Source organism: Pelecanus crispus, chromosome 4, assembly GCF_030463565.1.
Source record: "Pelecanus crispus isolate bPelCri1 chromosome 4, bPelCri1.pri, whole genome shotgun sequence".
Lineage (NCBI taxonomy): Eukaryota > Metazoa > Chordata > Aves > Pelecaniformes > Pelecanidae > Pelecanus > Pelecanus crispus.
Window position 1 is genome coordinate 38,321,455 of NC_134646.1, and position 144,179 is coordinate 38,465,633.

At 39.4% G+C, this 144,179-nt stretch overlaps 4 protein-coding genes across 4 annotated transcripts; 3 read left to right on the forward strand and 1 right to left on the reverse strand.

Annotated features, from left to right (window-relative positions):
• Positions 1-5,326: 5,326 nt before the first annotated feature.
• On the reverse strand, positions 5,327-11,405 carry FGG (fibrinogen gamma chain). The gene is made up of 10 exons (XM_009480028.2): positions 11,331-11,405; positions 11,193-11,237; positions 10,546-10,729; positions 10,345-10,438; positions 9,250-9,380; positions 8,454-8,587; positions 8,141-8,325; positions 7,131-7,408; positions 6,589-6,784; positions 5,327-5,411 (listed from the first exon to the last, which is right to left on the reverse strand). Exons 1-10 carry the CDS (start codon positions 11,403-11,405, stop codon positions 5,327-5,329), a joined length of 1,407 nt encoding a protein of 468 aa, XP_009478303.2.
• A 9,011-nt stretch (positions 11,406-20,416) lies between these two features.
• Positions 20,417-83,017, forward strand: LOC104034360 (uncharacterized). The gene is made up of 19 exons (XM_075709486.1): positions 20,417-20,582; positions 20,941-21,041; positions 21,393-21,462; positions 22,335-22,465; positions 24,258-24,346; positions 27,054-27,153; positions 28,502-28,545; positions 29,739-29,816; positions 38,812-39,008; positions 41,876-41,940; positions 44,999-45,105; positions 48,375-48,486; positions 54,454-54,553; positions 66,310-66,349; positions 67,415-67,466; positions 70,715-70,826; positions 75,979-76,062; positions 77,594-77,717; positions 82,897-83,017. Exons 1-19 carry the CDS (start codon positions 20,417-20,419, stop codon positions 83,015-83,017), a joined length of 1,893 nt encoding a protein of 630 aa, XP_075565601.1.
• Positions 83,018-90,011: 6,994 nt separating this feature from the next.
• Positions 90,012-91,237, forward strand: LRAT (lecithin retinol acyltransferase). Its single transcript, XM_075709740.1, has 2 exons — positions 90,012-90,551; positions 91,085-91,237. Exons 1-2 carry the CDS (start codon positions 90,012-90,014, stop codon positions 91,235-91,237), a joined length of 693 nt encoding a protein of 230 aa, XP_075565855.1.
• An 18,605-nt stretch (positions 91,238-109,842) lies between these two features.
• RBM46 (RNA binding motif protein 46) lies at positions 109,843-123,813 on the forward strand. Its single transcript, XM_009489176.2, has 4 exons — positions 109,843-109,993; positions 115,257-115,724; positions 117,122-117,904; positions 123,767-123,813. Exons 1-4 carry the CDS (start codon positions 109,843-109,845, stop codon positions 123,811-123,813), a joined length of 1,449 nt encoding a protein of 482 aa, XP_009487451.2.
• The last annotated feature ends 20,366 nt before the right edge of the window (positions 123,814-144,179 follow it).

The window sequence follows — 144,179 nt, forward strand, 5'->3', positions numbered from 1 at the left end:
GGAAAAAATCTGTCAAAAGCTTAGTTTCTCGAAACTGGGTGTTCAACTAAGATGTGTGCAGGACCTAGAGGGATCTAGCAATACTTACCTGCCGGAAGACACATACTCTGTGCAATGGGTATTTAGATAGCACAATCAAAGAGTTGATATTTGGAAGTCATTTGGGTTTGCCCTTTCTGTGTGACTGTGTTCCACTGCTGTGAAATCCACTGGCCTTACCAACGCAAGTACTAGCCTAAGAAAGGTTGATACAGTCTATCTGTGACCATATGGTCATCAACTGAAATTAATTCCTGAGTGCAGAGCCCAGCTGACGTCAGTTTTTACATCTGGACCTGACTGGTGTTTGTATAATGCATGATGTGTTTAACATTATGCCGTCTCTTACACAAATGGTGTATTACAGTTTTTCATCAAGTAGGATTTGTTTGAAATGAAAACATATTTATGAAGAGCACAGTAGAGTGGTACTTGAAAATGTCCCAGAATAGATGTTAAGCATAATTAAATCTTCCTAAGGAGTCATGTCTCCTTAAATGTTTGTATAATGGGTATCATTTGTGTGTGGCAATTGATGATAATGTGCTGCTGCTGTGAGCTCTATAACAAGCCTTACTGTTACTGGGGAGTGTTGTACGTGGCTGTCATACACTTGAGAGATGCTGCCCATCTCAAAAGTTGCCACTGCAGTGAGCAGGAGCAAGCAAGAAAATCCTTGCTTGAGCAAATGTGGGCCTAATCAGTCGAAACAACAAAATTGTCTCTTGGCTTTTTAAAACACATGACATTCACAAAACTCTCCATCATCTATAGGTTGCAACTTCTTATCATATTCTGCTTTAGAGGGACATGTTTAAGCTTAACTTGGGCATTTTACAACATACTTATTTCAAAATAGCTGATTTTAGCTTTAGATGCGTTCCAGCAGCCTCTCAGGTTTTGTCTTATCCTCCTTTCCTCTGCTTTTCCTCTTGTTTTCTGCCTTCAGGAGGCTTGAACCCTCTCCACGTAAAGTTCACTGCAGTTGAACTGGACCCTTCGTTTCCTCCCACTTCTGGCCTTGCATTTCATGCTTCTCTTATCTAGCAGATCCCTCTTAAACCTAATTTAACTTATACCAATATCACTAATAGCGAGTCATATCCTCAGGTAGCAGAAGAGATCAATAAGATGGTGCTACATTGATTAACACTTACACCACCAGGATCTGGCTCTGCATGACAAAGGGTTTCTATTATATTTAAGGATTAATCTTATCTGTGCACATTCTGAAACAAGATGTTTTGTTTATTTCAGTTCCCTGCAACACACTTCGTAAAGTCTTCTGTTGAATCCCATGCAGTGCCAGTAATACTATGATGCAACAAACCTCTTCTGATTTCAGCAACAAGACAGCCCAACTAACTTTAGTGACAAATGTCCAAACAGACCACATATTACCTTGGCTCAGTTTGAAGATCAGCCAGCCATGGCTGTGTTGTTTGGTTGATAAATATCTGTAAGGCAGATCCGGAGCTCAAAGCAGATAATAAATATACTTTCACACCAAAATTCTCAGCTGCTGACTTCAGCAGTGGTAAGATTTGTGATGCTTCCCCACTCCAAGTCCTACACAGTTTTGTTCACTCTGCTGCAGCAGTTCTGTGAAAGAATTATAAAAAGCTCAGAGGAGAATAAAATGCTTAAAAGAGGGAAAGACCACAATGAGAGGAGGTATTGCAGGATTAGGATTATTTATTTTACAGAACAGAGTAAAATGGGCTTCATCCAAAATATACTGGGGTCCATGGAGAGTCTCCCGCTCAAACCAACAAGCTCTAATTTAGCCTCCACGATAGATACAAAACTCTGCTCAAAGATCACAACCTTAGGACCTCCGTGCTCAGGAACACAAGATTTGCAGGTACAACCTTCATGTGCTCTCCTCGTGCATACACTTGACTCCGCTTTACCGCAGGATCATGCGTGATGTTTCTTCCACCAAACCCCTTCCTCCTCACATTGAGCATAGATGGTGCTCCGCAGGCAAGCAGCTGCCCAGAGCTGTACACTCTTTTCATTCTATGATGATGTTCTGCAGACTGTTTAAAGCCTCAAGGGTTTTCCTATGGTGCTCATCACTCAGCTACCCCAGTGCTTTACATACATTCATTCCCTGGGCACAGCTTTCCCCTATTCACAGCTGCAGAAGCCAGGTGAGAAGGTTAAGTCAAAAAGTAGCTATTAATTTTGAGGATTCATTTTTGATAGTCTTCAGAGCACACCATATGTGCAGATCCCACTGACAGCAGCTGTAGCTCTGTGCCTGCACTGGGGCTCAGGATCAACATCCAGCAGCCAGCTCAGAGACACCTGAGTGTCTTGCCTTTAGTCCCACAGGAACCGGGTGATCACAGCAGGAATAGCACCTAATTCTGCAGGGTATCGGCTGTAAGTAAGAGACAACTGTGCCCCACCTGGTCTTACTACATGCATTACAACCTATGTAACAAGTAAAGCATCCTTCGTGTTTCAGATGTGATGTGACATGTCACCTTAGTTCTGCCTTTTCCCAATTTGGAAGAGCTTGATTTTGTGATCTTCAATGATCTCTGAACATCATTTTTGTAATTTAATAGGCCTTAAAAATCAAGAGTAGTCAGAGCACATCAAGCAGAAGGATTTCTGCCTTTCCGACCATGCGACAGTTTGCTAGGTGGTGTCCCAGGTACCAGCTGCCAGTGTAACACTGGACGTGGCAGCAGCATGTGCCAGGCCTTCTCTGACCCTGATGGAGAGCGCAGCTCTCTGGTGACCTTCAGATGCAGAGAACTTAAGTTCTGGTTCAAGTAAAACTCGGCCACCAAGCCTAGAGGGACTGGAAAAAGCCGATAACCGATCATAAACATTAGGTAAGATAAGAGGGGTTTCCTGCTCCATGCAGAGGGGATTGCTGGGTGAAGCTGGGGTGAAGGAGGAGCTCCCCAGGCTTTCCAGTTGAGGGCTGAATCTGGGCCTGACCTTCAGCCTGTACCTTTGCTTTCGTGTTGCAATCATCCAGTCAGTTCTCCCTGTGTTTGTTTGAAAGGCTAAAGGCCAAGAGCTAGATAAACTTTGGATTTAACTTGAATTCATGATCAAAGGACAGACGTGCAGTTTACTACTTTAGCTGCCCTGCTCTTGGCAGGTTGCCACAGCAATAGTCGTGGAGTCTGGGATTTAATCCTGCTTTGTGTGCCCTAGATGTGAGCCAGCTCTTGTTTTGCACCACTACCCGTCTCCTGTCTTACCACCAGTGCCCACCACTGGTTTCCAAGCATTGCCTTCTCCTCCTCTGACCTGCTCATTCCTCTCCCTTCTCTGGATACCTTGGCTTAGATGCCATTCTTCTTCAGTCCCAGCTCTCCGCTCCACTTTCTCTCCATATGCTCCTCAGACTACCTAACTCTTTTGCATTCATTACTAGCATCTGGTCCCACATTTTCCCCATGCAATGTCCCAGGGACTGAGGGACCCAGCAAGTCCTCCAGTCTGTCCACCTTATTGGCCTCATTCTACCTCTATCCCTTCGTCGTCCACTTTTTCTTCTTCCTTTTTTTTTTTTTTTTTTTTTTTTTGCTTTGGAGTAAGCATATAAAAGAGAAAGTATATCTGTTCCCGATTCTTCTGTTCTGTGCTACAATGGTCTTGGGAAGAGTGACTGCAACCACAAGGTATGAAAGAAAGGCAAACTCATTGTAGCCATCAAATCCTACAATGAACTTTTATTAACTTGAAGGGGGACAGGCTTACCTAAATACAGATCACTTTCACTATAGGCTATGGTCTGAGGGTCACGTGTGATGAAGACTGATTTAGAAAAGAGAAATATGACCCCTCAGTATACAAAAAAGGGCATTGAGTCAAATTGCAATGTATTTACTTGCAAAAAATAATACTGAGACGATTATTCTCTCTCTAAGAGAAGAAAGAGGACATCTTTTCAGGCCCCTTTCTGATATTTAAAGTGTTGGAAACAGTAGAATGGATCTCAAAAGGGCGTGACTCTTGCTAGTCTTCTTTCAGAGCCCAGAGAATATCACTGTGGGCTGGGATCCTGGAGACACCCTGATGAGCTCTGGTACAGGACTTCTGTGAAAGATCAGGCTTCTTGGGTTCGACAGCTCTGACCCTCCTGACCACTCAAGCAGACAGTCCTCCGCAAAGACGTTCAAAATGATTTGTGAGACTTTAGGATATGAATCAGCAAATCATCTGGAAGATTAAGCCAATCTTAGTTCTGGTGAGCAACCCATAAAAAGTAAAAAGCCAACTCACACCAGTGAAATGTGTGTAGTTACAGCAGATTGTTGTCAAATAAATCATTGCAGCCAAAAGCTAAACTGGGAGACGTAAATCACAGTTCAGACCTAGAGAAGTGTGGATACGGAAGTCAAAGTGACAGAGATGAAGGGAATATTTTTTAATTCCGTGTTGCAAATAAATAAATAATAACAACCTTAAAGTCATGTCATAGGTGGGATAAACTGAAAACAGAAAGCAGAAGGGACTTGGCCAATGCCACTCAAGTGGCTGTTTGCAGAACCAGGATCAGACTGGGCTTATCAACCCTCAGCTTGCATCTTTCCCACAGGCCTCTACGCATACTGCTGCAGCTACAAGAAACCACGGGAGAGGCTTCACTATATGAAAATGTTAAGGAAAATGGTGAGGAATTGGGTGTCAAGGCTGTCCATGAGCCATGCAGCATGGCTGGTTGCATGGGTGCAAGAGAGCTGTGCAAATATACTAGTGTGGAGTGGTTGTCCCTCATCCCAAACAGTTGTTAACCCCATAATGACTCTATGCTAACGATAGCTTCTTACCTACTCCTAAGACACCTGCCTTCCCCTTATACTTTGGCTTAAGGGTAAAAGTTGAACTAAGCCAAAACAACCTTGGTAAAAATGACAGAGGGACAGCAGCTTGCTATTCTGTGGAGACTCAGATCCAGGGAAGCCTTGCAGCAGCCTCGCTAGAGACCTGGGCATCAAAACTGGGAAATTGTTGAGGCAGCATAAACTGCCTTTAAGATCTGTCTTATTAGTGTAATGTCCCTCTGTATTTAAAATAAAGCATTTGAATGTGCTATTCAGAAATACCAGGTGAACTTCTGGCCTCTCAATAGTAGCTAAAAATAAAGACCAAGACACATTTAATATTTCACTTCTTAATATGTCAACTTGATATATATATAAAAAAGAATATATTTCTGTTCTAGCTCTGAGTGTATTTTTTGTTGACCAATTTATCCACAAACTTAATTTGATTTGCTAATGCACTCATCAAATATTCTGAGTGAGTACATTCAGACAGCATTGCAAACTCTTTGCTGTTCTTGATCTGTGCTGTGAGTTTGCTCATGTGGATCACGTGGAAAATTATTACCATATCTAGGAAAAGAAAACACAAGTAAAATACAATGAATTTATGCTGCAAATGTTAACATTTTTTTGTCCGCCAATGGTAATAAATACATTAGACTAATTTTTAAATATTTATGACTCAAAAGGGGGTATTCAGGAATAATAGTTGTACAGCGTAATACTGTGTGCTATGTAGCAAACAAAACTTTTATTCTGAGTAATATTTGAGGAACTTGTTAATGTGTATGCTCTGGAGTAAAATATCTGTTCTTGGTCATTGATAGTATACTTCCTAACACATCCTGATTGAAAATGTATTCATTATTTCATGATAAACTCAGTTAAGTAGCCTTCAGCAGTAAACTAGGCCTCTTTCAAGTTGCTATGTACTTTGATCTATGTCACAAATTAATTTCATCAGAAAACAGAATGAGAACTTTTGGAAACAAGCCACATATTATGGAGAAATAGCTCCAACACTCGCCTTTAAACAAACAGCAGAAACTACTAGTGTGCAATTCAGGAATGACTGAGTCAAACAGGTTTGATCACAGTAACCTCCCAACCATCATAAATTTTACTTTGTTTTGCTTGGACAACAGTACAGCACAGATAACAAGTTCAGATTTTTTGTAATAATCAAAAATTTATTGAGAATTTGTACAGAAAAAAACAACCATGTACAGAGGTAAGCACTGCTCAGGGAAGAGGCTTGGGCATTTTGCAGTCAATGGTGTTTTATAGTCAAAACTGAACTGTGTAATGTTAAGTAAGCTCAGTGTCTCAGAAAGGAAAGATTTGTCTTCCCTGTTCAGATCAGTCTTTGTGAAATTCTCCCTTTACGAGTCTCCAACCTACAACAGAAAAAAAAAAAAAAGAGTATTTTAATGTTCTTCCAAAGAAAGAAGTACATAAGGCTATGATAACATGTTGATAGTGTTCATACATAGTTATACTAGTTGGAAATTAAAAATGTAGCATTTCAAACACATGAAGGCAAGGAATTATTTCTCATCACGAGACTATCTATTTATCTATCTGTTAAAAGAAACAGTAATGTGGAAGGTATACTAAAATCAAAGTACAAAAATTTCTGTGACAAAATGGTAAACAAAGCCAACTTCTCTAAGATGCAGTGGGCTTAACACTTCAGCTGTCCATGCTCAGCATTTGAAACAATAACTGTGTTCTGTTGTCATTTTACATATCTCTTTGGCCCTGTGGTCGAACCTGTTTGGCGCTGCCTAAGTTGTGCTGCTGTCCATCCACTGACAGTCTGTTGAATGGGATGATTTTCATTGCAGTTTTCTTCATGGAGTACCACCGGTCACGCCAAGTTGCCCAGATAATGCCATTGTCATATCCAGATGGACCAACATCTTTTGATGTATACACACCATCTGAAAAATATCAGTTGGAGTGAAACAGTTAGTTGCTTTCTAAAGCAGTAAGTGTGCCCATATTTTTTTCTGGTACTAACATCTCCATGGCATCCCTGGGCATGCTAACAGGCCCCGCTCACTGCACTTCTCCCCCTCGTTTGCTTCTCTCAGGACTAATTCTCTCACTTTGGGCTGGAGAGCAGACACAAGTTCCTGCTGCTGGTGTTTTCAGTTATTGCAAAGAATGGGCTACATCAGCTTTGGAAATAACAGATGGCAAAACATACTCAATGAAGTGACCCATTTTTCTCTGTCACTGAAATGTGGTGTCCTGGGTTTAGAAAGTGTTTAGAAGATACTTTACCTATATAATATTTGCCATTGAGGTGGCCAGCATGACATCTATTCATCCACCAACCAGATCCATCTTGCTCAGCACAGTTGCCAGCGAAGTTATCATTGTCGTTATCATAGGTACTGAATCGCATGCCATTGTGATAGGTAGAGGATTTGTCACTTGCATCGTCTCCAAAATCAAAGCCATCAAAGGCATCCCCGGCTTCACCACCGATAAAGTAGGCATAAGTCAGTCGATACTTGTCTTCTTCACTTCCCACTTTGAATACAGCATAGTCAGCAGTGCTGTTAACAAAGGATAACAGTGAATATGAGCATGCTGCATTCTCAGTACATGCACAAATGAAAAATACATAGGTGTCAGCACTGCAGAAAAGTCATTCATGGCATCCTAGCATTTGAAAAGGACTTGGTTTTGCATGATTGTATGCCTCAGTTTAATGATGTACATCCAGCCAACTTTTGTGCTCCAGCATCAGACATGTTTTCTGACTACTAGTCTTCAGTGATGCATGAAAGATCTACATCATACAGACACATATATATATCTCCCAGGTTCATAATGCTTAGGCTTACTTAGGTCATGAGGAAATTCTTGGTGGGAAGAAGGACAGGAAGTCTCAAGAGTAGCAAGGATAGTAAGCCCTCCTGGAGAATGGAATACAGAATAGAATAGAATAGAATAGAATAGAATAGAATAGAATAGAATAGAATAGAATAGAATAGTTCTGTTGGAAGGGACCTACAACAATCGTCTAGTCCATAAGATGCATAAAATGTGAAGAAACTTGAAGAGAAGGAACATATTCCTTCTGCCAAATAAACTAGGGCTGCCAGCATGTGGCCTTCAAACATGCACATGTGCCTGGCAGCGTCACACACGGTGCCAACGCAGTGTCCTATGCATGTTAGCAGGTCTAAGGGCTCATCATTTTTTCAGCGAGCTATACAAACTGACACAGCAGTGGGAGCAGTAGGTTTTAAGCCATCATTTTCAGAAGCATCGTGAGCAAGTACCCTTTTTTGCCACTCCAGTCCTCCAGTTCTATTCGTAAGGTGTACGGCAGAGTGGACTGTGTAGTTATTAAATGAATCTTTTCATTGCCCAGCCAGAACTCAGTGGTGTCGTCTGGAGACAGATGTCCAAATCCTTCCTTGTACTGAACCCAATTTTTCTTGAAGTCCTCACTCCCGTCCAGTCTCTGGGGAAAAAAAAAAACCAAAACAAAACCAAAAACCTCAACCAAAAAGTTATGTATCTTATGGTGGTAAATAAAAACAGTGCTGATGCAATAAGCTTGCTCATGGTAATAATACGTAAGTGGCATACCCTCTGTAATACTGTCCAGCCGTTGCCATATGAGTCAATCTCACAGTAGACTAGGAATGACTGCTTGGCTTTTTGAGGCTTGATAAAGTAAATACCACTTTTTCTGGCACCTTTATTTGCAATGTCTTGACAATCTGAAGTAAAGATATTCAGAGGGGTGTTATTAATTTAGCTACAGTTCTATCACATTTATTTATATTGTAACTTTCCTTAGTGCAAGAAATGCAATTAATCTAAATGTCATTGTTGCAAAGTTAGCTATTTAATCCACATACTTTAATGGCATTGCCATAAAATCCTACTAAAGGTCACAGGACTTGTGTAAGATGAGGAGGAATTTAGTCTCACATACAGCTTAAGCAATTTAAATGTAAAATACAGTCATGGCATTAAATTCTACAGGAACAAAAATGGCATTTTTGGAGCTAATGGAATAATTACCTTTTTTTTCAGGTGACTCAGTATAAATGTGATAATGAATTACCTTCTGTTTGTCTTATGTCCATAGAAACTCTCCTCCTGTCCCTTGTGATTAGCCTACATTTTGGGATAACCATATTTTGGCCAAAAAGGCCAAAGGAGCAAGCAAGACCTCCATTAGATCTGAATGCCCTGTTTGCAAAGCATCTACCTAGCACTTCTATTGATCCAAGCACTGGTTTCATAACTTGCCATCTTCTCCACCGTTGCAGAAATCTACGGCCCGTAAGATTACAAATAACTCATCGCTGTGATGCCAACTGGCGACACTTGTAACTGAATTAACCCTCCACCACACGAGAAGCATTTTGCGCACCTCGTCCAGTTGTCTCCTGTATTTCAGCCGTGTCTCTGCATGGCTCCTGACAGTGTGACTCAAGCTGGGCAATCTTCTGTTTCAGCTGTGCGATCCTGTTGCTGTTCAATATATGTGTATCTGTCAACTGTCTGGACAGAGAGACATAAAAATGGCTTGTTGTTTCAGCTGTTTCTGAATATGTAATACACATTTCCCTGCACACACACCTCACTTATGTAGCATGCTGCTACATACACCCCTGTAAAAGGGGGTGCCTCTATTAGCACTGCTATTTAAAGTTGAGGAAACTAGCCAAAATGGGAAAGCATGCACTTAATCTTAGGCAAAACGTGACTCGACTCTAATCAGCAAAACTCAAACCAGTAATTAATGTATGAATGTAACTCTGTGGAAAGTTTTTCTTTGTTCTCCTGAAGTAAATGATAAATTATTCCTCTTTAATTATGGATGCATTTGCAAAACATAAATGCTGTAAATAAACTGCTTCAAGTGTCAGAATGCCTAAATCGTCTTTGATATAATGTTATAGAAGTGGCGATTTTTCTACATTCAGGCCAAAACCCATATCCTTAAGATTTAGAGAAGTTAATGACGTTTTCAATTTTATTTTCAATGTCAATTTACAAAAGACTACCACTGAGTTTATAGTTATTTATGATTTACATCAGTGTAACTGAGATGATTTTCATGGATATATGCAGCAAAATTAGCCAGAGTAATGATTGTACAAATATTCCACACACTCTGCATTACAGCACAAACTCATATAAATAACATCTCCAAAGGTCATGAAAAAAAATTTAGGAGTAGCTGGCACAGCAAAAGAAACATAAATAAAAATATTCTGTATTCTGACATTCTTATCTTTGCACTTCTTGTATAATTAATGGCCTTTGCGGATGAGCAGAGAATGCAATATCAGATCCTCATGATCCTTCTGTGTCTTGCTAGGCAGCTACTAATGACAGTGTGGGCACAATGGTCCACATGAGCACAAAAACCTTTGTGAGGGAGCCTTAGCTGCACTTGATAAAAGAATAGAAAGACAATGATTTGGATTGTCAAGTGATATAAAAGATCAAAGATACCTACTGTAAAGTACTTTCATGAGACAAAATAGTGTTTTCATATCTGATAATTTCTTCAATTATTTTCCTGGACTTCTTAGTAAAATCATCGATTGTATCTGTAAAACAGACAAAGGTATAACATTATTGCAATTAGGCAAATTAAAAACCAAGAAAACTACATAAATTACATTTTTCAGTTGTGTAGCTATTTTTATATTCTTACTTGGTAGTGTCTGCTTCTCTGGAGGATAGAGGCTTTGGATGTGTTGAATCAAATGTTCTGTTTTTCCTGTGGCGTTAGTAATTTGCCGCAGAATTCTCTCCATTTCCTGCAGTTCACTGTCCACAGTGAGATGGTATTTATTAAAGAAATCTGCAATGCCACAGGTCGTTGGGCAGTAGCTACCCTAAAGAGGAAAGAATAATACTTGGCAATGTTTCAGGAGCAAAAAAAGGAGAGCAGAATATTTGGGCAGGGGAACTTTCGGGCACTGCTTATACAAATGATTGTGGATAAAAAAGGGCAGGCATTTGCCACTTTGTCTGCAGTATTTGAATTTACAGAGGCAGTTTAGTTTCACACTGTGTGTACAAACACACACATAGCAAGAAAACAGTGCATGCTGTTACTTGTAGCGTCTCCTAGATATATGCTTTTGCCAACAGCGCAGCCTCCCCTACATTTTTACCAAGCGTATATGTCTATTAATAGATAACGGGTTTAAGCACGGTGCTTAATAAGTACAGTTAATAAGTATTGAAAATAACAATGAAGATCAAATAAAGCTACAAGCGATAATGGTAGTTAATAATCAGCGTAGGAAAGCTTTAATTAGACTTAAGATAAAAGAAAGTTGTTCAGGTACTTACAAATCGTTCATCCAATATGCAGCAGTTTTCTCTGGTAGCAATGTACTGAAGAGAAAAAAGAAGACCATTTTCAAGTTAATTTTTCTCCGACAGCCCTTTCTGTGCCGACGTGTTTTCTAACGCTGTCTCTTCACTTACCGCCATGCTGGTAGAAAAGAGCAGGGAGAGGAGAGGCCCCAGGGGAGCCCAGCTGCGTAACCTCAGCACCATCATGTCTGTCCTCCCGGGTGCTGCCGACTGCTCGGTACGAGTCGTGCACTCAGCAGCCGAAAATGTTCAACCCAGCACGGGGCGGCAGCGGTTTAAGAGAGCGGGCTGAAGCAGGGGGCGGGCACCGGGAGGTGGCGGGAAGAGGTGGGGTAGGGGCTTCAGGTGGATTCCCAGAATTTGTACAGATCTATTAACTCCTCCCATTTTCAGAACCTGCTTCCCACTTATCTGCTTCATCTCTGCTCCAGCCAGGAGGTCTCAGGGGAGGTGGGAAGGTGAGACAAGGCACGGAGACGCTACTTCTAGTAACACGAGCATTAAGGAAACTCACACATGGTTTTGGGATGGGGGCTAGGAGAAGTCTCACTCAAACAGCACAAAGAAAAGCCACAGTAGCTATGTGAATTATGTGTAACATCTACCAACAGCCTAACAATAAATACTATTCTATGGTTATGCAGCACTTTCCCGCCACAGATCTTGGTGCTTTGCAAAGAGAATCGACCTCATTCTCCCTCTTCCACACATGACAAAACTGAGGCAGAGAAAGGTATGAAGTCACACTGGGCAGTGGCATATCTGGAAAAGAAGCTTGTGGTATTTCTCACAGGCAATGAAAGCATGGATCTTCCCTATCCTTCAACTCAAGGAGTCCATTTGAACGACTTTGATCAAAGCTTCCTTGCTGGGGAACTAATGTCAGTATCTGCCTTATTCAATACACCTGCAAGACTGGTGACAGGCTCCCGCTTCTGCTACTGGCTTTCTCCCAGCCAAATTATTTTATGTATGTGCTTCTGCTTACTATCTGTATTAATAGCATTAATAGCTTTCTGCTCATGTCCTGGACCTGATCTTTAGGCTGTGGCTTCTCCAGAGAAAGCCTGCTTTTGGGTCTGTACAATATTCCGTGTGATGGGACAATGTTGAATGAGGCTTTTGACTTCAACACATGTTTGACCAAATGATGAAAAGAATGGCGGGACTGTACAGCATGTTTCAACTTTGCTTAATAGGTATTTAAAATCCATGGACGAAAGCACTCTAAAAAAGCTAGATGTTATATTATTACAAAATTAGATAGAATTATGCCCAGAAACGTGGTGAGTTCCTGACCTGTATATTGTCTTTTCATCTGGTCACGTCTGGTCAACCACAAGGTTCCCATCATGCTCGAGGGTCCAGCCACATATTGCCAGAAGGAAACCTGAGCATTTATGATGCTAAAAATCAAAATTATGGGACACTTATGTGAAGCTGAAACACTGTTAATGGGAGAGTCAGCTTTCCAGTAACTGTACTCATGACCAGTGAGTTCGCTCCCAGGCTGCCAAAAGTCCTTTCCAAAGGATAACCAATGCTAGACTTTTACCCTTCCAAATCTGGCATTAATTACCTTCAAGAGTAATGTGCTGAACATGTTTCTGTTGTCCTTACTGATAGAAATAGGACATGGCTCCACCTTTTACATGGTTAGTTCTGTTTCCTAAAGAGTGAAAATAAAGTAAATAAAACTGGGTAAAAGTCTACCTGCTTTTGTGTTCTCTATTGTTCCTTCATCAGTGCTGTTAATGTGGACTCAGGAAACTACCAGTGAATCTCCTTGCCACTGCTGCTCACACATTGCTTGAGCTTGCTTTGCTGCTTGCTGGCTGCAGGTCATGACACGGGGTCCAGAGGATCCTGGAAGTACAATTTCAGTGGCTACGCAATACCAGGATTCCCTTAGATACGACTATGTAATGTGAGTAGGTTGCTGGTATGAACTTCATAAAATAACTGGCCCAGCATCAACCGCAGAGGTACACTCGAAAGTGCAGACGGGCACGTAATGTTCATGACACAATAGATGAACACATAACACAATCCAGGTATCCCTCATTCTTTAACAGAGTAAAGAACATGCCCTTCCCTTTTATCACTAATAGTAGTACATATAGGTTTGAAACCCTTTCAGCGTTAACAGCGATAACACAAAATTATCACTGTATATATTTACATTCATGAAGGAATCGATACTAAACATTGCTTTGGTGATTACCAAATATCTGTACGCTACATTTATAAGTGTTGCCTAGTTGTATTTCTGGTTGAAACCTCTTGTACTTCTTAGCACAAGATGTAAATATTTAAAACTCACATTTTCTTTGTTTGCTTTACTGATTATATGGGCATGATTTAGCCTTGAATAATTAATCCTTTCATATCTTTGCTTCCTTCTCTTTTCTTCTATGTTTCCACCTTGCATGACTTAGAAATAACTTATTCCTGCTTTCATTAAGTTGAAAATAACACGTATTCTCAGTGGAATGGCTATGTAGTTGTTTTGCTCCCTTACATACCATTTTGTCTTGGTTGGTCCTGGCTGCAAAATAGCTGACCCACTTACCAAACAAATGTGCTAGAGACTGAGTTGTACCCTGAGCCGTGTCCAACATAATTGACTCTGTTGATTTTCTGGCCAGTTTTTTCTTTCCAGTAGGTCTGTTTGCTGATTTGGTAACAAATGAGGAACAATTCGTGTAGCACAGGCAGAAGGAAGAGTTCTTAAAGTCAGTTTACTTTTTTCTTGCAATTTATTTTTGAGTAGATAGTAAAGGTGAATCATTATTTGTTTAAAAGAGCCTGCTTCAACTCAATTGTGATTAGTATTTTTGTCAAACAGCCACTGGGAGACTATCCAACACCTTCCCATTTTTCATAGTAAATCTTCCCTTAGAAATACAAATCAGAAGAAGTACGCTTGTGTTTGTAAATTAGTTCCTGAATATCAGAGTATTCTTATGGCTGTCTTGGAAAAACAACTGGTTTTTGAACGTATGACTCATACTTACATGCCTTAAGAATCTCACTTGAAAAATCAGTCTATACCATTTCAGAAATGCTACAGTGATCCATTTTAACACTTCTAATGAGGTTTTGTTATTGTTTTAACTGAAAGTGTTCAGTGGACGTGACTTGAACTTGCAGGTTTTTTTCAGATACTCCAGAAGTTGATTTTCTTATGTAAAAATAAACACCAAAAATAAATGTTGAAAACCCAGAAAAGTAAATATTGAAAAAAATTGCTTACTTTGCTTTGCTATCTGTAATCAATACGCATTACCCTGCTTGTACTACTAGTAAGTTATATAGATTAGTGGGGAAAATCCCCTTCACTAGATCAATCAATGAGTGAGTGATAATTAGGATGGGAAAGAGAGACGACTGAAAAGCTGCCCAGTATTGAAGTTATGCTGCTAGTGTGCTATAGAACCAACTGCTTTACAAACAAAAGCAAAAAAGTGAAAATGAAAAAAAAAAGTTTTGTAACTCATCTTTCTCTTTCAATATTCAAAACTCGGGCAAAAGGTAAATAGCAACATTTTTGCCAATCCGATAGTCCACTCTGTGCAACAGACTTCTTCCTTGCCCATCCTGAAGTGAAATGCCTGGCAGATTCATGAGTCAGCAAAAATTGGCTCTCAGTTGCTCTGCATGGGGGAGGCTTTTGTTTCTTTTAACAGTTTTCTTTTAGGTTACTGGTTGGACTTGATGATGTCAAAGGTCTTTTCCAACCTAAACGATTCTGTGATTCTGTGATTCTATGATTCTCTTCACTTATGAAACCAGTACAGATATTTACTATGCTTCAGCTCAAATACAGGCTGCAAATAGTTCTATTTCTGAGGAAAAGTATGAAAATTACGTATTTCCTGTCAGCTACAGCTTTCCATTTGGGAAAGAATTCATGGGATATTTTGCTGTATGCACACTGTGAATACAGAAAATTCACTCACTTTAGAATGTATTCTTAAATAATGATGGGATATGATTTTTTTTAAATCTAGGCAGGGAAACTACACTGATGCATGATTGCTAGAAGTCATTTGGTTTGTGACTCGTGTTCTGGTGGTCATTTTTTCCAGTACTTTTTCTACAGCATATAGCAATGTAAAAGACCCTTTGATTTGCACAAAGAACAACTGACGCGGTTTTTGCAGCTAAGGCAGCATTGCTTTAACACATAGATCTTATTTTTATTTTAAATATTATTACCAACAAATCTTCAAAAGTATTTCACAATCAAAAAGGCCAAAAATCAAGACACCTCATCTTTACAGTACTTCTGAAAATGCCTTATGTCCATAAACCAGACATTTGATGGTTTGAATGAGCTATTATCTTACTTTTAAAAAGTCCTAGTCTTTCTTTTTAATGCTTACTTACTTTCATACAATTCAGATTTTATTTAAACTTCATTCAAATGTTAAGGAATTAAGAGAGAACATATCTCCTAAAAACAACAGAAATGTTACATAAGGAACCAAATCAATATAGTTCAGAAGATTACATATATTATTGCATTGTCACAACTGAGATTTTTCTAGAGTCCCAGAGCATATGATATTATACTTCAACATGCTAAAAAACTACTAAGATACTACAGCCCCCCAAACCATGAGTTGGGATCAGTTAAATATCATAACTGAGCTTTGAGTTGTCTGGGCCTTATATAAGGGTATTAGATGCAACATGGCAAATTCTCTCCCTTTACTGATTTACAGAGATCATTTTCAGCTGTTGATTCACTTAGAAAAGGTTGGTTTTCAGACTGTCTGCAAAAGAGAGATTGCAATGTATGCTTTACCTTGAGGACAAGAACAGTGAACTCCATTTGTTAAACAAAGAGATGCACTAATTTGTGGAAGTGAGATAAGTAATAAATTCAAATATTTGCTCAATATTTTGTAATTAGTTGAGAGGACAGAGCCTCCTCAATAAACTAAAATATTTGTCGGTATCTGCTGATGGTACTGGTTTGGACAGGAACTTATGAACAGTGACAGGAAAGGAAACACAGCAAAAATGTAATATATTTCACAATAAAACCCTGGTCTGTGAAATACTGTGCTTGTACTTTTTTAAGCAATCAGAGGAAGTCTGACTGTCAGAAAAATCCTAGAAAAATAATGGAAAGTGTATTTCCTTTGGAAAAATGTACTCCGCAGTGTCCTCCCTGACTTCCAGGATTAGCTCTGAAGGCTATTAATTCGGGATGATGGTAGTAGAGGAATGAATTTCACATTTCTTTTACACATCTTCTGTGCTCCATGCTGGTGCACAAATCTGTTTACAGGGAGGGAAGCACAGGCCTACATTTGAAACATTAATGGCACTAGTAGAATAAAAGTAAATCTAAGTATTTAGGGTCACTGAAGGAAACTGAATCTCAGACTGACCTACATTTGAACCATGAATAGGAAAAAAATTATATTCTTTATTTTTTTACTCTGTAACATTTTACTTTCTCCAGCATAAAAAATTAAAGCCAGAAGATTATTTTCCCCTTCCTTTTCACGATTTATGAGATTAATTCAAAATCTGGCTTACTCTTAAAATTTGTACATTAAGGACTGAAGCCAGTGGATGTGGATTCCTATCATGCGACAGAGTTACGGCATCTAGTACTGTTGACTGTATCCCCTATATAGGCCACAAATAGAGTCAATTTTTTCACTGGCACCTCCATGTATGAATTTCACATAGGCTTGTTACTGACTGTAGCTTCTTCCGGGCTTCACTGACAACCACACAGTGCCATCTGATGTCCTCAAAGAGCAATAAACTGTTTCTAAAATCTGTTAAATCACATAAAGGCCAAAATCTGAAAATTACAACTTCACCGTCACTGAACATTACTTCCCAAGCCTACCTGGAAAAGAGCCTCTAAATAACTTGCCTCTGTTTTCATCAAAACAATTCTAACCTTGTGTATGAAATGATGGGCTCTGAACTAATCATTACTGCAGCACTGTCTTAGTATCTTACACATGTTGGATCTTAATTCTCTCACACGCATGTAAACATCCATATGCAAGTTTGCTAAAATTGTATTCATGCTCCATAAGGGCTTTAAAATGGTTTCTGACAAAGCAAGATCCAGCCCATCGCAGAACCATGAGCAGTTGCTGTCAAAATCCACGCCACAAAAATACTTGAAAGAAGTTAACAGAATAAAGCACTTTCTAGATTCCAAGACTGTTCTACCAATGTACACATGTGCATGTGAATATTTATATCTTAATATGGATAAAATGCATTTGTTCGTGTGGAGGGAAATGCACACATTTGCCTCTCTGCATAGCGCAGGCAGCACAGGGGATGCTGGTGGGAGTAAATAACACTTTTTAGGGTCAGGGATCATTTTGTGTGGGAGGCAGATGCGGACGGTGGTGAAACACAGCCATCTACTGGCCTCTGGTTCACTTTGTTTGAGCAGCCTTGTCTTCTCACATCCAGAAATTCAGTTTTGCAGCATGAAATCTCGGCCCAACCCATTTTGGCGGAAGTTTTACTTACATTCATGGGTTATAAATTATTGTGTTTGTTAGCGACTGGCATTTATTTTGGATATGTTTAAGCACAGAAGTGAGGGAGGACTGCAGCACGTTGGTTATGAAATCCCAGCGAAGGTAAATTGCATTTAAATTTCACCACGGGATTTGAAACCGTTGCAAGACTTGCCGAGGATTAGCCATGTTTCCCGGCTACGTTACAGTATGTTGGAATCTTACTGCAATGTATTCCATATTGAAACGCACATGGAAGACACTTTAAAATTTAACTACAGACAGCGTTTGTCTTTATGGCTGTACTGATAGCTGTGTATTTTGTACCAGACAGTGCTCCTTCTTGTTCTTGCTTCAAAGTTTATTTTAAGGAGCTACAATAAATATACATCCCTGGGGGTGTTCAAAAACCGTGTAGACGTGGAACTCTGGGACATGGTTTAGTGGGAATGGTGGTCTTGGGTTGACGGCTGGACTGATGATCTTAGAGGCCCTTTCCTATATTAATGATTCCTATTTTACTTTCATTAAAAAATAATCCAGCCACCAAGCCAGGAAACATGAAATTAATTATTACTCTACGCTTAATTGGTTTAGGGGGGGACTTGGTAGTGTTAGGTTAATGGTTGGACTGGATGATTTTAAAGGTCTTTTCCAACCTAAATGATTCTATGATTCTATGATTTAGGACAAAGCTATCTTGTCATGAATCCTGATTTAGGTTCCTGCCGACTACGCCAATTTGTCATGAATGGGTGATACAGAATGCTTAAGGAATCACCAACAAAGGCATTAGTAAAAGTGGTTTTAATATCATGCTGTAGAATTGCAACTTAACAAAGTTTGATGTCAATGTTCACTCTATTAATTACTGCATGGAAGAATCATACAAAGGAAAATTGAGTTACACTTGCGTTAGAATGATTCACAGAGAGACCGGAGATGCAAAGAGTAAGGAGGACCCTCCCATTGAGTCACGAGATTCAGAGTAGATGCCCTTGCTTTCGAAACTGGATGGAGCTTAGGTGCAGCTAGGTCCGTTCGTAGTCTCAGACTTGGGCAACAGTTTGTGTCGAAAGGACTGTACATGCAAAGTTTATGTAATGTTTCATTAGCATCAATTCAGCATGCAATCAAAGTTACCAAGACAAATCGAAGTTACCATACTACAAAGTTACACGCAATATTGGTCACTTACCAAAGATCTGCCATTGGCAGAAGGTCTCTCTGCCTCGAGGAGCAACCTTGAGAGGCATCCCAGCTCAAGGGGAGATCACCGCCATGCAGCCACGCTGCCTAGCAGGGAGAGCTCAAAGGAGGCTCACTTAGGCTGCCATATTTATAAGATAAAGTGGTAGGCTTGTAGTCATCTTGCATGCAATAGGAAAGCTATGCATGAGGCTCCTTGTATCCACAATTTTGTTCTTTGATAAATGAGACTTGGAAAAGCCACCCGCTATTCATGTGTTAACTGCATGATCCTGTTCCAAGCTCATGCACATCGATGCTCACTGTGTCACTCTGCTCCTTTGTGGGTTTTCAGAGAACAGCTTGAAACTAGAGGTGTTCTTGGCCCAGCTACGGCTCAGGCCTTTACCTCTTCTGGAGCCTGCACCAGACTGCTCAAGGGGTCAAGGGCATCCATCACATGTCTGGAGTCAGCTACGCATATATAATGGGTTTTTTTTCACACTGTGATTATTTGGATGTTTACTAGTTTATAGGGACTCAAAACCTGCAAGCTTTCAACATAATAATTAAATACTTTAATAATTTAATAATCAAAAGTCAGGTCATCTCTATGTGTAGGGAAACAACTTTTCTTTCTCTGTGACATCCTTGGTTCTGCCTGTTTAACTTAGGACAGTAACTGTTCATCACTTCTTAGGCACCGAGAAGCTTAGAAGATAGTGCTTTATGGCCTTTTTGCAATAGGAAAACATTGCACCTCCCTAAATAAACAACCAAGATCAACAATTTTCAAAAGCACTTATTGAAATATTTTCGGCATGGCTACTTTTTACACCAGTAAAACCACCTCTCGTCATCATATACTTAGTACTGTCAATGTTGCACTGAACGTTGTATTTTTCAGCATTCCTGCAAAGACACCGAATTTTGTTGTCGTGTCATTTGCAAGAGAGACTTCAAAACCCCTTAGAATCAAAATATACGTGTTAAGGGAGGCCTCGCAGTTACTGCATCAGATTAGCGTGTTAAGACTGATTCAGTCACACTCCTCGTCGCATCAGGCGGTGTGGATTTTCTGCAGGCGGGGGGTCACTCTGAAGTACCTCTACGTGATTAGCTCTCGGTGGGGACGTTCAGAGACAGCCCTCTGATCCAGGCTTCAGGACTGGGATATCGCTCCTCCTTATATACCGGGGAATTTGCTGGCTTGGTGACGTTTAACTCCTAGCCACTGGCTAGGAATTCAGTCCGGGACCTGCGAAGCCGCCCCGCTGCCTGCCGCTACCCGCGGAACAAAGCGGACCCAGCGGCGACCCCCACCGCTCCCGTCACTGTCCCAAACCAACTCGGGGCCCCTACACCCTCACCCCGCCCCTTTCCCCAGCCACCCCCGCAGGCCCCCGGCGCGGCCCCAGCAATCTCTTCGGCCGCGGCGGCGGGTTGGGCCGCGGCGGGCCAGGGGCGGTGCCCGTGAGCCCGCCCGCCGCCACCATGAGCTGCGCCGCGCTGCTGGGGCTCCGGGGGCCGCGGCTCCTGGGGGCCGCCGCCCGCCCGCCCCGCTGGAGCCGGCGGCGCAGCGGCGGCTGCGAGCCCCCGGCGGGCGCGGCCGTGCGCATCGGCTGCGCCTCGGGCTTCTGGGGGGACACGGCGGCTGCAGGTAGGCGGCGGCGGCGGCGGCTGCCCGCGGCGGCGGGGAGACCCGGCCGTGCGGCGGGGGCGGTCGCTGGGGCACCGAGGCCTGGCGAGGCGGCCTGGCGAGGCGGGCGGGCGGGCGGCGGCTGGTGGCGCCGCAAACGGCCCCGTTGCGTAAGCGGCCGGGCCGGGGCTGCCGCCGCACGCCCGGGCGGGGCGGGCCGCCCGCAAGGCCCTCACCAAGGGCAGGGGCGGGGCGGCCCGGCCCGCCTCGCCTCGGGGCCTGCCCCGCCGGCGCTGCCCCCAGCCTCGGGCAGCCCCCGGGCTGCGGCCGGGCCGGGGGTACCGCGGTGCTAACGGCGGGTTCTGCCCTGCCCCGCCAGTGCCGCAGCTGCTGTACGGAGGGAAGCTGGATTTCCTCGTCTTCGATTATCTCTCCGAGATCACCATGTCGCTGCTGGCCGCCGCCAAAGCCCGGTCTCCCGTAAGTAGCCGCCGGGAGCCGCTGCCCAGCCCCGGCGTGGCCCAGGCGGGAGGGCCGGGCTGGGCGGGCTGTAGCTGCCGAGAGCTCTCCTCCGGCCCAGAGCACCCCCGCAGCCTCTTTAAAACGTGTCACGTTATGGGGACGCGTTTGCTTTTGTATACTTCTTACTTGCATGTATTTATTCTTACATGTGCATTTCCATCTAGTAAAAGAGTTCACGTCCTTTTCTGTAGCATTCTCCAAACGTTTTCAGAGCTAGCTGTTCTTCCCTGTGTTCTCTTTTCTGTTACCCGCAAAAGGGATTAGGTTGACTTAACCATAACCAATGGTTACAGTTTTTAATTATTTCAGGTTTTGGGTTACACTCCGGATTTTGTCTCCGCTGCCATGGCTCCCTATATAAAAGATATTCACAGGAAAGGTACGCTACTCTTCATGTCAATCTGTATGTTAATCAAGTTCAGTTGCTTAGGTGGGTTTTGTATAGTTAGTCTTCCTATAAACAGCTGTTTTTCATCCCAGTGTTTTGCTGTCCTCTGGGAATAATGATGTAAAATATAAACATCAGCAAAAATCCTGTCATAATAGATGTGAAGTGCAGGTCTGATGGTGGCATTTAAATTGGGTTAATTTGAAACGCTTGCTGTAATTGTAACTATATACGTATATCTCTGTATTTGTTATTGTAGCTTTAATTTGTGAATGGAAGATTGCTTTACAGGTCTTTGTTAAAACGTGAGATCTAGATGTTTTCAGTGCAGTCTAAAAGTTTTTCAACATTCCCATATACTTCTGGAATATCACTTATTTTCTGATCACTTTTTTTCTGTTTACATTAGCATAGCTTCACAGCTTTCTGAGCTTGAAAAGATAAAGAGAATTATTTCTAAGTACCCAATACCTTCCTAACAGAGTCTGGAATTTGTAGAGATAGGCACCTATTTCTGCTAAAATGCAGTTGTTTGGGGAGCATGGATGCTGTTGTTCTGATGGAGTTGTTCTGATACAGTCTGTCTGCCTCATCATGTATGTCTTTTTGGTCACTTTCTCCTTCCATGCGTAAAGATGAGAAGTAGCTATAACAACTAGTTTTCTGTAAAGAATTCTGCATTGGCTTATTCCCATCCTTTCACAGATTAAACAGTGTTCATATTTTAATGTGGTTTTAGTACTTTACTTGATCAGATGTCTGACACCTTGCAGAGATGATATCTTGCTTGTATTTCAGCATACTTTAAGTTTTTAAAATTCAGGTGATTGTTGACGCTGCTGAACTTAATTTCTCTTGTTTAGGTGTTCGTGTCATCAGTAATGCTGGTGGAATTAATCCACTTGCTTGTGCAGCTGCCCTTCAGGAGGTGGCAAAGAAAGCAGATGTTGATTTGAAAATAGCTGTTGTTGCTGGAGATGACCTAATGAGTGAGGTATTCTACTTTGTCTTAAGGCTTAGTAGCATTGGGGAAATTATTTTAGTCTATATAGCATGAAGGTGGCATTTACTGTCCTGTAGGAACTTGTTTTGTGTATCTTTATGCAGTAGCCTTCTACTGTGAAAAGCATCTAAAAATTGTTGCTTCATTTTATTTTTTTTTTTTTTTTTAATGTATGAAAACAATTCTTGGCACATCTTATGTTTGGTGTGTGATGGGGGTGAATTTTATAAGACTGGATCTGCTGTTTATCTTTTTGAAGCCAACTGTGAATCTGATCTAAGGTCTGCTTGATCTTCAGCAGAAGCTAGGATGTGCTGTTACTTATTGGTTCTGTCTAAACTAAATAATCCTGTGTTAAATCTCTTAAATTTAAATGTGGGGTAGTTACTGCGTGTTCAAATGTTCATCCGTTCTAGTTGTTCTTAGTAGTTTACAGGCATTTCCTGTTGTTATTTTGTTTACAGGTAGCTGTTTTCCTAAGTAATTAGTTTATGGCTGGTGAGGTAATGTTAAGTGGGAGGATTGAAGTTTAACATTAAAAAAAAAAAAAAACAAAAAACCCAAACCCAACCCCCAAAAAAACCCCCACAAACCCCCCAAAAAACCCACCCAAAAAACCGCCTTGAAATCTAGGGATGAAATATATGGCTTTTTTTGAGTTTGAGGATGATGCTTTGTATATGAAGTCTGGTTGCGCAAAAAGTGTTGGCCATAACCTGAAAAGATACTGTGAAAACAGTGTATACATTGATTGTGGTTAAGAGGGGATAGGTTTGTACTACAGTTAAATGTCTGCCTGTAACTTTGAAAATTAAATTATCTGTGTAGGCTCTGTTACTCCTTGCATGCTATTGAATGTGGAAGATGGTCAAGTAAGATTCTTTATTTGCAAATTATGTGCAGTGCTCAGACTTCCTTTCAAGAAACTTCCATCCTACTGAAATTACTTTAGCATCAGTGGTTCAGAATTTCATTACTGGTACAACAGTGAAATGGTCATTATTTGAGCTTGGCGTGGACATTTCTCATCTGAAATGGATTATTTTCTATGCTATTGTCAGTACATGACTTAGAGGAACAAAAAAGAGACAGCTTCTACTGTCTACAGACAACTTTTACTGTTGATACCAAACAGCATAAATGACACTAGGAAATGTTATTTGTGGTATGGAGGATTTCGATCTTTACCACAGAATATGAAATTAATTCAAAGTGGAAGGTTTTTTCCCACGCTATAGATCCCCCCCTGTAACTAGCATTAGGCATTGAGCCTATGCAGTCACTGGCCCTTGGATCCACTGGTTTCCCAAGATGCCTAATGCACGGTCAAAAACACTGCCTGACCCCCGCCCCCCCCCTACCTCTCTGGAAACAGTGTATTCTAAGTATCACCTAAAGCTGCAGAATTAGCCTTGTTTTCTGGCCACACCATCAGTCATTGCTGTTGTGGCACATTTGTTTGCAGGGTTTGATTTATTCAGTCCTAACAGCAATTAAAGACAGTTTAAAAGCCTAGGGAATATACCAGTTTATGGTAGTTGATCATCTGTGCGTGGACTAGCATTCTTTAAAGACTGGCTTATTTTTCTGTGTGCTGGAAAACTATGGTTAAAAGTGTGTCTAGGGCTTTTAGCCATTCAACTGATTTGTACTGTTGCTAACTAATGACTATACTTTGCTTAGAATTGGTAGGAAGTGGATCTGTTGTCTGATACTAATAAAAGGCATACAGTAGATACTACAAAATACTCACAGATTTGGTGTTTTGTTTGTTTTCTAACAGAAAGAGAACCTAAAAGGAGCTGGTATCACTGATTTAGAGAGTGGCAAACAATTTCCAGAGAGCATTCATAGCATGAATGTGTATCTTGGGTGAGTTATTTTAAGAAGTTTTTATCATGGAAAAATAATTTTAACACATTGACTACACAAAATTACTTTGTTTTTTAAGTAGAACAACCTAGTATGTGAGGTTCACCTCTGCTTTATTCAGGCAACCAGAAAAAAAAAATTTTGTTTGTAACTTGTAAATAAATTTCTAATTCAGATCCTTGCCAGTTGTGACTCCTTAGTGTTACATCTCCTGTGAATCCTCAGGTTTTAGTTCAAGCCAGAATAGTTTAATTATAACAATCGCAAAAATCCTTTTTTGTATGCGCAGTATCCTGTTGCTGCATGGAGTAGTTGTTCAGGATGTTATCACTAGAAAAGTGCAACCGAGGAGTTAAAGTACTGGCACACACTCTGAGTGCTGTGGGAGGTTCCATTGTGCTGTGCTGGATTGAGTGTCAGGCTTTGTACCTTTGAAACTTTGAAAGCTGGCTTTCCAGGAGGATCACTGTTTTGAAAGATCTCCCTTACCTCCTTTATGATACTTAAGGCCTCCCATAAATCTCTAAGTGCAGGTGTTTTAGCTACCTGTTTGTGAACAGTCGTATTTTTCATTGTCACCATCACCTTCTTCAGATGAATCAATGTTAATCAAGGCTATGAAAGGGGAAGGACTGAGAAGTGGGGTGATGGTCAGGTGTTCCCAAAAAGCCAGTATCTCTTCCAGTTGATGATCATGGTTTTGCTTTTCCATCCTCCATGTCATATATATCACCCCTCATGTATTTCTGTTTGGTGTATTTCTAAAGTCTGTGCATGGAGTCCCCCCTCTTTTACATTAATCTTTATGGAAAAACTGCTGTGCTCTCTCTATCTTATCGTTATCATTGCACTTTCCAAAAAATGCATCACTGGCAGATAGCAGGGTATGGCTGTACCTAATACAGCATGTATTTTTCTCTGTAAAATAAGAACCTTTTAATAGATGAGTCTTTTTAAATTCATCTTCAGTGTTTTCTGTTGCTGGATTTTCTGTTTGTGAAATTTTGACTTGCAATGTTTGCAGATGATGAGTACCTGTAAATGAAATCTAAGAAATTATGTTTAAGATTTGTAATTGTGAGAAAGTGTTCATTCCAGTTCTGGTGATTCATGATTTATTCACAAATTAAAAAATCTATGCAAATCAAAGCAGAGAGGACAAAAGCAGGCTGAGGATGAGGCATCCTGTCTCTGCTTCATTAACAGATGCTAGAACAGCGGACTCTTGATTTTCTAATAAAAGTGGTATTTCTTTATGGGCCTCTTAATCTCAGTTGTAATGAAATGTAAAGCTATTACCAGCCTTTTAAATTAGTTGTTTCGTAAGTTACGTTTTTCTTGCAGTGGATGCTTGTTCATAAAGCAAATGACAAATTTACATATGCCTGTAAAACAAGTCAACATCAGAGTGTATTGGGTAAGATCTGTAAATTCTGTGGATAGTTCACTTTTAATTCCCTAAATCTGATGATGTTTACAGTTTGATTCTTGATTCAAGTGTGTAAACTCCATCTGAAAAATTTGCATTGGGGTATCACTCCTGAAGTGTTTCTTCTGTCCCTCCTGATTTGGGCTATTAGGAGTTCTGTGGACTGAGTTCATGTGCATTTTTAATAAGAGCCAAATGGCTTTATTTACTGCTTTTTAAAGGTAGTTAACACAGTTTTTCTGTCAGTATCCTGTATGTATGCAGTAACCCCATTTGTGCTTTTTACCTGTAACTGTTACTTAACACTATGCCCAGAGGTGTAAATTATTTCTGTGTGCTGTATATTTGCCTGTTGTTCTAGCTAGTATCCATTGGTTCGTGTAGCATTTTGGGGGGGGGGGGGGAAGTACATACATTTTATGTTTACATCACTAAGAAAATTTCTGTCTCTTCTAACTTACCTCTTGACAAGAACAGGGCTAAGTCTATAGAAGCTGTAGAGAAACAACTGATCTTGGTTTTGTTCTTCAAGGCACACAGTTTATGTGGTTTGTGTTTTCAAGCTGCCTGTTTCATGAAGAATAGAAGAATCCAGCAGCATGGGTTTAGAAGCCAGGAGCCACATGCCCTGGTCAAAGATTGCTCACTAAAGTGTATAAACTCGAGCGGTTCACCTGAGGGAATATTTTCAAGCCTGACTAATTTTGACTGGGCCAACTCTTACCTGAGCAATCTGGAAAATGCGTTGCCTGAGTTTCTTCAAAAATAATGACTGCACAGTGCTGCTCTTGAAGTTGGTTGATACTGCAACTTCAAAAAACACTTACGGAAATTGACCTGAAAGGTTTAAAATTGGAGGGCAAAGTCACCAAGCTTTCTCTGTGAAGAACATTGGTCTTTATACACTCACCTACAAATGAAATAAAAGTAATGAATCTCTGAAAGACAATTACTGTTTTCTGTTACTGATAATAAAAGTGACCCTCTATGCACTATGTTCAAGACAGTTTCTATAAGCATCAAGACAAGTGTTTGAATTATGTCATTCAGGTACCTGAATTTGATGAGGGTGTTCTGATGATTGCTTTTTCAAATAGTCTTGTTGTATATGCAAAATGACAAATTGGTTGTTAAAGTTGATTTAATCGATTTCCTGTGGGATTTTAAAGTGATTTTTATCCTGTGTCTGGCAGGGAACTGATTTTTTTTTTTTTTTTTTTTTTTAAAATGATACTTTAAAAAATAGAAGTACTTACTCTTGTGTTTTGTCACCTTTAGTGCAAGACCAATAAGCAGGGCTCTTGACCTTGGAGCTGATATTGTTGTGACAGGTAGATGCGTTGACAGTGGGATTGTATTAGGACCACTCATTCATTCTGTAAGTACAATTTAATTTCCATATGATAATGAACATATGTGAATGAATATTCAGCAATCATTGTCAGACAATTTTTGTTCCTTATGAAAATGTAGATACTAAATTAAAAATAATGAGCACCTTACTTTTTTTTTTTCTTTATGTGCATGAGAAGTTGCTAGCTTTCACTTTTCCTGAACTTACAGCAGGGATATTTATGAACCTGTGCATCATGAAGCTGGAAAGCGTTTTGGTGAAGTTAAGGAAGTCTTACCATGTTTCGCCAGTATTTCACTCTTGCTTCCCTCCCCCCGCTAAAATTTGGTGTGCAAGGTTAAGAAACTATATTTTTCTTTACCGCAAGGTGGCGATAGTAGAGCTCACTTTGGGTTGGGGGCGGGGGCACAAGAGGTGGTCTAAAGCACTGGTCTTTTTCGACGGGTAAGCAGTTCTTGGTTTAGGTAGGTGAGTTTCAGTGCAACATTTCTCAAATTCCTTGAATTTCAACAAATTATGCAAGCAGGATATGTGGTTTTCTGAAGTATTTTGAATAGGTTATACATTTTTGTGAATGACCACACACTGTGAAATAGGGAAGCTTTCCTTTGGTGCATATTTAAAAAAAAAATATGAGGGTATGTGTTAGTGTCTAATTATAAACATCCTTTCTAAAACATCATACTCTTCTGACTTCATGCATGTCAAACATTGTCTAATCTAGAATTAAACTTTACCATTTATAATTGCCATTATGACTTGTTATTTTATTCCTAGCTGTTTACAATCTCAAAATAGCTGTCAGTGTGTATTAGCTACTCCAGAGAGGCCTTATCTAATTTATTGAAAGGTTTTGGGGAGATTTCTGCTAAGTTCTAAATAAGAAACAATGAATATATTGCTTGCACAGTGTTGAACTTGGGAAAAATAATTTCTAAACAGAAAACATACTTCCAGTTTTTAAGGATGACCGGTAGTACTCCAGGAACTGATAATTTTCAAAAGCTGAAAAAACAATAGTGGTTTGTTTAAAAGACACAAAATAGGTACTAGACTTTTAAACCTCTGGGTTATACAAATTTTGGATAATATGAATATTGCATTTTTTGAAGAGGGTGTGACTGAGGATTTATATTTGTTTGGGTGTATTAATAAGAGGGACACTGAAATGCATCAGAGCTCTTTTACTAATTTACTGTATAGCAACTCAAATCCACGTACCGCGCCTGCCAATTATTGTTCTTTAAGATTTCTGCAGTTAAGTAAAAATATATCCAATGCATTGTTACTCAAAGCAGTGAACATACTATATGCAGTTTTCTGTACTATGTAAAACCTTTCTATGTGTAACATACTTATATTTTTCTTCTAGTTTGGCTGGAATAGGGATGAATTTGACTTGCTAGCTGCGGGAAGGTAAATGATATAAGAAGAAATGGGTAAATTTGTATTTCGTATTGTATAATGTCAGGATAACAACTTTTTAAGCACTTAGTGATTTTGCATATTATTGAATTCATTTATTTGAATGTTTTTGTTAGGGTTTGGGTTCTTTTTTGAGGCTCACTTAATACTCTCTTGTTTGGAATTGAAATTACAGAAACTTCATTCTGGAACCAATTTAAAATAACAAAATGAGGAAAGGAGTGAGTGATTTTATTTAACAGCTTAACTTTCTCTTCCTGTCCGTTTTGCGTCAAGAGATGAAATCTTACAGTACAGACCAGTGATTCCCAGCTTTTTCTGTTTGGCTGTCACTGTTGATAGTTGAGATGGTAGGAGGTCTTACTCTCAAAAATGCACAGAAAGAGATTCAGTCAGAGGTCAGCATCCTTGTATGGTTTTGCAGAAGCTCAGTGTCAGTATTCCTCTTTGCAAACCCTAGTTGTAAATCCTAAGGTTAGGAATCTGATACAGCAAGCATAGGGTAAAATTCTGTCGCCTGATTTAACTTTCTGCATCATCTGACTGCGTTGAAATCCTTAAAAATGAGTGACTGCTTACGTACCTGAATACAGTGAGTAGTAGTATGCTTGGACCTCCTCTTGCTTGAGAATAAATATGGAAAAAACCCTCCATCTCTGCTGAATTGGGGATGATAGAGAGATGAGGATTTTTCCCATAATTCTATTGAGTGTTTATGGACTATCACAATTAAAGATTTGAAAATCATAATACATATTCATAATGCCTTCCGTCATTCACATTACAAGTGAGATCACATAACTCTGCATTTAAAAATGACCTTTGCATATTTAGTTACACATAGTGCAGACTGCTAAGATACTGAATTTAGGTCAAGACTTCTCAAAATGACCAATGAAACTTGTTTTTTGGTGTCAGATAATCTTTTAGGTGTTAATTTTTTTCAGGAAATTAATTTGATTCTTCATGTAAAAGCTACTCCTTCCAACTCTTCTTATAGTCATCTTTCAGAATCTTGTTACGTTTAATGCGTAATTTATAAATGTATTGGATAACTATGGAGGAAAAAAAAATAGCATGTTCTGTTACTTAGCTTTATTTCCAGTGTACTATTATATTTTAAAGCTAGATTTATGCAACTCAATTTTACAGATTATATAGTTATTTGAATGCCATTTTCCCAGTCTTGCAGGTCACCTAATTGAATGTGGTGCTCAGTGTACGGGTGGAATATTCACCGATTGGCACACAGTACCAGACTGGTAGGTAACCATGACGTCAGCATGTATGTTTGTAGCGGACCAAAGATGAGGTTTCGTACTGTGTCTGTGTTGTGAAAACTGCTTCTACTTCATTCTTTTGTCGGGGGCAATATAGGCCTCTTGATATTTTTCTGCCTTAATGTTACTCTTCTACAAGGTCTGTTCTCCCTATTGCAGTTTTCCTTTCTGGTGAACTGGGGGGGTTTTTTGTTAACTTAAGAAGCAGATGATTTGACAAAAATTTTAGCCCTTTGATTTTTTTTTTTTTTCTTTTAGATTATTTTTCCTGTTACCTTTTTTATCATTTGCTTTTTGGAAAGATTTGTTACTGGCTTTCGTGTATGATTGTAATGGAAAGGACAGTATGCACATTTTGGATGCTGTTCATCAGTCTTCAGTTAGATCAGAGTTGCCTGCTGTTCAGTCACAAATTTTACGTAATCTGCTTTGGTAGGGATGAATGTATGCCACAGTCCTCTCCTGCTGTATGACCTCATCTCCACAAACATGTTGAGCTGTCAGTTCTTTCAAAAAGTTATGTGCGTATCTTGTGTTCGGACTTACTGAATTAGACTTTTGCGTAGGTCCTTCTGCCTGCTGAGAAGTACCACAAGGAAGGACTAATGTAGCCTGCTTTTGACAGACTCGTTTTTAAGAGTAGTTTAAAAGTATTTTGCATAGGATGGGTGATTCTGACTGCAGTTTATTCCCGTTTTCCTTGGGATGAGAGGGAGGAATCTTGTCCTGTGCAGTGTTAGGAGAAAGGCAGTGCTTCCTTTGCTTGATGGAGGAAGGGGCTGAAGAGCAGTGGGAGAGATACAGGAGAGAAGGGTGGCTTTCATCAGGCGTGTTCCTGCTCCCAAATTGGCCCTGGGAAGGAGGCCACTGGGTGCAGCCTGTGGTCCAGGTGGGTGAACCAGCAGGACACTGTGCCCGGCAACCTGAAGAGCCGCTCTCCCGCGTTAGTTCCCTAGGGCTGCCAAGCTTTTTTTCTCCTACTTGTAGTGACTGTTTCTGATTCAGAGCACGATCCTGAAAGATGTATTCTGCTTTTCTGAGTTCCTGGACACTGATGATTTACAGGTGAAGGCGCATATGGCATTGAAAGAAACAGGGTCAGACATTTCTTTTCCCCTATTAGAAGGCTACTGAACAAACTGCACTGACTCTTCACTGTTGTGTCCAATGGGAAATCAAATTAGAGCGTTGTAGTAATGAGACATTGTTCAGTTTGGAAATTTGTAACTGCTAATCTTATTCCTAATCTGATGTATCTCCTGATGATTTTATTGTGCTGTATCATGATAATTCCTTAAAATCTTCTGTAACTGTAATGCCAAAAGACCTCACTCTATAAAAGAATGAAAGAAAAAAGCAGAAAACTACTTTTCTTATTAAAATGTTTGGTAGTTCTTTATTTTTAAGGATTTTTCTGTGAGAAATGGCAGTCTGGTTTAAAAAAAAAAAAAGGAAGTTTGAGTATATTAAGCTATGAGATACTGGAGCGGGAGTAGCTAATTTTACAAACAAGTATACGTACAGTGTATATGCAGAGCTAAAACTGGTGTGTGTGTGTATAAAAGCCATATAATTGTGTCTAAAATCATAGTCTTGTGGCTTAGAGCTGACTGGTGCTGACTTGAGAAGTGTCAAGATACTAGAGAATGTAGAAGGTTAAGCACCCAATACTGCTCTGTTACCTTGTCCCCATTGATTGGCACATACTTCTGAACCGTGCATGATTGTATCCGTGCTAATATAACAGTAATTTATTTACTTTCACGTTAAGTCTACTAAAGAATTAATCATGGTGCCTTAAAACTAGTTGTTTTGTTTGCAAATTGAAAAAGTCTTAGGCATTTAATGGATTAAACTGTTGAAATAAAAGCATGTTACACATCAGCCTGTATGATAAACTCCTAAAACTAGTCAAAATAAAATCAAAGTAATGTGCGAGCTTTAATTTTCTATTTGGAGAGGCAGAGTAGGAGACTGACTGAAGTGGACTTCTTGTCCAGCATATCCATTTAGGATACCCAGGGGAAGGAGGGAGGAGAGATTTGGTAGAGAACTTCACTGTTTCCCCCCCGCCCTGATAAATAATTGTTTACTATATTTAGGCCCAAATGCATGAAGGGGAAATATTATGAAAGCTTTTGGGCTGTGGAAAAATGCATTTTCAATTTGATAGCTTAGTAGTAACCTGTTGACTCCTTAAGTTAAAGAAACTTGATGGGGTTAGGGGGGTTGTTATTTAGACACTCTGAATCTGTTTTCAATGCATGCAGATAATGCATTGCATAATAACGCACAATAATAATATGATAATGAATAGTTTCAATAATGCCCAAAACACACAATACCTGCTGCCACCAACATTGCTTATATTGCCAATAGGTCAACAGAGCTCTGACAGAGTTTGCAGAAGTTATTTGACTATAGTCTATTAATTTCTCCCTCATGTAGGAAAAGCTACATTTTTAGCAGTCTCCTGAAAGTAACTGTGCATGTAATTTAGATCTCAATAAATCATAGTGTGATGCATAAGGTTAAATCCAAACCAGCCCAACAAAGTCAGTAAATGTGGGGGGAAGAAGCCAAGTCAAATCTCTGTGTTTGTCATTAAAGTGCCATACGAATTTCTTACTACCGTGAGCGTGTTCATGTAGCCAAGACCACTTAATCGTCCGGCTCTGCAAACATTTCCTGGACCTTTATGCCAGCGCTTAAGAAAACCTGTCACAGCGTTTATGCTGTTTGCTGGTCACTAAACACTAGAGGGCAGTCTCTCTCTTTTCCTCACATCTTATTGCATGGGCTAGGTTTCGTTATGATTAGACTCAGGTCTTTTTTTGACTGGGTTTTTTTTCTCCCCAAGAACTGTAGTCCACGTTGCTCCTCTGTCTTTGGCTACTGAAAAGGTGTAACTGTACTGATAAGAAGGGCTGATGCTATGAGGTTTTTTAACTTGTAAACAAAAAAAAAAATTATCAAATTTTAGGCTTATAAACCTTATCTATTGTTTATGCATAAACAAAAATAATTAACTATGTAAACAAGAGCACTTTAAATTAAACTAAGTAAAGCCAGGCAAGTCAGAGCTCACATTCCATGCATATATTATTATGTCTCTGAGTATTGAGGCACTGGATTGGACCCACTTCATTCATCCAACATAGTTTTGTTGGTTTGTTTGGTTTTTTTTTAAATTTCATGAAATGTTTGATGCATACCACTTCTGGGAACTCAATTCCACTGCAGAAGGGTGCTTTGAGTCTTGGGAATGTTCATGTGGGTATATTGTGGCCATTGAATGGTTAGCTATTAAAACCTAAGCTATTCTTTCTTTTTCTTTGTTGTCTTGGTAATGTGAGTTTTTAATGTAAAATGAGTAATGTGCATGTAGTTGATAGAAGTCAGACTTAGTTGATTTCTGTCTGCTGACCTAAGGCACTGAGATTTTTTTAATTGTGCTGGGTGTATCTCCTTAATGTATTTGACTTAAAGGCAGGAATCTTGAAGCTGTAAAGTTCCGTCCAGTTTTCATGAAAACGGGCAGACAGGTAGAGGGGATAGATGCTGTTTACTTTTCCAGTGAGAGGAAGGCTGCTTGACTCACCTCTTGGGTGGATTCTGATGTTTAGCAGAGAAAATGTAAGAAACCATTAGTTCAGTTTATAGAAGACTGATGTGCATTCTTAAATGACTGATTTTAAGTGAATGTTATAAAAAAAGGCACTTATTCCTCTTCTGTTATTTGCGTAGTAATCTACGTCAGCAGACGGTCAGAAGAAATTATAATATATTACTGCTTCCTATTTAATGTCTAGTGCATAGTGCTCAACAGGGAATTCATGCAATGTATCAAAATGAACCATGATGCCAGAACTATATTGATAATGTACAGCTCTGTATTTAATTTCATTTAACCCCAGACATCGCTGTCTCTTACTATTATTTAGTGTCAGTGGGTGATTAGTACATTGTTTTGTTTTGTTTTGAAATGCAGGAGGGAATAAACTAATGCTGATCAGTAGAGTAATCATTTTGAGGAGATGATAAACAGTGACAGTTTGCCCTAAGCCAAGAGTGTACAATGGTTGAGACTGCATAATCCTCTGGCCTGGGATGACCAAAAGGGTAAGTCAATAGTTGTAGTCTCTTAAAGGCTGGATCCAGATTGCTTAATTTGGGACTTGAACAGAATCCAGCATGCAAGTCCCACTCAGCAATGTGGAACGCCTTTTTCTCTGTAGCACCATCTCTTCCAGGCAGCTGAAAACACCAGGCAGCCTGTCTGATTGGTCTGAAATTGTCTAGACATTAAGAGTTTACATACAGTGCATATTCTGAAATGCCCTAGTCAGAGGAGATAAGTGATGCAATCAGTAAATTTTGCTTAAATCAGAATTGCAGAAGTTAGGAAAGATGTTGGTACCTACATGTAAAGAGATGCTTATACCTTACCCATAAGTTTGTGCTGGTCTTGCCTGACACGTTAGCAGTTTTGAAATGGTTGTAAAAACACTGCCAGAAGTGGTAGCAGTTTCTATGTTTTGCCTAATAGCATTGCAGTTAAAATACATGCCCAGGGAGTTGAGGAGCTTGTCTTGGAGCTCTCCTCAGCATGACGGTCATTGAGTTACATGCCAGGAAACTGCATGAGCTGTAAAGCTGAAAGTTCATACCGCAGCCTTCTTGGACCCTGGTTCACTTCCATGTCACACGCATTGCTGTGGCTTTTTTGGTTTTTGTTTTCTTTCTTGCAACATCTTCCCCTGCAAGTAAATGTACTACACTAACTGTCCCATCTTTTGTTGCCAGTAATCTGCTCAGTCTGCCAGTAGTGGCCAGAATGAGATACTTGAGGGGTTTGGCACCTTATGAGGGAAGAAATACCCATTTTACCTCACACAATGTCTTTCTCCCTGAGCCAAACAGGACCCAGTACTGATCACAGATTTTACTTTTTTTGTAATGCAAATGGTGTAAGATATGCGGCAAAACAAGAAGGCAGCCTATCTTCATGGCTGCACAGAGGTTGGTTGGATAGTGCATTGTCCCAGAGTAGACAGAGAGGACATCTCTGCTTAGACAGTTCATGTTATCAGCTGTGACATGCCTTTGTTATTGAAGGGTGCTACTTTGGATGCCATGACTGTAGTTGCTGCTGAAGTTCAAGTTCATAGTTCTGTGTTTTAACTCCTTTCCTAACACTGTACAAAATTACAACTTGGCTGTGGGTTATGGCCAGTGTAAAGTTGGCATGTTCCAGAGCGGATGTTATATAGTCTGTAGTTACTCAGCAAAAACTACTAGTGAATTGGGCAAAGAGTTACTTCTTTCAGTGGAAGTGCTGATCAAGGTGATGGTGTGATCATAGTACCTGTGGTATGTGCTAGGATACCCCATCGAGGTAGCTGTTGCTGCTAGTGAGCTCTAGTGCCAGCTTTAAGTAGCTGTCACTTGACTGAATCATGCCATGGGGGTGACTTAGCCCAGTTTGTTTCCAAGCTGAAAGTTAGTTTTAAGTCATGCCTTTTAGCAGTATACAAAATAAATTTTTCCCTTAACCTGTATCAACATATGCATGCTTATTACAGGCATCTGCTGTGAGGTAGTATAGGATGTATGTATTTTCCCAGTCGTCCAGTTAGAATACAGATGGAATCCAGGGGCTTCTTGCTCAATTCATTGCATCTCTGTGTTTGAATTGTTAAAAAGTGAGGGAAGCTTTCAGAGCTGGTGTGACCTGGGTGAACAGACATCTTCTGCAACTAACTGAGCATTCAGGAATGTTCATTGGGTGGTGCCGGACCTTGAGGAGGAAACATCCTTAGCACTTATCTCAGATGAAGGTAAAAAGTCTTCCTTGATACTTTCACTGACTGTTGAAACAGAGTAACAATGAGATGACCAAAGAGTAAGTCACTGGTTGTAGTGTTCTTTTCATTGACTTTCTGGGTTGTAGATTTCAGAATGGTTTAAATATAGCTAAAAATTCTTGTCATGCTAGGACATGCTAGCATCCTGTGTCAGCATGCCTTTCCTAGGAGGACTTTGGTTTTCCCCTTTGGTTGTTTTTTTTCGGGGTGGGGGGATGTGGTATTTGGTTATTTGGTTTTGGTTTTGGGTTTGGTTTTGTGTCTTAGAATGTCTTCTCTTCAAAACTTTTTTTTTTAACAAGCTTTGGGTCAAAGCTTTGCTGCAAGTGGTAAGAGCTGAGTGTCTTTTTTATAAGCAAATACGTCTCAACCTTAGAGACTATTTAGAAGCTGTTACAGAAAGTACATTGGTACCTACATGGTCTCCTTCCAGCTACCCTGGCAGCATAAAAAATTCCACCATAAAGATCCTCTGACTTTGGCCCTAAGATAACAGGAAAATCAGAGTCTGTCCTTCCTTTTGCATACTAAGGGACCTGAGTAATAATATTGTTTATACTGATACCGTTTATCTCCTGTCTTCCATGATTGGTCTGCTTTTAATGACTTAAGCATTTGCCAGATTTTAACCATTTTAGGAGGTGAAAGTTCTCTCTTTGCCTCACTATATTGTAGGGGTTTTTTTTTTAATGGTTTGGGTCTTTTCAGAGTGGAGCTTGGGCAAACTGAAGTTTAATCAATGTTAGTAGACTCGGTGGTTCAGAGTAGAAAGTTGACTGCAGTTTAGCTCTTTTTCCTTCAAAACAAAGATCACTGGGGAGTAGGTGCAGGAATGTGTCGTAAGAGTTGCATGTGCTGATGGCTTAGATCAAAGTGGGCTGCAGCAAGGATACCAGTTGTCGCTGCAGTGGGATAGACTGCACTGAGTAATCTGTCTTGATGGAAGTCGTTTCACTTTTGGGTAAGTGATTCAAATAAGCTGTGTTGAGCCTACTAGCAAGGCTCCTGGTGCTGTTGCCTTAAGACAAGACAGATAGATGGTAGGGTCAAAGCACACGAGCATGGCACCAAGAGCATAAAAGCTCCTTAATTCTAGCCTTGTTCAGTCACTGGTCCTGCTGTGTGACACTGGGCAAATCATGATGGTTCCTGTATGTGTCTCCTTATCTGTAAAATTGAGATAATTACATGTATTAGTCTGTTACCCTACATTAGTGTTTGAGACCAAGAATTGAGATGGCTTTTGTGTGTTGGTTTTTTCTATGCCACAGTTTAAAATGTTGAATGTTACCTACTTCTTGACACCATCTTTTCTCCTTCCTCTTCCCCTCAAGGAAAAAAAAAATCTAGAATAACTTGTGTTTAAAAAAAAAAACAAAAAACCCAAAACCCCAAACAAAACCAAACAAAAACCCAATCCATCTGATCTTAAAGGTCTTTTCCAACCTAAACGATTCTGTGATTCTGTGATCTTTGATTCCATTCAATTATTTGTATTCACCACAGTGGGGTGTTTTTGGTTCCCTCTATCTGTCTAGTGGTTTAAATAGTTTCAAAGACTAGTCTAATGAAGTATAATCTTCCCTGCTTCAACATGGGCTTTTCTAGGTGTCCTCCAGCTACCATACTTTCCAAGTTTTGTACACTATCAGTATTAAAGTTGCTGATCTCTGGTAACAGAGCTTGTCTCTTAATCCTTTTTTTAAATAATGGGGTTATGTTTGAAGCATCCTGATGATAAGGAATCTGTTCAAACTCCCATGAACTTTCACAAATGTCACTTAAGAGTTCACTGGTTTCTTTGCTTATTTCCTTCAAAACTTTGGGGATTTATGTTACACAAACTATGTTCATCTAACCTTTTGCTGATAACCAATTTGGTTGTATGTTCAGCACGTTGTTCCTACTAGCAACCGAAAATAATTAATTTCAGGGATGGACTGATTTTAAGTATGTACAAAGGACCTGAAGGTCACCGACTTTAATGAGAATGGTGATGTTCACCACCTTTCATTATTAGGACCTTGTTAGAGCAGTTTTGCTTTTGCAAGGGGCTGTAGCTCCTTAATTCCTCTATTTTTGTGTGTCTCGGACACTTGCACAAATTTCTGACTTCCTGTGAGAGAGGGGTGAGCCAGGTAGCCTTTTTAGAAGAATATTAAGTCATTATTTTAATTTTCAGGTACTTTTAATTTAAGTCATTACTTTTGCTCCAGTTGTCTGTAAATAAAAGCCTTTTAGCTGGGAAAACAGATATCTAGATCTCATCCATATAACCCTGAAAACTGTGCCCTGCTACTATAGTGACCAGCGTGTGCCTCTTAGTATAAGTTGTGTGATCCCTTTCTGTATATTACTCTTGTGAGAATGTGAGGAGGAGGAATATTTTCATTTACAAACAGGTCTATAATTTTCTGCTTTACTGCTTTTCTTTTTGCTATGCCGCATAATTTTCTGTTCATTCTGTCTTTCATTATTGTTCTGGGCTGAAGATCTTTCATAGATCTCTGTTTTCTGATAATAAATTTTCTGTGTATAATTTATTATTAACATGTGAAATTGTACTTAATAGGTGTGATTATTCCTGTTTCCTACTTCCCTTCATCTCTGAGGCTTCCAGCATGGTCTGTTCTTCCTGCTTTGACTGCCTTTTTACAAATCCAGAGTGCACAGTGTATTTACATGTCTTCATCTTCATGCTGTGTGTGCTGCTGTAGCCAAAGTAGGCTAGAATTAGCAATCATCGGTTTTCTTCTGAATTTACCTCTTTAATCAGAGTCCTCTGATTCTTTTGGCTTCTTTTTACTTTAACCATTTCTGTTGGTGTCCTTCTCCATTCCCTTCCCCGCTTCTATCTGTTTACTGTTGTTGTTTGTTGTTATATCTGCACTCCTTTGCCAGGCAATAAAATGCATCCTCTTATTATTTTGGTTGAGCAACATGTTCAGTGCTTTTTCTTGTATATGTTTCTGCAGAAACAACCAGATATGTTCTAACTCTTGATCAGTTTTAATTAGTCATTACCATAAAATTCTGGTGTGTTGTTACTCATTTTTCTTTTTGCTTTCCATTTGTATTTATAGGTTTTTTCAATGTTTTTCATATTCTAGGCACAACATCGGCTTTCCCATTGTAGAATGTTCCTCTGAAGGAGACTTTATTCTTTCCAAACCACCAGACACAGGGGGACTAATCTCTTTTGGCACTGTAGCTGAACAGTTGGTATATGAATTGGGCAATCCTCAGCGCTATCTTTTACCAGATGTCACATGTGACTTTTCTGAAGTTTCCATCACTGAAATTCCAGGTTAGTCCTCTTACATGTTAACTGATCCGTGTCAATGAACTGGGTTGTCAAACTAAAGCAGCTACTTTAATTTCCATGTTTTCTCCGCGTATTTCGTGTTAAATCAGTTCCTAAGAGTGTGATACTGTATTAAAACTGATTTTTTTCAAGGACTTTTGCTAGAAATTCATTAAGAAATTTTAACCATAATCTTTTATTTATCTTGCTCGCTGACTAATTTGAATCTTTGATCTTTGCTTTTTAATGCATGCCTTGCACCTACCAAGTCTTTAAACTGTGTATTTTGTGTAAGCAACATTGAGACAGCTCCACTATGATATCTGTTTTGGGTTTGTTTTATTTTGTTTTTTTTTTTAAAACTGCAGCTCAGTTTCTTTGCTCAAGAAAATGTATGTTTTGTACATGTTTTCTCATATGGCATTTGAAATGTTAGTAACAATGGAAAGCTGTGTCTTTCAAAGCACTACTTGGTAATGGTGTTTTTCTTAGACATTTGATTGGATCATCTTAAGTGGTAGAAGTGTGCTTAGGTACAGGAATTCCACTAGAGAACCTGTCGTGGTTTAGCCCCAGCCAGCAACTAAGCACCACGCAGCCGCTCGCTCACTCCCCCTACCCCGATGGGGTGGGGGAGAGAATCGGAGGAGTAAGAGTGAGAAAAACTCCTGGGTTGAGATAAGAACAGTTTAATAATTGAAATAAAGTAAAATAGTAATGCTAATAATAACAATATAATAATGAAAATAATAATATACAAAGCAAGTGATGCACAATGCAATTGCTCACCACCCGCCGACCGATACCCAGACAGTTCCCGAGCAGCGATCGCTGCCCCCCAGCCAACTCCCCCCAGTTTATATACTGAGCATGACGTCATATGGTATGGAATAGCCCTTTGGTCAGTTTGGATCAACTATTCTGGCTGTGCCCCCTCCCAGTTTCTTGTGCACCTGGCAGAGCATGGGAAGCTGAAAAGTCCTTGACTAGCATAAGCAGTACTGAGCAACAACTAAACCATCAGTGTGTTATCAACATTCTTCTCCTACTAAATCCAAAACACAGCACTATGCCAGCTACTAGGGAGAAAATTAACTCTATCCCAGCCGAAACCAGGACAGAACCTCTGTTTGAAAAAGCCTGCTTGCTATCCTTGAAATTCTCAACAGCCAGTAGACTAAAGATGGATATAATGTATGTTCTGGACTTCGCTTTAAAAGCAAAAAAACCAAAAATCCCCAGGCTTAACAGATTAGAAGATCTGTAGATTGGATAAGACAGCTTGAAAAAAATGTTTAGCTACAGTCATTTGAAGAGGTGTTTTTTTTTTTTAATTGCATCCGTATTATATATCCATTTTCATTCTAATGGAACTTATCTGTGATGGTATGCCAAGTGTCTTTATAAAACTTAGAACAATTGAAATCTCAAATTAAAAACTTACTGTGATAAAACACTGTAGCATCAACAATAATTTGCTTCAATAATAAAAGTACCCTATAATTGTGCATTGAACCTTCTGCTCATGCAACATAAGCAAATGGCAGTCTGATAAGGCCAGCTTGCTGCTCTTAGCCACTAGTCTTTTCAAAAAAAAAAAAAAAAAAAAAAAAACCACCACCCTAACCTTCCTATGAACTTTTAGCTTGCAAATGACCCGATATGACATGTTTGAACTTAAAATGAACTTTCACATGAACTTTCAGTTAGCCCTCTTAGAAATATAACAGATGGAAAATGGGCAGACTTCGTAAATAGTTTTAGTTTGAAGTGCTTTGACACGTACACCAGTAAAAACAGGCGAGCTATCTATTTTTGCTGTTTACATTGCCAGTTTTATTGTCCTGCAGGATTACTTGCAGTGTTTGAACTGAGAGGTGTTTCTGTTTTCTTTTTGTCAATGGATGCTATGCATTTTGTTTTGCGGGGTTTTTCTTTGTATTACTCCTTCATTTGGAACATGAAACTCTACCAGATGGTCACCCTGACTGGAGGGATATTATTCTGTATTGAGAGAGTTAAATTAACCTTATGTCAATCTTGTAGAGAGAGTGATGACGTTATGTGACTGATGTGTAAAATTTCTGCTAGTCACATTCACTTTTTCAGATATGTTCCGATTTGATCTCTTCAGAGTATTTGTGTAAAGCTTTGAACTGCTTCCTAAGTATTTGCAAGCACAGGGTAGGTACAGGTGAGCTACAGTATAATTCTGCCTGTCTGACATGAGGTGCTGATCCTGCACTGCTAATTTTCAAGGAGTTGCACCTATTGATTTGCTCCAGTTCAAGCTTGAACTTGATGCTATGACAGCAATTTTTCTCCAGTTTCTTTCTGGCATTAATATTCCTAATACTGAACATACATTCAGACTGTTCTGTTCTGTTATTGACAAGAAGGCTAAAGTTAAGTTATCCCTTCAATTACTAAGCTATCAGCAAATAAGCTCTCACAGGTTTCTCGTGTTTCTTGTTTTGTTTCTTTACCAAGTGAAGGACTGCAGTCCACTCCAGCCAACTACAGTAAATTGTATGCTCTGTGCGTGTGCAATAACTGTCTGTTAAGTGGAAAATAACTGTTGGGTCTGAAGTCCTAAGGCTGTTTTCTGTGTTAAGTATTTTTTAAGTACATGAATAAATGTTTCAAGCATTCTATTGAAGGCTTCACTGAAGTCATAAATTTAGTCACCAATTTGCTGTTTGTGTTTCTAAGGCAGGGAGGACTGTTTTGTGAAAGGTTCTCTCTTCTGTGACAGTATGGCTATCAGTGATTTGCTTTTTAATTAAGCGGATTTGATTAACAAGTGTCACAAAATAATGTTTTTGAAGTTATATTGAAGAAGCTTAAATATTGATTTTTAACCCCTATAGGTTTTGATGGTGGGGCAGTGAAAGTTCATGGAGCAAAAGGATCGCCTCCTTCAACGTTTTATAAGGTATTACTTCTTTCTGTGGAGTGTAAGGTATTTTTGATTTACAAAATGTTATATTTTGGAGAAAATATGAATTATTTTCTGCCAAAAGCTGTTACCACTTTAAAATCCTCATCCTCCCTGCCCCGAGAGTAAAAGAGAGAGGGGGGGAAAGAAAAATAGACAAACCCTATTTGATACATAAAACCATGTTAATTTGTATAACAGGCTTATTTACAAACCTCCAGAGAAAGCTGGGATCATTCTTTTATAGTAATAATAACAACTTATAAAACATCTTAGCCCACTAACACCCTCATACTTGTTGATTTTTGTACTGGTGTGTTAATTTTGTTCTATTTCATTGTGAAATTTATCTGCCAAGTAGTTTTCAAAAGGCAAGTAATGAGCAACTACATCTGTGAAGAGAGCAACTAAGAATGAGACTAGGTTTCCTGAAATATTCTGTTGAAAGAAACCCACGTTTCTAGTAAAATTGTGAAGTTTGTGTTTGTTACTGTAGTCTTCTAGTGATCTCCATTCCCGGAATGGATGCTAAGGTAATACAGTTCTGGTGAAGTACCGGTAGGGCTGGACCCTTTTCTTGTTTAAACTAGTGGCAAAACTGACTTTTATAGAAGCAAGGTTGAGATCAGAAATTAACTGCTTAGCACAGCCATAACCTAAGCAGGGAATTGTGCTGATATTTCTGTTTAAATAACATAATGTATGTCTGAGCATAATTTTTCTTTGAAACTTTTTACTGCATTTTTAAAATATTTCTGACACTTTTAAAACCAGTTTTATATAAGATAGAGGTTCAGTTTTTAGATGACGCAGTGTTTCAAAGATAAATTATAATATCACCAAAGCAGATCTTGGTTTTGGTGAGTTGTAAAGTCAGAACAGAAGAGAGAGCTCTCTAAAGGCTCCATAATTGAAGCATACTGACAAAGCATTTTAGAGTTGAGTAGTATACCACGGGTCACTTTTCTCATGCCCTTAGTTAGTTTTTCACCTCTGTCAGTTTTCTAGTAATCACGTTGGTATTGGATTTATGAAAAAGGGGTTTGATATTTTGAAAGTACAGTGGGAGTGTAATCTGAACGTGAATTTTCCTAAACTTTCACCTAATATAATGAAGCATTGATATTTTTTCATGATAGACAGCCTGCAATTTCAGTACAATATTGTCTTGTCAGCTTTCTGCATTTCCTCAGAATTTTAATTATTAATTCAAGAGTTCTAGTTGAATTTGTTGTTCCAGCATTATGTACTTTCTCAGTGATCTGTGTCTGCATTCTCTGCATCTGGGAATAACTGTGTCTTTTTAATCTGAAAATACATTTTTGTTGTGTTTCAAACACCACCACAAAAGTCTTAAAGCATAAATTATAAGCACCTTTCTGAAATATGTTCAGTTTTAAAAATCAGGCTTACAGTGTCATTGCATAACTGACAGAGAAGTCAATTTAGAAATAATTCCTAAAAATGAATGAAGCATATACTTTTGTACAAAGCATCAAATTCCATCAATCAAACGATAGCTACGCTAATGCTCTTATTATTCCTGTAGTAAACAGTGGAATTTGATATGGGCAAATATAGAAGGCAGTGAAGGCACAAAGCAGGAAATACTTTTTCTTCCTCAGTCCAAGTGTGTGGTTTGAAGCAGAGTGTGTTTTGCTGCTTCTCAACAACTTTCAGCGACTGCTCTGTTCAGCAGCCTTGTCCTTCTGCAGTTTTTGTTCTTGGCTTTGTATTTCCATATTTCTGTAAAGGAAGCAACTGAGACTTGAGATTTTCAGTTGATGAACCATGAAATGGAATACAGAAAACAGAATGACAGTTGTTTTTTACATAGCAGTAAAATAAAAATGTTTTAATTTATTTCTTATTTATTTATTATTACGTTTTAAGTAGGACATTTGAAATGTGTGTGTTTAGGAATATTTTGTTAATGTATCTTATGTTTTGTTTATTAAACAGTGTAATGATATTCTAAAATATGTAAGCTAGACTTCCTGTGAAATATTTCTGGTTTTTGAAACTGTCTTAATTGTCTGTCAGTGATAAATGGACATATGCTTTGCACACCTGTTTTAGGAAAGGAACTTAGTATATTCAGCTTGGCTAGGAGGTGACTGAATGGGCATAATAACAAGCTAGGAATATTTTAAGGGTGTGTTACTTTCAGTAACTTTACAGTAAGTATAGAGGAAAAATATTTAGTTGCTGCATTAGAGGTGAAGTGTAGTTAGTAAAACAATGATAAGAGAAAGTGAGAAAAGGTAAATTTCAGGGAAAATAATGAGGAATACGTTACCTGTGAAATAGCTTCTCAAAAGAAATAACTGAAACACCCTTTTTTTGGCGGGGGAGGGGGGGACGGGGGACGGGACACATTTAAAAGTAGACTGGGTAAAGTGTTTGAAAATTTACTGTAGGAAGAACATTTCTGGTTGTAGAGAGTTATGCTGAATGTCTTACCAGGTTCTTCAGTTTCTGTTTTTTTCTGTTAGGTAACAAATGTTGAAAATGTGCATCATGCTTAGTTTAGATACACCTATTAAAGCTTTTCTAACATTTATGGCTGTGCATTATGGTCATTACTTTCACTTTATTAGGGCTCTGTTAAGCAGCTGTAGCACTGGAAGTCTAGGAAAATGCTTGTTAGTTAAATGTTTGCAATGTATAACATGTTCGTTTGTGTGTGCGTGTATGTGATATTTTTCCACATTTACTTTAATACTTCTGGGAAACTTATGTCTGATCTATTTCACTGTGATAGATTATTCAGCTTTTCAACATCAGAATGTGTCCTATGTACCAAAACAGATAAGTACAGGAGAATTTAAGGACGACAATGAGAAGTGATTCAGAATTTCACAGTTTTGCAGGTTTGAATCTCCCTCCAATAGAATTTTGAATTTTAAATAATGGTAAAGAGTAAATTTTTGTGGTGGTGATGATGATGGTTTCTTGCTATTCTGCTTCTGCTTAACATATGGATAATGATTGTCAGCTTTTATATCATATCAGTACTGAATCCCATGTAATTTCATAATCCCCTTATTGTTAGGTAAATGCCACTTACCTTGACGGCTTCAGAGCTACTGCTGTCTGTCCAGTGGGAGGTCCAAAGGCAGTACAAAAAGGAAAACGCACAGCGGAAAGTATTCTGCAAAGGTTAGTGTTTGAGTCTTGGAAGGGGTTTTGGCTTTTTCTTTTCAGAGATTGTGAAAATAGAACTGTGACGTACTATGGCAACCATATTAACCTTGTAAGAACCCTAGAAGATTATAATCTTCCAATTGGGAGGACGTTTTGAGACTTAAATAGCCTGTTTAGGAAACCTGTTTTCAACATGTAACTACACTTCAGCTACATTTGACAGAGCGAGAAGGGTCTCAAATATTGTTGAAAATAGATGGCTGGATAGTGAGGAGAAACCCAAATTAATGAGGGAAAGGTTGTGATTCAAATTAAAATTTATTAGGTGCCAGAGAGAAACCCACATGAAACTAGTTTTCACTGATTTTCACAGAACTTCTCTTTATAAAAAATCTTAGTGCTATGAAATGTAGGCAGTCTACCAAGTTTGTGTTTTAAACAAAATTATCTTAGTATCTTGTAAAATGTGACTAATGGTTTTGTTTGCTAGAACAATTTTACAATTATAAGAGAGACTGATAAACCTTTAGTCATATTGTCATGCCAGCATGTTTGGGCAAGGAGGGATTCCTCTTAAATACAATTCCATATCCTCACAGAGTCTCTGACCATTTACTCTGATAGCCCCACTCTTTCTAGTTAGGATATCTATCTCTTCATGCCATGTTTTATATATAACTTCCCCCCCCCCCATCCTATCACAGACCCATGCAGCAAGTACACTAGGATGGACACCTGTCAGAAATGCAGGGTTTACTGTGGACTTAAGAATGACTTACTGCTCGTGTGCCCCTGTACAGCACTGTGATGCAGAAGGAGCTGTGTGACTGCCCTCAAGAGACATAGCAGATGAGAGCAGGCTGATATGGGATGTGTAATTAAGCTATGGAATCCCTTTCTTCAGAGTGATGTGAATGCTAAAAGTGTACATGTCCAGGAGCTACTGAGAAAAATCAATGAAAGAAAAAACCCTTCCAGAGCTGTTAAATACAAAGACTCAGGGACTCGGAAGTCCCCCAAAAGCAATCTTTTTGGAAGCTAGGTGATTATTTTGGAAGTAGAATGCTGTATTTTCCCTTTCATGTTTGCTCTTGGACATTATTTTAGACCAGACTACATGAATCTTTTGTCTGATTGAAACAGCTTGTGCTGCTGCCTCTGTGACCACTAGAAAATTAATTCAGCCTGCTTACTGTGCTGTCCTGAGTAATCCTCAGAAGAGGGGTGATGGGAGATAGCCAAAGGCTGGTTAACTGGTTTGATAAATGGCCCCTGGCCTGTGAGGCATGCCTGGACCAGCTGTGGCTTGTTCTGTGCTTTAAAAATCACAATATACGGTATCACCCATTGATATATTCTCCATCTCAAACACAGTCTTAAACAGCTTAATGTGTGGAATCGTTTATTCAGCATGTTCAAAAGATTTGTGTATGTCAACCCAGATGTTGAATAAGAGTTAAGCTATTCTGATCACTGTCAGAGAATGCTCTGCTAGTAACTACATCTTGTTAGGAAGCTCTGACTTCAGCTTTCCACCAATTCCTGTTGCAAGAGAATGTCATAAGGGCATGATCTTCCAGCTAGCCAGCTTCCAGTCCATTCCAGATTACATTCTGCCCAGTAGCCTAATGGTAGCAAGTACAGAATAAGGTGCACAAATTTAAGGTACTTCAATTGTACAGGTCAAGTTAGCTGGCAGCCTAACACATTGAGCAGCTTTGGCAGCTTGTAATATGACTTCTTTCACTTTTCTTGCACGCTTCTCCTTTATTTGTTTATTCATTTTTGAAAGCAGGAGAGATTTGGCAGTATGTGTGTGAAGAAGTCTCTGCAGTAGTCTTTGGCTTCATTTTATTTTTGATGGTTCTCTGTTCTGTTACCAAGACACATGAAAGGGCTAAAAATTACTCACAGACTGTATTTTGAACTCTCTTATCTCTAATGTTTGTTGATAAATAACTTCAAATAATTTATTACAGAGACAGTTTGCAAATTTAGGTACCTTAAATCAAGTATCTTGTCTTTCTGTGGTCATGAAAATAAAGATGGCCTCATTTGTGGTACATGGACCACCTTCATCTCTTTACAACAAAATTACAAAATTACATTTCGTGTTTTAAGTCCTGTACACTGCTTCCTTTTTCAGGTACCATGCTAGTATTTACAACAATGATCATACATTAACAGTGTCTTCAAGATGTTCCACTGATGCAAAATATTTTTCTCATCCTAACATAATTCCAGTGTTTTAACTGATAAAATCTTTTACACAGCTAGCAGGGTGCCAGATCAAGATTATTGGGAAACCACTTTAGGTGCTTCAGAATTTAACTTATTTTTCCAATCTGCAACATGTTAAATAAATTGGACTATTTTTAATGGTTGAATGATTTTTTTTTTTTTTTTTTTTTAAATTATAGCTGTCATTTTCAGTTTTAGTGCTTGAGTTGGGCTGGTTTTTTGTTTTTTTTTTTTTTCAAAGAGTTGTTGCAAATAGTCTATTTAATCCAAATTTAATATCTGTCAAAAAAACCAGTATTAATTCCTGGCTCTCTTAAAGCAGTGTGTGTTTTCATGGTGTGTAAAAAGAAGGTAATGTTCACCCCCATTATTAATTGTGATTAGACAAACTTGGCACTCTTGACACAACGTGCTTTTGGTGGAAATATCATAGAAAGAGTTTCAGGGATTTCAATGCCAGACTGGAAAGGCACAAGTAATGAAGAAACATTCTCTTTAAAAACTTTATCTATTTTTTGGCATTTGAGTCTTACGTTAAGTAATCCCAAATAAAGTTTTAAGGTTTAAGTTTCAAGGTTTGAATAAAAGTTCTTTCTTCAGTTTGATTTTTCTTCATTGGTGCCTGTGATGTAATGAGGTAGTTTCATTATTTATTGGTAGTTCATAATGCCTTACAGCAGAAACAGAGTTAAGAACTGAATTACCAGTATGAAAAGCAGGAAGACTGCATATACTGTAACTACATTCAAGCTGTCTTTGTTTTAAAGATAAAAGTAAGAGCTGAAATCCCTTTATTTGTCTTTGCCTGTCATCTTTCAAATAATTTGAATAAACAGAAGTCTCAGTTTGAAACCCAGGGATAAATTGAGGCATAACTTCCTTGTCAGTAATCACTTGATTTGTAGTATTCAGATATACTTGTTTAGTGTAAAGTATTCATAGTCCAGTTTACATGACAGAGCTAACTCCTGTGGACCACACAGGGCTAATTCAGATAATAATTTTGAGGCAGTTTACTAATAAAAAAAAATCATTTGTTGCAGGACTCGTCTTATTTTCAGTCAGCTTGGGTATGAAGATTACAGTGCAGTTAACATACAGGTTTTAGGGTCTGAAGATACATATGGACCTCATGCTAGAAGGAGTATAGATGGTGTAAGTATTCAGTGGAGTGTTCTTAAACTTTTACTGACCTGTTTTAATCTCTCCATATTGTTATCTTTTCCACAACTTTAAAGGAGGTCACTATCATCTTGGGAATTTCACCCCATCATCTTGCAAAGAATTCAGTGTTACTGTTTAGTGTTTGAAATTAACACTGACAAGGTCTCTGCAGTATTGGGTCTTCCAGAAGCACTGATACGAAATCTTACAAAAATGTTGTTATAGTCTGTTCTGATGTTGTTCATCTGAAGAAATACCATCTTATACGAGTTCTTATGGTACAGACATAATGCATTAGATATAACTCTAAAAGACCACATTATAAAGGTTGCAGAGTCAGGAAATGGCAGAATTATTGTTGCCTGTGCAACTTTAAAACTGTCTGTGAGTACTGTTTGTGAAACAATCTTCAACTATATAATCCTGCATTGTATTTTGGGACTTGTTAAATTCATGTGTAAGAATATGAATGGTGGCTGTAGCCACTACAGCTGTGATATCCATGGTCTGTTTTCCTAATCTAGAATATGAAAGTCTTTTTTAAAGGAAAAAGACTGTAAATCTTGTCCTCACTTACATGCACTTTAAATATTTAGACAGTTCAGTTTGTTCCAAAACAGTAGTATCTAATTCTACTTTGTCAATGGCAGTCTTGGAAAACTCTTAAGGTACATGTGGCAAAACTCAGCTCTGTGAGTTTGATCTTAGGAGTGCCACCACTCAAAATAGCTGACAATTTGTATGTATAGGAAACAAGAACGTGATGTGGAGCAAGACAGTGAACTTCTTACTGTAGAAATTAAATGTTCTTAGAAATTGGGCAAGTTACATCTGCAGCTGGTCCTTTTAGTGCCTGAACTTCAATTTCATTCTGCACAGCAGCAAGAGTTGCTTCGTGATGAACCAGCTTTATAATGTGGTCTTTCTTCTTTTAGGACCATAAACCCTGCAACATTAAGTGTGTTACTGAGACTGTAGAATCAAACTTCTGAAACACAGAACAGATGTTCCAGATGTTGAACTTGTCTGTGTTCTGTTTGTACCAGCTCCTTATGATTTTGCGTTGTAATACATTCTTTAATTAAATTGTTATGTAGAAAATTTTCTGTCTCATTGTACAGAGTGAATAAGCAGTTTCTCCTTCCTTATTGTTCCGTTTGCCTTGCTTACGGTACATTGAATAAATTTTCCAAATGAAATTGAGTATTTTTAGTATTTTCTGTGTTTCCAGCCTCAACTCCCAGATCTTACATTAAAAATAAATAGAGCATTATCTCCATTGTATGTGCTTCCCATGCATGCCTGAAATAGGGTGTGAGAGTTGAGGCCGAAATACAGGAAATCGCTCTATTGCCTTCCCCCTTCACCTGGTTCCTCCCAGCACTTCAGAAGAAACTAACCAGAGGAGTTTTCATCTAGAAAGCAGTAGCTTGAGAAAAAGGAGTGGGAAGTGGGGTTTGCTTTTCCATTTAAAATACAAAGTCATAGAATCCTAAGGAAAACATCTGCCCTTTGGGGATGCAGGTAGGAATAACGTAGTCTCTTAAACACTCTTTCCTACCATGTCTTTCCATACAAAATTAGACATGGCTGTTTGGATTGCAAATAACAGTGCTCAAAACCAGAGCCACGTTATGTTAGGCAGTATATTAACACATAAGGAAAACAGTTCCTGCTTTGAAGATTCTACCATCTAAATTTAAAGAGAAGCAAGTATGTGTATGAATACCAAGACAGGGTAAGCTGAACAATATTTGGAGTTCAGTGTAGATGTCTGGTGTGGCTGGACTAATTCTCACATAGGTCTGTCAAACTGGGTGCGAAAGTTTGCCTTTGCAGCTGTGAAATTCACTGTATATCCCAGGCTTATGTGGGCCTATATACTGTAGTCTGAGCTGCTGTGTGGAGTATGGACTGTTCCTGACAACACAAAGTATCCTTGAGAAATCAAGAAATGCTCACCTCCTTTCTCACTCTTCCCCACCTGTTTACGTGGTTGTTGCTTGCCACTCCGATAGCTTGCTTTGTCAGCAGCAGCCCAGCATGAGCAAGAAAGGGACCTGAATCAGCACTGAGTAACCCTAGTGTTTTAATTTTTAGTATCTCCTGCTCTGTGGCGTTCTGTTGGGAAGGAAGAAGGGGTTATGACAGTGTCAGTGAGTTCATGGTGTATGTGCTGTGTCTGTTAGTGTTCTGCTAACCCTGTGTTAACCAATGTACAACACATTGTTAAGACTTGATGAAGTATAACTTTGTTTTGCTATTTTTTGTTTTAATTGTGATAAATGATTAAGATAAATTACTTTAAAATAGTCTATATATCCATTTTTAATACTGGATTCACCCACTCAGAACAGGATTCAGCTTATTGTTTTCATAGACCATTGTATCTGGCATCTGTGGGCAGGAAAGTAAACCTGGAGCTCAAATGGAATATTGAAGACATGGTGCAGTTTAGAACCAGGAAGCAGATATGAGTGCATAAGTATGTTTTCTGCAAGAGTGTTTGCTATTATTATTTGTAGTAATTTAATTAATCTCTTGTAGCTTTGGGAACACTGAATGTTACTCAAAAAATGCCCCCCCCCCCCTTTTTTTTTTTTTTTGCGGCATGGCTGCATATTTTCTGTGTAGCAACAATTTTTTACAACAATCTAGTGAAACTTTTAAATTGGCAAACTGATTGGTTTCTTATTTATATTATCTTGATCAGGACATCTGCTTCTGTATTCACAGAAGGAAATTTCTGTCCTTTCAGTGATACATGGTCTTTTGGAATAGTATAACCTCTCTTACCTTGGCTCTGCTAAACTTCTGTTTTAGGGTTTGCCTACATGAGTATTGAGAGAAACTAATAAAAATGTGAATCATGTTTGCAGGGTTTCTTACGCAATAGTATTGTGGCAGGTATTTTCCAGGCTGGGAGCTTGGAGGCTGCGAAATGAACTGTGTGTGTCTGTGTGAGTATGACTACATAGGGGTACTTGAAGATGAAAGCAATTATATTTACCATTACAGTACCTCAGAGTACCTCTGTGTGGATATGCCGCTAGAATAGGAAGTAGAGAAAAATCATCTTTCAAATTCATGGATATTTAGGACTTAGGTTTAAAGATACTAAAACAGGAAGTCCTTTCATTATTGGGTTTTAGATGATGACCAGCTATAAAGTCAAAAAGTTTTCCTCCCTTGGTATAAGCTGGCATAAGTGAGCTTATTTGTGTTGGGGTTTTGTCATGTATTTGAGTTGGAATAGAGGATTTAGTAGTCTGTTAACATAACGGTCTCTTTGGGATACTCTTAGAATGGCCAGAATGCTTGGTGCAGTGTATTACAACTTTTATGATAAACAGCATTTCAGTAGCTGCCACTAGGAAATACATTAATCTTCTACATTGCTGAAGTTACTTAAATTCCTGAAGTTGACTTGAGATTTTTGAATGTTGACATGGTCAACAGTATTGCTTTGGGGAAAAATGTACTGTATACACACAGGAAAATGATACTAATATACAAGACATCAGTATTTCAAAAGCTAATATTCAATTTGCTGTTTATGTAATGTTTTTAAAGAATGCAGCTTTACAGAAATGTGGGCAATTAAGTAGCAGTAGAGTTAGGAGATGTGTTAAAAGATGGGCAGTTTAGGAGTTCAGATCTAGCATGTAGTTTCTCAGGTTATTTTGAAGAGGAAAAAGTTCTTTTGAAGTTTAAAGTGTTTGGTCAAGTCTAAAAAATTTGAGGCGGGGGGAAGACTGTTTTGTTATGATACTGTTAAATTTACTAGATTTCTGATGAGTCAACTTATATTTTGTTAGGCATAACAGTAGCATTTTCCACTGCCAGCTGTATAAATTGATAATTATTTCAAGTACTTTTAGAATTGTTTTTGATGTGACTTCTAGTTCTTCACATCAAGGATACCCATTCAAGTTTGGGTAGTGAATAAACATCAAAACATACAGCAAGAAGGATGAGACGTGGTTTTGTTTCATCATTACTTTAATTCAGTTCATCTAACAACTGCCTGCATATAATAAGAACTTCAAGGTGTTTATCTTTTCTCTCCTGTTCCTACGTGTTAGAGGAAAGATGCCATTAGCATGAAGAAAGGTTCCTCTGTCTTTTCAGCATTAAGTCGTAAAAAATTTGGTGCTGTGCAGGATGATGCTGTTCCTTAGCCCAGAGGAGGGAGGACTCCTTTAAGGAGTCATGGCTTCATTCTTTTCATCTGACCAAAAAAAAGGTGTCCCCTCTGCTCCGCACCTCAACCCCCACGTTTTGAAATTGGGGCTGTTGAATTCTAACAGCATCTGTATCCTTCCTGTCTGCTGAATATTTAATCTCTGATGATTTCAGAAATGTCACTGGTTTCTGTATTTGTGAAGAAATAGGCTTTTTGCTGAAGTCTGTTAAAAGGGTTAGACTAGGAGGAAAAGTTATTTTAAAATATTCTTCATGTTTTCATGCACAATTGGGAAGCTATTAAATGCTTCAGAAACTATTGTATGTAAGGAAAAAAGTTGGAATAAACTAAAAATGGGTTATTTAGTCATGTATATTCATTTCCTGGTATAGCAAATGTCTGGCTTGGATCTTCCAAAATCCTATTGTTCCTTTCTTCCAGGAAGATGTCCTCTTCAGTATCCTATGTAGCTGTATGTTCAATTTTCCTTCACTTTTCTACATTTTTAGTAGAACAGCTCTGAGCTCTGTAGAATAACAAAAGAAAAACCCCAACTGCAAACTTCAGCATGTTTTTCATGCTTTCATGAAATACATCCTTTAATGTTGCCATAAAAAAGGGCATAAACACCGGAAGAAATACCGTAGTATCTTGTAGTCAGACTTCTCCTTTTTTGAATTTTACATTGATTTAAGTAAGCCAAGAATTTCATGTAAGGTTACCAAAGAACCTTTAGAAACTTTCTTTGTGCTCATTAACAAAAAAAGCTGACTTCCAGAGAGAGGAAATACCGTGCTGCACAACTCCATACTTGGAGTAGTGCTGTGTGAGAAACTCCTGACCAGTTGATTTTGGTATCTTGTGCAGTCCCATTTCATATGTATGATGGTAATGGTTGTGCTTGTGCTTTGGGGCAATTAAGAGACACTTAGGGACAGAGTTGTATTTTGATCAGGTTTCACATTTTTAGTGATTCACAGGTAGACCAAAGGTGGTTCTTACTGGTGGATGCAAATTCTTGAATAAATACAGTCTTTGCCCTGAGTGAGATCTAATGTTCACTCTAAGGCTTTTGCTAGTGTATTGATTCCAGTGGTAGATCTTTCAGCAGCAGAAAAGAGGTTTTTAGGGAAGTAAAATCTTGAAGTGAGGGAGAATGCTTATCTGCAAGGGCGGGTGTGTTAGTCGACTGTAGAGTAGGGAGCGGAGTACTGCCTGGGTTTACCTTTAGAGGAGTGTCTACTCTCTTCGCTGGAAACGTGGTGGCTTTTACAAATTCTGTTCTCCCATTTAACTCAGAAGCATTGTGTTTGAATTCTTTTCTGTGAGCAGATCTGCTTACTCCTTGATGCTAAGAGAAGTAAACCTGGCTCTTGAACTTGAACCCAAAGTATTCTCAGTGCACTTAAAATAAGAGGAAAGTTTGTTTGCCAGTTCCACTGAGAGTGAAGCCAAATAGTTTCTTATGAAGTACTGTTAGTTGTAGTACTTGATTCTTTGAGAACACTGGAGAAGCACAGTGTCCTAGCAGTCTGAAATATCCAATAGTTGATTTTATGATAGCAAAGTAAAAAAGATAATGAAACATTAACAGAAAATTATAGTGATGCTGGATGAAAAGTCATTGAATGGAAAGTGTAGTTTGTAGCAGTGAGCACTAAACATTTCCATTAGACTTAACTTGAATGCTGAGCTATAGTTGTTTCTCAGTTTGGTACATTTAACTGATGGTCTTCATCTAAGCTAATCTAATTTCTACTTTTTTGAAGCAGGGTCCTCGGGAAGCCGTTATTTGGCTTGCTGTGCACCATAAGCAAAAAGAGGCTGTAGAAATCTTCTCCAGAGAGATTGCACCAGCTGGAACTGGCATGGGTAAATATTCACATAATCTTCTAAGAATTTTGAAGTTAATCCCCCCCCCACCCCCGAGTATGACTGGTACCCAAAGACTTAGTCATGTTCAGTTTCATTGCACTGTATATAGTGAAATTGTAATTTTTTTAAAGTTGTTTATGTTTGGTGTAGAAATGGGACCTGAAGACATAAGGAAAATAATAAAATGAAGGTTCTGGAAGTCCACCTTTTTTTTCCTTTGAAACTATCCTGCTGTTGCTGCTACTGGCCCTTCCTGCCTTTTTTCCTTTTCCTCATTTGTCTTTTGTTTTCCTACCCATGGTTATACCGATGTGCAACACTGTCTTACTCTATCTTAACATGTTATTAAAACTCAGTAATGCTATTGGACCTCACCGGCAATAAACTTTAAGAATGTTATTCAGCTGTCAAAAATTTATCACAGTGTCTGCCTGTAACATTGCAGTTTATGAAGAGCTGTACAGTTTGAGGGTTTTGAAGGTTCTCTTCAGCACTTAGTTATCTGATGTTACTGCAAAAGATTTTTATAGATACTGATGTACTTCTAACCCGTTTAACGTGTAGCTGCTTGTGTAGGTAATTACAACTTTCAGATATAATTCAAAACTTTCTCACTACAGTATTGTATTAAAATGCTAATGACCTGCATCTAATTCTTTATTCACAATGTATATTAACTACTCAATTTAAATTCTGATCCTGCGCTATTAAGTGTAACTTCAAATTAATCTGTCTTTAATATTTGATTTTGAATGCATATGTGGTGTACCAAGTATTGCAAGATTTATTTTTTAATTGACTTGTGAGTCAAAATACTGGGATTTAATTATGTCCATCTTAGTTTTGAGTGTATATTTTAAGTATTTGCATAAGGGTCACCTAGTGTGAAATGATCTATGCTTCTATCTTTTACCAAACGTTTGTTCCAAAAAATGTTTACATTTCTTCTTTGTAAATGTCATTAGATTCTCTTCACTTTCACTGTTTGATTTTTTTTTTTTGAGCAAACTCTTCTTCTTTTTCTCTCCCCCCCCACCTTTTCCTTCCAAGTGTCTTAAGTGTCACCGCTGTATTAATCTCAGTTGTAAGTAGCACATTCATATGTTGTGATTTGCTGCTTACATTATGGATACTCATCCCACTTTTATTATCCGTTTAAAATTTGGATGGCTTATTTTAAGGACTAGAGCTCAGATATTTTGCAATGGCTTTTACGTATCTTATGGAAGAATATATTGAGGACTTACATAGCTCTTCAAAATTAAATTACAGGAGCTTAACCTGAATCTCACAACTTCAATAGCAAATCTAGAATCCTCATTAATGGAGGGGTGGTTAGGTGTTGCCTTGCAGTTAAGGAACTAATAAACATTGTATTTTTAGTGGATTCAAAATTGTATGGAAGTGTGCACATTCTGTGTTGTAGTTGTTACAGTGGTAGCAGAGATATAGTTAATGCAGGGTGGTTTGGTTTTTGTTAGGTTTTTTTAAGTTGTGTTTATAGAGGGAAGGTCAGTGGATGGTCTTTTTTTTTTTTCCCTACAAGACAGAATATGATCATGTAGAACTAATAGGGAATATTTGTTGAGATAACTTTTAAAGATTTGGCAATTCTGAAGGCCGGTTAGTAGGTCACCATTTAGCACACAGTAATTGCTTCTAAGGACTGTTTTTTCTAATGAATGAAAGATGGTATTTTCACAGTTGGACCAAACTACCATTTCTGTAATTAGTTAAGGATTCATAATTTGTTTCTCCTTTTTCGTTATTCAAGTAGCCTATATAACATACCTGAAAGTAACAATCTATACTTACTCTTTATTTTATATATGCATAGACAATGCCCTAGCAAATATCTTTATGAACAAAGGAAAGCTGGGTGGATTTTAAAACAGTTACATATTTGTAAGAGCCAAAGCTAATGGATGTGTACTTCCCTTTCCAAATTCTTAATCTGTGCCTCTTCTTTCGTAAAGCAACTGCTGTGTATATAAGCCTTGTTTGAAGTCTGAAAGTGCTAGGCTTATTAAGGTTTCGGTTCCTTTCTTCCACCACTGTTCTTCACAGAATGAAAAAAGTCAAAAATCTGTGCTGCCTGGGTTGGGTGGAATATGTCCAATATTGAAATTGAGTTACCAGAATATGTGAACATCTGTGTCTTAAGGTGGCTGGCAAGCTTTCTGTTCATGTTGTCAGGGCTCTTCATGATGGTACAGATGCGTTCTTGTGTAGAATTAGGTTAGGCAGTCCGTGTGGATGATGGTGGGGCTGCTGGGTTTTTTTGCTAAAGGAACAGCTTAAACTTTTTAGAACATCCTGTAGCATTTATTCTCAAAAAAAAAAAAAAATCTGTTTCAATTCATAGAACCACTGCTAATGAGCAGTAATGGGAAAGAGCATATTTCTGGAATCATCTGGGGCATCCGGTGATAAATAGCACTTTTGCTTGCCAGGTACAGGACTGTAACAAGGTTTTTGGCCTCCGTGATGTAAATTACTAGTGTCAGAGGGTATCAGAGCTGTTTACTGACATGTTTCCGAGTGCCTGAACAACCCCATAAATAGTAATTTTTTTTTTATTTATTTGTTGAAGATATATTGAGACCGCTTCAGACAGTCACTTCTTTCAGTTGCTGTTGTCTGGTAGATTTCCATGTTACCTGCACAGATAAACTCTGTGTATGCAGAGAAGGGTCAGATTTGGGATCTAAATGCTTAGTAGGCTGCTTGTTGATGTGGAATACTTTTAAAGCAGTGCTTATGAAGAGTCTTTTTCTTATTCTTTGGTGGGAATTAGAAAAAAAAAAAAAAATTGTGCAATACGGCCAAACAATAATTAACGGTGTACTAGTAACTAAATCAGCTTAATGATGCTTAACTTCTGACAGTGGTGTAGGCTGCCAGAACTTGCTGTGAAAAGCAGAACAAGGAATGCCCACTGCTTAATTGTCTTAAAACAGACAGCTCCATAGACAAATTAAAACTCTTGCTGGATAGATGTGTAAGTGATCTTGGAAACAGAAGCCAGAGCCAAGATGGTGGTTCTTGTCCTAGGTGCATTCTCTAATAACAGGACCTGATGTTCATATCCCACTCTGTTCTCCCTTGTCTTTTTCCTCCCCCTCTGTTTCACTGGGCCACTTTACAAAGATAACTGTTCTCCAAAGCGTAACAGCTTCAGCAAGAAGCAGAGCATGCCCCATGGTTGTTTGGTCACTATTATGGGAGAACTGGCATGTCCACAGGCAGAGAAGAACCCAGAACTCAAACCTCCCATACCTTGAGTAAATGCTCTGGGTAATGAGCCCCTGAGATCCCTTTTTGTACAGTGCTGCACCACTTTTTCTTGCTGGGCATTGAGCAAAAATAGCTGTTTTGCACATCTCACGTGGGTCTATGTATGATGTAACCTTGTGCGGCTTTGTTCCGCCAAAGTGGTGACAGTTGTGGGGATGCACACCAAGTGAGGTTTTGAGCATGTGTGGCTTTTCCTGATGAAAACACAGGGACCCTTTAAGCAACAAAGTCCTGCATTTCAAGGATTGCCAGCTTAGTCATGTCCCCTGCCCCCAGCTCTCCTGTGTTAGTTCTCTTCCAGGAGGAGAGGTAGCGACTATGGGGATGATTGCAAATAACCCTTCTTTCTTACTTTGTTTACTCTTCTAATGAAAAACTGGGGAAAAGCAGGAGCAAATTCTAAATCCTTCATAACCAGCAGCAAGGAGAAAGGAGGAGTTGTTGACTTGCAGGCACCTGAACTGCAACCCTTCATTCTGTTATTTTTTGGACATTTTGAGTGTGACCTTTAAGAAACAAAGAACACTTGTTAGGTCTGTACCTGACAAAAAGGAAAAAAGAAAAAAAGGACAAGTTTTGCTCTTCTGCTTGGACTGTATCTAGCGATTATGAAGTACTGTTTTTAACTATATTCTTCTTTCACCTCAATAGCAGTTTGGTGTTTGTTACTCTTAAGTGATACGCAGACAGTAGTACAGATAATTGTCATATATAGCACCTTTCATCCAAGAATCTCTAGCAAGCTGCAGAAACACCATCGACTAAGCTTTCTAACATCTAGTAACATTGGGAAGTATTCTGTCTGCTTTACAGATGGTTTCCTGAGATAGTAGAAGGAAGCATAACCACAAAAGAATTTGAATCAGTGTCCTTGGTTCTGTTTTCCCTCTAAGAAATGCTAGAGAGGAACTCCACCAATATTTAAGGGGACCAGGCTGGCTAAAATTTAGGAATGGGGAGTAGAGGATAAGAGGGATAGAGAAAGGAGATTTGGTGGTTCAGAATAAGGGTGGGGAGACCTAAGAGCTTGTGCTCTGGTCCATGGGATTTTTCAGTACTTGTATGTCTGAGAGGGAGGCAGCACTGAGCTGAGGCTATTAGATTTACCTGTGTTTATCAGCTACATCTTGAGGTGAAATCCAGGAGCACTGTCACTCTTGGTGTTTTGTCAGGTTGTTTCAGCCTACTAGTTGCTACTTGTGGGGCCCTGAGATAGATTTGGTAGGCAGTTTTATTTTGGTAATAGTACCATAATATGAGAATTATAAATTGCAGGTAAAAGAGGTATTAATTTGTTTAATAGCCAGTACTAAAAGCCCAGTTTTGGTGGCTTTCACTTAGGCTAAATTTAAATCACTTGAGTCAGATTTTTTTGAGCTATTTGCCTGATAAACAGTAGCTGAAAACTCCCTCAAAAAGTTTATCAGACATTGCAGGGAACAACAGTAAGAAGAAAAGAAATTATTTTTCTTCCTGTTATTAAAAAGCATATTACAACAATTCTGTTGAGGAGTTACCTTCCTAATGCTTCACAGCAGAGACTTAAAACTTAGGATGTTAGGTCTTGAGTGTCAGAGATGTGCTTTTTAGCTCTTCTAGTGAATGTAAAGTCTTAATTTCAGTATTTCTTAACTTTTGACTCATTTTGCAGCTTTGATCATTTCAAAACACTTTTGGATATGATACTTTTTTTTTGTGTGTGTATTTGTATATGTAAAGGATAATAAAACTTAGGCCTCATAAAAGGAGAGCACTGTATAACTTCTGATCAATTTGAGAGTACTGGATCCCCCCAGCACCCCATTATATGGTAGGTCTTTATTTCTGGTAATCAGTATAAAGACAACCATCTCAAGGTGTTGTGCTGACTTGAAATTTCCTATTTCTTATAAAATCTCATCCTCTGTGTCAGAAAGAAAAGATAAAGGAATGCTACCTATACGTTGGAATGGTCTGAAGCGTGTGTGTGTGCTCTGCAATATAGACAAGGAGTTAGACCTGCAAGAGAGAAGTTTGGGAAGGTGGCATCTTTTAAAAAGCTTCCATAATCAAGAGTGAAAGACTGGATTTTCATAGCTCTTCCCTAACATTTTTTCTGCTGCTTTTCTGAATTCCCATTGGTTTTGTTGAAGACCAGTGTACTTGCACAGAAATTTTCTGAAGTATTATTAAAACTGCAGATGAGATTCTTAAGCCCAGAGAAGAATTTTAATTTACTGTATATAGACATGCCATACATTAGAGAGTGATTTGTTGTTTATTTTCTGTTTGGAATGGAAGGCTTTTACTGTAAACTTCTGTTGAGCATGGTATTTAGTGTGCCAGTTCAGACAATCAGTTTTCATTTGGATTATGCTTTTCCAATGGGCTTAAAGGGATACAAGCTATTAAAAAAAAAAAAAGCCAAACACACCTAATCCAATCTTTCTATCTTTTTTTTTCCTACAATTAACACCCGAGTTTGTTAAACTTTCAATTGGTAAAAGTGTGCTTTCTGTTTCTTTCTCAATACTTTGAAAGTTGATAATAGCCAGGTTTTTTTTAACAGACTAGCAAGTTTGGTTTTATGCATGTATGGTCTCCTGAAGAAAATAAAAACTTTATATGTGTCTGTAATGTTCAGTCTTAATAGTGGGGTCTTCACAGCTATTTTCATGTTCTATAAAGTGAGCTTTTCTATACTTGGCAGTGAAGAATCCTAGACACAGAGACTCAGATTTTTAAATATCTAAAGCCTGTGGGAGTTCAGTGCAGTTCTGCAGCAGTCCTGCATTGCCTAGGCTATAGAAATTCACCCTCACTTCATAAAAGCTAGCAATCACAGATCAAATTTGTACTACTCAGTGAAAATGTCTTCATTATATACAGTACAGTCAGGCGTATGGTTAGCATTTAAATAATTTGTGTTGATGGAGTGTATTTATTTTTTCTTCTTTAATTCAGATGTTTTATTCTGAATAAAATGCAGTATAGAGGAGGCTCAAGAAGAGCCTTGCTGTGGGAAACTAGCATTTATCGTTTAACAGGGGTTCAGTAGCTAAGAAATGTTTTACTAATAGCTGAAATCATGTGCTGACCCTTATTTCACATTAAAATGACCGGAGTTTGACACTAAGATGACAGCTGGTTAATACAACTTGAGATTTTAAAGTGCTTGAGTATATGTAAATATTATGACTGATCTCCTAAGCGTGTTGGAAGATACTTCCAGAAATGTCCTGGTTCTAACAGTTTACTGCAGTCCCCATTTTGAGAATAGTATTGCAGAAGATAATTTATCTGCTGTATTCAGAGGACATAGATAGTATAATTAAGATTGTATAATTGACCCCTGTAAACAAGATTGTATGTATTTCTATTGTAAGAACTGTTGAGTATAAAATCTTGGATTTCAGATTTGTCTAGTTCGATCATTTAAAATAGTGCTTGAGAAGTAGACTTATTTGATGTCTGGTTTTAATAAATAAATATGTCATATATATCATTCCTTAGAATATGCAGTAAATATTATTTCCAACCTTTTGATTGAGCTAATTCAGTCACTGGAAATATAAGGGATAAACCATTTAGGGTCAAAGACTATAAGTTGGTGAGCAAGAGACATCACTGTATTTTTGAACTTGGTGAAGTTTCAAAGCAAATAGTGACACCTGTTGAATTTAAAGTACTTTAAGCTTTTTAGATTTCTACTAGTTGGAGGTTTTTCATGCTTTTTTACTCCAATGCATTTTACAAAATGTTTCATGCAGTCTAGCATCTTCTTTCATATATTGCATAATGTTTTATACTGTTGTAAAAGCATGCAGATTTGTACAGAAATATTTATTATTTTTTGACAGAAGTAGATTAAAGAATAAGAAGTAATAAGCCAAAATTGGGTGTGGCCGTTAAAGTAGGATTTGAATAAGACAGAGGACTATTAAGGAGGCAAAACATAAGGCTCTCCCACCATCAGAAAATCCAGTGGGGAATTATGAGAGCTGGAAGGAGTGATGTTTGTTTTGCTGGGAATTTGCATCTCATAGGTTGATTGCAGGTTCCAACCAGAGCTTTTCCTGCTGTGGGGCATTTTACAGGGTGCCATATCTATGGCACAGATTATAATGTATTAGAACATGGTGGTTCTGCGTATTTAAATAGGTGCTTGTTTGGGCTGATTTTAAGCATTCTTTTTGCCAGGGCTGGCTTTCAGTGGTTCCACTCCCTGAAATGCTTGTGTGAACACCAGAGCTGGTGCAGGGGAGAAGAATGAGTGACAAAGGATGACAAGGGGGGAGCTGTGACAGCCCTGACTGAGCAGCAGCATTGGTTTAATTAGTACTCTTTTGTTTGCCTGCTACCACTGTTCAGGAAATTTATCAGAAACTTGCTGCCTTTTCCAGCATATCATATGTGAGCTTTAAAAGTATTGGTATTTGCAAGCCCATTCTTGGATGCGTTTTGTAGGCTGAGAAGATAAAGATTGAGAGGCAGCTGGAGAGAGCAGATGCACACGAAGGATCAGAAACAGCAGAACTGCTGTATCAAGGAGTGTATCTTAAGTGGACTTCACCTTGTATTATCTACATGCACATCTGTTACCACACAGCTGCCAAATCGTGGGCGGGATGGTCGTGGGGTGTTAGCGTGCTTTGATACTCTTGAGATTCCTCTCCATCCTTCAGATTTGGGTGAAATTTGCCATTGGACCCAAAATTTGGGGTCTTGCAGGTGTGCTAGAAGAATCATGAACACAAAGGAAAAAACCTGACAAATAGAAACATACATACATGTACACACAGAGGATGATGGTTTATTTTTCCTAAGGTAATTGGGCTGAAAATGGGTAAGATTGAAAGTAGGCTAGAGGGAAGAGTCATAAAATGAAAAGACAGGTTAAGACTTCATGAAGAATTGTGCAGATTAACCAAAGAGAAGCACTTGCTGAATAATAATTGATTCTTTATTTTGTAGATTCAGTGTGGATTCAAGCCTTTAAGCACAGAATGCAGAAGGGCCCTATATCAGCGCTTAGTCACCTAGAAAGAAGTAAATTTAGCGGACGTAGTGCCTGACATTTCTCCAGTTGTGTTGTATCCTTGGAAGTTAATGAAATCAGTGGAATTCAAGTGGTGTAATCCCCAGAACTGACTCCTTGTTTTTAAATGCCCAGCCACCTGGAGAATTTGTAGTTAATAGGCTAGGTCCTCAGGCACTGTGGGGGAAAACATTCTCGCAAGTGGTGGGCTTTTGGATCATATACACTTGAAGCAAAATAAATATAATGATATTCAGTGTGACGATTACACCAGACAAATACTGTACCTACAGATAAACATGAACAGAATATAAAGAGATTGAAAGGAATGTCTCCATCTTCAAGGCATTCAGCTCATTTTGCAGTGCATCAGTTTTGCGCCATTCTGAGGCACAGAACCTGGCAGATAGTGGTGGTGAGTTGTTTGTCAACTTGAAGTGAAGCAACTTGTTCAGGAGGGTGACTGGTGGCAGATAGGATGACGCTGTGCTTAGTGATACTTTATCTGCCTTGAGGAATTAATGAACGGAGCTCTGATAGCAAACAGTGGTCATGTAAAGTTTCTGGGAAAGGAGATCAACAGCTTCAATTTAGCTGACAAGATTATCAACTTGATACTGCAGCCTGATTGATACTCTACAGGTATGACAAATTATTCACGTCATTCTAGATAATGGTAAGTCTTTCAGAAAGGAAGGAGGGAGAGCATCTATGCAGATACTTAAGCAAGCAATGTAAAGTAAGCAAAAAGTACAGCATGAGTAGATCTTTTTAAAGAAGATGTCTTGGGACAACAGTTGATCTAAGGAGATCGCAGTTAACTTAGCACAAGTAAGTCTGGCCACAGTGACAAGCCCACTGTTACCTGGTTGTGCTTTGCCTTCCATTTCTGCCTTTGTTTTACTGGAGAAATGTAATGGGGATCTGAGCCCTGGGTTGAGGTGAGGTGGTGTGCTCTAGTGCTGTCTACATGGGATTTGCTTCATCTTCTCTGCCTGAAGTCTAAATAGGAATTGCATATAGTTAAAGTGTACGGATGAGTGCTTCGATTTTACCTTATGTTAATATAAACAATGGATTGGATAATTGTAAGGTAGAAATTAATAGCGTTGCAACTGGGATATTGGTGTAGCTTTGCTCTGCAACTGCATTTATGTGCAGGGGTAGCTGTAGTATCTCCAGAGACAGATGTGCTGTTACAGTAGCTTATGCTGGAGAACTTTGCAAGACTGGCAATAGCAAGCAGCAGTAGGTTATCGTAGCCTCGAGGTGTGAGCAGTGGTTGCTCTTAGATGGATTGTTTTCTTGTCAGCGTTTAGAGGACTGCTTTGTTGTAGGAGCCAAGTTCCATTGTGTGAGAGCAGGCAAGTGAAGAGCTTTCTTTCAGAGCTTTCAGGAAGTTGAAATTGATGTCAGAGCAAAATCTGGTATCCTTAATGAGCAGTTCAGCTGTCTAGCAGGAAGTGAGCCATGTGACAATCCACAGATAATTTAAATCAACTAACTTTATGAACCTATATTTTCAACATGACCTTACCATATCTAGTCCCCTCCCTCAACAACCTAACTAAACAAACTAGGCACATAATTCAATAAAGTAACTGCAGTTGGTTTTAATGATGAATGGCAGTTTTCTGCTTGAGAGAGTGCGCCGGTAATACGTATAGGGCTGGATCTTTACTGGATTGTTTAGAACTGTGTAACACTAATGGATTCTTTCACATTCTATCTACTATCGCATTTTTTGCAGCAAAACTTAGTGGATAGGGAGGTGGTTATTCATGACTTTTTTTATTGTTGTTGTTGAAGGCATTCTTTTTATCCTGTACTAAAAAACATTATAGGCCCTTTTTTGGGAAAGAGGGGGAGTTAATACTAACACCCCTAATCCCTTCCGGTTGTTCTCAACTGTAGCACCTTCTCAAGGTTGCTGTGTTTTGAGGTTGGTTGCTTGGTTTGTTTGTTTTTTCAGCCTCTGGCTAAAAGTATAGTCTGTTTATCTTGTGAATTAGTTATAATGTGGAAGTACTGTAGTAGCACACTGGCCAAGCTGGCAGAGTGATTACGGACTTAGCCTTAGGCAAAAGACCTCTTCCGTAACTTTAGGTTTAGTTACTGTAATTACTATCTCTGAATCAGTCATTCAGATGTGCACTGAATATTAGTTTTGTTGATTCCATCTGTGTCTCCAGTTATAGAGCAGTGTGATCAAGATAAGGAGTACGTGACAGCATCCCTCTTCAAAAACTTCATTAAAACACCTTGTTAACCATTATTTCAGGGAAATCCACTTCCAAGAACATGAATATGGCAAGACTCTCTAATCTATGCTGTGTTGTGCCATCTGTGTTGCCACTGGTATGTGTCCACATTACCAAGGCGCTGAATCCAAGCTAAAACAGTCTGCTGAGGAGTAGAGGTTATCAGTGTGAGCTTAGTACCACAATGACACGGTTATGTGGCTTTTAATCTGTTTGGAGCACAGAGAGACTTCACACCTGGAGGAGGCATGAAGCCCATCTTAGCCAGGATTAATTTGGGTCAATATACCGTGTGGGCAACTTTCCACAGCATTTGTTTCTAAGAGATTGCTAAACACACTTGTTAATTCCTGGACTGATTTAATGTATGCACTTTACAGTTTCTGTCCCCTGCAATACTATATGGAGCTCTGATGTATTGTGTATGCATGCTATCCATGCCAGAAAGCAGGGTGAGAAGCTATGCTCGGATGAGAGCAGAACTGTTTCTCTCAGAAGCACTGAGCTGGGTAGATGTGTTTAATGGTAGTAAAGCCTGGCAACCTGATACTGAGAATAAACAAGAGTCTAATCACAGTGCTGACTTACTGCAGATCTAGGGTCATGCTAGTGACTTAAGCACCTAAATTACCTACGTATCATAGAGAGAGAATAGTATCTGCAGTACCCAGCACCTTAAAAAAAGTGAAGTTAGCTAGTGATAATGCTAAAGAGAAAAATGCAAGTTAATCTGAAACAGTTAATCTAATAAAAAAAGTCATATTAAAACAAACAATGGTTCAGGTCAGAATTGTTTCTCTGTTCTTGTTAAAAGTAAATAAAACAGCACCAATAAAAAACCCAAAGCTAAGTTCCTTTTCTATCAAATGTATCACCTGACTGGCATTGGTATACAAAATTATCTTTAGGTTCTTCCAAATTTGTTTATACTTTGCACATTTTGAAACAATTTTTTTTTGTAAAAAAAGTCACAGTACCTTTTACATGTTTTGCCTTTTTAACTCTAACATAAAATGTTCATGTTTGTTTATTTATGAGAATATATGTAATTTGCTAGATATTTCCCAGTATTTATTAAATCTGCATTATAGGAATGATTCAAGCTATGGTAAGCTATGAGCTCTGGTGTTTTGAAGATGGCTTTAACAGTTCTTTTGTGAATTAACTTCCATTTCCAGCACCTGGCCTCACTGGACTTGTTGGAGGGCGCCCCAGAGTGTAAGTTAACTTCTGATCATTAACTTCTTGCAACGTGTGACGGTGGTGTTCCTACCACTCACCGTCACAAGCTTCCCCACCTTGAGATAGCAACCACAGAAGCAACTAAAGTCTTTCCATTGCACACTATGCTTAATAACTGATAACAAGACCATAGTGCTACAAGACATGTATGCAAATAGTAAAATTCTTAATTGAATTATTGAATATGAGTTATGTAAGTCTCTGATCGGCTCATGACAATGTCTTTGCTTAATGAGCTGTAGGAAGAACTTTAAATGTGAGTTTATGGCAGGGCAGTAGCTCAAGCGTGTGCCAATACATGCAGATTTCTGGACCAGATTTCTCTTATACCTGTTAGTTTGGAATATGGGCATAGCAAATTTATGTCTGTACCAGCCCACTTCACCTAGAAATGTGAGGTCAGGTGTCCCAGAACATCCCATAAAATGTTAGCATGAATCCATTACGTGAGTGAGCCGAACAGAATAATGTTGAGCATATTAAAAAAAAAAGAAAATTCCTGGTTTGATTCAGTATTTTTCTAGATATGACTAAAATCTGCTGGTGATTTATATGCTCACCTTTCCATACTTATTCATGAGAGCATCTAAAACTTCCCCATCCCTAAGCAAATATTTCAGTATGTCTGTCTTGCATATGGAGATGGGGGAAGAAACTGTAGATACATTTCCAGTAGCTCTGTGTAACTAGCCTAGGTGTCAATGTGGGGCTAATCACAGTGCAATAGACTTCAATATCATGAAGTGAATCCTTTTCAAGAAAATATTTTTGCTATTTTTGCTACTCCCCCCCAAATGTTCTTTTAAAAAAAAAACAAAAACAAAAACACCAAAATCTTATTTTCTTAATAATGAAATTTAAGGAATTTCTGCACTTCGCAGGCTTTCCAAAATTGTTTGGAAAACCATTGCTAATCATGGCTAAATAGCTTTTAATTTTCCACTTATTTGTCTGGTGTATGAATGGTCTAAAGATGTATGATCTGATGTTTTTGTTAATTTCTGGTTAAATGCATTTATGCTTGTTTTTTTGTGTGTCTAGGTCTCCAGTTTTGAAACCATTTTTCTTCTATTATCCCAAAAGCAATGTTCAGGTAAGACTTACTGCTTAAAGCCTGCTCTGTTCTCTTTGAAGTAATTTGAAAAATTCTGCTGACTCTGGCATTTTTCAGTGACTTTGAGTCCTAAAACTGCAAAGTATTCTGGTAACTTTGATTGAAAAATATTTTTCCAGAGACTAATGTTATTCACACAGAATGTTTTACAACAGTTGAACTTGCCAACTTTGCATTTTAATTGCTGTGAATTTTGAAATACCTTGCATCAAAGCTGAACTTTTCAGGTTCCTAGAATTGTAGGCTTGAATTATTTTTACTGCATTTGCAAAGACTGCTTATGAAAATGATGTATTTTTTGAAAGTTAATGGTCCCTCTTTAAAGAGAAGGCAATTGGCTGTTCAGAGAGTTGAACATTAATCTTATGAACCTGGACACATCTTCTGACTTTTGTGGGGAAGGGAGGAGGAGCAGGGGGGTGTCTACTTTTTTTGTGTATACTACTAGAAATAACTATTAGAAACAGTGAATTTCTTCTGATTCACACAGGTTTTACCTTAACAGAGAGTCGGGCCTTTTCTTCCAAATACCCTGTCTATGAAAATAGGAATAGTAATTTCTGCTCTGCCTGTGTTACAAAACCTGTAAAATTATGAAAGCCTGTGTGACTGTTGTGATGAGTATCAGGGAGAGGTCTGTGAATGAGATCGATCTCTGTGGCCCTATTCAGTTCATAACAATAGTTTCTTTCAGTCTGAGAAGTTACGGTTCAGATGACTAGGCAGTCCTAGGTGAGAAATTATAGTGTAAGATGAAATGTTGAGCTAGAGCCCCACTTCTTTTCTGTTATGCAGGTACCTTTGAAGTCTTCAAGATAAACTTGAAGAAACTGGTTTTACTGAAAACGTAAAATGTTTGCATTTATAAATGTTGGTCTCTGCTTTTCTGAATGCCATCAGATACTTAATTTATCCTTTGGACGCGGCAGATAAAACTGCATATATGCTCTTCTTTTTCAGAGGCCTTTAACTGACTTTTAGCTGTTGCATGCATCTTATGACAAGGCATCCTAATAATGATGCTTCTCACTCAGTGAGAGCTTTCTCACTCATTCACCATCCAGAAAGTGGCCAAAGGCCAGAACGTTGGTCTGTGTTGGACCGCAAGTACTGCGACAGGCTTCTGCGTAGGGTGGTGAAGGGAAGCCTTAGGAGCACAGGCAGCAAGTGAAGGGGGAGGAGAAAACAAACAAACAAAACCCAAATGATTAAATAAACCAACTTTGTAAAAATTACTATCAGTAATCAATTTAAGTGTTCTAAGCATTTCAGAAAAGGACTGTTTCATTTTCATTTTTAACATGCATTCAGTGCTTAGCGCAAATAAGCCCAAATATTACATTTTTCTTTGAGTAGTACTCTGCATTAGTAGGAAATAATTGAACATTGATTTTACAGAGGAGATGCTGTTTACTTATTAAAACTGCGCATAGTAGAAAAGCATTAAAAAAACTCCACCTTTCTTGTAGTTTAAAGAAGTTCAAGTACTTATTTTTATTGTCACTTATTTTGCTTTATACAAATGGCTTGTCTTTGCCAAGTTTAATATGAAATTATTATCTTTATGAAAGTTTAGCCTACCACTGTTTTGTTCATCAAATTAAATGTAAACTTACTAATTAGCACTGTGTTCTAGAGTTGGGAAAATGTCATTGAGATCAAATAGTAACCTGTTTTAGCAGGGAAAGCAAGCAGTGTCTCATCTACCCTCTTCAATACAGAAAATCAAAGTCCTTGCTCTAGGTAACTAATCTGATGAATGATACTCTATTAACAAAATGCTGTGTGACCTATCACTGTTGTACTGCAGTAATATTAAAGGTTATGTAAAAGTGTGGTGCAAGTGATTCAAGTCCTGGATTCAAAGTTTTAGCCATGTATTAACAACAATGGTCTAGCTAGAGATTACAGAGTAAGGAAGGTATGAATGAACTACTTTTCTAGGTTGGAAGTTCAGCTGCAAAGAGTCTAGTTGCTCTAGTTCAGCATTTGACCTAAAACCAAAAATACTCCATAAGGAGATTTTCAGATATGTTACCATTGCCACAGTGGGTTCTTTTGTTTTGTGTTTGATAACACCTTCCTGGGTGTCAGTTTGGATTCAGTATGTTGTTTGTTGTTTCCACTGCTCTTATGCAAGTATCCTGATTTTATCATCGATCACCAGTGGTTTTACAGTGCAAACAGCAGTTATTTTCCATGTGTGCTTTTTCATGTTGAAAAAGTAACATAAAACTTTTCCCTAGGGATTAAAATTCTAGTAAAACTACTAAAGGCAAGAACAGCTTTTCTGATTTTTTTTTTTAATCTTCGTCTTGCATAAGCATTGGAGGCCTTTGTCAGTGTTAGCTATTCTCTAAGAACAATCAAGAAAGCGGGCTGAGTAGAATTATCTTGCATTTGCTGACAACTGAGTGCTGATAACTGCTGTAAGCTAAGTTGGTGTATATTGTTTTGTTGTGGCAGTGTAACCTGATTTTATGTCTGAGTCTTTAGTACTGGGAGTCCTCCAATGCAGATGAAATGAATGCAGTTGATTTTTCTACATGATTGTGCTATATGATTTAACCAGAGAAACATTTGCTTACATCTTAAGAGAATAGCCCAATCAGCTAATGAAGTAGCACACTTGACTATGTATTTTTTCATATTTCTTTGGAAGGGGGCGGGGGAGCTCATCATGCAAGATGAACAGCATGGCATTTTTTTGTTTCATGTTTTCATCTCAACATAAACAAAAATATCCAGTATTAATTTATTTTTTATGAGTTGCTTTCACAAAATTTATTTGAAGGCGAATATAGGATCCAAACAGAAGTTTGTCATTAATACGGATAGTGATGTTAAGAAGAAAAGGGTGTTATATCATGGAAGAGCTGGAAGCTTTCAAGTTTTGGGATCCAACTGTCAAGAGTTGTGACACAAAATTCCATGTAGTGCTGCTGTATATAGAGAGATGGAAAGAGATTTGTTTTCCTTTAAAACATAACCAACTGGATAGAGCATTTCTTTGATTTTTATGCTTTTTTCCCTACACAAAGATTTCTTTTAGGTTTATAATGGATAATTACTGTTATTGTGACTTTGAAAGGGAGCAACAGAACCTTATCCGTAAAGCTGTTACTGAAAATGTGCCAGATCAATACTTAATTAGAAATACGCTTTATTTATTCATGTCACACTGGATTTCTAATTTGACGGTTTGAAAATGGGTATTTTTTTTCCAGATCAGCCTATTTTTAAATGGGCAGCATGTTGAGACATTTGAGGAGGATCTTGAGTTTACATCAGATGAGGTTGTTTCATTTGATCCACCTAAGACTAGCAGTGAATTTAAAGGTATGTTCATCTTTTTATTTGTGAATGTATCATTGCTGTCTTTGTTCCGGAAAATCATGTGCTAGATTTTGTCTGTGAAATATATTTTACCTCTTTATATTTTTAAGTCCGTTGCAAAACACTTAAGCTACTCTTCTTGGAAGGAAGGAGGTTAGCATCACACAGTATAAAATGTACTTGAGAATATGACAAATATGTATGTAAATTGTTACTCAAAAAACCTAAGCCTTAGACACAACTGAAGACAGTTGAATGCTGGCTTGAAATTGAAACATGGTTTCAAAGTATACTGCAGTCTTACTTTGTTAGTCGTGGAAATAGTTGGTTTTACCTTACATCAAAATAGTTGTGTTCAGAATGGAGGACAGTCTTACAGAATGCTTAGCATTTAGATAATTAAAATTTGGCCCTATTCCATATGGCAGCCTTCACAAAATGAACAAGAATGGGATCAACCTGGAACTGGTGACTTCTAAAGAAAACACACTAGGCTAATGATCCAGCGTGATAATTCCTGTGTTGCTGTTACGCTTGTCTAACTAAATTCTCTGCAGAAAGAAGAAACTTGAGAAGGGCAAACCAGTGAGCTGAATGGAGCAGGTCAGGATGTCTTCAATGAAAAGGAAGTGTTCAATCAGTTTTTCATACAAGCTAGGTACTAGGTTACAGATTATTGAAAGTGCTAGACACTTGAAAACTTTTATGTTCTTTCTAGTGGCAGAACTATGTACAGTATTTCTTAACGTATAGCACACTTCATAATTCCCTTTTGGTCTAAACAGAATCTTTATCACCTTATTCCTGCTTGCCAGAGAAATGAGAGAATTAATTTAAAGCTGTGGATAGATATTTTCAAATCTAAATCAGGTGACTGTACCTAAAGATTACTTGTTGGTAATATTTCTAAAAATAATACTAATGCTGAAAGAGTAATTCAGGTATTTAAGTCTGTGTATACAAAAAAAATTAAAGCTGTGAAGGCACCAATATGTTAAGAGTTATTCTGGATTCCAGATACAGGTGAGTAGTACTTCTCAAAACTGGTAATAGAACAGTGTAACAGCTATTTATAAGTTAGTAGGAAATGTTCTGTATCATATAGAGAAAATCTGAAATACATGTATGACTAGTGTTTATTGCCATTTGAAAGTCTCTGATACTGGATGCCTGATTTTCCCTATCTATTCAAACATCTCTTCAATGCGATGATTCACATGTTGTGCAAAACCAGCTAAACTCTTAAATATATTTTGAGTTGTTAAGTTTTGAGTTCTTAAGTCTGTTGCAAATCTAATGTCACACCAGAATCTGTCTGATACCTGGGAGTTCCCAGGAGGGCAGTGGGGGATTTGCACCATCAGGCTGGGCAAGTTAAGGAACAGGAAGTCATTGTTCCATTTAATAAAGGGGTTAGCAAAGGTCTTGGTATTTTTTTTTTTCCCAAGGTGACTACAGTGCTGAATATTGGAGAAACAAAAAGACTCCCCATTGCCTTCTTATCATTTGAGAAAACTTTTGAGGTGCCCGACATCAGCATTTAAGTACTGAATTCTTCAGGCTTTATTCAGGCAAAACCCCACTTTTGAGGGACAGCAGAGCTCCTCTGATTGTTTCCCCTGAGAAGGATCTCTAAACTTTTGCCCTTAGTTGTAAATAGAAATGTTTTCTGTATGTGACTAAATACCTACTTCTGTGGCTTAATGCATGGACAGCATGGATGAGAAATGGACAAATGGGTTAGACTGTAAAAGGAGTAACTTCTGCTAAAACACTTTCTGTCAGCATTTAGTGAGGAGGCAAGTATTTTTCTTAGTTTCCTGGTTATCTCCAAGGGTGAGGGACTGTTAGTTGTCTTTGAGCAGATAAGAGAAATATGCGAAAATGGATTTCAAAAATGCTGCTAGATGTGGTTCTGGGAGGGTGGAATTTGAATTTACCATTTGCCCTAGCTTTGAAGGGAATTCTTTTGTAGATTTGTTTAAGATGTTTATTAAATGAAAACAATTTCCAGATAAACAGATCATGAAGGATAAATCAATTAGGGTAATAATAAATGAGAACACCAGAATGCTTTTTTGAACTGGTTTTGTTTAAAGGGAGACTGTCAGAGACTGCCTGTGTAAAATGTCTGATGGAGAAGAGACTTCTACAGCTTACACAGTTTAATCATCATCATACTTCAACCTCTGAAGAAACACTAAGTTTTTTTTCTTGAATTGTGTATTGAAAGAAAAAAAAAAAAGTCTTAAAAATAAGGTGATTTCTGTGTTATATGAAGTGTGATAGTCTTGTCCAAAATGAACAATGAGCTTTAGATGGACTTTTTCAGATCCTCTCCTGATGAAGCTGTTTAACCAAAAATAATATTCCCCAATAAAATAAATACAACCTTTAATATTTTCTGCCAGTTTTCATTTCTGCTTGCATTTTTAATGGGAGTGAACACGGAAAAGACTGTGAGCATCAAGCTCAAAACAAACCCCCTGTGTTAACTCCTTCATTGTATGCTTTCACCATTTCAAATTTCATGCTACCGTGACTAACAGTGAAAGAACCTTTTGTGTTAACTAAACTATAATCACTCTTTCAGCTCACCTTTGACAGCGATCTGATCTACATTATAAAATTTAAGTCTTAATTAAAGCAGTTTAACATTGCTACATTGTTGTTTGGGGTGTGAGTAGATGGATCAGAAAGATCTGATCCAGCTGTGTTGGTAGACGGTGCTGTGGTGACCCCCCAGTTGTTCATTATTGTTTTCCCTGTTATTGCCACTCAAATGTGCCAGTAAACCTACTCTTGTAAGTGTTGCCTGATCTGTTTCAACCAAATAAGTACCATGAATCTTAGTTCAAGATACGCTATACAAATTATGTGTCAATGTTGTAGTGAGGCATTTTTGTCATCCACAGTTATCTACCACCCTGTACCCAAATGAACTTTTGGATCTGTCCAACTACCACTGCCACAGACTTGCAGCCTCCCTTTGTGATAGGGACAGTAAAAACCGCAGCCAGTAGGACTTGGGCATAGTTTCTGTCTTACCCAGCTTTGCTGGAGCTCTTTATGTCAGCCTGGCTTATGTCTAAGGGTTAGCAATTCTCTGTGGACAGGAAGGAGTTGAAGGTAATGGTGATTTGGCTAGGGCTGGGTTTACCTCATCGCTTGACACAGTTTGCAAAGTGCTATCTATCCATGTGTTAATAGTAGGTGCACTTTAAATCGTACTGGAACTTACTACAGTGTTAATTTGATTTTAAGTGTAACTTAGACATTCATTGGTATCCTGTGGTCCAATTTAAATCGGTGTAGTTGCACTTCTTAATATAGTCTGCCTTTGGCCAGCATTCCATACGTGACACATTTAGAGCATAATATCTTTAGTGTTGGGTCTTTTATTCCCTAAAATTTAAAAAAACAAAACAAACAAAAAAACCCAATCAAAAACTCAAACCCCCCAAAAACCCCAAACAAACCCCTAAACAACACACTAATTTTATATCCTCAGCAGAAGCAATAACAATACAGAAAAAGGTAGACTGCATTTTCAAATTGCATTGTGTGTTGCAATGTGAAGTTTGTCCAACATAATTGGTTTACAAGACGCTCTCTTCAATTCCTTAAAATCTGACAGTTTTTAACACATTAGACTGAAATTTTCTGCGACAAGCATGTGCCCAGGGCTGAGCTGTTTGGTGTTTTACAAAAAAGAAAAAAAAAAAAAAAAATTGGACGTTTGTCGGTTGCTTCCCATGGCTGCCGCCAGTAGCTGCGGCACCAGCAGCTGCGACAGAAAGCAAAGCAGAAGACGGGCGCTTCCCTGCTCTGCATGTTCCCCCTGCTGGTGTCTGAGGAGCAGAGAGGGGGAGAGCTACCACTCCAGCGCAGAAGGATGAGAAAACGACAGGAAGGGGACAGAGGAGAGGGCAGCTGAGGGGTGAGAAGACTACTGGGAGTCAGGAGCCTCGATGGGTGTTAGAGATGCTGGGACTGAAAAGCCAGGGATGGCAGGACAGCTCATATGGCTGTAGGGGAGTTGGATCAGAAGCAAAACTGGCTGGGAATTACTAGAATCTTGCCACCTAAAAACTGGGATATAACCTGCGCTTCCAGTTTCAGTATTATGCTCCTATCAGCGACTAACTGAAACTCGGTGGCAAAGCTGAGTGTTTCGTCTCTCCCTTTGGGGAACAGAAACTAGGCGGTGAGGGTCTACTACTCTTGCTAATCGATGATTGCAGGAGGTCTGTGCCGTGTAACTTAACCATCAAACCTCGCATATAAACTGTGTGGATCACACATTTCTGGATTTGGGCAGGAGTGGGTTTGATTTTTTTTTTTTGTATGTAGATGGATAAACATAACACTTAATATGAACTTTGTTCAATGAAGTGTAACAATCTTCATGTTCCCAAAGGCTTGAAAGTCCAATACTCGGACATTGACAAGTTAAAAAAAATAAGATTGGCTTCTATAGAGCATGCATTTATGACGGTTTATGACCTTTTCTTAAATAATACTAAGATATTTACAAAATTAGTAATTTGAAAAAGAAACCTTGTGTTTCTTCTATGCAGCTGAATGAGTAACTGTTACAACTCTGTATGAAAGTGAGAAACATATGTTGTCTTGAAAAGGAATTCTAAATTGTGACTGTTTTCTACAGACATTATCAGAATAAACAGACATTACAGAATTATCAGGACAGTAGCAACTACATGGATTTTCCACCTGTACTGGAAGCAAAGAGATCTGTGTGTTAAGGGGACAAAAGTTGTCAGCTAGTCAAGAAAAGACAAATATGTCATTTGTCATATGGAAGCTATGCTTCCTTCAGAGATACCACATTGCTAAGACCAAGATAAATTTTCATATTCAAGGGTGCTGGAAGAGGGTATGCCTGCCACAGCATTTGGCTGTAAAAAGGTAAAAGGGATTTGGGAGACGGAGCAGGAGGGATCAATATTGTCATTTTGGCCCCCAGCCTCACCTCTTGTTCTCTGGGTGTTCCTGTGGGAAGAAAGCATTGGAAAAGTTTTCAGGAGTGCTGTGGACAGCGCAGAAAGTACACGCTTAAAGTGACAGTTATTTCTTCAAAACGTGCTATTATTTGTAGCTATCATTAAAATGTATTCATTTTTATATTGTATAGATCTGCCAAGTGGTCCACATACTTACCGCTTAGAAGATCTTGCCTATACTAGAAGTGGAGACAAAGGCAACTCTGCAAACATAGGTATTTTTCTTTTTCTTGCTTTCTGAAGTGATGTAAGATTCTTAAATAAGAGTTATGTATCAAGTGCTCTTAATTTTTTGGAAATATCTTGCATCACTTGATTTTTTTTTTTTTTAATTGTCTCTGTGCTGAAACAAAAAATAATCCATACAAAACAAGCATTTTACTAATGAAATATCTGTAGCTTTCTGTTTAGCAGCTGTTGAAATCTGAGGTACTGAGAAGAAATTTATTGCATGTCATACTACAAAGATCGATCTTTGTTTAGGGTTGCAAAGTTGAGCTCCCCAAAGTTAAGAAATGCCTTTTGGAGGTTTTCTTTACACATTAGTTGCTACTTCTTCGTGTGTGTGTGTTATGTAATATAATCTCTTGGTTGTCTGGTCATGTGTAATTATTTCCATACATGAATTTTGTAGCATGTACATGACTGAAACATTGACAGTGTTAGGAAGAAATACCAAAGTCGTTCTTGCATGTAAGAGAATGTTTTTGATTATATTGTTAATCCAAATGGTATATTTCAGTGTACGGTCTCTTTACATTGATTGTTCTGCTTCTTGCATTGTTTAATAATTCCTTCTATTCCTTACTTCTGCATGCAACAATTGGCTCTCTTGTTGGAAGATGAGAGCGTGTGGTGTTCAAAGCTCAGTATGAATTAAAGGTGCGTTTGGGATTTGATTTGCTATTAGTTGTCGTGCTGAAACTGATGAATTTTGTTCATTTGTATTTAGGAATGTAGTTTTCTTGTCCTTGTTTGTGAAACTGTTTTTTGGGTTGAAGAATGAAGGAATGTTGTGGTGTGGGGTTTTTTTTTTTTTTTCTTCCTTTCCCCATGGTTGACCACTGTTGCAAATCAGGAATGATACATAACTAACAGACTTCCTCAGATATAAAAACGCTACTGCTTTATTAAGGAACAACAACAAACTTGACGTCTAAGATTAATTTAGTTTTGAAGTCCACAGACAAAAAGATCCCTGTGACACAAATCTGCTTTCCTGATCCTGCTATGGAACCTCAGCTTTGCATAAAGTTACCTGAAGCATATGAAAGCGTACTAACAGCAATAAAAATGTAATTATGATTTCTTACGCTTACGTCGGGACCTCATGCAAGGAGTGGGGCAAGGACAAAACCTTCAGTTACTGGTCATGCCTTGTTAGGGTTAACTGTGGTTACTTGTTTAAGTCTTGCAAACCATTTAGGGGAAGACAACTGCATGTGGGTTGTTTGTTGCAACGTTGTTGTTGTTCTTCAGGTGTCTTCAGTGGCAGGGACTTGTTGCAGCCAGAAAAAGTCCAATAATCACTTAGTTCGGGAGCATTCGTTCATGTCATGCTCCACACTACCTCCCTACTGACAGGGGGAAAGCTGTCATACTACTGTTTTTTATTCAGGAGCTCATTAAAGAGGATCCATATGTACAGTTTCAGTTAAGAGGAGGACCTCAAACCAGTTTTGAAAGGATAAATACAACTTGGTTTTAACAGCTCCTATTCCAACTAACGCCAGATATGCCTAACAGGTGTGATAGCACGGCATCCCCTCTACTATCCATACCTAAAGAAAACTTTAACTGCTCAAGCCCTGGAGAATTACTTCCAACACCTTTTAGAGCAAGAAAAACCTGAAGAACAGCTAGTAACAAGGTGAGTATCTTGCTGCTCAGTCCACAGTTGTATGATACCAGTAAGTTATCTTGAGGTATGTTAACAAAAATATTGCAAACCTGTGTGTATTGTCTTCGATATTTTTTTAATGTATGTTTGTCTTTTTAAATAACAACTTGAGCAATAGTCATTGAAAAAGAACATGAACTTGGGCCTCCCCTGAAGTTGGACAAAGGCAGTGAATCTGTTTAGTGAAGGCATTTAAATTCCCAGAATTGGAATATTAGTTTTGGTGCTATTTCTTTGTTTTGTTCCAGTACAGAATGTCTCTACAAAATAGAAATAACTTCTAATGCCCTTTGAGAAATGTATCTTTCGATTGGTCTTAAACCATTTGGAGGCTGCAGGAGCCTTAGTAACTGAAGCTTCCCAAGCCTCAGGACCACTGCACATCTGGGAGTTTGAAATCCCTGAAACACCACCAGAAAGACGTTCACACAGCCAGTAATAGACTGGAGCCCAAACTTACCTGATCTTCCATCAGAAACATGCCTTATCCTATCTATATCTCTGCAAAACATTTTAATCTTTATGAATTTCTCTCACTTGAGAGAAAGTATTCCTTCAAGTACCCCACTCTCACCCACTTTTTTTGCCCCATATACCAAACCAGAATTTGAAGAAAAAACCACTGCTAATTTCCCTTTTTAAAATGTGAAAGAATACATCCTAAGCAGGACACTTTTACCTGGTATTCATCTACAAAAGAATATCCTCTGCCAGCAGACAGCATGCATAACATTTTTGTTTTCATGGTATGTTCATCTGATGCTTAGGGTCCTTCTGGGGACTGGCAAATGAGACATACACTGTTCTTGCAGCATGAGGTAAATAGGGCTCATTCTTCTAAGGATGTCCAATGAAACAGTCAACAGATTTTAAACCTTCATCTCTCTTTAAAAACAAACAAAAGTTTAATATTGCAACAAACCATTCGTCTTCTAAAACCTGTTTTGATAGAGTCAATTTTTCTGCAAATATGGAGATGCTGCCAAAATCATTATATATTTCCATAGGTGTCTTTTTGCTTGTTCAAAGACCTTGAGTCAGAAAGGTGCAGCTCAAAGCTCAGAGAGAGACTGGAGTTATTTTAACCCCTGATCTTTGTGTTAAGTGTTGTTCTTTGTCTTCCTCCCAAGTGGCTCACTGCAGATCTCACCCACTGTTTCATAAGTGCTAACAAATCTGTGTATCTAATAAATTGTGATACCAAGAAATGTAATTGAATTTCCTCACAACAGAGCAGAGAAGGGAAGAAATGAAAAATGTCATGCCTCCTAATGATACTTTTAGAAATTGATTCATTGTCGTTCCTTAATGCTGTTTATGTTCATAAATAAAAGTTGAAATTTGCTGTGTCTGGATGAAGCCAGTTTATTTTGATTAATTAGATTATCTGTTCCTGGGTTTGGCTTCCTTTAATGATGTGATAATGGAGCTCTGTGAGTGAATTGAAAAACTACTGGGGAAAAAGAATAAATCCTTTTGTGGAAATATTTAGGATTATAAGGATTATGCTCATGTGCTTCAGATTGTATAGTTTCTTTTTAAATTACTTGTTTGTTTTTTTGCTTTAACTGTCATAAAGAGAGCTACCTTACTTTTTTGTTCTCCTTCATTTCCTTTAGTTAAATTGTGAGTGGTTAAAAAATATGTATTAGTTTTGCTACTGAAAACTTACCAACCATGGCTCTGCCTCACCACAGAACTGAGATTATCAACCAGTTGCCTTTCATTCTTTTTCATTAAAGCGATTAAATAGGTGTACTAAACAGCAAAGGTGGGATTATTTTGATAGAGAACACTTAACAACTCATAAAGTTCAGATTTTCAGGTAACATAGTAACAAAAGAGGGTCTTTAAAATCCCTCCCCTCCATACCCCCAGGCCTATGTGATTGCTTCCCCCCCCCCCCCCCCATAGAGTACATTCTTAACAGTTAATCATAGGAGTGATGCACAAGCTCAGCGTGAAAGGTCAGACCAATCTAAGTAAGGGTAAGGAAGAGATAGCAGTATTCAAGCAGAAATTTGCTCTAAGTTTAGAAAAGGATGTCAGGTTCTTGAATTCTGACTGGTACCATCATTAAAAATAGTGTCAATGGTGTAGTAAGATGAGTAGCTAGAAGATAATACTGCATGTGAAAGGTTTTTATTTTTTCTTCTTTTCCCCGTTAGCCGTCTTGCCCTCTGTGTTACTACTAGGTTATCTGGGTGATGTTTTGTATACAAGACTTTTATAAATTGAGATCTGATAATCTTAAGAAATGGAATAAAAAACCTTTTCCTTTAATGGTAATAGGTCAGTCATTTAAAAAGGGTAGTAGAATGATGTGTGAGAATTTGCTGGTTTCATCTTCTGAAATATGGTTATCTTTATGTTTTGAGAGCATTCCAGTGCTCAGAAATGAAAATATGAGAGCTGATTTCTTCTTAATGGGATATTTTTACTAAAAGCTGAAGAACAAGAAACGTGGATACTGATGCTTCCAAGATTGCTTTTTTGTATGTATATTTACTATGGGGAAAAAAAATTACTTCTCTACAGTATATCTCATATGCAAATACCTATTTTAGCCTATGGGTTCAATTCCTGCTTTCATCTGATGGGAGGAATCCTGTCTTTCTCTTGACTTGAATGCACTAAACAATTTTTGTACCATTATTATTTCCATGCATTTTTAATGGAAAATTCACAAGGAAACCTGACTTCTTTGAATATATACAGACAGCACTTTAAAGGAAGTAATTAAGGAGGCACCCCATTGTGCATAAGCATAGGAGTTCAGTTAGAACAGTGAATTTTCCTTGTTTTATTGGTTTCTGTCACAGTATTCTTTGAAGGGTTTATTTGTTTTCTGTGCTTCTTAAAAGCAGCTCCTAAAACTTTTGATTGAATTGTACAATGAGATAATATTTTCTTCCTTTTAGATCTCAGTTAATCAAGCTTAAATTGCTTAATTATGCTGGGTAAATGCATGCCAGCATTTTGTTTGATGTGTTGTTGCTGCTTAAGACTATTATGATGGTTATAGTGGGGTTTTTTTATTGTGGGAGTGTATTCTGTGCAGAAATATTTTGGATACTCAGATGCTTCAGACAGGCCTTAAAATATTGAAAATGCTGCCCTTTGTATATTTTTTTGTAATCCTGGAGTGTTAGCTAGAGTATCTCACTGTGAATATTTCCTCAGAGTACTTGAAGTGAATGTGCCATTCTGTAAGGTTCCAAATTAAGATCTGTTGCTTGTATTACATACTCCCTCTGCCAGAATTACTGCTGAAAGTGAAATTAAATTCTTCCACTCTTTTTGTCATTTGCTTCTGCTTTTGTATGCTCTTCAATTTCTCCTGACTTTTTTTTTTTTTTTTTAAATGATTGATTTTCATGAAACTCTCTTGAGAGCTGAGGTATTAGCTTCTGGAATACATATTCCATTAGTCTAGTTCTCGTGGAGAGATCTGCCAGTTGTGAAGTCGCTTGCTGCCTGGCAGCCTTTGTCAGTTTTTCAGGGTAAAATTTACAGTGTAGTATTTTGGTAGACCTCTAGCTCTTACGATATGTGGTTATTGGTAATTTATATTGAGGTTTTATTTGAAAATTTTGTGGGCTCCTCTGATCCTGCTAAGTAGTTGATTATGCTATTAAATTTACTAAATTATGTAGATGACTTATTGTGGAAATGGCTTTATTCTTCATATTCCTGTTGTCTAGTAGAGCACTGTTGGATGAATTGAACTTTCCTGCCTTCCCAATGGATTTGCCTTTAAGTGTGATAATGTTGCCTGGCAACTAGTTTTCAAGGAAGGTCAACAGAATGCTAACACCAGTTTTCTTCTTAATAACAACCAATAAATGTTAATACTAAAGTAGAGTGTGGTGATGAAAGAGTATAAGGAACAGTGAAAACTCCCTGCCCAGGAGACAGGCACAGAGACTTCGTGACTACTACTTGCAAGAGCGTAATGAGAACTAAAGTGTTTGCCAGGCCGCTCAGCAGAATCATAGGCTGACCACATCTCCTTCCATGAAAGGTTTGGGTCATATGCCCAAGATACAAGGGCATATAGAGCTGTGAATATCAGCAACAGCCGTAATTTCCACAATGCTAAAAAGGAGCTGAAAAAGATAAGCCTCAGAGTGACAAAACTGGCAGTACAGGAGCACTGCGAGAAATTCCAGCTACTTCGGAGGACAGATTTGAAGAATATGTTCCAAACAGATGAAGATCAGATAGATGACTAAAGAAAAATAGGTGGTGTTGGAGGAAGCATGATTTAAATTGCAGCAGTCAAACATCTGGAGACAGAACAAGAATTGGATATCATCTTTCTCCGTTATTCCTCGTGTCTTGCTGGTGTTCTGATTAAACCCTTTTGTATGGAAAAAAGAAAAGCTGTTGAGTTCCTTAAACAAAGAAAATGTTGGAGGAAAGCAAAACCAAAGAAAAATGGAGAGAATACAAGGAAGATGACAAAACACTGAAAAACTGTGCAGGGAGAGGCAAATGGAACAAAAAAAAATAGGTCTGTCACACTAAAATAAAACTTTATCTGAACAAAGTACATGGCTTCAAGAAAGCATTGCAATGTAGCTCTACTTCTCATTTGCTATAAAATCACCTGTAGTTGGTCATAAGAATTTGATCTAGTCACTCGTAGTTATTTCTCAGTAATAAAGAGGATGTCTTCCCAATTAGCTGGTGGCCTTTGTTAGCAAAAGTGAGTTACAGGAATCAAGTGATTGTATTTTTCAGTATCAGAACTAGGGTTCAGAACTCAGTATCAGAACTGAGTTCATATTGGATCTTGAACCTCTTGCCTCTGGAGCTTTCTATGGGGGCTTTAACTCTTAGGAAAAAAACATGTAGAAAACCACCTCATTAGAAATTAATGATTTTTGAAGTTGAAAAAGGGGAGAATGATTACTTGATAGTCCTACTTTAAAACTATTAAGGACTGTTGATTAGGTGTAAGGGGAAGGAACAAGAAGGCAAGGAAGGCCATGGGTTAACCTTCAGTTAGCTTTTAGCCTTGACTCAGCAGCAGGGGATGCAGTCACAAGCATGAAGTTTTTGCACGCTGTCTTTTGCTTGATGTTCTGTACAAGTGTTTCTTTCAAAATTTTGTGAGAAACAATGTGTAGATTTTATTTTACAGATACGAGTTGCCAGGAATCCATGGATTAAATTTTGTTCTGAAGAATTCCCTTGGTGGTGGTGGCACAGCATCCCTAAGAAGTGACCCACAGGCATGTATCAAAGCATTGATTTTAATGTAGTTATCTTTTATAACTATGTATTACACAGTCTCTTTATAACCAACTTTTGGGCTGGAACGGTAAGCTTTTGGTTTTGACTTTCTAGTTCCTTTTAATTTCCTGTTAATATACATTATCTACTTAACTGTTTTAAGGTTTGACAAAAAGATAGGGAAGTAGAAAGTTGACTTAGAACATTTGGTGATAAAGACATGCACAAGAAACTATTAAGAGAGTCTTCAAATTGGTTACGTTCTTTATGATGTGCTACTTGTGTTTTTTAGATGCACCAGTAAAATGAGCTTCTCAAAAAGTCTGTCATATTTTGGAGAATGCAGATTCACTAGGCAATTCTGGTTGTTTCCTGGTACATACAGGAACCATTAATTGTACAACAACTCCTAGCTTGGCCTAGAACTCCTTTAGTTAAAATACTGATAATTAACCTAAATCTGAAAGAGAAAAACAGATGGATAGGAGATCTTTTGTGTTGACCATATTATGTGAATCTGAAACTAATATTTTTTTCAGGTGTACGATTTGAGTATTAAATATTTGAAACCTCTAAACCTGAAAATGAGATCCCTTAATGCGGCAATCCTATGGCTACAGCAAAGCACAGTTCTGCCACCATAGGCTGAGAAGTAAGCTTAAGTGTACAAATACTCTCAGCATATCAAGAAGCCTGTTCACAAAATAAGGTGATGCTATGTATGAATTGGATAGCAGAACTGAATCCAAAATAGATTTTAGCACTAGGTACCAAATAAATTGAAGAAACTGTTCAATCTGTTCAGGTTTAGATGCTTTGAAAACGCAATTGTATAGTTTTCCTTAATTATATCGATTCACAAGTGAGAAAGCCAAGTAAATGGAAAAGGTAAATACAACTTTGGATAACCGACAATTTGATAAAACTCACCTAAAATTTATATATATGTAGAGATAAATACCCATAAAACTTACAAAACATACTGACTTCTTACACTGATTATAGGAAAAATACCCTATTGAACCATTTTTAAAAACTTAATTTAGAAAGGTGGTATATTTAGATAGTAAAATGTTGGTTTGTTGTGTTTTTTTTTTTTTTTCTTCCAGGGCAAAGCACTTGGACAGATGCTGTTGGATTTCCAGATTAAAAATGTTCCTGATTTAAAATCACTGATAGAGTAGCAGGTGTTTAATACATATGCTTTTAACAGAGTGGTATAAAAACATGTTATAAACAAGAACTGGCTTCTTGAGAGAGTTTTTTTGTTTTTTTTTTTTTTAAAAGTCAAAGAGTAGAAAATAGTGACAGTTATCTCTCAGAGGCTTAGCTATATGGCACAGATTAGCAAATGTTTTGAGTAATACCAGACTAATAGCTTTGTCTGTGACTGATAACATTTCCTGTCTCGATAATACATTGGATGAAGAATTAATTTATTTCCTGTAAAATAGAATTAATCAAATTGCAACATAACATTTAATTATGAGACAAGATAACCTTTGTTCTAAGATGGAAATTACCTCCTGTTCAGTCCATCTCTTTTCCTTCTCTCAAGCTTTATTTGAAAATTAAATGGCCTGATGTAGTTGAGCTCCTGTCAGCTGTGTTTGTCTGTGCGTAGAGTGAGGCTGGGTAACCTGCTGTGCATTGCTATGAAGCCAGCACTCTCAGGTACTGGGGAACAGCTTTCCCCATTGGGCAACAGAGAAAATTAATAATTGTTACTGTTACAGAGTGACCGGTAGTAAATACTGACCTTTGGTGGTGATCCACCAAACTCCCAGCACTTTGTCCAATTAATGACAGACTTTATTATTACAATTTCCAGCATTTCTTACTAATTAATCCATTGGTTGAAAGCACTGACTAGTAGTAAATCGGAGATCGTGACATGGGAATAAATTTGAAGCTGAGGAAGGGAGGGTACTGAGAGCTAGTCCGCCCGCTTGCACTCTGGTGTGATGGTGCAGTGCTGGCAGGGAGGAAGCGGGCTGGGCAGTGGAGGGGTACCTCATTTTGTTTCAGGGCTGCTAAGTCCTCATCTTGTGCAGCAGAATCCTGCCTGGATTAAGTTCATTTAACTGTTATTTGCATTGCCCTTCCCACAGAAAGGTCCACAAACTTTCCACAGAAAAGTCTGTCTCGTGCTGTGAAGGAATACTATGCTGAATGCAGCGTGTTCCGTCTCTCTTCTGACTGCCAGTTATCGCCTCCCCATCTCCCTTCCTGCACAACATTACTAGCGTGTTCAAATTAGGATACTCCTAAATTTCCTCACCTGATTAAGCAGAGACTTAGAATTCTGTATCATACTTGCTGGGACAATATCAAGGTGGAAATTTTGCCCCAATAACTGACTGTATTTCCTCCACAGAAGCCATATAAATATTACTCTGCACGTTCAGGCATTTTATATTCAGAAATTTTTATTTTGGGGAGACTGTATTAATTGTTTAGTGCTGACAAAATTAGACATTACTAATATCAGATAAAATAATGAAAACCTCGTTTTGGTGACAGTTACAAAATACCTGTTAGTTGTTCTTAAGTATCAATCTGCGCTACTGTTACTACTAATCTCCTAGCCTCTTGCTTGCTAATGAGGACTATACAATGAATTGTTCCCACCTTTTCTGTGGTTTTGTTCATCTGAATTGAAGGTATCGTAAGTGAATGCTTTATCCATCTAAACATGTTATTCTCTTACTGAGTCATAAGTATATGCTGTGTATAAGTATATGCTGTGTATACAGCATGGTTCAGTCTAGTTGTCAAAAAATGAGTGATTACTTCATTGCAGAAAAATATCCAACTTCATAACTTTAAAGGGAAAATGGCATGCTGTTTTATTATGTTTACAGTCCTTGTTCGTTAGAAAACTGTTGTTAATAATTTGGAAGCCTGTTAGTTTAGCAAAACGACAAAGGTATTGAGAGGAAATAAAAAAGCGGTAGACCTCAGCAGCAAACCTATAAGGATAAAAAGGCTACAGTAATTATTTGCAATTTGCTCAATATGCTGCTTAAGTGACTCTGTAAATGTATATGCAATAATTTTTGAATAAAGGTGAACATTTATAAAGTATAAACTTGGTTTAGTCATTTATGTTGTTCTCTTAGAAGAGTGTGACATGTAGTTCAAAGGTTTGTTCGTTCTGAGGTTGTTTCATTTGCCTGCAATTTTGTGCATTGTCATGCTGGTTCCCTTCTTCCTTCAGATTTTGTCTGTTCTGACCCTAGTCTTTGTTAAATACAAAACCTGAAAAAGTAAATGATACTGTTTTCCAGAGAGCTGGTCACTTACCGCTCTACATATTTCTCTAATTTGCTGAAAAGAATTGTACAGTGTTCAAATGGATTGGAAATGGGAATACAAAGGCGTTATTTTTTATCTCTGGAATTACCCTTTTGGATGCTGTGAAACCATCCTTCACAAACATGTTTTCTGTCCATTATTTCTTTCAGCGCACCAGCTTAAACCAAGTGGCGTTGCTTTTCAGATACTTTCTCGCAAATTATAGCCTCCAGAAACCCCTATCCAAAGATTTTATCCTCCTTGACCTCCTTAACATGTTTTGAATTCATGAACCTGTACTTGTTCCAGCAATCGCAGCTGACCTGAAAGCTTGTTAAAGCTGCATTTGTTTCTTAATCTACAGTAGAGACTGAGTAATTGAGAAGAGTTTGGTAAAACGTAAATTTTGCTCGGAAGGTGAGCACGTATGCAGCCTGCATTGGTTTAACTTCAGGCAGTCAAAAAATACATTTTGCCTGCTTGTTAAACCAGGGCTGTTCCTCAGATAGGTGAGAACTTACCCTTCCAGTTCCCTTTCTGTCCTACTTTTTCCCTACTGTGTTAGCTGTGTGGGCAGGATGGAAATAGTAATGTCTAGCATATAAAATAAGGATCCATCTAATATACTACAGTTTCAGTGTAATGGAAGCTGGCTCACAACTCTTACCTGGCAAGTTTTTGTGCCGTGGCTCATCTGCACTACAAAACAAAGGCTGCCTTCTCTTGCTTCTCGCAGCTTTCTTACTGCATCTCACCTAACTCTTGAAAATAAATCATGGGTTTTATCATGAAACTATCTATAGCAGCTACCAGTCCAACCAAATACTTTTTCAGTGTTTGCTGTGTTATATTTAATATTTCAAAGTGATTTTCCCACTGCAATTTCTGTATTAAAGGTACAAAAGTTGTTATACGAAAGTGACCCAAGATAAAAGAATGTGCCAGAGTGTTTGAGGCACGAAGTGTATTTTCAGTTTAGCCATCTTCAATGAAACGATTTTTCCACTAAAATATGGGGGGGTGGGGGTGTCCCCTTCAGAGTACAGGAAAAATAACTGTAAGTATACCTCTTAAATTTTGTTTTGCATCATGGCAGCGTGAAAGTGATAGAAGCACAGCCCTTGAGGTGTGAAAGCCAAAAATGCTGGGTTGCAGATTGCCTTTCAAGATTCTGAATGGTTTTGTTCAGAAATGACTTTGATAACGTTGTGTTAAGCGCTTTGCAGGCAGTAACGCTCAGGACAGTTGCGAGGTGGTGGCGAAGCATTACCTGGGTGGATTTCACTTGCCGCGCGCTGGGTAGGTGTGTTGGCTGGAGGAGCGAAGCCTTTTGACGGACCTGTCTGCCGTGTGACGCCTTTTGTGCTTGGTCCCTTGGGGTTTCTGGGCCGAGAGTGAGCAAGTGGTTTGGGGAGGGGGGAAGAGAGGAGGCTGGTCAGTGCCTCGGGTATGAGGAAATTACACTGCAGAAATGTCACACTGCTCACCTTTTTTCTTTTGAAATCCTCCCATGCAGTAAGACTTTTGAGTCTCCTCATTGCAATTCCTCTTCTTTGGTTTCAATCTGGTTTCCTTTCCGGATTTACTTGAAATGGACCCTGGTGATTTTGGGATTAAAGGTAACTGGCATTAAGAAAGCAAACAAAGGATGCCTCCAAGTAAAAGATCCTGTTGGGCAATGTCTGTTTCTGCCAGGGGGGTCAGCTGAATTCCTCTAACTTCCTTTGGGCAGGGGAGAGAAGTCTGAACTGTGGGGCTGAAGCATCTCTAACACCTATTTCAACAAAGGCCATCCAGACGCTCCCTTGACAGCTTTGGGAAAGGGAGAGGTGTGGGGGTGTCTTCGGATGGCAGCACAGGGCAGGACTAGTGCTTATCCTTGCTGGAGGGTGATGGGAACCTTTCTGTGCCAGGACTTTCTGTGTATCTTTGATAACCTCCTGGCTGTGCTTCAGCTCTGGATCAGCTGCTGTGACCATCACCAAACGGGTGAGACCCTTTATCATGATGAGGGGTTTTAATCTTTTCTTTTTCCCCAGTCCCTTAAAGATAATGCACTAGTTAAAAATGAGAAAAGCTCCCCCTCCTCCCCTTGTTTTTATTTACTAGTAAGCGTAAGCAAAAGCTTCAAACCTTCCAAATATATGTAAGCATCTGGATTTGAAAAGATGCTGTTTTAATTATATGTGTGGCTGGTGGCTAATCCACAGGGTCCCTACCAGAATCATGAGCTGCATCTATAAGGTATTTTCTCTTTTGTAAGTGATGTGATTTGAAGTAGGGGGCTCAAGAGGGCTAAGCCTCTGTTGCGTAAAAATTTGGCCGAGACTCTCCAGAGAAAATCCCAAATGCCTGATCGCTCTGGTAAGAAGTGCTGGGGCTCTGGCCTGTAATCAGTGACCCAACAAGAGGTTACTGTGGGCCTCTCTCTTTGCAGGTGAAGCAAGGTGAGGATAATCTTCATTTCCCCGGGAAGCTGCTCTCTGCTCCGAGCAGGAAGAAATCGGAGGGCAACACCAGCCATCGTTTCTTGCTGGTGAGCAGTGAGGTAACCTGCTCCCCTGAAATATTTTCTGCACTGAGGAGTGGCAAACTTGCTTTGGCTTACTGATAAGCCTCATCTTTCCTGTGCGCTAGCACTCCTCGCTTCCCTCTTCTTGTTGCGGTGTTTGCCTGAGCATCCGCAACCCGCAAGAAGCCACAGCGGGCAACTTGGCAGCTTTAGAGCCTGGCTTTGGGGGAAGATGCTCTAGCAAACTCCTTCTCCAGCGTTGCTTCCCCCCCGGCCCGCTCTGAGCTGCAGCGGGCAATGGCGGGGGGCGGCGGTGAAAGGCTGCAGCCGCGGCCCCCGGCCCGGGCACTCTCCGGGCCCTGTCATCTTCCAGGTGAGATGAATGCCCGCCCCATCCATCATCCCGCAGGCCCCGGGGGGGGGCGGGAATTTGCTCGGCTACTGAAGCTTGTTAGCCTCGGACGGGGCGGCTTTGTCGGCCTGCCAGGGCTGCTCTTTTGTGGGCTCCGTTGCCAGGCTTTGGCCATTTACATAATGGCTCAGCATGAACCAAAACGCACGGGAATGCACACACACACCCCCCCGCCGCCTTCCCCCGCTCTTAGCTGCCGGACCTTTCGGGCAGTTAATTCATAAAAGTGACTCCCCCCCGCCCTTCCTCGGGGACCCGTTTTCTTCCGAGGAAGAAAGGCGCGCTCAGCAGCCGCCCCGCTCCGCTCCCTCGCCGCCGGGCCAGCACCGCGGCCCTCCTCGCTTGCCCCCCTCGCCCGGCGGCTGCTGGGGCGGGCGCCCAGAGCCCCTCAGCGTCCTCATCGGCGGGGAGGGGTGAAGGGAGCGGCTGCGGCCCCGGAGCCCCCCGCCGTACCCCTGGGGGGGGGGGTGAAGGGCTGCGAGCGCACTCCTCCTTGCCCTTCCACCGGGGCAGCGCCGGGGGCAGGCGGGGGAGAGCTGCGGCTGGCAGCCGGGTCCGGGCTACGGGCCCCGCTCCCGCCCGCCGGCCGAGGCGGGGCCGGGGGGTGCCGGGCCGGCCGGCTGCGCCCGCCGCGCTCCCCAATAAAGCCCGGGCGCCCCTCGGGGCGGGCGCTCCCCGCACGCCGCTCAGCCGGTGGGCTGGCCCGGGTGCCCGCCCCGCCCCGCCCGGTAGCCTAGAAAAGCGGGGCCGGGCGGCGGGGGCTGCTCGGCGGCGGCAGCAGCGAGGGCTCCCCCCGCCGACCATGAAGAACCCGGTGCCGCAGGCGGCCTCGCTGCTGCTGGAGAAGCTGCTGCTCCTCGTCCACGTCCGGCCCCTGCCCGCGGGCTCCGGCGGGGAACCGCCGCCGGCCCCCGGCTACTACGACACCAGCTGCTTCAAGCGGGGCGACCTGCTGGAGGTGCCCCGCACCCTCTTCATCCACTTCGGCATCTACCTGGGCGAGAACCGCGTCGCCCACCTGATGCCCGACATCCTGCCCGCCTTCACCGGCGACCGCCGGCAGATCCAGCAGGTGGTGACCAACAAGCGGCTCATCCTGGGCGTCATCACCAAAACGGCCAGCATCCGCGTCGACACGGTGGAGGACTTCGCCTACGGCGGCAGCATCCTGGTCAACCACATGGACCGGCTCTTCGAGGACCAGGTGCTGGGCAGCGAGGAGGCGGCCCGCCGGGCGGAGAAGCTGGTGGGCGCCACGGCCTACAGCCTGCTCTGGAACAACTGCGAGCACTTCGTCACCTACTGCCGGTACGGAGCCCCGGTCAGCTTCCAGACCGACAAGGTGAGCCCCGCTCAGCTCCCGCACCGAGAAGGTGAGCGCCGGCCCCGGGCGCCGGCGAGCCCCACGGGGAGCGGGGGCGGCGCGCAGCGGCCGGGGGAGGCGGCGGCCGGGGCGCTCCCGGCGCTTGGCGGCGGCGGCCGCGCTGGGCGCTCCGCTCCCCGAAACGGGGTCGGCGGGGGCCGCCGGCCCCTCTCCCCGCGGCGGGCTCTGCGGGGCGGCTCGGAGAGGCGGCCGGCCGGGCGCTGGTGGCTTCAGGTGGCGCGGAAGGCGAGGCTGAGTTCGCCGGAGAGTTGAGCCGCTCTTAAAGCGCTGCGAAGCGGCTCGTTCGTGCCGCAGCCGCGGGCAGCCCTGCGGCTGAAGCTCAGGCCGTGAGCCGCTGCCCCAGCCGCCCTTCGCCCGGAGCTGTGCCCCGGCGAGCCCGCGTCGGGGCTGGGCGTGAGGGCCGCTCTGCAATGGCGAGAGCGGGCGTCTCCAGCTTAAAGCTCTCCCCTTTAACCCTGATCTTTCCCTTTTTTTTTTTTTTTCCTTTCCAGTTCTGTGAGACTGTGAAGATGATTATTCGGGACCAGAGGAGTGTTCTTGCTTCCGTGCTTGTGGGATTAGCATCAATAGTCTGCCTAGGTTTGGCACCCTCCACCACGCTTCCCACCATCTTTATTCCCTTCTTTCTGTGGATGGCTGGCTAACAGCCTTCCCGGAGGCTCGCGGCCAGCATCTGTATATAGGATATATACTATCGTATTTATAAAAGCACAGGTTACTCATCGGCGGCATGTAAAGTTTCCTAACCTTGTGTGCCATTTTTAAATACAACTTTGTCTAGAACACAGTGCACAAGGCATAGCTTACTGTGTAAGCCAAATAATAGATTTCCTGAAAATCTCAGCTGGTACATTTTAACACACCTTTAAATCATAAAAAAAGTAGGGTTGCAACGCAGTTCTGCTCCTCGCCTTTAGCCATAAGCGATTCCGGTAATATCCTTCATGTTCTTCAATTTCTTAGTTGCATACCGAGGTGCCGCAACTATTAAAAAAAAAAAAAATTGATGGTGGAGTACCACAAAGTGATGGGTATTGAGAACAAACTGCTTACCTCTGATATATGTAGTGTACATTCAGAAGTTACTGTCTCTGTTCCTAGAATACCATTCAGTGGAGATTTGAGTAAGTAAACTGACTCTCTCTGATAGCAAAGAAGAAAAACCAAACCTAGGCTGGGTGCTCTGTGCTGCAGTAGCACATCTGGCTGGATTGGTTACAGTCCTTTGAGCTCCCTTCTGGGAAATGCTCGCAAATCTTTCATTCGTATTAATTAATTGCGTAAACACTTGCTACTGTATTGAACAACTTTTTGATTGGGTTAGAGCTAAGGAAAGACAGCGATTCCTCAGCATTTTCCTTGCTACTGATAGTGCTTAGTATGGCTAATATAAATGGCTACGGGGGGTTTTGGGGGATACAGGAAGAAACTAGCTTGCTTTATGACAGCTAGTGACATACAAACATCAGAAATTTCTAGCGTTCCAGGGCACACAGCGGGGAGGAGGAGGACAGACGTCAATTTTGTTCCTACCTTCCCTCAGCAAAGGGACCCGTGTGGGTGCCATAAAGCATCAGGGATCATTGGAGCAGTTTCTGCAGTGGCTATATTGTCACTTTGGATATTACCTTAAAACAAGATGCCTCTAGGTGAAAGACGACACGTCTTTCTACACTTGTCTCTTGCAAGTAAGTATTCACTTGCAAGCTGGCAGTTGGTGCTAAAAATGTTTTGTCTTCAATGTTGAGGCCTTTCTATTCATCAAGAATGTGTAAAGTTGGATTTGAAATCAAGTTCATCCAGCCAATTGTTTGAGTGCTAAAAACCTATGCTATTTTTTTTCTTAGCAATGTCTTGATGTATGCAGAGAAATTGTTCAGCTCCTGGAATGCCTTGCATGCGATACACACGTGCACTTACAGGTTCACGTGCTATACTTGCCTTCCCTTCTAGTCAAAGGCGAGTACGATGATGTCTTCACCAAGGACTGAACCTCAGATTTACCTCTTTCTGTGTGTGGTGTTCAGTATCTTGTCATCAGCACTGCTACTGAAGTGGCCACTTTCCCCTGTTTTGAGAGAGACTCATCTTAACTGTGCTAGAAACCCCCTTCTCCTTCCCCTAGACCTTACAGCTGCTTGAAGATTGGATTCCTGAACTGTGAGTCTACTTGGCTGCTCTCTAATCATCTTTCTTCTGGCTGCTCCACTATAACCGACGAAGAATGTAAAGACTGGGGTGAAATTCCAGGCTCATAGAAAACAGCAGCATGACTGCTGCTGCCATCAACCGAGAGGGGATTTCAGCCCAGCTTTCAGTACACGTTCAGCTTCCAGCCCAACCTCAAAGCAGCTGGATGTCAATTACTCTTGGATCCTTGTAAACAACTTCTGTTCTGCTTTGAAAGATTGCAATGCTCCGTGTAACTGTTTCTGGTAAACTTTTAAAAGTAAGGTGTTTTTTAATTAACATGAATTGCTTTTCATAGTGTATGCACTAATAATATTTACATAAATTCCAGTGTGGTTTTTTTACTTGCTGTGCATAAGGTATGAACTGTAGTCATTACTGTAATTATATAAATAGAGTTTATTCATTTAAAAACGTCTACCGGCCTCTTGAAATTGAGTACGATGCTATAGCATTTCTCCAATGTATCCCAGTAGGGCACTGAACAGTCCATCAACATGCAGCTACATGGTGTCTGATTACAGGTGGGTTTTTCTTTCCCCTTTTATTTACTTGGGATTTATAGGAATTCCAGTAATTCTTATGATTCACTTATACAATAAACAGGGTCATGACCAGTAACCAAATCATAAGTGGGATTGTTGGAAGGCAGAGAAATGTTCCTGCTTCAGCTTCAGTATCAAAGGACCAATGCTCCTGCTTTGCTAATGCTGCTGAGCAAGAAGCATCCAGATTAGACTGGGGGACTAAGCTGGGATTTTCATAGGGTTGTCTGTGAAAGAAATGAAAGCAGTCCCTTGCAGACTTCCAGCTGTATTAGTAGGGAATTTTCCTTCAAAGTGTAAAGTTTTAAGCTTATGAAATAGTCTAGAATGTCTTGCTGTATCCTTTCATCAGAGACAAGTAATAACATGGGCATGGGAAGAGAAGTTCAGCTGTGTGTCCAGGAGTTTTCCCTACCAACTATAATTCTAGCAGAGATCTGGAAATTTTGTTAAAGTCAGGCATGAGTCAAATCAGTCATACTGTGAGGGGAAAAACAAGACTAGCAGGCATGAATTCTCATGTTCAGCTCAGCGGGTGGTGTTTGTGCTCTGAAATATTTTGGTAAATGTCAGTGTTGATTTTTTTTCTGTAATTGCTTGAGTAAAAATAAGCACTTGCCCTAGGTGGAGCATTGCATTTCAGACTTGAGCTCAACTGTGATGCAATTGAAATGAACGAACTAGTTATGATAAGAAAAACACAGAAAACTGTGGAGCAGTTCAGCTGTTTGGAAATATGCATGCTTAGAAGTGAAATTGTTCCTCAGTAAGTGCTGGTGATGGGGACCGTAAATCTAGAGCTGCAGCTCATTTTAGTGGTAGGGCTGTTTTGAAAAGTTGTGTGGTTAAACCAGAATATGTAATGGACGAGTATAGCCATCATCCCTGTGCCACCGGGAAAGGCAAGTAGTGAAGACATCGAGTTAAAAGGATAGATGTTTCACTTCAGGCTTTCCAAAGAAAACCAAAATAAAATGAGCATTCACAAGGCTCAAAATGTTTTTACAAAACCTGTGTTTAAAAGAAAAAAAAAAAAAGTTGCTAAATGAAGACATTAGAACAGTGAGCTTGCTGTTTGTATTTATTTTAGCTTGGAACATAAATGATTACTCATTTTGTGGTGAACAGTCATCTGCTGCTTGATTTCACCTTTGGGTCCTCCTGTGCTGAAGGAGAGTGCTACATATAAATACCATTGAGGCTTTTAATGAAAACAAAATCATAGCAATACTTGTTAAAGTCTGAGGGGATGGGGAAGAGGGAATTAAACTTGTGTGTGACTTGACATCGTCCAGACAGGTTTTAGAAAGCAAGCTGCAGCAGCAAGAAACATTAGAACGGTGATCTCTAGAAATGATACAGTGTTGTATTATTTATCGTGTGTTCTCACATTAAATAAAGCATCACACACCACTGAATGATACAGAACTCTTTTAGACAGTCGTTAGTTAGCATCTCCTTTCTCCACAGAATTTTTTTTTTTTTTTAAAGTTCTCGGGTGACTCTAGGAGCCATTTGCTCCATATGCTTTGTAATAGCTTAGGACCTGATCCCTCTGAGCACTGAACTGTCATAAATGGGCTTACTGATGGGAAATGAAGATAGAAAAGCTTACTAGCATTGAGGCTCTTTGCCGTAGTGCATTGCACTCTCCTGTAAGCTTTACAGAAATCTTTCAGAACACTGTGCTGGGAAAATAAATGATCTCCTCTGCTGTAGGAATGTATCACTAAAAATAGTTGAGGGCTATTTTTGACGTAATTTCTTAAAAATCGATTCTGGGCTCTGTTTTGTGGCATAGCTTCCCTTCTGAGGCCAAGGGAACGTTTAGGATATGGTCCTCAGCGCTCAGAGACTGTGTGAGAAGGGGTGGAAGTGGCGTGATCTTCAGGAGACTTAAATTGGAATTACATGGATTGCAGTACTGCAGTTCTGTCTGTGACAAAACTGGTGATTTATGTTTACTGTGTCTCATAGGGTAGAAACCTTTCTGTGAGATGTTCTGTAGCTTTTTAATGTTTTCCCTGTTCATTAGGGAACTTTATTTAGCCCTGTGACCTTGTTTTAGTTGTTGCCTCTTCTCTATAGCTGTCTGCAAATTGGAGAAGAGTCACTGGCTGCTCTGTGATAGTGTGATTTGGAGCACATCAGCTGCATAGTCGCCTACAACTACATCACACCACCTACAACTAGGTGTTCGGTCTGAACAAGGCAGTAAAAGTGCGGGCGGTAGAGAACATAGATTTCTTTTACTTGGAAGTGCAGGGCATGTTAAGTGTGCCGAAGAACCAGTCAGTGACCGCAGAGGTGTGTGCCTGCGAAGACTCAGATGCTGCTTAGTTGGGCACGGTGACGTGTCTGCTCTCCTGTCCCAGCTGGAGTTTAGGGGGTCTGAGATGGGGTTGCACGTTGGGGCTGAGATTAAACAAATTAACTAACTTGCCTTCCCTTAAATTGAGAGGTACACCATTAATGTCACAGGCTGTAATCTAACCTATTAAATCAGATGGGCTAGGGTCCATCTTTTGATGCTGTGGTGATACACTGCGACGACTCATGTTGGAGCTAAACTCCCTCACCAGTACAGTGTAGCTTCACTTCTAGTGGCTACTGGTAGTGTTTCCTGGCCTGCCTTGTCCCAAGGCACGCTCCAAGAGAGCACTAGTTACCAGGGGCTGCATCTGGGATCATGCAAACGGAAGTATGGATGACCATGTACAAATACACAAACCTATTCTGTGACCTTGGTTAGCTGATTACGCTGGCCAGAATTTTAAGGCAGACATCCCCATTTGTTATCCAAAACCTTGAGTCCCTTCCTGATTGAGCAGCACTTGGAATGAAAATATCAGTACCGTTTTATAAAGAGTGCAAATATGTGAGGGTTACAGCATTTCTGGGGATTTGGGAGACTTGGCAGTGCTAGGTTAACAGCTGGACTTGATCTTAAAGGTCTTTTCCAACTTAAATGATTCTATGACCTCCTCAGTCCATCCTGCAGGAGATTCACGAGACTTTGGATAAGGCTATGAGGTGGCTACCCTTCACCTTTTCTAATTTTGTCTCATGGTTAGGACAGTGATTATTGAAATTTTTTTTATGAAGTTGGGCAACACCTGTGGCTTTGAGTTAGAAGGAGAAAATGGCTCTCTGTCCATTCTGTGTTGGAATAGGCTCTGTTTGTGCTCCATGTATTTGCCCCCTGCAAGGGGGGGTGTCGTTTCTCAGAACCTCTCCCCAGTGAGGTTCTAAATGGGAAACGGGTCCCTAGATGCAGCCAGGAACTAGAAATGCTAAGGTTGGGACGTTTCTGACTTTCACACAACACAAACTGCAGCCAACTTGGAGGTAAAAATAAGGGAGAGACTATCAGGTTAGATCAAAGGTTTGCTGCAGTGTTATTTTAGTTAAAGGAAATGCTTTTAGTTAAAGCAGATACCTCCCTAACTATTGCCTATAGTTTTTAATTCTTTCCCGTTTCTATAACTGGGACAATAATAATCTCTCTGGTTTTTGGCCAGCTGCAAGACTTGGTTAATATTTGCATAAGGTTGTGGGTTCCTTGCATTGGACATACCAAAGAAATAAAATGCATGTTTCCTTACCAGAACGCAACTTTCACTGTCTGTGAAACCAGAGTTTTCTGTGAGGCTAAGGAGGTATACTATTTTATTTAATTAAGAATACATGCAAATGAAGGGTTATGCTCTGCTAAACTTGCCAAGCCACCTTATCTTCTGCTTCTGCATAGTCTTAGACCTGACTCAGATTTGCAGCTGTGTTCCTTGCAATTTTGCAGAAAGTACCTGCACATTTCCATTTAGCACAGCATACAAACAAAGGGAGGGGTGGGTCTGCTACTGACACAGAGTAGGTAAAAAGTTAGTAATTAATTCTAATCAAAAGTGAAGAGATGTGGGTGGGTGTGAAGATAATGAGAGGTCTCCTGCACCCCTGGTGGAAAGATTAGATAATAAACAGAGTAACTTTTGCTACTCCTGTTTGCAGACAAGATTGTACGTAGCTCCAAGTGAATGCGTGAGAGGAGGGAGGCACCTGGTTTCAACCACATTCAGAGTCTGTCTAAACAAGGTGCTAGTGCACTGTATAACTAGCCGGGAGCCAACGATGACTTGGTTGCCTCCAGACCCAGAAATGACATAACTGTGAAAAATGTAGAACTGACTTTAGCCCTAGGGGAAGAAGGCTGTTTGGTTCAGCATCATGCTATCACAGCTCGGTCACTTTTGGAGCCTGAACAGATAGCACCTCATGATCCTGTCCGGTTCTGCAGTCATACCAACTCACCTGAAGCAAGAGCTTTGAATTATGCAGATACGCCCCAGACTGTTTAAATTCCATCCCAAGCCTCATTTTATTCACAGGTAACTTTACACAGGTTCCAGCTCTGCCGGTTCCTGAGGAGTCCTTCCTGAGGTATCTTAACTCTTCCCAAGCTTTGGAGGAGGAGCCTGAAGGCATCACTCAGGGCTGAGAAACACCCCAGGTTGGCTGCAATGCCTAAAGTATATGTGAAGATGTAGCCCGTGATATCCACAGTCACATTGCCATGTCCCATTCCTCACTCCTTCATCAAGCTCAGGACGTGCACAAAACTCAGCTCCTCTGGAAATTCAAATGTGTAATGAACTAGGACATGGCCTTGACAAATAGAGGCAAAAGTAACATCTCTCCACCCAGTGCATCAGCTGTTGAGCACCGATAATCGCATGGTAAAGACAGCTTTTTATCTTCCTTTTGTTATTACTCCCAATTTCTGACAGCAAGTAGGTTTGGTCACACTGTATGTAAGAACAAACCATTCCGTTGTAGAAGTAACTATTTTAGAACGACATATATTGACAGACAGGGCGTAGACTGGGAATAATGTCTTTTCAAAAACTTGCCTGGAGAAAGCAGTAATTCTGCTTGGCCAATGAACTGAAATTCCAGTGAGGAACGGAGCATTTCTATTTCTGATGTCTTTCAGCAAATTCCAGTAACTCTAATACTGTTAAAGCATTGAGAATTGCACAGGCAGTAGACCTGATCCATAGTCATGAAATGTGTTTCAAGATTATAATGAGGTTTTTATGACTTGCAAAGAGTTTTTTTACAAGCAAACTGAAAATATCCACCCAAACCAGTTATAGAAATTACTTTCCCTCAGTAACTTTCTAGTTTGCATTTTTCAGTTTGGGGAATGTTTGTGTTAAAAGCTCTCTTATAGACAGCACTCAATCCTGCAATTAAATATAAATTTGTGCTTGCAAAAACAGCCTGTTATTATGGGAAAGACACTGGATTTGTGACATAAATTGTGAGCTCACTGTATAATTGAGCAGGAAGGGAACATGAGATGTGAGCAAGACACCTGTTTATACAAAAAACATTTGATCATAATTAAAAAAAATAGTAAGAGAAGTTACTTAAAAAAAATCACTTCACTAGCACTGCATATTTAAAAATTATCCCATTAGGACAGGTCCTCAGTAATTCACCAGATCTACCATTGAGTACATAACTTCTTTATTGCAACGGCATCACTGGACTATGTTTCTTCCAGCTAAAATCAACAGGAGCTTTGTCACTGTCTTCATAGGGAGCATGATCAAGTATGAAGTATTCCCACCCATTTCCTGACCTCCCCAAAATCCTGTACCTGTGGAAATTTAATAATGATGTTCAGAAATGAACGCCCAATTGCTATGAACTTTCCACTTAATTATGATTTGAAGAATCTTACAGGTCATAAACTGTGCAGCTTTTTTATTTTTTGTAGTTTTTCAGATCTATTCAGACAGCTGCCTACCTATGGCTGCTTCTGCACTGCCACCTCTGTTTCTACCTAGTTTTTTTGCTGGTCTAGGCAGTGCACTCTTCAGCTGGCTTCCGAGATCTTTTTCTGTGAACACAACTACACCCATTAATTTTTAGGAAAACTGGACTCTCAATCTAGAGCTGCAGCAAGACAACCAGACACCGTTAACAACTTAACTACCTCTGAGAGCCTTAAGCTTATAGATGAAGGCCAGATTTTTCAGCATCACAGGAACACAGGAACGAACTTGGCAATATCTGAAGGTCAGTTTAGCCCTGTATCATTCTCCGCCAATGAGCAACAGTGAGCACTTAGGGATAGAGTACTGGTACAGAGTCTTGATATATTCTCAAAAATTTCTGTAAGCAACAATTCACGAACTTCCAGCTTTAAAGCTTGCATTCATTTCGTCATGTTTAATACTCTTACCCTATGTGATCTTGTCTTACTCCTTTTTTAGCTTATCTGTCTGGCCTCCGAAAGGTTCTATGGCAAGATTAATGATGGCATATGAAAAAGCACTTTATTTTAAACTGGCTGCCTGACATTAGCTGTCCTTCCCCTTCTTGTACTACAGGGAACAATGAATAATCATTTTGTGTTCATTTTTTCCACTTACAGTCTTACAACTCAGATATTCCTGATGTAGAAGTCAGAGTTTTTGCAGTTTCCACAAATTTGTGCTGAAATTTTTTGGAAAGCAGCTCATTTGGCACCATCCTTCTAATACCACGGTTGCCCTCAAGAATTTATTACACATTACACCTCTCAGTCCAACAATATCATCCTGGAGTTTCTTTAGACTTGAATACACCCAGCCTTGTCAGTTTGTTACTATGAGTTTATTTATCCGTCTTAAAATGCCTTTTATTGACCCCTCAGTTTAGGACTAATGTGAGGCTCTACTGCCTGTAAAAAAGAACCGTCTTTCTTTGAAAACGTCTCTATCGCTTTTGTGTTGAATATTGCTACAAAAAAAAAAAACCAACCCCTCTCTCCCCCCCGCCTAATTCTTCAAAAGGTCCTTTCTATGTCATCTGTCAGTTCTCTCTCTGGCAAATGCCTGGCTTTTGATATGTTTTAACAAGGCGCCTTTTTAAAAAAAAAAAAAAAATTGTTAGCTCTTATGTTAGCAAGGTGGTCCTCTGAGTCTGTTTTAGCCTGGGTCCTTGGGGCTTTCTGCGTAACTAGCTTATGCAGAGGGCTGGTGCTCCTTGTTTGGGTAGGAGATCCGCTTTTTGAAGGGTGGAACTTACTCCTAAGTAAGCCTTTGCCTTGCTTGCCCCAGCTCCAGTCCCGCTGGGCTGAAGGAGCAGGAGGGCGGACGGTGTCTCCCCGGCGTCCAGTGTGGACATGGGCATCAAAACACCCCAAACCGGTCACCAACTCGACGTGGTGCGGACAGTGTTGCAGCATCCTGGGTGCCGGGAAAAGGGAGGTGCAGAGCTCCGTAAAAAAAAATAAAACCAGCCGGGGTTGACAAGCCTTCTTTTAAGATAACATACTCCCACCTAGTGGCTCTCTATCATTGAGGAAAACGCACTGTCTCCAGCAAATTGGGAAGTTAACTATGAAACTCGCATTTAAAGAACGGGTAAATCAGATATTTACTAAGTCGCCTGCTCAGTAGGTTTAGAAATTTTGCTTTTTGAACTCCTGCTTCACTGTTGTAACAGCTAACCAGAAATCAGGAAGGGACAGTTAAACTGCGTAACACCAATTTTGTTTATAGCTACCCGCAGTGTAGTGGTTCTTGTTTTAGTTTTTTCATTGCAGTTTTGGTTGTGTCACTAAGCTTTGTAGGAAAGCCAATAGCTAGATACAGAAAAGCATTTAAAAATCATTCTGTTAGCTGTAATTAATGAATACCATAAAAAAACCCCAAAGATAAGTCATGGAATTCTATGTGTGTATAATATAGAAATATATATAAATATGTGTATATATATATAAAGAAACACACAAAAACACAGGTTACATTGCTTCAGACTTTCTTAATTGTGTCTCCAAGCATAACACTATATCCTTAACGCCTCAGGAAAAATATAAAGAAAATTATGCAGAAGCATGGTGAGTTGTGTCGTGGTTTAACCCCAGGCGGCAACCAAGCACCACACAGCCGCTCGCTCACTTCCCCACACTGGTGGGATGGGGATGACAATTGGGAGGGCAAAAGTAAGAAAACTTGTGGTTTGAGGTAAGAACAGTTTAATGGTTGAAATAAAAGAAAATAATAATAATTCTTATTAACAATAGTTAATAATAAAAAATTGTAATGAAAAGGAAAACAACAAAAAGAGAGAGAGAAACAAAACCCAGGAAAAAGAAGTGATGTAACCGCTCACCACCCGCTGACCAACACCCAGCCAGTCCCCGAGCAGCGATCGCGGCACCCTGGCCAATCCCCCCCGTTTACGTACCAAGCATGACATCATATGGTATGGAATAGCCCTGCAGCCAGTTTGGGTCAGCTGTCCTGGCTGTGCCCCCTCCCAGCTTCTTGTGCGCGTCCTTGCTGGCAGAGCACGGGAAGCTGAAAAGTCCTCGACCAGTGTAAGCACTGCTCAGCAACAACTGAACCATCACTGTGGTACCAACATTCTTCTCCTACTAAAGCCAAAACACAGCACTATGCCAGCTACTACGAAGAAAATTAACTCTATCCCAGCCAAAACCAGGACAGTCGTTTAACTGTAATTGGTATTGATAGTCCAGAGTTTCCTGACTTAAAAGCTAGTTAGCAGCTCACAGGAGCGGGATTATAAATTAAAAGAATGTGAGCTTGATAAATCGATGCCTTTTAGGATTCTCAGTATAAGCTGGAATTCAAAGCCAAGTATGAACAGCCTAAAGAAAGAGTGGACTCTTTCCACTTTTCAAACTACAGTTAAGGTATTTTAAATATTTAAATCTAGGAAAAGTAAAAATTAAATTAAATCTTGTTCTGTACTGTTGCACTCAATGTAATTTATTTCCAGAATTATTAAATATTCAAAAGGCAATGTGACATAAAAATCTTTAGCCTCCCTGGTAAACTTCCAGTCAACGTCTAGATCAGATCAGGTATGACCAAAGACTTCACAGTTTGATGTCTGATGCCTGTTTGGTTCCAATGCTGAAACATGCTCTAAGACTTTCACAGAAGGTACCATAAATTCATGTATTTTCTCACAATATTTGCAGAGAAATAAAAAACTGTGCAGTGACTGAGAGGGGACTGTCTCCGATCTTTCCAAGCCCTCCGGTGAGGACTGAGACACCAGCGGTGCGAGGAGAGGAAGCCCGCTCCGTAGCTCTTTGTGCTTCACACCTTGTGGAAAGAAAACTTTGGTTTCAAGGTTGTTGGGGCAGCAGCCACTTTCAGAAGCACTAAAACCATGAAACCTCTTTAATTGCTGCTGCACACAGGATATACTGCCATTTCAGAATTCATTTAAAACGTCTGATTAAAAAGCAGACGGGAAAGCAGTCTGTAACGCTGGAGCATCAAAAGCCCACAGTACTGCAGGACAGGATTTTCCATCTCTGTTGGCCTTTCCCTCCTTCCCTTCTATTTCCTGACATTCACCTCTTCTGTCACCAACCCTTTGCGGTGTTACTTTTTTCAGCAATTCCCATCTGCTCCTTCCCTCTGGGGGTTAGCTGTATTGCCAGAAAACAGCCGTTTCGCTTCAGTGATTAAAGGTATGGCTTTGTCGCACAGGGTCCAGGTTTTTAGAGTGAGATACAGAGGGAGCAGAAAGCAACAGTTCTGGAGGTAATGAGGGGAAAAACAAGAAAAGAGATTTTATACGCTTCGTTATGCACATTTTGCATCACTCTGCACTCAGCAATATTGGCTTAAAGTAGATTTAATCCAATTACATGAGTGAAATTGTTGATACTCATATCTAAGTGAAGACAGAACATGCTTAAGGATCCATTTTTTTCACATTCATTGCATATCTGCATGTTAAACTTGTGGCATGTGTGTCTCAAAGTGGTTTTCAAAAAAAAGAAAGCAATTCTGTATGATGTTTTCTCTACAATTAACATTCTGTTACCCCAAATGCTTATTCCAGCAATATCAGATTTTGTAATTTTATAATTAAAAAAGATTCCAACTCTTTTAAGGCAGAAAGCCGAATGAGAGCAAACAGCACCTTTCAGGAAAAAAGGCCCTTTAGGCACTAGGATGCCTTGTTAGGAGGATCCTACTAAACAGGCAGTTCAGCTACTTGATAAAATGAAACCCAAAATAAAATGGACTGATTGACTGAAATGAAGGCTTTCTAGACAGCTTACTATAATTAGATTTACAATCATATTATGTCTAGGTTTTCTACAGAGACCTTTGTCTAAACTTCAAAGGACGTCTGCTTCCTTTTAAAGTATTTCCACTACCTACATATCAAACCTGTCAGAGTGCAGAAATACTACATACCCTCTTTTCCCGCTCCAGGCCATAGTAAATTTACACTGACAAAAAAAGCTTATGCTTCTATTAAAGTGCATTACAACTGCAGTAACAGCCCACTCCAGGAATATATATGCTGGGGCTTGCTAGCGTTCCAGTGAAACAGACGTTAAAAACCATCAAGGACTTGTGTGTTACAGCTACCTAAAATAACTTAGAAGGAAAAGAAAAGCAACTGTCTGGTGCACTGCTATAAAATAAAACGTGTAAGAAAAAGACCTCTTTCACATTTTCAAATTTAGCCAAAGGAATAAATGTCATAATCTTGGCAGGACTCTGCCCTCATTCCTCATCCATCAGATTTGTGACAGGTTCAAAAAGACATTCGTGAGGAAACTAACTCGGTGTTAACAGGAACTGTATAAAGCTTTAGGGCAAATAGCATATTATTTGCAATTTAAAGGAATTTTCTAACCAGAATTTGTGCCAAATGCTTTTTGTAAATTATGCTGTAACTCTCGTAAAATAATCCTAAAGTAAGTTTCTATTTATCAGGTTTAAAAGTTAAACAGTTATGCAGTAAGCTACTGATTCAATAAAGCAGTAAAAAAATAAATACTCTGATAAATAACAAACATTGTTCTGGGACTGGTCTTCTTTCCCATCCTTTAGCAAATATTCATGAAAAAGTGAATTAAAATATGTCATTAATTTGGATGAGTGGTATTTGTATAGGTATGGGGAGAGAGAAAGAAATTACAACTGTGAGAAACTGTCCCTTTGCAGTGAACAGTTGTCAGTCCTAGAAATGGGAATGAAAATGTTAATCGTCCTTCTCCTTTTACCACACTTACCCAAACGATGGCTACTGGTAAATGAGTGAGATACTTTTGAATGCACAATGCAATCAAGTGCTATGTGAGAGAAAGGGGAAGAAATGAAAACAAGGTGGAACTCACTGGGGGCAGTGCCTGCCTGGCGGAGGAGAGAAGTGGCTTATCCCCTACCAACTGTTCCAACTTGATAGAATTACACATTGTGTTAAAGGTTAAAAGTAACCAAACCTAACTTTTTAAAATGGGAGAGTGACTGAAGGGTTTGCTTGCTGAGGATTCTGCTTGTTGTGATACAAGAAAAGCAATGTTTCATAGCCTGCTGAGGTGAATTGTTTCCATTTAGCCATGAGATGCTTTCAGGTGTGCAAACTCTTTTTTGAAGACCTGAAGTTATCAGATATACTGCTTGATTTAATAAAAATATTGTATTCCCCTGTAAATCTTGTCTTATTAGAAAAGCAATAAAAATATACAGCTCAGACTTTATCACGAGTTGCAGCAAAATCCAAGAGAAATACAGGTTAGAAACAGTTGTTCTTAGTAAAACCTAATTATACTGAACAATTAGACTGTCAGAGAGAAAAAAGCAGCTAGCACCTGTGGGCAAGGGTAGTGAGAACTCTGATACCCAATTAGCACATGGGGAACAAAGGAAGAAAAGGATCATTAATTTCTTTTAGAGAGGCAGGGGTCAGCAAGAAAACCAAATGAGTCTTTAGTTCCTACATCTGACTTTGATGTTTAATAAGAGATAATAATGTAGCTGTTGAATACTTTTTGGCTATTTTGATTTTCTCTTTTACTTATGTCATGCCATCAAGTGAAAAACCTGATGGCAAATTTGTATGTTTTCCTTGAGACCTTCTGCTGTTAAGTGCTGGCAACAGGTTAACATTTCCAACTGAGCAGCTGTTCAGCTCCTCTATCCTAGAGCAGCAGTCATTTGTACTCCAGAAATGGCTGTACATGGTAACCCATCCAGTAAGATGGCACTTACATGAAATACAAAGAAAATGCTAAGGAGTTGTGGGGTTTGGGTGGGTTTTTTTTTCCACTTAGAAGAGATTGTCTGCATTCTTGCAGTACTTCCCACCAGCAACAACAGCTGAGACACATGGAGTTCTCTGCCCAGGAGTGAGCAGTCTCCAAGGTAACAGGGACACAAGCTGCAGTCAAAATGCCTCAAACCTTATTTAACTTGATATACCCCAAATTCATTCCTATTAAAGGCTTTGTGGCTGATTCAGATGCGGTCAAGAAACAAGCAGACACCCGAAGCAAAAGAGTGGTGCAATTTAATCTTGAAGGCAACAGCTTTGGTACGTTGGCCATTCAGAACTTTTAAATGGAGACCTATCATTTGTAAAATACATGATTTGTGTATCATGCCATTATTAATAAAAGGATAATAAGTTTTCTCTTTGAAAAATAAGCAAACTTGAATAGGTTAATATCCAATATGATGTTGTGACAATTTTATGGCAGTACATATTTACAACTAGATTGCTAAAAGCTCTGGAACATATTCATAATGAAGATGAATTTGCATGTCCCTAAGTTAAAATTTCTGGGATTCTCTGCCTTAAATCTTAGGAAAAGGGAGTTGAAGAAGTCTTCAGTGGAACTATTTTGGCTTTGAGAGACTTTCATCCACTAGCTGGGGAAAACAGGCCACAGCATTTTGACAACAAATTGAAGAACTTGCAGACTAATCCCATACTCTTTATTGACTGCAGTGCGTTTGATGTGTGCCCCTCAAAGTGCCAGGCTGCAGCTGCACAGCCGTGACCCCTGAGGAGTTTTGATGGGAGCTCAGCAGTGCTAAAGCTGTGAGGCCTCCAGCCCAACTGGCTTGAGAAGCACCTGTAGCCATCATTAAGCTAATTCCTAAGGGACTGAAATACTAACTGGAACAGTAAGGATTGGAAACAGACCTATATATAACTCAGGTGTTACTGGTCAACATGGACCTGCACGAGCATAAACACTCCCTGAAGCACAAGCGCACACCGGAGCATATCCCAAAGGCCCAAACGCGCCCTTTGAGAGGCGATGTAAGCCAGGAGATACAAAACATACCGGCCGCGTTTTGGCGAGCTAAGGGTGAGCCTAACAAACGCCCCCCGCTGCGGAATGGCCGGCGGGCGCCCCGCCGCCCCCCCCTCAGGAGGGGCTCTGAGGCGGCAGCGCAACCCCCGCCCTCAGAGCGGTCACGCGGCAGCGCCAGCACGCGACGTTCCAACGGCTTCAGCGGCCGCCCCGTCCCCCGCGACGGCAGCACGCGACCTGGCGGGAGCCCGTCGTTCAACGGTCGCCTATTTTAAACCGCCTCGCGTGCCAGGCACCGCCCTTTTCCTTGCTATGATTGGCTGATGCTGCCTGTCAATTATGCCCGTGCCCACCCTGGCCGCCTGGTGATTGGCTAGGCGGGGGCAGAGTGAGGGAAAGCTGTGGCGGCGGGGCCAGGCGAGTGAGGTGGCTGGCGGAGGAGTCGGGCGGCGTTGTTTCTTCCGGCCCCTTTTCCCGCTCTGGAGCAGAGCTCCTACGGGAGAGCGGGAAGGTGTGCCGGGGCCTCGCCTGCCTGGGGATAGCGGCGGGTTCGGGCCCTTGCTGTGCTGTGGGGAAAGGCGGAGGCGGCGTGAGGGACGAGGGCGTGAGGAGAACGGGCCGCGGCGGCCGCTCTCAACGTGCAAGTCGGCGAGAGTAGCGCAGGGTATTTCTGGGCTGCTGTTTTTCTCTCTTTTTCCCTATCTCCCACATACTCGTCTGGTCTCCTCAGGTGACGTTTTCGCCCTGGGGCCCGTCCCTGGTGTCCTTACTTTTTCCGCTGGTCTCTTGTTCTAACTCCTCAGTGCCACTTCACCTCCCTGGCAGTGCTGTGGGCACCCTCATCAACTCGCATGATTTTAGTCTGGTGTCCCATCGCTGGTCTTGCAGATAACGTTCTTCTTGGCTGGATGTTTGAGCTTACTGAGACAAAGGGAAGATGAATTTACCTCTCCCTTGCCCCAGCTTTGTTGTGTATTTCCACCTTGTTAGGCCTGAAACTGCCGAGAGATTTCCTGATAATGCAATCTTTCTGCAGCTTGTAGGCTGTGAAACCCAGTAAATGTAATTCACTTGCTGAAAGGAGATGGTACACTGTTTGTAGCAGATAGGAATCATGCTGTTAACTGCTGTTGCCTGTCGGACATTTTTTTGTGCTCTACCCTGCTTCCTTTCTGGAATCTTGTTTTGATGAAGCCAGGAGTTGTTTGGGGATTGGCTTTTTTAATGACCAGCGATGGGTGTCATATAACTCCTTCACAGTGGTTGCTTGCATGGATTCTTGCCCCAAAATGAATACCAGCTTGACAGAAAAGACAATGCATGCACCTCCACCAAAAGTCTTCTCTTTCTAGGATGGAAAAAGTTGCAGTTGTGTTTATGCTATCACCATTCTAATTACGGGATGTGTAGAGTCTGTTATAATGTCATATGAAGGCCGTTGTGAAAATGTACTGAAGAACAGTTTTCATTATTAGATTCAAAGCACATTTGAAATGACTCAGCTGTTGGGCCAGGAAGGAAGTCCACCTCTGGACAGTAATATCATTGCATAACATGCATAAATGTGGCAGTGGAAGAGGCTTAATCACTCTGCAAATACAGTGTATAATCTTTCGAAAAACTTCCATTTATGCAAAATGATTTTAATTTGAGATACTGGGGTAGTTTCAGTGGAATGGGTAAGTGAAGAATAAAAGGACTAGCAACCATGGGGATGGTTAATGTTTTGAGTGTGGAAGGCAAAAGTTTGCTTAGCGTGACCAGCAATCATCTGAAAATCTTTATATATAAAGATGGGTGGGATAACATTTGCTACATTAACCTCTATGTATGGCTTTATTTTTACTAATTCTTGTTTCTGCTAGTGGTAGGGAGTTACACAGTCAGCTGTAAGATAAAATAAATAATTGTGTAGGTAATGGTGCTCATTTGGGTAATTAAGATGGAAGTAATAGTTCAGTTTGTACAAAAGTGCCAGAAGTGACAAGCTGAAGAGGAGAAGGTGGCTTCAGGCTGTAGAAAAAGGACACAACTGTAACTGGTTTTGAACTCTTCTTCCCTCCCTTTTGGCTGTGTTCAGTTCAGTGCAACAAGTTTGAGTTTACTGCAGTGCTTGAGATAATTGGTTTCTTGGGACCTTGAGTAGTGGAAGTCCAACGAAGAGACAGGCACGTGAATGCTTATGCACTCTTTACTGTCCTTGATTTAGTATCCTTTATTCTTTGCTTTCCAGATACTTTTATTAATTGAGGCCTTAACTAGGAAGCCTCATTGTTCAGCAAATAACAGCAAGTTGACAGGAAATATATGTGTGAAATTGAAGCTGGTTTTAACTTTTTCTTGGAGAAAATAAACTGCTGATGTCTCAGGACATTATTTATTGCAGCTTGATCCTGAAGACAAAGCAAGCTGAAAATATAAGGGACATTAAAGAACAAACAGGAGTTGTAGCTTATTTTTCTGGTCGTGACTTCTTGGGGCAGCATTTCTTTTGGAGAATGAGTAGCACAGCACTTGGACATACCATTTGGGCAAAGGATTGACGTGTTGAAGATTGCTTGTCTAAGCATGGCAGACCTTGAGGCAGAAAATCTTGGGAAGAGAAGATATAAATTGGGGAAGGAAAAAGAGGCAGTGAAAAAAAAAATCTGACTTGAAAGTTAATTTTTTTTAGGGGCTTGACTAGTAAAGTTTGTAATTACCAAATGGGTGCCTTGATGTGATTGTTTCCCATCACCTAAGTGACAGAAACCTAAAGCTGTTGTACAAGACCTTGGCATGCCAGGGAAATAGTGAATAGAGCGGCAACAACTGTACTGATTAACTTTAGTTTTGGAAATTGTGAAAATGGATGAAGGCATGAAAATAAGGTCCTCAGAGGTGGGATTATTTCAGCCCCTTACTTTTGCCAGGCAGTTCTGCAGTTCTGCCTAGTTTTGTTATATATTGGTTTTAATTATATTACTTTTGTTCCTGAATTCTTTGAATTCTTTAGATTAATTAGGCATGGACTTAATGTATTTTTGTACCAAAATACAATTTTAAAATCATTGGTATTTCTATAAAATATAGTAATAAGAAAGTGGAACTTGTCACTGAGTAACATATAAGTCTCTACACAACTATGGTAATGATTTATGAAAGAATTCATTACTGTACTTGAAGGGCAGCATACTTAGAAAATAGCTGTGATACCGCTTATGAAAGTTTGCATATAGAATATATAGTTGCTGTTTAAAGTTCAAGATTATCACAGCTACTGAACAATGTTTTGAAAGTAAATATAGAGATGATTGTAGTTGGATGTAGGATTGAAGCCTTATGCTAAACAAAGTCACAGTAAATAGGCTAAATTATCAGTAAATTACCTGAATTGAAATATTTGCAATGTTCTGTTGAAGCTATTGCAGATATGCATGAAGAAAATAAAGCTGCAGCAAATGGATGTGGCAAAATCCGAAGTGGCACTCAGAATGAGGCTGCTTTACTGGCCCTGATGGAGAAGACTGGATACAGCATGGTTCAAGAAAATGGGCAAAGAAAATTTGGTGGTCCTCCACCAGGTAAGCATTTCTTTTGAGATGACGAACGTGGAGTTTGTTTTCTGTAAGGAGAGCTATACTGAATCAGACTGAAAATTTGTGTAGCCCCATGTCCTGTATCTTGACGGTGACCAGTAGTAGATGCTTAGGGAAAGAGTGTAGGAAACACAACACATGCAGTGTCCTGATATGCTTTAGAGTTTCCAGCAGTTTAGGATTTCTTGTGCTAGACTATGTTGAACACTTGCTCTTGGTGGATTTAAGAAGTCACAGCTTTAAAAGCAGCTAAAGTTGACAGCAAAACAAACATGTTTGAATGTTGAAAATAGTGAGTGTGTTCCATATGACTGAGAACATGCTTGAAACGTTTTGTGGCACCTAAGGGACAAACAAGTTGGTGATAGCAGGCATAACCTACTTTATTTTTTCTCTTACCACTTGCGTTGGCCAAAGCGTGTGGTTTTGTTTTTTTTTTTTACAAACCTCTGTTTGCTACCTCTCTGAGATAGTGCCAGTGAAGATAATCTAACTCATTTTAAGAGTTGACTAATCTGTTCTCCATATCTAACATAGCCCCCCCTCTTCCTAAGAAGAAAAATTCATAAATGTTGAGCTGCTGGGGCTTTTATCATTCATTTGGTGTAGTTTTAACAGTGAAGTACAACAGTTGCAGTTTATTACTCATGTATTACTGTTCTTTCTCTGAATACACTGGAAAACAGAAATTGTTGAGTATGTATCCATGTGTAAGCAGATAATAACAGTTGATAAAAGTCCCAGACAATCACGGAGATTGTATTGGTGCTATAAAAACTACAGTCATCTTCTTGGTTAATTTATGGTGTTTTGGGATTTATTGTCGTGGTGCAAACAGGAAACGTATGCACTTGAACTGGAAAGTTACTGCTGCAGTGAAAACAAACTTTGTCACTAAAATGTTCTTCTATATGCCCAATTATATTTCCACTAAAATCCGTGGCAAAAAAAAGTAGAATTAAGTCCTGCAGTGTATGGAGTATGTACATTGCAATTTGGAAACAGTGGCTACTGGATTTAGTAAACACATTTCAGGATGTTACTGCATTGGAAGACTTAATTTTTTCTTGTGTATTAAATGCTATTTCAAAAGCATGTCTGATACTGTGATTAAGTAACTCAGTAATAATATATTTCATGAAATAGCCCTATCCCCTGCTAAAATACTTTTCCATAAACTGCTGCTGCGGATATAGTTTATAGAAAACGAGTAACACTCACAGGTAGTGCAAGGAAAAGCCTTTGTTCAGCACTTTAGATTTGCTTTCCAAAATAAAATTAAATGACTCTTAATTTTCAGTAGGACTGATAAAGACTGTTCTTGTTTGAAGATGTTGCAAGATCATTCAACTTTAATGCATAGTTATACAAATGCTGGAAACTAGTGGTTTTATCTTGTGCTGCAAAGGGTGAAAGTTTGTGAAATAAATGGATGAAACCCAAATGACTGAATTTGTTATTGTTTTGAGTGAAGACACTTGAACAGAGGAGGAGGAATAATTTAATAGGTATATATTTTTTTCCTAATTTTTTTTTTTGTCATTATTCACGTATTCAAGAGTTAAAACTTACGTTAAGAATATGTTAAGAAAATAAGTGTCTTCTAGATAATTTAGTTTTAATTTCTGTGTATCTTGGACATTTACTTTCTGCTCAGTTGTTATTGTGTTGAGCCTGATGGCTTTGGCTAAGACATGCTTTCAGAAAAGTATCTGGGTTTGATTTTGACAACTCTGAAAGTGGGATTATCCACTCCTACACTTAGCTTGCTAAGATGGTTAGCATCTTTCCTGCTGAATTTGGGCTATATTTCTAGTCTGAAATAGTCTTTTTGAATTCTTGATGAAATACCTAGTACCTGTAATAACACTGTGTCAGTTACCTTTATCTTAACGTTTGTTACTCAGATGAAATGGATCGAATGCCTTAAATCTTTATGGAGCATTTCTTTTACTTCAGATAATTTTTCCAGTGTCGTCGTTGACATCAGCAATGTACAAGAATTTCGCCATTAGTCCTGGTTGCACAGTAACTCTTCTTTTTGAGTCAGATTATGCACTTACACAAGCAGAAAGAAGGAAAATTCTTTGTGCTGTTGTTTCAGTTCATTCTTACTTGTGGCCTGTGATCTCATATCCTTATAGGTCATGCTTGTAAGCATGAACTGTATTGCTCATTGCTTATATGTAGTTTAAGATACAACTGCATCAAAATTATTTCTCTTTGGAAGTTTTTCCTGTCTAAAATTACGTATCTATGTTTACTAGCCTATATAAAATAGACAAATGGAGCCCTGTAAAATTGTTTTGAAAGTGGCACTGAAAAAAGAACTGCAGGGCGTCACTGACTACTTTCTGAGGGCTCAGCCTGGTCTTAAATTACATTTTTTTACATTATAATTATGATTTTTTATTAGAACATTAGGCAGTATTAAGTGTATTGTTTGGCAAAGTTACTTTTATTAATGAAATTTGTTAATCTTTTCTGAAACTAGATGTGTTTGACGAGGTATATCTTCCATAAATCTGTTCATTGACATTAATTACATACCTCTCCTTTAAATCTTCATGTATTTTCATACTTGCTTAGGCTGCAAATTACTGTAAGTTACTGTAAATGGTTTTCTAGGCCAGATGAGACTTGAATGTTTGAGATGGCTTCTATGAAATTACAATTACTGTTTGTAAATGAAGAGTTTCATTGTGAATGTTGCTTAAGGTGTGGTTTCTTTAAGCTTGTGTTGCTGCCAGAGGAGACAGTCTCACTGTCAGCTCTCTTTTCCTATTACCATTTTGTTTATCCGACTGGCCTGTTATCCAGAGCAAGCAGCTGATCTGGCTCAAAATTACCTTAAAAAATGATCCCCCTCCGCCCACCCCCAGTTGGCAGCAGCACAGTTCTTGTTCAATTTATGCCACTCGGGCAAAATGTATCTGTAGAGAGTGTGTGTGGGGGAAACTTAAGAAAGCGAATTTTCATTGATTTGTTTGGGTCCTCTGCTTAGGTTGCTTGCAGACATAATAATGCCATTAGGTATGTAAGTCATTATAATTACATGGAAGGAAATTTGAGACCGCATGGGTCTCACTAACAGTGGGAGGATTATAACTGTACTGTTGATTGCAGTTTGATTACTTGAACTGCTCCAAAAAAAGGAATCCCATAATCTACCATCCAGTGCTGAATCAAGTACCCTGTCAAGGAAGCTCTCTGGTCAGTTGGTAACTACTTGAGGAATGGTGCTTTTGGTGAACTGTTTCCATGTCTGCTCTGTTAAATACATGTTGCTCGTTGGCAAATATGCCACAGACCAGGTTTTCTTTAAGTCAGAAATCATAACTTACTCCCAGTTGGCAGTAGTGTGCTGTAATGCTACATTAGGATGCAGCTTTAAAATTAGAAGGTGGTCTTTTTGAATGGTAGATGTCTGTCTTACTGGGAATCACTGTTTAATTACCTGGTAATTACTCAATTACCAGGCTGAGAATGGTGGTAAAAGTTTGTCTAGTTAATAAGTGAACATCATTACTTAATTTCATGACTTCCCTACACGATCAAGCATAGCCTTTGCCCTCTTTTCCTGATGAAGGTGTGCAGTTGCTTTTGTCTTTGGAGCTCCTAAGTAGTGTGCTGTTGATTTATGCTTTTTTATGTGGGCAGCTGGCTGACACAATGTGAATGATGGCAGTACTAGCTTGCAAACTACATTACTTGCTGTGTCCCGTCAGGCCTCAGCTGAAGTGGTCGTAAATGTTTATAAAGCTGAAAATGATAAAGATATTGAATGTTGTGTGGAACAGAGCCAGACTTTTTCCTAGCTAAGCCGTGACAACGTGGCACCAAATGCATACCAATTCTGATGCCTTGGTAGCTTCCTTGTGTACCATGTAGTTCTTAGTGTACAGCTTATAGATGAAAATTTGTTCTGTGAGAAGGCAAAAATTTCCCAATTCTGTTAAAAATTCTTTTCACAAGTAAATTACGTGCTCTTTGATGATACTTACATGAAGGAAAATGTTTTAAGTTAATTACAAAATCACCTAAGTTTAATTTATCTGAACTTCATGCCAGAATAAAATATTATCTTCTTGTTTTAACTTGTCAACAGTAATTTTTTTTGCCTTGCCTCCTTATGCCTTGTCATTTCATACTAGTACTTGCTAAATTTTGTATTAATTTTTCTACCAGCTTTGTACGTCTTGATTTCTCTCCTGCAGAGAACCTTTCTTGTCAAAGCTTTAGAAAAAGCTGTTATGATTTAACTGTTTGTCTGCCTTTGAAACATCTACCTTTGAAACTTCTGCCTGATTTATCTAATCTGTTTTAAAAAAACAAAAGAACAACCAAACTTTTTTTTTTTTTTGGTAAAAAAATGCATATTTTGGGAAAATGGAGTGCCATATTTGCAGACCATAACTCTGTATTTTTAAATGTACATATGCATTTTTATATTACCTGTTGAACATACCTTTCAGCATATATGGCAAAGATATACAAGAGTGTGTGAATGTCCTTGGCTTAAGGACAGAAGCATTGATCTTCCTATAACTTTAAAATGTGAACTAGGGACTTAATTGTTCTGTGGATTTTTATTTTATTTCTTTTTTCCTACCATCCAGCTCCAGCCTGTGAAAACTGTGGGCTGTTTTTAGAGCAAAAGCGTTCAGTCTTTTTGGCTATCGAAGAAGGGATGGCTCTGTATCCTACCTTTGTAGGGAGTCCTATTTTAGTGGATGAGTGGAGAAGGTGGAAGCAAAATGTTTGGACCTTTTTAATGATGTCAAGGAAAAAAAAAATACTGCACTGGGGACCCTGACCAAAATTTCTTAAAATATGAGCAAGAAGTACAAAGAAACATTTGCAACTTTAAAATGTTAAAATTGTAACAACTGAAGTTCTTATTCAGTTATCACCTATCAGTTGTATTAATAACTGACATACAATTTTAAGGGGCAAAAAAATGATTAAAATGTAGACTCCCATAGCAAACGATCAGTGTTTTAAATAACGCTAGGTTCAGTGGGTTGTTGTACGCATTCCAGTGAAAGAAACAGAAGACAGAATAAAAATGCTCTAAGCCCACAATTTACATTTAAACATAACAAAAATAAGAATTAAATAATGGATGAGAATATGCCAGTTTTAAACTGAAACTAGAAAGAAATAACTCCCACCCCCAAATTATGGCGGCGGAAGCGTACCTATCTGACATTCGTACTAAGGTTGTTGTTGGACAATTTCTTTTAAGGTTGGGAAGGTCCTCCACCGCCTCGTGGATGTGAAGTTTTTGTGGGTAAGATTCCTCGTGATATGTATGAAGATGAATTAGTTCCTGTTTTCGAGAGAGCTGGGAAGATCTATGAGTTCAGACTGATGATGGAATTCAGTGGTGAGAATCGAGGCTATGCTTTTGTGATGTACACTACTAAAGAGGAAGCCCAGCTAGCCATCAAGATTCTTAATAATTACGAAATTCGTCCAGGGAAATTTATTGGTGTCTGTGTAAGCTTGGACAACTGCAGACTATTTATTGGAGCAATTCCAAAAGAAAAGAAGAAAGAAGAAATACTGAATGAAATGAAAAAAGTTACAGAAGGAGTGGTGGATGTCATTGTTTATCCAAATGCCACTGACAAAACTAAAAATCGTGGCTTTGCTTTTGTGGAATACGAATCTCACAGAGCAGCTGCGATGGCTAGAAGGCGGCTAATCCCAGGTAAACCTATTTATAATTAAATTGAGTTTTCTGGAGTACCTGTCTCCATTTTGCGGGGGGTGGTGGACTGTCCCCGTTTTCCTTTCTTTATGGTATTTTGAGAGTTACAAAACTGCAGTAGTACCTTTTGACTAAAGAGAATTTTTTGTTTGTTTGTTTATGAATCAACATTTTTTTTGTTTGGCTGGTTTTGGGGTTTTTTTTTTGTTTTGGGGTGGTTTTTTTTGTTTTTTTTTTTTTTAAAGAAACTGAAATTTAAGCAGTTCTGAGAATGAAAGAGCAGACATCTTTTTTATAAACACAAGTTACTGTAATTTACACCAAGTTATGTGTTTGCTTGGGCACACATCCAGTTTTCATTTGCATGCGCTAGTCCCTGCACATGAATTCTCTTAAAGCTGAGCTTAAAAAATACAATGCTTGGAATGCGTCCCTTATTTTCTTTGAGTGTTGCGAGTGGTGGTGTTGGTGTTTCATATTTTAAAAATGTTTGAAAGTAGGTCTTTAATCTTTTACTGGAAAGTAATTTCAAGAGTTTAACAAAGTAGAAGATAACTTTTTCTTTGCGCCTTATTTTATAGCTTTTGAGGGAGGGAAAGTAGAAGGGATTAAATATGCTGAAAGAGGAGGGAATAGGTAAAGGTACAGTTAAAAAGGGAAATCCTAGAAGAGAAAGGAAGAGAAATTAAATAGGAAATGAAACAATATAGTTGGAGAAGCAAAGTCATTAAAACAGAATACAGCCTTGCTGAAATGAATAGCAAAACTCCCTACATTTATTAAGGCTAGGATTTAGGCAAGTCTTGTGTTAATCACTAGCAGAGTGTCAGGAAGGAGTGTTACCTAAGACTTATATACTTGCAAAGTAATGGGAGAAATGTGGCCAGATCACAGAATGTAAAATAAACTAGTTGTGTGATACTCAAAATGTTGGCTTGAAATGAGTAGCAAGGTGATTTTTTTTTTTTTTTTTTAAGTATGGTTTTGGTGTCTGCTGCAACGTAGAGTAGGGCTTGTGCTAGTGCATATATTTAGATGACTTTTTCCAGGTGTTGACCTTGCCTTTTAAGGTGGTAATATTATTGAAGATGCTGTGTTTATTAACTAGTAAAATAATATGTTGCTTACGGTTGCTTTATATATGCATGTATATGCATGTCATAAAATCACGAAGTCTGTTTTGACAGCTTATGGTGCTTAATGAATTTTTGCAGTCTTATTTTCTTTAATAATTTCAAGTAGTAATATTTTACGTATTTTGCTTAAGTAGATGCAAGCGATAAAAACCAATGTTTCAAGTGGCATGCATCATGTTTGCTTTTTCTAGAGATAGTTGATAAGAATGATTTTGTTTTCCTTTGCATATTTCTTATTGATGTAATGCTGCTTTGCTGTAGGAACATTCCAACTCTGGGGACATACTATTCAAGTAGACTGGGCAGACCCGGAGAAAGAAGTTGATGACGAAACAATGCAGAGAGTTAAAGTATTATATGTAAGAAATTTAATGATATCTACTACAGAGGACACAATTAAAGCTGAATTCAACAAGTTCAAGCCAGGAGTAGTTGAACGTGTGAAGAAGCTGAGAGACTATGCTTTTGTTCATTTTTTCCACCGAGAAGATGCAGTTGCTGCTATGTCTCTAATGAATGGAAGGTGCATTGATGGAGCTAGTATTGAGGTAACACTGGCAAAGCCAGTTAACAAAGAAAGTACTTGGAAGCAACATTTTAATGGTCAGATAAGTCCTGGTTCTGAAAATCTCTTAGGGTTTCCTAACAAAGAAGATGGTCATCAAAAATCCTTAGGGAAACCAGCAAGTCTTTCAGTTCATCTTAATGGTCAGCACAGTCCAGCCCCTCCTGAAGTTGAAAGATGTACATACCCGTTTTTTCCAGGAACAAAGCTTACTCCAATTAGCATGTATTCTTTAAAATCCAGTCACTTCAGTTCTGCAGCAATGCATCTGGATTATTTTTGCAATAAAAATAACTGGGCACCGCCAGAATACTACTTGTATTCAACCACAAGTCAGGATGGGAAAATACTCTTGGTGTACAAGGTGCTTATTCCTGGTATTGCAGATGGTTCCCAGAGTTATTTCATGCCAGACAAACTCTGCATGACAGTAGAAGGTGCAAAGGAATTGGCAGCACAGTTCACACTTCTACATCTAGGTAAGCATAAATGCTTTCAATTAGTTCTTAAGAACTGAAGCTAGAAAAGTTACTTTAAAATTGTTTGTGTATATATCTTGGCTTGTGAGTGTATCTTTATATAAAGGTCTATATATGTTGGTCTACAGAAGAATTATTTCTTGTATAGTCAGCTGAGTCTGGACCATCAGGTGAGAGCACTGAAGAAACACTGTGTAAATGTCTGTTCAGGGCAATGCTGGGGTCATTTTTGCTTTCATTTATCTACCATAATGATTTATAAGGAAGAGCTAGATGATATGTTAAGTGACTTGGGTATAAGGTCATCTTGTGTGATGATTATGGTGCTGAAAACTTATTTGAAAGGCTGTCTGTGTTCTTGATTTATTATCAATGGGGAAAACAGAAGTGGTAGATCCATATGCAGATGAATAAATGGTTTTGGGAAGCTTTTTTTGATTCTTCTTTACAGACATTCTTAAGGCTATAGCAGAATATCATTACATGGCTCTCCATGTATTATCTTTGCGTAAAGAGTGCTGTCATTTAGTGGTTTTTTTTTTTAAAACCAGAAAATGGGAGAAAATAGCGATATAGTCATTCTTAATTATTTTCTAGGTCTAGCATCTTCATTTATATATATTCCATTTCTTAAAATTAGAATGCAACTACTAGAAAAGGGAAGTTTTTATATTATAAAAAGCTATGGTAAAATCTGTTCTTTTCATAACTAAGATGGATCACTGCAGTTCTAACAGTGTTATCCCTGTTGCTCTATAAAGTAAAATACGTAAATAATACAAAATGTAACACTTCTGCCATCTAGTTCCTGCCCAGCATTTTTCAGAACATTCAGCACACAGCATTCAGAACACAGAACTGATTTCTAGTGCCAGGTTGTTTCATTAGTAATTGTAACCATCATCTGATCAAACTTCATCCTCAAAGAAATCTGAATTTTGCCTTTTTGGTAGTCGGACTTGGAGGCTTTTACAGAGCCATATCATAATGGTTTGAAAATGCCTCATACTTCCGGGCAAAGCTTTGTATAATTTATTCCACTTGTTCTCTTGAACAGTTTCTCTTCTGCTTAATTAGCTCTTTTTCTGGCCTTTACATCCTGGTATATTTGAAGATGAGATAGGGCTGATCTTTATAATTTTGCATGTATTATGAATCATCATGAAATTCTGCTGATCTGCTGAGTAACGCTCTTGTGTATTTGTTGCATGGTTTCTAGATCAGTAGATGCTGTGTCATGAAATGAATTCTTGCTAGTCTTTTGTAGAACAACATAAATACTTTTCTGTCATTACAAAAAAATGTTTCTAATGAATCCTAGAGCCAGAGGTTTGGGGCTTCTTTTCCTCTTTTCTTTCTGTGTAGAATTCTTTCTGTGAAGAATTACATTGGAGATGATAGGCTTGTTCAGATAATACAAACTGGTTTCTTGTCTGTGTGTAGAAAGTTGAAGGTTTTTTGGGTTGTGGGGTTTTTTTGTTGTTGGTTGGTTGGTTTGGTGTTGCGTCTCCCCCCCTCGTCCCCCTTAAATTCAGAATTGGAGCAATGCCAGAGTTGTTTGGGAGGGAGTGTGTTGGTTTTTGGAGTGGTGGTAGGCAAGTTCTTGCCAAGTTTTGTATAGTATCTAGGAAGTTCAAACAGGTTGTGTTTCAATTACTATTATTTCAGTTTATTAAGAGTGCTGTGTTTTTTCACATTCTAATTTGGAATATTGGCCTTCTTAAGCCATGGACTTCCAGGTTTGAAAGGAGTGGCATTCTCTGTGGATAGTGCCCACTGCGTGTGGGCCAGGCAGTGTCTGAGGCATCATATCCTGTATGGTGCAGCTCTGGATAGAAGCACAAGATGTGCAATACAGTAAATAAGCCTTTTCTGATTAGCTGTGCATGCCTACAGGGCCCAGGACTGCATCCACAAGATTTAAGGCTTGATTTTGCTTTAGGAATGGAAGGAGGAGAAATGAGAACAGATAAAGAAGTGCTTATTAAAATGTTTTTACTTAATAATTTTGGCCCAGTGAAACTAAATTTTCAGGGAAGTGGAAGCAGAAATAGTAACTGAAAGGTTAAGTGGAGTCCTGTCTTAGTGATGACTGCTTTTGTTCCTGAGAAATGCTTTAAGAAAGACTTTTCTGTTCCCCTCTATTCCCTTCTTTTTTTTTTTTTCTTTCTTTTTTTTTTTTCTTCTTTTTTTTCCTCACCAGTTCTAGTTTTGGTGGATTGGAAAAGCTACTGCTGATAGCAAACTGTTAAAATAGTGTTGCCATCCTTCTCTTCCTAATACTGCAACTTAGCACTTGTTCTGGAAGTCTCAGGAGATTTTTCTTGTGGATGCAATTTGTTGCAGACTTATTTCAGGCTTGACTGTGATGCTTTTTTTTTGCAATGCATGACTGAAATGTAGACAAGCTTTTTTTCTTGCTTAGAATCTTGCTTCTCCTTGGTTTTGTTTTTGCGTGCCAAGAATGTCTTAGAGGAAGAAGAATCTCCAAAAAGCAAAGCTTTATACGTTGTCGCCACTTTAGCAGTGATGCGTTTGTTTTTCATTAGTAAGTCACCTCTTGAAGGTGATACTTTCAGATGGTCAAAGTGATCAGAATTATTTATTTTTAATAATAAACCAGCTAAGAATCTGTGCCTGGTTTTGTACATGCTGTGGATGCCATTTTATTGGTTGAGTGTCTTCCATTTTTTTCTAGCTATGAAAGTTAGGGCCATACCTTTATAATGCACGTAATCCTGAATGCAAAAGATAAAAAGGATTCTGAACTTGAAATAGTGGTGTGAGGCTCTCCTTCTTTAGGGAAGAATGAAGACAGCTTCAGGTTCTATGCTTGACCATGCATACCTGCCCATGTTGTGGCTTACAGATAGCATTATCTAAAGATAATATTTTCTCTCCTATATTTGTTTGGGAAAGAATCACCAGAACAATTAAAAAAAAAAATTAGACTGAGAATGATTATTCACAGCTGTGGTCAAATCCAGAATGCAAACAAGTTTAAAAAAAGATGAAGAAAGTATGTGTTGAGATTTTTATCTGTGCATTTATAATCACAAGTCCTATAGGGAAAACAATTTAAGGTGAATTTAAATTAACAGCATGTTAAAGTTTTCTAGCACTTCAGTGTGTCATATGATCACAATTAATGTGAATTCTTACTTAGCAGAATTCCCAAATCCTGGGTTTGGTTTTTAAAAGCTGTCCACCTAATGGCCTAGTGCTGGTAATCCTGTCTTACTATCTTTGAGCTATACAGCTTTTCTTTTGATGGCCTCTGTGCAGTCTTGTTTCTGGGGATTTGGCCCCACACAGAGCATGCAGAGCCCTATTTCAAAGCAGACATACATGGCTTGACTTTTGAAAGATACACCTCTTTCATGTTGATAAAAACCCTTTTTTTTGATGCTGGCATTGTCATGATACTGAAACATAGCCCTAAAGAGTCTACAAATAGAATTTTTTTTCCCCTGTCTAATCTACAGAAGTTGGTTTTGTTCCAATTTAATACATATGCTATGTTGAAAGAAACATCTGAAGCTAAAGAAGAGTTGCTAGATGGACAGAGGATCCCTCCTCACTGAAGTGTGTGTTGTATGGCTTGGCATGTTGAATGATGCTGCATGGATGCATGTGTTGTGGGTGGGGTTTTTTGTTTTGTGGGGTTTGTTTTAATTAGTGATTTTGAGAAAAAAGTCTGAGTGTTTCTTCCTGGAAGCAACTTACTATTGAGTGTACAAAGATGACACAGGGAATAATTCCTTCTGGTAAGTAACTTCTCTTACAGGAACTTAATTTTTTTGCCCACTTAACTTTTGATGATGGTTACAGTTTGGTTTTGTTTTTTTTTTTTTTTCTTAAAGCAAATCAGCAGACTATGGTAAGTGAATGAGAAAGGGCTGCTTTGATAGAATTTTAAAATTGGACTGTTATGATTCATAATCTCAAAGCACCTTGTTGGCTTTTTTTGGTGATACATATTTCTGTATTTACTTTCACATAACACAGTACTTGGTTGTTACTGCATACAGTAGTCCTGAACAGACAGCAGTACAACAATTAACCACTTGGTGTCACCTGAATATTTTGAAAACGATGCTTGGAGAAAATACAGAAACCTACAATTTAATTGAAAGATGAACAAGCCATATTTTAATATTACTAAATAAATCAGGAACAGATCAAGGAAGTGAAAAACCTCAGGCTTGTTGAAATATATGGAAATTACATGTCTGAATGTCCATTTGTGAGAAGGGAGCAGAGCTATGTTTTGAAGTTCAGAAGGTGAATGTTTGGGGGGCGTGAGGGGTGGGAAACAAAATAGGAAAAAGCCTGAATGCCCTGTAGAAGAAATTCATAGTGTTTCCATTAATTTGAATCTCATTTCAATACGAGTAAGTCTGTGTCTTTAGAAGTTACACAACACCTTAGTGGTGTTTGCACAATGGTGCTTGGCTGTTAAATGTAGTGTGCAGTTAGAAAAACATGTAAGACATCCTACTCTTGCCTGTCCTGGAGGCCGACTAGATGTGAGGCAGCTCAAATTTGGAGACTGTGTAGTTGTGCTAATTAACACAGACTCTGTATTCCACCTCTGGTCCAGAAGCAGTGTTAGTGCAGAGTCAGTCCCAAAATAGGAGGTGTTATTTATCATTCAGGTCCTTTGCATCAGTAACAAAGCTTTGTAGTTTATGGAATCAAGCTGGCTCATCCAGATGACTTTGAAGTATAGGCAGAAGAGAACTTGAAGCTGCATAGATGTGCCCTGAATTGTAAGAGAACTTCCACATCCCTTTCTTTAGTAAGAGTAAACATCTGAACCCTGGAAAAGCAGAACATTCTTCTGAGAATGATTTGTTTGTTTGCTGGGGGTTTTTTGTTTTCACTTACTGCTGGTGGAATTACACTGGTTTAAGGAAATACCAGAAGATGTCAGAACCTCTTTCTACTCCTTAAGATAACAACCTCTGTAGCAAAGGCTGAGTCCTGGGGAGTTCTCTTCCTACTGAGTCTGACTTAAGTGTGATGGGGAAGAAGGGAAGAAGTTTTGGTAAAGTTTCCTCAGTTTTTGGGATCTGCCAGGTTTTAGATGTATTCCACAATAGGGTATTCTTTGTTCACTCACACATGCTATTCCATGTGGTGTCTCACTGAGACACAATTTAAGAACTTAATTTTTAGGTAGAGGAGAGTATTTAGAAGTATTTAACAGAAAGTATTTAAAAGAAAAATACACTGATAAATTTCTGAATCAAGGCAAAGCGTTTTAATAACTAACTGTAGCATGTAAATAACAGTTTAATTCCAGGTCACCACACAGAATGTATGTTCTGAAACAGGTGGAGCCAGCATTTATCTTACTACTATGAATTCACTTGTTTAAGCTTCTTAAATACTGCATGCAGTAGCATTTTACAAGTCAAGGATAAAACTTGTATAAACTAGTTTGAGAGTCTGTACTCAGCATCTGGGTCTTGGAACAAAGGTATCAGTAGACTGCTGTCCTAGATTTTAGACATTAAACTTAAAGGTGTCACAGTTCAAGTGAAATGTTTTTATTTTACTGTTTCATTGTAGGGATTTTCTTTAATTCAGTACTGCCTTGGTTTGCTTTATCAAAATTAACTATATTGCTGTTGGAACAAGCAACAGCCTGGTACAAAAAGTAAGATGTTTTAAAAAAGTACAAAAGTTGCTGGCTTTGTTTAGCAAATACAGATGATAAGTGGTGATTGGTGGGAGGTTTTTTGGTAGTGATTTTTAGAAAGGCTCAGAATGTGGTATAAGATGTTCCTTAACAGTATGCATTTAGAAGTCTTAAATACTTATCAGATGACTTATACATAATGGTTTTTATCGTAGCCCCTGAGCAAGCATATATAACTTTGCTGTCCCTGAATGCAGCATAGTGGGATAGCAGAGGTGAGTGAACCTCCCAGGATTGTGTTTGGTGCAGGTTTTTGCCCCCTCAAAGACATTGTCTTAGCTGCACTGTTTGGGCTGTTTGTTAGAGAAGTTGGTCTTGAGGTTATTTCCCCAGACACACACCTCTGAGAAGGCTTGTAGAAATACTCTGTCCAGTTTTGTTTGTTTTTTTTTAAAGGAGACCATAGTTCTGCTGTAGACTTGCTGATGGATCACCCAGTCTGATGTTCACGTGGATTGTGTGGTACAAAGGAAGGTTATCGTTTTTACTCCTAAAATGGCTCTGAGTAATTTTTCAGTCATTTCTGAATTATCAGCATTTCCCGCTTGAGTTTCATGTTCAGAAGTGGAGTTGTTACTACACTGGTGACTTGGACTATTTCTTCGGGTAGTCAGTTTCATGTAAAAGAAAGAGGCTAATGTCTCCTGATTTGCAAAAAGTGTTATTTTTAACTTGCTGCATTTTATGCTACAAGGGTAAATGTTCTCTTTTTTTGAATATGCTATTGTGGATGAATTTAAGTGTGGATATCTGTCACTTCCGAGGCCTCTTTCATTTTTTAAAATGGGGATTACCATCTTCTCTGAGTGTCATGAGATTGGTTTTTAAAAGCTTATAAGGCAGTTTGAAAATAGCATTAAATCCATGCTCGGTGTTAACTTTACTGCTGGAAGCTTCTAATCTGAGTCACCCAAGATTTGTCCTGAAGATTCAGTTATTTTTCTGTTACTGCTGCTTACAGACAGGGAACATAAATTTGCAAATCTAGGCCTGTGTAGAAGAAGTTGGAGAAAAATAAGTCAGAAAGATACAACAATGTTGGACTATGTTTATCCATGAAATAAGTTGACTGACTTTGGGAGAGTCAGTCACTTAAAACAGGACTGAATTTACTGCCCTTTTCTAGTCCATTGATGACCACAATGAAGTTGGGTTTTGTTTGTGCAGTGTGTGTCTGGCAGAACTTGGTACTTAGATAATAGTAAGTACATCCCAATCTAAAGTATGCAATATGAAAGACTGCTGCTATGATACATACATGTAACAAATTAATACAACTTGGAACAGTGATTTAATGTGCACGTTAAAGTTGTCTTCATTAATATTTTGTGTTCAGTGGAGGTGAAACAAAGGTTCATTATTGTAAAGTTTGGTTAAAAATATACATATAGGCTGATAAAATGCTTATGTTCAGTACTGAAGAATGTTTTTTTTTAAAAGCACAAGGCTTTTAGGAAAAAAACCCCTGAGATTAATAAGTCTCATTTTTCATTTCTCTTTTTTACTAGGTCCTTTCTGATGTTGCTTCAACTGTTGACTAAAAAATTTCTTAATGATTTGAGTTAATATTAGGGGTGCTAAGGAAAGGGAAGAAAGCAGCATTGGCATACGACTGTGAATGCTTTCTTTATACCATTATCTTAAGTTCCTTAATAGTTAAGTCCATCTTGGAATAGGTAATGCAGTATGCTTGCCAAAATCAGAAAGTCTCTTTCTTCTCTCTTCCCCTTTTTTTTCTGCAGCCAACTGTACACCCTATTTGGCTTGAATTGCCCTGAAGAAGAAGAGTTTGGAATTTGTTGCTTTGGATCTTGCCATGAAAGAAAAAAGAACACCACACTGATATATAATTACCGGAAATTCGCATTACATGTTTATTGATGAATAAGTCTTCAAAGCGTATGTGTATATTAAACATTTCACTTTAAAGATTAGTGAAATTGAAAGTAAAATTATTTTGGTTAGCTTGATTAAATTTGTTTTGAAAAGATAATTTGTTAAAAGATTTTTATTACCTGTAATAGTTTATAAAACAGTAGCTTATTTTTAGTGTTGAAATAATTTGCTACAACTCCTACTCTTGAGTTTTTTTGAATTTTTACAGCTTCTGTTGTAAGTAATAAATCTTAAGCAAACATTTAAAAAAAAAAAAAAACAACCCAAAAAAAACCGAAACAAAAAAACCCCAAGCCCACACCACCCTGGCAACCCTGCCTTTTCATACATAAACATACACAACATGAAACATAAATACCACACTAAGATTTGTTTCTGTAACTTGATGCAAAATTTTATAAGAAGAACATGTCCAATAAAATCTTTGCTTCTGGTATAGCATGACATCAATGGAAGAGTGGTATTTTGAAGGGCTTTATGTCGGCTTACCATCAGGCTACATGAGATATATTGCTGTAGTCATAACATTGAGGTTCAATGCCTTAGATAATTCTTTGAGACAAAAATTGGCAAAAAAAAAAAAACACTTGACACATAAAAATTACATGTACTCTTATGTACAGCTTACTAAGGTGCGTTTCCTGTTAGCACCTCTCTGCTGGGACATCTGTGTGCTTCTGCGTTCACAGAGGCCTTGCTCTTATCCAGGCTGTCCCTCATAACCAGCATTTCTACTTGCCTGTAGTAGCCATGTTGAACAGCATCTTGCTTGCTTTCTAATCAGGCCATGTTCTTCTTAAAAAACATCATTTAGCATTAAGCTGAAAATAGTTTTCAAGTTTTTAAATCGGGTATATGTAATTCATTTTGAGTGAGCCATCTTTATTTTTATTGTGAGTATTTAGAATTTCTTAGTAAAGTGCTTTATTTATTGAATGACAAAAAATAAAGGCCTTTTTTTTTCTTTTTTAAAATCTGAAACTAATACAGTAGATCATCCTTCTTTTTGAATTTGCTATATAGTTTCAGTTCCTGGTCAAGGAATGAGCCAAGTGGCATATGTTAAGAGTCTAAGGGCCTGACCTATGCAAGTATTGGTTGTAACCTGTTTTGTCTGAAAAGTGTTTGTCAAAATGGAATATTATGTGGACAGAAAACGATGCAATGGAAAGATTTGAAGTTGAATAATTTTTCTTAAAAGCAGCCAACTATTGTGGTCCATTATGTATTTTAGTTAAATGCGTTTCATCAGCATATTAAATAGTCTTTTTTGGTGTTAATTTAGGTGCAGTTATAGCAGTTTAATTTTATTTGCATTTGATATTAGCTACATAGTAGTTGTTTTAAGTGTTGTAATTTTTAATGTTGAAATCATGTGTTTGACTTCTGTACTTGAAGTAACATTTATATTAAATTTATGCTGTTAGTATTTGGTGTGTGTAAAAAAAAAAAAAAAAAATTTCTCTTACACATGGTACCTTCACAAACTTACTTTGCAGGATTCACTTGGCTTTCTCTACTAGCGACCTTTGGCCAGAGGCTCCAGTGCAGGTGCTTTGCTGAACAAGAAGAAGGGTAGTTTAAGTGGCTTAGTGAAACCTTGAAAAAAGAAAAGCAATTTTTAAAAAGCAAGTTTGCTTAGTAGCATCCGTCACATTTGAAGGTTATAATACTGTTACGATTTCCTAAGAAACTGTGTTGGGAGGAAAGAAGAGGGAGCTTGCTTTACTTCATGTTTAAACTAAGTGGTCCCTAAGGCTAAGACAAAAATCGGTGTTTGAGATAGAATAATACAGTATAATGCTGCTAAGATACCGGGGAACAAATTTAAAAGTATTTGTGCCTGGCAGCCTGAAAATTCAGTCTATGGGGTGCTGAAATGAGCTTATTTTTATTTTTCAGGTGGCTTAATTAAGACTCACCTATACAAAAAATTTGCAATAAAAGGTATCTTTGACACCTTGAAAATACGGTAGACTTTTTGCATATGCAAGAAAGATTTGATAAAACAACATTCTGTAATACTTCTTGTGGAAACCTGGGCCAACCAAACCTAGGTAGAATTGGTATTGTTAGCTAGTTAAGGGAACTGTGTGATGAGCTGCACAAAGATTGCATAGCATTAAAATGAATACCTGTAGGAGAGGTGACTTACCCAGGGAACAAAAGGAGGTACTGACCAGTACTGTTGAAAGCCATGGGATTGTATTTTTCAGGAGTGTAACATCCTTCTTTTTCAGATTTCTAACCATGCTCCCATCTTTAAAGCAGTCTTGGGCAAAAAGAAGTTTTGCTACAAACTAGCAACTCCCATCATTATTAACATGAGCACGTACCTTGGCAATTATTTTCAGTATTCCCAACAAGTGTGACTGAACAAAACCATGATCAAACATTTGAATGTAATGAGTACTGGGTGGGTGTAGGCCAAATACAGCCCTCAGACAGAATTTGGTCTTTGTTTTGCAGATAAGAACAAAGGTGTAAGGAATAAGCAGCTGAAGCAGCAGTAGCACTCAGTAGCTGTAATTCAGGGTTTTTGAAGTTTATTTAGAACACATAATTAAAAATATCTAATCAGTGTGCAAAATTAAAAGCATATTTTTCATCTTTATAGAAGTCTCACTGGAGCTTATTAACTTTGGAAAAAAAAAACCCAAACATGTATTTCTCCTAAAAATGTTGTGACAAAGGGAGAACATGGTGTTGCATATTTTTACAGTACTGTTGTGTAACTGACAAAAGTGAATCTGTATACCATCCTCTTCTAGAATTGGTATAGAAACAAGAAGTCCCTCTTGAATGTAGAGGTCACTGACTTTAGTGAAGCAAATTTTTGTTCCCTTACGCTAAACCCACCGCATTAAAGGCTTGCCCTAAATAAGAAAAGGTGGTCCTTATTCTTACAGTTACCTTTTTCATCTGCTTGCTTGCTGCTGCCTTTTTTTTTTTTTTTTTTTACATATTATTCTTACTACCTTGTGGTTGGTGATAGATGGTAAACTCAGTGTTATGGAGCAAGCATGTTGTGGGCAGCAGCCTCTATCTTCCAACCCCTGTTTTTTCATGGGGAAAAAAATACTAGAGGAGGTGGGGGAGCTAAGGCTGTTTGTCACCAGGAGTTAGTGTCCTATTTAATAGCGTGAACAAGAGTTACTAAATTAATGGGAATTTCTTTTAAATAGGAACTATTAAAGAGCAAGTCAGCTGGGAGTTATGAGGTTAACACATGCTCTTGAGGTAAAAGCAATCCTCAAGAAGTCAGTTGTTACAAGTCTTCTCTTTCAGTGAATTTTTTAGCACAGTTGCTGTGCATAACAAAGAATGACCAATTTAGCATCTCTTCACGCTATCTAGTGTTCAACTTAATGGACAACCAGAGGAAGGAAAATATGTAATGATCCAGCAGCCTTAAATATAACTTTCGTGCAGTTAGAAAGAGCCCTAATCGGCCCCAAACCAGCCAAGACAATGGAAGATTTAGAGCTCCTTCCTCATAGTTTCTCACCCATACTAGGAAGGCTGTTATGAGCCACCACAACCTGAAATCATTGTTCCAAGCTGTCCGTGGCTGAACTATGCAGCTTAAGGGTCAGAAAGAGTAAAAAGACTTGCCCTCCTCACTACATCGCAGGCTGCGTCACTAATGAAATAACTAATGCCCTTAACCGCCTCAGGAGGCAGAGTCCATGTCGCCTCGTGACAGCAGTGCTCAAGCCACCAGGATGGCACCGGGTGTCAGGAATGGCACCAGGAGTATGGGACTGGGATGAGGGCAGGCCTGTTCCAAAGGTACAGGCACTGCAGAACTACCATGGAGAAGTATTAATTGACAAGAATTATCTAAGTATACCTCAATAATAGCTAAATTTTTGTTCAAATGGTCTTCCATCCAACTGACATAGCTTTGGTCTTACTGCAGAAGGTGTTAATTTTTGTAAGGCTGGTCCTTGAAGCTTTTCTGTCTCCAAAAATGTAAACCATAGCCATAGAAAAATTAAGCAACACAACCGCTTTCAAACCAGGTGGAATTTTTAGGACTCTAGAATGCAAATTCCTGCTTATGGGAATTGAAAGAAAATCTTACATACTGCTTGAAGGTGGGTGAAATTTCAACAAGTATAAGGACACTTAAATACCTTCAAAAAGAAGCCTGCAAGAACAAGATTGTTCCAGTCTTACATTTTGAGGATGCAGTGATACTTCTAAGCTACCAGCTAAAGTTTTAGACTTGAAAGAAGTGAATAATGCAGGGTAATAACCACTGAGTACAGTACTGGCTTGTAGATCAAACAGTAGTGATCGTACTCTGCATCTTAAAACTTGGGGTGCTTCAGAAAGAAGGCATAATATTGCCATTTTTAGATGGAGAGGGGAAAGCATTGAGGTACGGGAGTTTGACTCACAAAGTAATAGACTCAATCAGAAATTGAAATTAAGCAGTGCAGGAACCAGAAGCATCTACAAAGGCAGATTGTAGCTCATGGAGGCTGGTCTGTTTGGTACAGTTCAGTGTAGGTAGGGAAGTCAAGTTCCTTGAGAAAGCCACGGCAGAGTACGACTGACATGAAAGACGACCCTCTGTCCTCTGCAGTGCAAGAAGGGTAATATTTGTAAGCACGAGTGTTATTCTGCGTGGATAGTGACATTATTTATTTGCTGTCAAAATCCACTGAAAAAAAAACCACAAACCTGTCTGAAAAGTCAATGGAAATACCTAGATGGAAAACTTAGGGTAAAACATGACTGTACCACTAGGGCAGCTTGCCAAGAAACAAGTACCCATTTCAGTAAATTTAACTGGATGAGTTACCACTTCAGACCTCAAACATTCTTCTCTATACTGTCACAGGCTATGGCTGCTATTGACTTACAGTTTCCTGCAGAGGGAAGTATTCACTAGTGTATGAAAAACAAATACAGAGTCAAAATGAACTTTGTCAAATGTGTCTATATGTAAGCAAAGCAAAAGTAGAATGTCAAGAATGGCATTCACTGAGTTACACAGTTTTTAAGGAGAAGTGAAAACATTTCAAGTGATAAAATAGTTCTCTGAGCAAAGGAAACATCAAATCAATGGAAAATACAAAAGAGGCATCTTAAATCTTACCCCTTTATGATTTAGGAGCCTACCTCTGGGCTGCGATACTGATGATGTTACCCTAATGAAGAAGAAGAAAAATGACTATTTTAAAAAGAATGGCCCTTGCTTGGGGGTTCCTATTTTATCCTGGACATGTGCTTCCATCTCAGCTCTGTACTTCTTTCTGCCAAAACTGATGTCTGCCCCTTGTGTTTGAGGAGAGGACATCATAACTCCTGGATCCTGGGCTGTCCTGAGGTGGGCAAGCACTCCTGCAGCAGTGTGTGGGACCTTCCATTCCCTCGGCTGGTCCCTGCAGCAACAGGGCCCTTCTGTCCCAAATCCTGATGTCTCCCTTGCTCTCCTCTACAGATCAACAGCAAGGGAGGGGAAGAAGTTCCTTCCAGTTTCCCAGTACCTTTTCACAAGCAGAACTTTGCAACACACTCCTAGAGAAGACAGAGTAGTAGGTTGGATTCAGACTGATGAGGGAAGAGGCCTTTGGCACCCCCCACCCTTTTCTTTTTTAACAAAAAAAGTGACAATGATAATGGTATTGTTTATAGGTACGTACTTCAACATATGGACCTTTAGCATAGGTAAAACAGCCTCAGGAAGATTAGGCAGAATAACTATGTTGGGAAAGTCTAACTGGGCTCAGAGCAGGAAGCTGTCACGATCTTTCAGGAATTAAGAGGTTCTGGCTGAGGAAGGGTTGTTAGTTTCCTCAGAAACTTCAGTAGCAAAGGCAGACTTGGGTGCATGCAAAGAAAGCAACTCAAGATGCCTGCAGGATGACACAGATTTTGAGGGCCACACAAAAAGGTCTAAGTGTCCAATTTCAGTTCTCTCTTGCTTTAGACTAATAAGGCTAAAGCTCAAATTCTTCACAGAATCCAAGGAGATGTTTGGTTGTTAAATACATTATTTTTACAGAAGGAACAGAGGTATGTCGGAAGATGGATGACAGCTCATTTGTAGCACTAGCTTTCTAAGGGGAGATGGTGAGCATCTTTCACACATGAAGTCTTAGGGTGAAGACTATGACCTTAGAAACACTGGTTAAAGGTTTTGGTGTTTTGGGTTTTTTTAAAACTAGGAAAAAAAAAGTTAAAAAGGCAAAAAACCCCCCAACAAAAACCCAAACCTCCGCTATCTAAAGGAGCATTCATGAGAGAAAGCTACCTGGACTCTCTTTAAGGCATATATTTTGATGAAACTTTCACTATGTGTTTTTCCTTAAAAAAAGTATATGGTTTTCAGCTACCATGAAATCATACTTATTTTATCCATTCATCCTAGTCAAGGATTTAAGCTATGAAAGTGGTAGATTAAGACCAGAGGAAACAGTCGTATCACCCAGTTTGCCCAGTAGTCCAAACACATCACTGAATTTCATTACATCCCCCTGGAGCAAGGCCAGTAACAGCTGATGAAAGTGCATTTCCAGAAAGGCATCAAAGTCCACAAGATGCCGACTCTTGCAACATAAATTGGATCAGGGTTTCCTAACTTTGAACAGACGCAGTACTTTATTGCAAAAATACTTGATTTCTCCCACATACAGAGGGTATTTCCTAAGCTCTTGATGTCTCCTCTTGCTTTGAGCTCAGGAAATTTTCAAAGCTACCTACCAGCTCCACATCCTGGTAACAGCTTTTCGCTATTAATAGCTGTCGGCTATATTTTCCTGCTTCTCTTTCACAACCTCATGTGAAGTTTGTCTAATATGTCAGTAACTACTGAATACCTGTGTGAATAACACTATAGGAGGGCTCCAGCGAGCTATGAAGCATGTGGAACTCAACCGTATTTAGTCTTTCAGGGACCATCCGGACAAATAAGTGTATTTAAAAAAATCTAACAATGTGAAGTATTTTCATCCTAACATAGAACAGGAATTCTTTAAGAGCATCAGATCTTGTAATTTTTGTAAACAATTCTGATGCTTATTTAGGCTCTTCTAATGCTCGGGGTAAGGGATGTATAGTGCTTACTGTACCAGTTAGGGCAGGAGTTCAGTGAACTCTCAAATGCTTCTGTACAAAGCTAGCTAATAGAATAACGCTGAGTCTTGTTTTCCTCCCCCAAATGTCAAACCCCGATAAAAGCAAGCAGGCGTAGCTGCTTTAAGGGCTGCTGAAAGGCTAGCACAAGAATCCTGCTGTAGTAGAGTGTCTGCCTAACTCTTGCTTTCCTACTCTAGAATCATTTGCCAGAAAAGCAGTTTTTCCATTTCATACTGGATTTGTGCTTGTTAAATCCATTTCAATTGCACAATATACCAGTATTTCATAATGGAAAGAAGCTGCTCTCCTGTATAGGTATGACTTGACTTTTTCTAAGCTATTCTTCCTTAAATTTTCAGCAATCCACTGGGATAGGGAGAATACTGTATTAGGGGAAGAAAACTGAAAAAAATCACTTTGCATATTTTGAGGGTTCTTATTTTGGTGCTAAGCCTGCCACATCCCTTCCTCACTCTGTACTAGTTCTGCAGCTTTTCTGCTTCAGGAAGAAGTGAATACATGTTGGCTTTCCAAAATGTTAGAAAATTCTAGATAGTGATAACCTTTGGTGCAGAGGACAACCTGGTCAGAAACTCCTCCAGGGTTTGAACAGCCTCATTATTACAAGCTGTAATTTAAAAGGCTTTTTTTTTTCTTTTTTTTTTTTTGCCAGCCAAAGCAGAGAGATTCATATTTTATGTGCTCACATCCTAGTGCACTGTTTGTCAAAGAGGAGCCAGCAGAGACTGGAGAGGCATCTAACCAAGGAACAATGTACCAGCAGCCTGAAGAAGGGGAACAGTATAATTCAAGGAAGCTTCATGTCAGTATCTTGTTTGAAAGTTTATGGAAGAGTTTATAAAGGATTTTTGGGAAACATTTTAAGAATTCCACTTTAAATGGAATTCACTCATACTCTTGGCAGTTTAACAGTTCATTAAAAAAGGGCGGGGGGGCAATTTCATTACTGTTGCATGGGAGGGAGTTGCAGAGAAGATGAGAAAAGTAGGGATGAAGATCTAAGTACCAGTAGATGTTTTTAATTGCATTACATGGATAACTGTTTCATAACTTTTAAAACACTTGTTGGGGTTATTAGGATTCATAATGCTAGGATAAGCAGATGTTTGACTATAAATGAGAATATCCTACTCAAACAATCTTAGGCAGTGTAGTTAAGACTCAGATGTATTACAGCTCCTGAAAGTGAACTATGATGAAGTTTTTCACTATATTGTATGTTTGCTCTTTTTGGCCTAATTTCCAAGACAGTTCAGCAAGCTGTATCTCAGACTGTACTATCTTTCTTATCAGTTCTCTTTAGATTCACCTCACTTTATTGCTACTTCACTTTGTGGACCTTGCTTGGCATTTTTCCCCCCTCAAATATTTTTATATGCCATAGAATCATAGAATAGTTTGGGTTGGAATGGACCTTTCAAAGTCATCTAGTCCAACCCCCCCTGCAATGAGCAGGGACACCTTCAACTAGATCAGGTTGCCCCATCCAACCTGACCTTGGTCATTGATTATTCTTCCACAATAGGCTTCAGTTTGCTACTGTATTTAAGTCAGAACTATTTGCTGCTTTTTCCTTGTTAGCTCACATTGGTTTTTCTTTAAAAAGAAATCCAAAACCCAGCACACGCCTTGAGCATATCTACTCTGATTCTTTTACTTAAAGCAGTGCTGACTGCTCTCAGTTACACTGTTTGGTATAAAAATATTCTCCTCTTGTGTGTTTCCAGACTATTTCCAAATAGACTATGTCCATCTTGAAGGGTGCTTTTGAGATAAGGTACCAGAATATCACTTTCAGCATCACTAGCACACAGACTCCTGCCAGCTCAGCTGTGTCTGTCCCTGGTTATGTTTTCTCGTATCCTTAACAAAGCCTGCAACAGAATGCTGTTGGAAGCTTATATTACAGACTTCTGCTAAGTATCAAATATAATCGCAGTTCTTTTCATGATGAGCAATCTTTTACAGATGTTGTTTTACAAAGGGAGACCTCAATGCACCTACCACATCTCTAATTCTTTGGCAAGAAGATACCTACTCAATGGAAAAATAGTCCCAGCTGATCATTGCATGTATTTTATATTAATATATCTAATAAACAGGTACTGTGGTAGTACAGTATCTTTGTAGAATCATTTCAAGCATGCAAACACAATTCACTAGGCACCTGACAAACTTTCAGTGTTCATTATCTGGTCAGTTCTGGGAGCTACAGGGAGTGGAGGATGTATAAAACAAACTCAGGCCATGGCAGCCAAAATCTCTACTGAAAATGAACTAGGGGATTGCAAGAGGAAGTTAGAAGCAAAGTACAGATGAAGTATAGGAAAGTTCATAGTTCAGCTGGTCTCCAGGTGGCAGAGGTATAGGGGGTAAAAATCCCCAAAGTGAAGAACAGCTTTCTGAAATGAGGTTTCGAGCTAGGGATGCGGAAAGACGCAGACTGCACAAGCCCAGTTCACTGCTAACGCTCCCGGGCTGGATTCCCTAACCCAGGATGCACCCAGATTTCCACAACATCCACATTAGCTGCTCTCATCAAAAAGCTCTTGCAGCACATTGGGAATCCCTTCTCCAGAGAACTATTTTTGTGAAGGACCATCCATACTAAAAGAATTTGTAATGGAAAGAAATGGCTATTTAGTGTTTGTATTGTAAACTTGGTTTAATCAGTGTATAATCAGTGGATAAGTGATATTCAATCGAAGTTTTTCAAAAGTAGACACAGGGTTATGACAACAGGGCAAGATCTTTCTTGTTTATGGAAGAGGAAAAGCTTAATGGTGATTCCCCTTCCTTCCCTGCAGATTATTTCCCTTCCATCCTGCAGAATTTCACCAGCCTGAGCTGACCCCCCTGCGCTGTAAATGCCTCTGCGGTCTCTTGCTTAGCCTGGGCAAGAGCTCTCTATCTCCAGACTTTTTCATGCACATTCCTGCATGATGTCCAGCTAGTCAGAATTGGATTTTTATTTTTCATGTACAAATTAACAAGTCAGTACACATTAAGACATGCATTTGTTTGCCTCTATGTTTTCATTCATTTATAGCTTCCAATCTTTTTGGACTTGTCTGATGCTCCCCTACGCCCAGAGGTGTTAGGTTAGGCTACCCAGACCTGGTTAGACACAGTCTGTGATGCACCGAGTTCAAAGAAGGGAAGAGAGAGGTTTCAGACATCTGACTGCAGGAAAGGCAGGGTGCTGAGGAGCTGGGATAATCCCAGATCCCCTGCTGAGGGAGATAACAGAGGGCCTGCAAAGCCCTTACCAGCCCTCAAGATATGTCAGCCTCTGTAATTGTTCTGCTAAGTAAGTTAGGAATGGAGAACCAGAAGGGCTGTAAACAAGTAACATTTAAAGCAAACACCAACCCAAACCAGAAAGGAATATTTGGTGCATGTGTTTGCCAACACACGTCTTAAGCCCCAACCTACGAGAGAAAATACACGCATTATTAGAGTTACAAAGAGTCCTCAACCTGGAAACGTTCCAGTCATCGAGGAGAAAAAATGTACAGTTCCAGGACAGAGAGTAACACTATTTTTTGGCTTGAAAATATGAAAACTATTACCTCTGGGGAAAAATAATCCAAAACAAAGACATTCACATGGAACTCGGAGAAAAGCATCAAAGGGACTGTGGTTCCGGAGGGACAAATGTTTCAGGAAAGATTATGAAAGCTAAATATGAGTATTTGGCTAAGCACTAATATAGTAGGGGATGAAGAGATAAATCTACAACTATTTAATTCACAGAACGTTAATGTTATTGGTGAAGCAAACTTTTTTTTTTTTAAAAAAAAAGTACTGAGAGGTTTATTTCCAGTAGACACATGTCAAAATTTTGGGGAGCAACATGAAGACACTGATTTCTTAAACATCCCATCAAAATGTTAAAGCCAGTTCTTAATCAAATCCTATCTGAATCAGGTCTTAAATTCTTGAGCAATTAAGCTACAACATGGGGGAAAAACAGGGGAGGCTTACTTGTGATTCCTGTGTTAGGTTCTTCTAGAAATTTCTACTACTGGGGTTTTTTTGGTACTAGAAGCTTCACACCACATGCTGACTTGCACTGGTGAGGCACGTTACACCTCAGCTGAAAAGAACGTGAGCACAAGCCTGACAAGGGAAAAATCCGTCTCCTACTTTTCAACTAACACTGCTTTCAAAACATTTTTATCATTAAACTGAATTTCTGATATGACTACACTATCCCTATTGGACTAAATCCTGATGTAAATGAGGGGAATAAAGTCAGTAGCTCAAGTTAGTGCTATTACTGAGCTTGGCAGCCTTCAAAGCCTAATAGCAGCAGTTACATGAAAGATGAAGCGTGGCATCATGATGAATCCTTGTATGTGCAAGGTACCAGACAAAGAGCAATATGTAACAGTCATTAGTAATACCAGCCTATGATGACAAGACAACTAATGGTAATTTAAATTACTGACACAATGAAGGCTCTGATGATTAAATTAACTTAGAGCTTTATGAAATGAAATATATTCTAATTTTTTTAATGTTGGTTACTTTTATCTCCAACTTTGCAATACCTGATAATAAGTGAAGAATTTTGGAGGCTTTCAAGAAACAGATTCTCTTGTGAATATAAGCTTCTTATTTAATATTCCTTTTTTTTCTTTTTCCAAGGCACTTATTCATGCTATCATAGACACTCACTGTGATAACAACTTTTCACAATAGATTTTCACTGAACAAAGCCTCTGTACTGCAACTAATTAATTGGTTCTTACAAGTATTACAGAAGGACGACAAAATCAGTCCTGAGTCTGCCTTGGCTTCATACAGGTGTGATGGACCAGAGCCTGCATCCACCTCCACAGCCAAAACTCAGTATGAAATGTTTAAAATAACAGCTGGTTTTGAAAGGTGTGCACATCTAATAAACTTCAGACGTATGCTTGTATTTTCATATCCTGAAATATCCAGGGAGGCTAGAGAAGAGGCAAAGGGGAAAGAAGCAAGGCTTGGCTTGGAGAATTTTTTTTTTTTTGCTGCTGTTGAAGACAAGTTTAACAGAGAAAGCCGAGGGACAGGACAGTGCCAGCAATATCCAAACCTACACAGGTGAAGCCCGGGGCATGGAGAAAGGTGCTGCCCTCCTGAGCAGGGGCTGGGGATGCTGCCGTTGCCAGCTCCCCGGAGCAGCCAAGGGCACCTCTGCGGGCATGCCTGCCTTAGTGGGGAACCCCAGGGGCAGCAAAGGACTGTAAATACGCAGAACCTCCCCTTCCAGCCATACAATAAATTTCAGCATGCCCAAAAGGCAGGGATTTGGCTAATTTCCAGCTTTAAAAGAAATTAAGAATGCCTTTCAAGGCACTAAGGCAGCCAGATCCTATCAGATCTCTCACTACGTTTTGAATAACTCCCCTGCCTTCTCTCCAGCAGGAACAGCTTGGCTTTCTTTGTTACACTGCTGTTATTTTGAACTGGGGTCTCAACACACAGGCACAGAAAATGAGGTTTTAAAAGATGAATTTAAAAAGTCATAATGCTAACAGTGTGGCTAAGCGATTAATCTGACAGAGGGGAAAAAAAAAAAGCCATTGTAACTATCTGACTTAATTGGCCCAGGCAGGTGAACTATAATTCTGCAGTAGCCTGTGATGTGAAAAACAAGGCACCCATGGGTGCTGCAGGGCACCCTTGGGCTCAGAGTGCCAGCTTGTGCCGGGCAGGGAGAGGGAAGCAGCTCCCAAGGGACAGCCCCTACAGCAGCAGAATCTCCCCTTCTTCTTGCCCCTCAAATTTCATCAGGAATACTTATACATGCCCAAAAGATTTGACTGATAGGTTTTAGCACAGGTACTGCAAATTTAACCTTTTGATGTGAGTAAGCTTGGTGAGTCCTCGCTGTGTGCCCTTAATAACTTGCCTCCCCTCCTACATGTTTAGTCTGCCATAAATGGATTACTGGAGACCTATACAAGCTGTTGTACCCTGAGGTGTAAAGCCTATCCCTGCTTCTTTTCCTTTCCCTACTTCTCAGTCCGCTCTCCTCGGGCTTGAAGTATCTCCAGCTATGGTAGACGACAGCCACCACTGTAGCGTGAAGGGGTTTACTCGTGAGAAGCAAGCAGCAAGGAAACGGGGTGATCTTGCTTTCTGTGGCAGGGTTCATCCTGTGGTATTTGTCTACCTCCTACCCCCCCACTAACTTGTTAAGGAAATTGGAAAAGGTCCTCCCAGCCTGATGGCTGCATCCCAGTGGCAACGACCGTGTTTACTGGTTGAAGCGTCTTATAGTCTAAGTAATATTGCCACTGTGGAGGCATTCCTCTGGTATCACACCTGCACAACTTCAATCTATTTATGCAATTAAAATAGGCTAAAAATAGGGTTCAAAACAGGAGGCAAGACAGACAGTGACTTGTTCTGGCTCAGGGAAGAATTTCACTGAATTATAACAAACTGAATTCCCCATAGGCAATGCGCTCGCATTTCTGACTGATTCAACCTTCTTCCCTCAGCAGAAAAAGGGTGTCAAGGAAGCTCAGCAACAAAATTGCTGGCAAAAATCTCATTGACTTCAGTGAGCTGATATTTCAATGTTGAAATTTTATTATGCTTTTTTTTTTTTTTAAAGAGGCATTGGATTAGAAATATGCTCTTTGGTGGTATTTTTCCCCCCAAAAGGGAAAGGAACAACTGTTTTAAACTTTCCCCCCTCCTTATTTTATTTTAAAAAAAAAAAAAAATCAAACTGTTAGGAGAGACCTACCAGAGAGTATTTAAACATACTTGATAGTTGTACAGCATCATTTTTATCATTAATCACCATGAGTTCAGAACTAAATAGTAAAACAACCTATAAATAGTACTCAGCTTCAGCAATAACTTGTCAAACATTCGCTACATTAGGAAAAGGATTAAGTCACAGCTTTTTGATCTACTGAGGGAATGTTATCAAACCACTGTATACAAGAATACTATATCAAATGCATATTATTTACACATAGCATGCCAGCAAGAGGATGGAGGAGCTCAGTCATCCCAAATCACCCAGTATCACTTTGGAATACTTCTTTGTTGTCAAGTGTTGTCCCTAGCAAGAGGTAGGCACTAATCTTAACTACACAGCGATGTAGTACGTGACTGATGAAAACGTGGTTCATGCAAAATGGGATTCAGCATGTGGGGAAAAGGATTACGTGGTAAACTGGAAGGCAAACTCTGTCCTGCTGGGTAGCTGCAGCATGCTGGCTGTGCATGCAGCACAGGATTTGCTGGGGACCCGCTCTACAGAAGAGCGCAGGCAGGCAGGCAGGTCAGCAGTACATCCTTGTGACGATGAAGACTAGCTACATGTGGGGTTAGGTAAGAATTAGCCAACAGGTCAAGGGAAGTGTTTTTCCCCTGCTACCCACCACTCAAAGCCACACCTGGGACAGTGTCCAGCTGTGTTACGCCCTGCACAGGAGAGAGGGAGCTCAGTGGAGAGTTACTGTGATGGGCGAGAGCTGGAGCACACAATGCACGAGGAGCCTGCAAAAGTGCAGGCTGAGGGAGAATCTGATGGCTGGCTGCCACTACTGCTAGGGTGGGGAGGGATGGACAGAAGACAGTCAGATCCTTCTCAGAAGTGCATGGTGAGAGTACAAGAAGCAATGATCATAGGTAGGAGCAAGGGAAATTCCAACTAATTTTCACCCCACCCCACCCCCCCGAAGGTGGTTAAGCACTGCCAAAGGATGCCTGGAGATGATGTTGAATCTCTGTCCTTGCAGATACTCAAAACTCCCCTGGGCAAGATCCCCAGTGGCTGATCTGACTTAGATGTTGGTCTTGCTGGAGCAAGGGTTGGACTAGAGACATCCAGAGGTCCCATCCGACTTGAATGAGGTCATGAAACTAGAAAGCACATGGGTTAAACCAAACAAAATCTGTTAGTTGCCTGGATGGGAAATGGTAATGGCTGGCCATGCCCAGTGTCACCAGCATTTCCAGAGGGTAACTAAGTTGGGAAATACAACATTTGTGAGAGCAGGAAGGGCTGAGATTGAAGGCCTGAGATTGAAGGACACCCTTGCACCCTTCTCTCCCATCAAGACATGAACCAAAAGGATGGGAAACTATCAGGCCTCCCCCAGTCCCCCATCTGGACATACCTCCTGTGGTTGCTGCTTGAGGACAGAGGATGTTCAGCACAGTGGGAATCCCAGCAAAGTGTGTCAGGTAAGTCTGCTTCTCACTGGGATGAGGGAAGAGAAGCCTTTAAAGATTCCATCATGTAACATTTTGACTGCATGCAGTTTCCTTTCCTTTCAGTCCCGTGTCTTCAAAGACCTCTGTTAAGCTCTGTTTGAATTCCATAAATAAAATATTTTTGTTTGATTTAACCTTAACCTGGCTTGAATTAAAGTGAGTCTCACAATGTTTAAAAATCAAGACAGCATGTAAAATCACATCTGTGTGCTTCTCCTAATGTATCCCAGAAGTTATGAATTGCATCCCTACCTAACTGCTCTGGGGGTGATGAGTTGGAAATGTGGTGGTGTTGGTGTCTGTGTGGAAGAGACTAGGTTCCAGCAAAGGATGTAATGCAGAAAGGTGTAAGGGTGTCCTTGCAATAGGCTGACACACCAGCAAGCAGTGCACCTCAACCCTGAAGGTCTGAGGACCTGCACCATTTTTCGTAATAATTTATGATAGTTCAGTGAAAACAGCTCATGTTTTTTGTTTTAGTACACCCAGCACACACATCAGCTTTTCAGAGCAGTACATTCATGAGAGCAAGTCTGCTGCTAGAGACTGGAAAATGTCACTTTTGAGTCACATCAAAATATTAATTGTATTTTACTACACTATAATTTGTAGGAAACTATTGTACAAGTCTTCATTTAGAGGGTATGGTTCAAATCCTGTTTCTTCTCTCACAAGTTCTATAAAAGAAAATTTGTTTGAGATGACCAGAAAAGAAAAAACAAACAAAAAAAAAGACTGTGAAGTGTTTAATGTTTTAAACGCAGAACAACAACAAAGCCACAAGCTAGAATTAAACAAGTTCATATTACTTCTCTTTGGTCCTTTTTACATCTCCTGAAATCATGCCTGGCTGGCATCCCAGCATGATCTGGGAAATGCTAGCAAAAGACTCAATCTAACATATATAATTGGGTCTTTTATTGGACACTATACAGTTAAGTACTGTATAGATCATTATTTGTTTATGTCTGAAAGAAAATTTCACAGTCTCTTACTGTGGAGATAAAATGAGATAGTTAAAGTTAAAACATTTTGGACTTGCTTTAGAAGAACTTTGCACACCACTGGGGAGTTGCCACCGTAGAGGTTTCTCTTTTTAGGAAGACCGGGAACCCTCTTAAGATGTTCACAGAGGAAGCAGAGCACCCAACTCCGTTTCCTCCATGAGCCAAGTCACCTTCCTCTTAGAAGACAGCCACTACTGCTCCCATTACCATGACAACAGCTTTTCCCGGAGCTGTGCTCTTCTGAGTTAGGACTTTCTTAACATTTTGCAACCAAGGTTTACTCATGGCCAGTTTTACTCCTGTGTTTGTCCTGACACCACTCTCGAGTTACATAGCTGTTTACTCACTGAAGTTCACAGGCAATAATTTTGCCCACCCTTACTTTACCAAACAAAAGAACTAACCTTTGTATTTGCTAATGCATTCATCACTGATTCAAACCCCAACACCACCAGCTTTCACCAATTTGTTGAAACTTTTTGTCATGGGGTTTATTTTGAGCTCCAGCTGCTGCACAGGAAAAAAAAAAAAAGTCTAACCTATTAAGTGATGTTTTCCTACAGACACTAGTTACAAAGAAAAACTTGTAAGTACAGCTCAGGGGAATTCTGGCATCTCAAAAATCAGAAGACAAATAATAAATTTTTAACAAGACCTACAAAGCATGCTGTATATTATTTTAGTGCTATTTGAGGGGTCTGTCTCGAGTTTTGTAATATTGCAGTAAGTGCATGATTTTGAGGGTTACTGTGAGTTTCAGTGTTTTCTTTCAGGTGGTTGTTAAAAGTTAAAAATTGCATGGTTTGATGAACACAGGACTCGCTGGGTGTTCTTCATCCATTTAGTTTTCCTCCCACCTTCCCAAGACCATCTCTGTTTGTATTTATAAGTTGTCTGAGCAGAGCCATGTGTCACATGTAGCAGCAGAAACACATACACAGAAAGATCCCAGTTCCCTCTTGCTCAACCTGCCTCGGTCAACAAGGGTACTTCTTCAGACTTGCCAAGCCTATGACTGCCTCCAGTTTGTTCCCAAGAAAGGGCGGTCAGCCACCACTAGAACTTCTCATGTAATGCTGTCCATCTCGTCTCAAGCAATGGCTCCCACTTTCTTAGGGACAGCTTGAGAGCAGACTGGGGACAACGGTATATTGGTGAACTGTTCTTCAGCACAAACAGCTTCCAGCCATCGTCTTCCTCCATGAATTCCTCAAACTCCCCCACCCTACAACTGGATGTGCCCCTGTCTTTGTACAGTCAGAAGCCCCCAGGGTCTGGAATATACTGCTGCTACCAAAGAAGTCACAGCTGGCTCAGAACCTGCTTCTGTCAGGCCCCAGGAAAACTGGCAAGCTGTCCCAGATAATTGCTGGGGCACCTTTGTTCCAGGACACCTGCCATCAATCTCATTTATTGGCATAGTGCTGCACTGTGGGACTGTAAAAAGCAGTAAAAGGAAAACTGCTTGGATGGAGCTACCTGAAATATGCTTGTTTCTGTATTCCTTTTGACTGCGTGAATGTATCGCAGAGGCAGCAGTAGCAATATTATGCCATCACCATCCTGTTTGCACTAGGTGCCCCCAATATATTGTCCCCTTCCTCTGTTTCCCCACCCACATCCATTTTAAGTCTCTCTCACCTCATAGCGGCATTATTAGTGATGATCTGCAAAAGCCTGACTATGCTGAATGCAAAAGCAGAATCCTTACCAATTTCGCCACCACTATACGTTATTAAACAGCAGGGGGGGACACACGACACACACATGACACACACCTCAAGTGGACAAATTTCAGCTGTAGTACATTGCACATCTTGATACTGGTGTTAAAATCCCACATTCTTCTCTTGCGCATGCAAGACTCTGACTGCTGGCATAAACCACAGCAAGACATGAAGGCTTGCAATTTTTTATCTTACTTTGTATCATATAATGCCTCCTGAGCCATGCAATTACTTGCACACATGTAAGGTCCGCATGTGTGGGATACACAACATAGAAATTTAAGTACAGGCATGCCTCTGCAGGCTTGATGCCCTGTGAATTCTGCTGCAGCTGCAACATCCTTGTCAAGCACAGACACCTAAAGAATTGCAATATGCTGGTAGCCTGCTTGATTGCATATAACCAAAGTCAGGACAAGAGAGGACAAAACAGCTCTGCGTAAAGCAGGCTGCTGAGAAAGCAGGAATGATGCTGGAGCAGGGTGTCGATGGTGGTCCACATGGTCCCAGATACTCAGCATCTCTTGGGATCAGACCCATCAGACCCCATGGCAAGCATGACATAATTAGAATGAGTATTTATAGTTTTTTAA

Bases quoted from the DNA above. Each gene is read 5' to 3' on its own strand.
- RBM46 (XM_009489176.2), top strand. From the start codon at position 109,843: ATGCATGAAGAAAATAAAGCTGCAGCAAATGGATGTGGCAAAATCCGA. The intron at 115,725-117,121 runs GTAAACCTATTT...GCTTTGCTGTAG, and splicing joins TAGAAGGCGGCTAATCCCAG to GAACATTCCAACTCTGGGGA. The intron at 117,905-123,766 runs GTAAGCATAAAT...TTTTTATCGTAG, and splicing joins GTTCACACTTCTACATCTAG to CCCCTGAGCAAGCATATATA.
- LRAT (XM_075709740.1), top strand. From the start codon at position 90,012: ATGAAGAACCCGGTGCCGCAGGCGGCCTCGCTGCTGCTGGAGAAGCTG. The intron at 90,552-91,084 runs GTGAGCCCCGCT...TTTCCTTTCCAG, and splicing joins TCAGCTTCCAGACCGACAAG to TTCTGTGAGACTGTGAAGAT.
- LOC104034360 (XM_075709486.1), top strand. From the start codon at position 20,417: ATGAGCTGCGCCGCGCTGCTGGGGCTCCGGGGGCCGCGGCTCCTGGGG. The intron at 29,817-38,811 runs GTAGGTAACCAT...TTCATATTCTAG, and splicing joins TGGCACACAGTACCAGACTG to GCACAACATCGGCTTTCCCA. The intron at 41,941-44,998 runs GTATTACTTCTT...CCTTATTGTTAG, and splicing joins CTCCTTCAACGTTTTATAAG to GTAAATGCCACTTACCTTGA.
- FGG (XM_009480028.2), bottom strand. From the start codon at position 11,405: ATGATGGTGCTGAGGTTACGCAGCTGGGCTCCCCTGGGGCCTCTCCTC. The intron at 8,588-9,249 runs GTGCGCAAAATG...TCTTTACTTCAG, and splicing joins ACAGGAGACAACTGGACGAG to ATTGTCAAGACATTGCAAAT. The intron at 8,326-8,453 runs GTATGCCACTTA...TTTTTTCCCCAG, and splicing joins GCTGGACAGTATTACAGAGG to AGACTGGACGGGAGTGAGGA.